Source organism: Biomphalaria glabrata, assembly GCF_947242115.1.
Source record: "Biomphalaria glabrata chromosome 14 unlocalized genomic scaffold, xgBioGlab47.1 SUPER_14_unloc_1, whole genome shotgun sequence".
NCBI lineage: Eukaryota > Metazoa > Mollusca > Gastropoda > Planorbidae > Biomphalaria > Biomphalaria glabrata.
In genome coordinates this window covers 1-118,577 of record NW_026602912.1, presented here as the reverse complement: position 1 = coordinate 118,577, position 118,577 = coordinate 1, and the positions used below count along the sequence as shown (strand labels likewise).

Here is a 118,577-nt window from a genome sequence, read left to right as displayed (position 1 = left end):
GAGGATTCACAATCACCCCTTGCCAATTGAGGATTCACAATAAGCTTTTATTAAGCTGTTGATTGAAGTTGTTTTTTGTTGTTTTTTTGACAGTCATAGTATATGCTTAAAGTAAAGCTGGCGATAGAATTGTGTTTTTTCTTGAATTCAGCATTTCATTGGGCTGTCTTTCTGTATCTGAATGTGTCTTTTCCACTATTGCTGCTTTTGTTTTCTAATATTTTTTTCCGGAGTACCAGTTAATATCAAGTTTTTTAGCTGCCAATCCTTTTTCTTGAACTAACACTAACTGTGCGTTTTGAGATGAAATAATCTGCATTACTAACTAAGATTTTGTTTTGGTTGATACACTCTAGATATTGCATGTTTAACAGTCAGTATTGTAATACACACATTATGAAATGATTTATCTTTTTTAAAGTATGTCTTTTTTTTGGGGGGGGGGCCTGGGGGTATAAATGCATGTATATATATATATATATATGTAGTGTGTACCGATATATGTAATTATAACCACCATATATCTAATGCAATATCTATTTAAGAAGCTTGGATTTTTTATTTTCAATTTAGGCCTACTCAGACTTTTTAAAAAATCTCTGTTGCTTTTTTTTTTTAAATTATCAATTAAACTATGAAACTATCAGGCATGATCCAAGAAAGTTTTCATAATAATTAACCTGCAGTTGCAATAATGTATATGTTCATATTAATCACTTGAAGTTGTCAAAATGAAATTAGTAATCGAAACATTAATCTACACACATCTAGGCCTAGGAAAATCTCCTGTCACCTCTGCGCCTCCGTGGAAATGTCTGCCTGGGAAAAGTGGAAAGGCTAAGAACGAGAGCAAATAGGGCCTCCAGTGAGCTACCACAGTCATATTCTAGCAAGTGTACTTGCATGTGGTGAGGATGTGAGAAAGGCTTGCTAACCAGTCCGCATCCATTGCACCATTCTCCAGTGGAGATTATACGGAGAGCAATGGTAAATTATAGGAATATGAAGTGTCCCCTCGTGGGCTCTGCCTCCGGCCTTGCATGGGTCGGGAGAACCCATTGCATTGGCTTAAGGTACCCTGACTCATGAACAAACGGATGCTATTAAATCTAGTTGATGGGGGCCTACAGAGAGAAGGGTTGGTGAAGAGCCAATTCCTTATCCTGGCCATGGTCAAAGGTCCTTAAAAGGGATTTATCTTGAACCTTTTTGGACATCTCAACACACATGCAATAGTTATGTCATCTTTTTTACTTTGGTATACTTTATCTTTAAGAGTTTCTCCCTCGAAAGGTAAATTGTAATAAAAGAACATTTGTTTACTGATTTCACATTGTAACTAACAGATTATACATTGTAAAAGTATTATTAATTTAACCTTTCAGCTCATAATGAACATTTTGATCCTTACTTTTAATTTTCTGTGACTTATTTAAACTCAATTTTGGAATTAGCATGTCTATTAGAATGAAAAAAAGGCTCTTTGCCAAATTTAACTTTGAAATGGCTTGAGGAAAATTTTGATCTTAACAAAGCTTAGGAAGTTTTAGAGACTAATAGGTAAAAACTTTTGAGCAATTTTAAATGTTTCTGATATCTTGATAATTAAAGTTAAGAAAGGAAAACTATGGTATTATATATAAATATATATTTTTTTTTTTTCAAGAGGCACGCTTTAACAAGTGAAGTGGCTCTTTCTAGCGACTAAAAGACTAAAGTTGTTTTTTTAAGCAGTCTAGTTTTTTTATAGTTAGGGTGAGGGATATCTTAGCCTATTATCTTGGCTAGAATTACTAAGATTTAAGCAAAATATACACCAATTTTCTGAAAATCTTGAACAATTTAATTAGGGTGTAAGAAGGGCTAACAACACAGACTATCAAACCCAGAGCAATAGAACGTTGTTTTCATTCAAAAAAATAATAATTAACATAGAAACATTTCATTTCATATTGTAAATATTTATATTTTTTAAACTTTTTACTGATTCATGTGTAGAAGCTTATCAAACTAATAACTAAGTCAGCTTTATGCTATTTGTAAACCTATTGTCAGTATTGTTTAGTTCTTAATGATTCTTCAGCAATTTTTTTTTTTTGAGGCTGTAATTATAAAAGATTTTGTTTTGTAATTAATACATTGTTGTGAAAAAAAAAAGTCAATATCCTTTTATGCAAATATTGTCAAAGTCTTGTTTTGCCCAGTGTTCAAATTATGTTGTGTGTAAATGTTGACTTGGACATTAAACAATCTGGTATATAATAATTTTTTGTTTCATTTTTTTTTATTTGTTTTGTTTTGGAGGGATATCTTGAAAAATTCATGATGTGCATTAAATATTGTTATATACAAAACACATTGTCTCTTATTATGTTTTTTTTTTTTCTCTTTTGTTGGCTTATGTTTCTTAAGAATTTTTTTTTTTCATATGTGATTTAATAAAGAGTATGTCCAGGCAGATTTTTTAAAATTGAAACCCACATTGCTCCTTTGAAGTCTTTAGTGAAAATACATTCAAATGATGTTAGATTACATTTAAACTCATTAATATTTTCAAAAGGTGACCCCTTTGGAGGCCGCACTGTCTATACTTCCCCAATTTCGACACTGTTTACTTATATTCCTATATATATATATATGTATATATATATATATATATTTATTTATATATTTTAATTGTTACACTTATTTCAAGAAATGTATTTAAAATAATTAATAATTGTTGTCATGCTTATGCTATGCTTTTTACTTTTTTAAGGTGACCAGATTTTTTGGGACCCAAAGCGGGACACATCTCGGGGCGTAAAAAGAACAGGCTTGGATTTTTATTGCAATATTTTAACAACTTAGACGTTAGTACAATATATCATGTACACACAGACACACAATAATTTAAACAGCTGGCTTTCTGAAACGTTTTCTAAGATACGGTATAGCATCTTTCTGTGCGAACTATCTGAAAGCGTTAATCTCATATGCCGTTTCTCTCTGTTAAATATCCGGTACAAGGCATAATTTTCGTATAAGTTTATGATTGTCACTGCTACATCACTTTTTCTAACCAACTCGCGTCATCCATGCGTAGGCCTACTTCGTTGAGGAGGAACCTTTTCATGTTTCCATGCTTTTTTCGTGCATTTCTGAACCATTAAGTTAATACTTCAAGAGCACTGACATTCTGTACCTGCATGGAAAACTGTATGATAAATACCTTTAGCGGCTGCAAATTGATTAATTATAAGAATATTTAAATGTTTGAGAAGTAGACTACCCTGATGTAGGCTTACTGAGAGCTACCAGTTGAAAATTACGATCTACATTTAGAAGTTTAGTCCAAAGCGAGACTGTCACGCCTAAGTCGATACGTCTGGTCACCTTACTTTGTTTAATAACTTAATCGATTTTCTTTTTTATTATCATTTTGTTTAACAATTGTAAAAAGAATTAAATGCCAAGAAAAAATCAACCGCTTAGTTTTGTATTATATTATGTGTGAATGTGTACGTGATAAGTTTTTTGTATGGTTTTAACCTGGGGAAATTATACATTTGTTTTCCTTAGTTAATTAAGGTATATCTATATTATGTTCATATGGATAACTTCAAGTAATTAAGATCTGTGTCAAATCAACACTTGAGACATAAACTTGTAAGCTGCACATTCAACATAAAAATATAAGCATTTAGTAATAATATTGGCATCCTTCAGTCGTAGAACGACTATGGTTGATCTTGAACAGAGCGAGATGAAAACCGCGCAATAAGTAATATCAACTTGAAAAACCCTGACAACGTCACACATCTGCTTTTCCATGGAGAACGGCGAACGGAAATATCCGTGATTACAAATTCAGTAACGGGAAACTCCAATAAGACTTTTTAAAAGGAAAGATTTTAGTTGCGAGAGCTTGTAGATATAAAACACAAGTCTTAGAACTAGTGAAATTCTACTAGCACTATATGTATATACCAACAGTTGCCTTACCCATCGGCTATGCCCGTTGATTTGTTCCGAGGTTATATATTGTTTTACCACGAACTCTTCTCTGTTTTGTTACCATAATAATAATACAAAGTTTCACTTGTAAACGCACCCTTCGTTTGGTCAACCGAATTAATGTATCTATTATCTTGAATTGGACCGGTCCGTAAATTTGATTGTTTTTCTCTTCTACACCCCCCCCCACTCCAACTCTACTTTTTAATTAAAAAAAAAAGTTTTTTAAACACTATCTGAAAATTCTTCTGCTTTTCAGTATTTACTAGAAATATTTGATAGGCTCTTAAAAAGCCATTTTTTTTATTGTTGCAACTTGCGCATAAAACGTTCACAATATTTTGGCCCAACCTCCTCTTCACCATTTCAACTCTCCTCCAACATAATTTTGGCCGACGTATAAGTTTGTTAAGTTTAATTAGAATATCGACCTCTCTATGAATTCTAGTATCACTTTTCTAAATCTCTCCCTTCACTAGGCCTACTTCTACAAAAAATTTTCTACATACAAGATACAGATAGCAAAGACAAACGGTCTTTTGTTCCCCTGGCAATCAAATCATTGAATAGAAACCATCTGCTATAAACTTTTCGCATGTAAATTATGAATGAGTTTGGTGTGAATGTATATTTTGGTTAACTATAGTTATGATGTTTTGTTTGGTGTAATGCACAGAATGTAAGACAAATTATAAAGATTATTATTATGTTAGAAATGAACGAGTAGTCATTCTCTGGGCGCTGCCAGGGTCGAGTTTCGCGAAAGAGAAACAAAATTCATCGTAGTCCCTTTAACAGTTTCCACTGAGGAATTTTCTGGTGATGTGGCAGGTCTGCAGCAGTACCGCCCTCTGACAGGCAACGAGGATGTTCCTAGGAATGCTAAGGGTCTTGAAGGTGTCTGTGAGGTCAGTTGTTATTATCCCCTCGGTTGATATAACAATGGGGTATATTGTTATTTTGGACAATTTCCATATACGTTTAATCTCCAATCTTAGATTCCCATATTTTCTTTGTTTTTATATCTCAGTTTTTCTTAAGTTATGCGACAGTGGTAGGGCGATGTCGATAATGGTAGAAGATCCTGGCGATTGAAATCTACCGTTTTGTCGGTCAGAATAGGCCTATCCCAGTACAGCAGATGCTCATTATTATTATTATTATTATTTTATTAACCACTTACATTTTTCAGCTATTTAATTCAACGTATAAGAACTTCAAAAAGCTCTATATTTAGTTGTTACTCTCTAACCCAAGAATTTTATTATCTTTTTTTTTTTACCACAACTTTCAACACACACACAAATATAGTTTTACCTAGATTTAATTGCTTTATACATTTTTACATACAAAAGACGTATTCAGTCAATGTTGGGATCATAAGATAAAAAAAAAGAAAATGAAATTGTATACAATGTCTACAAAAGCAAGTTGCACGCCATGCAGTTACACACAAACATAAAATCAATAAAGTTTAAAAATGGAAGGAAGTATACTCTTTTGATGTATTGGCTTAAAAAACAAAAACACAACGAGTCGTATTAAAAAAAATATTTTATTCAATTTAACTGTTGCGTTTTTTTTTCATGAAAATGAATTAGTTGTTTTAGACACAAGGTAGATGGAAATGAAATGTTCGCATTTTTTTTAAACAATTTTTTTTTTTACATTCACCGCAAGCGGGAGAATCAATGATGGGTAAGTTGTGAGTGAGGAATGGATGACAAAATTGTCATGGAGACCTAGATCTAGTGAAAATAACATCTATTTTTTAAATTTCTTTTCGCCAAGCAAGCAGCCATCGCCTGCCTTAGGATCTTAATACTTACACTAATTTTTAGCATCTCCCAAAAAGGGAAACGATACTATTAGTTTTGTGTGCATTTTCTGTACGTCTGTCCTATTTAGATCTCGTAAACTAGAAAACATAGTGAAATTCCGACATCATAATATTTTAGACCATTTTATGCAATTTAATTTAATGCCATTCTGATGCAACGGCTACTTTTTTTTCTGAAAAATCTAATTTTTAAAATCACTTATGCAAGCAGTTTTACAACTATTTACCAGTAATAGTAACAAACACCACTGAATTTACAAAGCCTTCAGGACAGAAGGCTCAAAAGTAAAGTAGCAATCATACATAAAACACTGAACCATAATCTTCAAATACAAAAACAAAATTTAATAAAATACTCTGAAAGACACAAAGATAAAGGCACATTCCTCGTCCCATATGCTAGGACAAATTTGTACAAATACTCCTTCTTCCCTAGTGCTATTAGAGCATGGAATGGGTTGCCTGATCTAGCCAGGAAAACCAGTGATTTGGCAGAATTTAAGTCATTGGTTAATATGCATGACTAAATGCATGACGCGTAGGACGTAATCATCTTCTTTTTTGAAGTAACGTCTGTATTATATAAGAAGAAGAACACCAGAAGCCCTTTAGTAGGGGAGATGACAATCCAACATATTTTCAACACTTTTTTGTAAACGGATTTAGATTTTTTGTAAAAAAAACAACAACAACACTGTTTTATACATTTGTATTACTAAGTTAATTAATCTCTGTCATATTAACTTCTTCATTTGCAAAAAAAAAAGTTTGCTTTCTTTAAAAAGAGAAACAATCTATTTAGTATACATATAAGTTGGACATAATTTAAAACAACAATTAATAAGTAGTTTTTCATATTATCGAGTGAACAGCAATCACCACAGTGTGCAATACCAAACATTTAACTAAAGGAATTTTTTTTTACGGAAATGTTTTTTCTTCAGGCTTTGAATAAGAGATTGACCCATAACAAAACAATTAGATCAATAAGATATTCATTAGAAGACATCAGTTATGACAGGTTTACAACTAACTTCAGCTTCTCTTTCACCTATCTTTTGGTCTGATGGACCGTTGGGGCACCACACAAGATCTGTCAATCTGCTTTCTTCACTATCATTTGTCTTTGATAGAATTTCATTCTGATTTTCTATCTGAAAATATCGAAACCTGCCATTTTACCTGCCTGGGTGTACCACTTCAGGGGCCGATTTTGAGTTTGTGTTTCCTAAAATGTAAATGTAATATAGATCTAGATTTTTTTCAACAAATATTTCTTTGAATAATATTAAATTCTAGAATGTAAATGTCTTTAATATGGGAATTTTAATTTATAAAATATTAATTAATTATACGTCTTTTTGCTAAAAAAAAATAAAAAAAATCTAGGAGTGTGTTTTGTTAAAATACGTTTTTTAAAAACAAAGTATGACTCTCCGATTGAATCATTATAACAGGATAATAATAAGCAAAGCATAAGTTTAAAAAAAAATTAATATCTAAACATATGTGGCATTTTACGTCTCGAGAGACGATCTTTTCCCTTTGCAACTTCTTGTGTGACTAAAGATACACAGCTGCGATCGCAGGTTGGGCATATATAATCACCAGGCGCCGTTGCATTTTCACCCTTCTTTCTGCTTCTGTTGTGTATGACATCTGCAATCCGTGACCCTTCCTTTATGCTCTCTCTCCATGTGGATCTATCCAGTGCCACCTCTTCTCAGTTGCCAGTGTCGATTTTGAAGAGCTTCATGTCGCGTTCGCGTGTGCCAACCTGATCTTACCGCACCGGGTGACACCCACCCTAGTGACGCCACTGGTTGGACTATCCTTATTTTAGAAAACCAGCATGTAAATGATTTCGTTTATTGAATTGTGTAGATTTATGATACTAGACGAAATAGATACTATATAGAATATTAATAGTCCATCTTGTAAATGTATTTTTACAACCAGTGTGTAGATAATAGCTTTAAGAATAAATGTATAGATCTGTTGTAGGCCTTATCGTTATCTTAATTGTTTTTTGTTGTTTTTTTTGTATGGAGAGGAAACGAGCGAAACTATTAAAACAATGAATGATTTATTTTTAGAGAACTACGTTGTTTTTTATTTTTATAATGTTTCGGGTTTTCCATATCTCTCTTGTGTTCGTATAAGAGATGATTGGTTTACACTATATGGTTGTTTTTTTTTAATGTAATATTTAGACTTGGATGTTATGTGTACAACTTGGACTAACCGTTTAGACTTATTATGTTTAGTTTATGCCCATATGCAATTATGTTTTTCGTTTGCATTTAACAGGTCTTTAGTGTGTAATAAACGGATTGAAATCGGCCCACGAGTTGCCTTCGTCATTTTTATTTAGTTCTTCTGTGCCAAACCCAACATATATATATATATATATATATATATATATATATATATATATATATATATATATATATATATATATATATATATATATATATATATATATATATATATATATTGATATACACTCAATTGTAATGCTAAATAATTTATGACGTTTATTTACAGACATTAAAAAAAAAAGTGTTTATATCATTGGAAAGTCTAAAACTGCAAAGATTATTTTATTTGCTTCTTTAAGACATGAACATTTCAAGCAAAAAAAGAAAAAGAAAGATGCAAACTATTTTGAAAAGCAATGACATCATGTAAGCCAAAAATTTCTTAGTTTAAAATAGCGAGAATAATTTTTTTTTTTTTTAAATATACTTTTTCGACATTATTACACAAGGAGGAAAAATGCATCGAAATTTGAACAAAAAATACAACAATAAATATTCATTGCAGCTGGATATTGTAGATGGCCTCCACAAATCATTACATTTTTACAATATATATATAAGAGGTAAGAAGTTATGAAAATACCTACAATTCTAGATGCATTTCTGAGTGCGTGTGTGGGAGTGTGTGTGAAATTATAGCTAACGAGGGAAAAAGTATTTAAGCCATCAAAAAACAGTGTAGCGAGGATTGTGCTTTCTCTATTTTTTCCCCTGCATTTGATATTATGAAATATGGAGGAATAACTAGAAATAGAAAGCCTTTTTGTGTATCTGCTGTACTAAAATTAGGAAGTGTTAATAAGCTTTTTTAAAGGTAAATGATATATACGAGGTCAAATTGGTTCTCAAGAAGGCTTATACTTCCACTCAAATTAGAACTAGGCGAATCAACGTCAACCATGAAGGTGACCCAGAGAAGTCTGTACTCTTTGGCTAGCTCCTGAGCAGTTCAATCCCCTCGTTAAGTGATAAAGAAGACATCTCTATCAGATGGGAGAAATTAAGAGATGTAATCTACAGTTCAGCAATCACCGCCTTTGGGCCTCAAAAACACAAAAATGTAGACTGATTTGAGGCGAATCTAGCCCATATGGAACCTTGCATCGAGAAAAGCGATCTGCACACCTCGCTCACAAGACAAAGCCTAGTCCAAAATCTTTGCAAGCCTTTAAAAGTGCTAATAAAGAGGCGAAACAAATGACTAGACAATGTTCTATTAATTTTTTGAGGGATATCTGCAACAGAATCCAAGACAGTCTCTACTCAGAAAGTATTAAAGCTCTGTTTGATGGCATTAAAGCGGACCTGGGTCCAACAGTGTCTAAGCCTGCCCCCCTTCTATCAAAATCTGGAGAAAAAATTACAGATCAAACCAAGCAGCTAGAATGATGGACAGAACACCACCTCGATGTCTATGCCACACAGAATACAGTAGACGATCGTCGCCCTGTCTTCTCTACCAGATCTTCCAGTACTGGAATGCCTAGATGAGCTTCCGAGCCTTAGTAACCTCAAAAAAGCAATTAACTGCATGAAAAATAGAAAATCTCCAGGGAGTGATGGTATCCCAGTGGAAGTAGTTAAAGTGAACGAATCACTCCTGATCCCTGAACTCTAAATTCTCCTCTGCCGCTGTTGGGAAACAGGTCATGTCCCAGAGGACATACGTGACGCAACTATAGTCACAATATCCAAGAACAAAGAGGATTGGAGTGAATGTTACAATTATAGGGGTATCTCTCTCTCCTCAGTATAGTTGGCAAAATCTTTGCAAGAATGGCACTATCCAGGCTGCAAGTGATAGCTTTTAGAGTCTACCCAGAGTCTCAGTGTGGATTTAGGAGTGGTAGATCCACTATAGACATGATGTCTTCTCTACGACTACTGCAGGAGAAATTCAGAGAGAGAGACAGACCCCTTTACATCGTTTTTGTTGATCTTACTAAAGCCTTTGACATGGTCAGTAGAAGTGACCTTTTCAAACTCCTACGGAAAATAGGTTGCTCTCCCATACTACTTAAGTTTATTGAGTGCTTTAACGAGGAAACGAAAGGCACTGTCAAATTCAATGGAGCCCAATCAGCACAATTTGAGGTTGGCAGTGGTGTCAAGCAGGGATGTGTGCTCGCACCTACTCTGTTTAGCATATTCTTCTCCTGTCTACTGCGTACAACGACATAAACGAAGGTGTGTTTCTCCATACAAGATCCTCTGGAAAACTATTTAATGTATCAAGGCTGCTGGCAAAAACCAAGGTTAGGAAGATACTTATCAGGGATCTCCTGTATGCTAATGATGCAGCTATTGTGGCTGATTCCGATATTCAGCTTCAGTTCCTGGTTGACAAACTATCTGCTGCTTGCCAGAAGTTCGACTTAAACATTAGTCAAAGCAAGACTAAGATACTAGTCCAGAACACAAATACTGCACCTCAAGTAAACATTAATGGCCAACCACTAGAAATTGTGTATCACTTTTGCTATTTTGGCTCCATCATATCCAACAATACTCTACTGGATAAAGACATTAACAACAGGATAGCCAAAGCAATGGCCACCATGTCACGGTTGCAGAAAAGAGTGTGGGACAACATATTGCTGACTAACAATACTAAAGCCCTAGTCTACCGGACCTGTGTGTTGAGCACCTTGCTATACGGAATTGAAACTTGGTCAACTTACTCATGGCAGGAAAAAAAGCTGAATGTTTTCCACCTCCGATGCCTAAGGCGGAACTTTAAAATAAGGTGGCAAGATAAGATAACCAATGAGGAAGTGCTACAAAGAGCACCAGGACATTCGCTCTGTTATCAGCAGCAGACGCCTTGGCTGGCTTGGCCACGTTCGTAGAATGCCAGTAGGTCGACTTCCACAGGACAGTCTCTATGGCGATCTAATAGAAGGCAGGAGAACCGCTGGTCGCCCACTCTAACATTATACGGATGAATGCAAACGCGACATGAAGGTCTTCAAAATAAACACTAGCAGCTGGGAAAAAGTAGCTCTGGATGGATCTACATGGAGAGAGAGAGAGAGAGCATAAAATTAGTGTCTCGGATTGCAGATGCCATACACTACAGAAGCAGAACGAAGGGTGAAAATGCAACGGCGCCTGGTGATTATATATGCCCAACCTGCGATCGCAGCTGTGTATCAAGCATTGGACTCCTCTTTAGTCACACAAGAAGTTGCAAAGGGAAAAGATCGTCTCTCGAATTGTAAAATCCCACAGAGATGATATATAACTTGTGTTATAACTTATAATATGTATGCTATATTTAGCTAAAAAAGAAACATTAGCAGAACCTAAGACCAAAAGCAGTCAGTACTGTAATGTATTTTATCTGCTTTATATGTTGCATGTAAAGATTTTACTTCACAGCCTTTTCGAGTTTATTGGAAATGAGTGTGCTGTTAAAGGCATCTAGTTAGTAAAAGTAAACCTCCCCTTTCAGACATTTTGATCTATAGGGCAGATGATGTAAAGGTCATCTGTTTCTGTGGTCTACGGTTAACGAGGGTGTCATGTGGCCAGCACAAATTTTACTTTTCCCCAAATAATGTCAGGTACCCATTAGAGCTTGGTGGACTCAGAAGCGCCCAAAGATCCCGAAACTAAAAATCCCAGTCTTCACCAAGATTCGAACCAGGGACCCTGGTTTGGAAGCCAAGCGCGGTACCCTTAGTCATCCCATCCTTAAAGGCATCTTTATGTTCCTTATATGCAGCAGGTTTATAAAAAATATGATTTCACACCAGTGAGGGTGATGTTAAATACAGTGCCTATAATACTTATATTAATATCTATGTATGCATCTATATATGAACTTTTTGCTGAATTAAAAATGTCATACTAACATAAGAGACTAATTTAGTTTTACACTGTCAATTCAATGAAATGAAAAGCTAATCGTTATTTAAAAAAACAACAATAAAATAGGAGTTCATAAAGACATTTAAAATAAACAAATAAACTATTAATTAATTAAATGCAAATATTGTTTCAAAATATAGTTTAACAAATCATAAGTAAATATTTTTTGGAGACACATAATATGCTCCTCAACCAACCCATCCCCTTTTTTAGCTTTGCCTTTGTTAGAACTGGATGGAAATCTCTCATGTGAAGCTACCAGCTTAAACAAACCACATTTCTGAATAAAAGATTTCACAATAAATTAAAAACAAGCATTAAAAAATATTACATAACAAAATAATAAACAAGGTTACAAAATACAGTTTGTGTGGAAACACAAACTCAAAATCGGCCCCCGAAGTAAAATGTTTTACATAATTCGGATAATCCTTCAGAGTTGAAGATACTTTACTTCCTAGTCCAAACCTCACGCAGGACGACGGGGGATGGGAGCAGGCAGGGTTTGAACCTTCGATCGTCGATAAATCCAAACGACAGTCCAGCGCGCAAACCGCACGACCAGTGGTCCACCCAGGTAGGCTTCAATATTTTCAGAAAGTACATCCGAATGAAATTATATCAAAGACAAATGAGAGATAATAATGGAGAAAGAAGGTTAACAGATCTTGTGTAGTGCCCCAACCATCCCGCAGATCAAAGGATACGTGAAAGTGAATGTAAAGTTAGATGTGAACCTGGCCTAACTAGTTTGTGGTCTATAGGGCAGATGATGTAAAGTTCATCTGTTTTTGTGGCCTACGGTTAACGAGGATGTCATGTAGCCAAGCACAACGACCAACCGCCTTTGCTTTTCCCCAACTAATGCCAGGTACCCATTAGAGCTGGGTAGACTCAGAAGTTGAAAATCCCAGTCTTCACCAGGATTCGAACCAGGGACCCTCGGTTCGAACTAAATAAGTTAATTGTTATGAAAAGGCTCAATCTCATTTTCGAATCCTCAAAAAAAAAAAAAAAAAAAAAATTTCCGCTACATAGAAAAAAATTTTCACGAAAATGATGTTTATAAGATTACTATTCGTCTTAAATTAGGTCTAACTTACAATGCATACTAATTAGCTTTTTCTTATAAAAAACTGCTTGCATAATTGATTTTAAAAATGAAAATTTTCGCTTTCAGGGAAAAAAAAAGTAGCCGTTGCATCAGAACTTTGAATGGTCTAAAATATTGTGAAGTCGGATTTTCAATATCTCTTCTAGTCTACGAGATCTAAACGGGACAGACGGACAGACATTTCGCACAAAACTAATAGCGTCTTTTCCCCTTTCGGGGGCCGCTAAAAAACACATATCTAAGGGAATGAGCTTCTGATTACTGCCTTTTTTCCAGAAAATGGCAGGGTCTAGTTCCTTTTCTGATATATAAAACACAATTAATTAATAAGCAATAATTGATTACCTAATTGGTTAATTTTTTTGATCGATTCGTGAATTGTCATCGACCAGAAGGGAAGTGAAAGAAAAAACGTATCAAAACGTAATAAGTGGATTAAATCCATATATACATCCGCAACTTTCATTAAGTATCACTTATTCCCCATTAATAATAGATTAATTAATTGGTAATTTATATTTTAAAACTGTAGTCTTATCATGCTCAATGAATACTTGTGCAAAGTTACAACTTTTTTTCACAGAATTGGAAATGGGAGAAGAACATGTTTGAACTTTAACTAAAGAGACAGAGAGACATATATATATATATATATATATATATATATATATATATATATATATATATATATATAGAGAGAGAGAGAGAGAGAGAGAGAGAGAGAGAGAGAGAGAGAGAGAGAGAGAGATAGACAGAGCAAGCTGATATAAGCTTTGTAAAATGTATTATTATTCTATATAAAAAATTGTACTTTTAATCATCAATTTTGGGTCAAACATCAGAATCATCTCTTTTTTTAACATTTTAACAATGATTTATGGATTATCATTTAATAAATTAATTTTCAAAGTGATTCCTTAAAGAAAATAGTAAAAAATATTGCATAGTTATCAATCTAAACGAATTGGCTAAGAAAAAAATTCACTAGCTTCTTACTTAGAAGCTAGTGAATTTTTTTTCTTAGCCAATTCGTTATTCGTATATAGATTATTATAGGTGGTTGATGTTAAAGAAACTGCATTTGATGATGCTTGGATGATTTCTCCATTGAAGTACATGGTCTGTCGTTTTTCTTTAAACTTTAAGCTAAAATAAACGAAATGAGTTACAATAAATATACAGCGAAAAATGTTAATTCTAAAATTACTATTCACTTTAGTATAATATTAGTTTGTCTAGAAAATGATCTAGAAAGGGGACGCACCATAATTGACGGAATTGTAACGTGACATTGTACATCATGGTAATAAGGAGTTCTAAGAAATTATTAATATGTAGGCTATTATCAGTTGGCATTTGACTCTTGAGGTGGCTACATTATTCATACCAATGATACTGTTTTATGTTTCACCGTTAATATGGATGTGGTCGAGAGGCTAAGTGCGCTTGAACATGGCTTGTCTTGGCTACCTATGAAGGGGGCTCGAGGTTCGACACCCGACTCGGGCAGAGCAGCACGGAAAAACCGTCTCCTAGATACCCCCATCCCTCCCCCCCCAACTGGTCCACAACTGAGATTGGACCAAAGCGCTCTAGGCATGCTATACGCATGAAAGTAGCGCTATATAAAAGCTATAATTTTTTGAGTTTGGTTATATAGAAATTCAAGATCTTTGTAGCATTTTTTTTCACTCCCTTAAGGGTGTCAGATGTTGCAAAATTTCTGCAACCAACAACATAGCAGTAGAGCAAGTCCATTAACCAGTACAGCGAACAACAATGTTTATTTTTTGAGTGACGTCCCTTATAATGAATACATTTGCTGATAATAAACACTGAATTGCTTCTGTACCTATATTATTTATTTTGATATAACAGTTCAAGACTGGAGTATATGTTATTTGGAGATTGCCGTTTACAATAAATTAAAAAACACTATCATCGTATTGGCCTCCAAGTCATTGCATCTCTTGGTATAAGTAGTTCGTTCTTTTGAAGAACATCCCACGAAGAGCTCACAAGATGAGATATATATATTTTTTTTTGCTTGAAATATGACTTACTTTTAAATTGCTTCAAATATTAAATGCTTTAATTTTTTTTTCTTGATACTAACAATAAGATAATGCCACGGTAATTGGAACAGTCTGATTTGTCGCTTTTTGTACAAGGATGATGGTATCTCGAGTTTATGACGGGATAGTCGTATGTGTCCCAGCACATAGTAAAGAGGTATGTTAACCTTTCTGTGAGAGCACCAACACCCATTTTAAAAACGTGAGTTGGATAATCGAACGAGCCTTGCGTTTTGTCTCTTTAATTTGCAAAAATTCAAAATTAACATTAAGAGTTCAGGAAAGTTCATAAACTCATGGCTGTATGTATAGTTAAGATTATGAAAACATGAAGGTAAGAATAACAAAAGCTACCTCTCATTTTCTTGATAGTTCATAATCTTGCATTGACAGTCATTGTTATCTAAAGTAAGAGACCATCAGAAGATTCTGTTTCTGTAAAAAATAAAATCGTAAAGATAATTATTATTATAAATATATAAGAGAAGGGTACTTATGTCAAAAATTTGATTTTTGCTATAATAATAGTGGATGGTGGAAGATAAAACAATTTAATCCTTATTGTAATGCTACAATTTGTATATAAATAAATATGTTAAGAAAATTAAAGAACTAAAGGTTGGTATCAAATGAGTCTTCACAAAGAGTAACTAAGGTATACAAAATATGTATAATACAATTGCAAATTCAAGTAACACAGATCTACACATGTGAAATTCTTCAATACATGTATCATAAAGAAAAAAAGTTGAGTCCATTTCTCTGTAAGTAATGTTTCTACGGACAATGCACTGGAAACTGCTCAGGATGTTTTCGTCATCATCACTAGAGATGTCCTAACTTTCAATGTCTGTTTGACCAGCATCTCAATTAGGTCTAGAACTGTTTTCTTTAAATCTTTTATAACTAGTAGCCTTTCTATAAAAAAAGGATAATATTTCAATTATATATGTCCATGTATATTTCAATACATGCAAAACAATTGAGTGAGAGAGACATATACAGATAATTAAAATTACAAAATATAGCATATGGATTAAGTTTATTGGGACAACTATATGTCATACAATGACCACTAGTTTACAAACTCTAGATTCTAGATCTCGTCACATTCTAACGGATCCAAATACACACTATAAAGTAAATGACTATTATTCTAAAACATTACAAGCAAATAATGTGCTAGGGCACGTGGCTTGGTGGTTGGCTTCTGAACCTGGTGCTCGAATCTCGGTAAATACTGGAATTTTGAATTTGGGGATATTTAGGGCGCCTTTGAGTTCACCCAACTCTAATGGGTACCTGACTTTGGAAAAGTAAAGTCGGTTGGTCAATGTGCTGGCTACATGACACTATGTTCGTTAACTGTTGGATGTTGGATAAGTAAACAGATAACCTTAACGTCATCTGCCACATCAAACATTTGAAAGGGCAACTATACTTTACTATATTATGCTTTAGGCCCAGGTGTTAGGTCTAACTACAGATAGAGATGTACTGCACTGGCACTGTTATGAATTACAAATCAAAACTTTTGATAAAATAAATAGACCGGAACAAACTTTTAATGGATATTACAAAATGTAAAAATACAAATGTTTTTTTTTTTTAATATTTAATGTCACAATTGCTACAAATTTTAAAGCTAAAAGTTGTTTGAAACTTACATTTAATTAAAAAAAAATTGCAACCTACCGTTTCAAATTTTGTATAGCAATGACAACAATTTTGTGTGAAAAAACAAGACAAGAGTTGCGGATCATTAAGTTTTGAGCGTAAAAAAAGAGAGAGCATTTCAATTTCAAATAAACCAAACAAAATACTTAAAAACTTTGGGGTCAGATACCTTACAAAGTACCATACAGATGATTTTATTTGTTTATGTATGTGTTGACAGTGTTACGTATAATATGATGTGGAAATGTAGAACAAGCATTTACTTAATGACTTGCTCAAACAATGGAGCCATTGATAAATACATTTATGGTTCTTATTTAAATGATTAATTTCTTACAGAAAAAAAAGAATCGTGTTAAAAAAATATTATTGTTAGAACTTATGATTAGATTAAAGAGAGCAGTGTTATTTTATAGATATCTATATGCACAGATAAAAATATAAGTTGAAACGCATCACATCATGACATCACAAAAATTAAGGCTTTTATATAGCTTATAGCATGCTAAGAATGCTTTGGTCCAAGCTCATTTGTGGACATGAGAGGGAACTAGGTATTTGGAGAAGATTTTTCTGTGCTGCCTTTAGACGCTCACTAAAACACAACTTTGCTAGAGTCGGGTGTTCATAAGCGTACTTGGTACTTAATCTTAAAACCCCCTGGTATGGAGTTTCAAAATCAAGACCCCTCAAAACCCCCAGGTAGGAGATTTCAAACTCAAAACCCATCAAAACCCTCTGGCAGGGGGTTTTAAACTCAACCCCCCCCCCTTGGCTGTGCTAGGTCAAGTGATTGTTTAGTATTGAAATTTCACCTATAATAAACAAAATTAAAGCAAAAGATCAGTCACTAAACTCCGACCCCCAGGGGGGGGGGGGAGAGTTCATTTCCCCACTGGCTACGCCGATGTATATATATATATATACATATACATACAAATACAAGAATTAAATCTCATTCGTGTTTTTTTTTTTACTATTTGTTGATGAGCTTAATAAACTTAAATAAACTAAACTTAAATAACTAAAAAACAACAACTCTTTAATTTAATAATTATAGAAGGTCACAACTAAGAGACTGCGTGTAAACTTTCCTCTTGCATCAACCATATGTCAAAAAAATAAGTATTAAATTAATTATAGAATGTTGAGAAATGGTGAAAGAACATATTTTGCTCGTTCTCACAACAGACATTATAACACGGTTGATCTTTATATCAAGGATGAAAATGTACAATATTACTACATGCTAGAGACAACTATCAAATAGAACATACAATTATTGATCTAGTGGCATAACATATACGGGGCACATGCTATTTTTTTTAAGATACACTAGAAATAACCTGGATAAAAAATTGTGATACTTTTCCCATATTTTCTATCACTGACAATACCATTGATGTTGGGGTACATAGTCACAGTGATCTGATATTTTCCATTTTCTGTACTAGTCATTGCACTTAATGTGCAGGATGTTTTGTAATAGGCGCCATCATCAATCTCTGTCTGTTTATAGTCTATACTTCCTACAAAACTATCAGTCTGTTAAACACATTAATAACACATGTTTAGAAATATACATTTAAAAAAAAAATTAGAATACACATGAGTTGCATAAATGTATACAATACTGTGTGTTAAGTTAAGTGTGTATTTAAAATTTTCTTTTAGCAAGACAAGGTTTTGTTTTCTCATAAGAAGCTAGAACTTCATTCTAAAGTGCAGGAAAAAAACAAACTAATATTGTTATCTATTTTCAAAGTACGTCGATTATAAAAAGCAAGTTTTGTCTTCCTTTTGAGAGTCTATCCTACTAAAATATATTAAAGCTACAATACGGTATGGCTAATATGGTATGGGGGAATAAACTAAAGTTACAATATGTAAATTGTTCTTTGTTAACACTTGATTTTTGTTCTCAGTTTTGGTTTTATATTGTAAACAATAAAAACAGTACAAGAGAGGAAAGAGGGGGGGGGGGAAGGGAATTTGAGCTATATTGGGAACAAGACAAACAAAAATACTTAAAGAACAACAACATGTCAACAACACGAAACTTTTACGAAGTGAAATTATATTAATTATTTAGGACCAGTTATGTCATTAAATTTATAATAGATCTCATGGGCGTAGCCGGGGGGGGGGGGAGGGACCCCCCCTCCGAAATAAAATCTCCCCCCCCCCCGATGGGGAGGATTGGAATTTAGTAACACAATTATTTTTCCACGTTTCGAAGGAGTTCCTCATTTTGCTCATTACTATTTCCCTCCAGATGGTTTTAAGTTTCTAATCCCCTTACTGGGAATTCTGAGGTGGAAAACCTCTATCTTCAATGTTATTCTAATGCAAACTACAGTTAGCCATTTCTATGACCGTAGCTAAATGGGGTTTTGAATAAAAAAAAAATCCAGAAATTGTTTAGTTTTGACGATAAAACTTCCCTTTTCGATAGAAAATCTAAAGCAAACTACAGTCACCTAATTCCAAGAGCGTATTCAAGAGAGGTTATCATGGGCGTAGCCAGGATTTTTTTCGTGGGGGGGGGGGGGGTTGGGGGGATTTCCCCCACCCGTCCCCCCCCGAAGAAATATATTTATATGTATGTATGTGTGTGTGTGTACATAATCTTTATTACATTTTGACCAATTATTCTTTTGGAAGACGCTTATTGTGCCCTAGAATAGATTCTTCCTGGAGTTGGTGGAAAAATTGTAGACTTCCGCCATTGCTAGCAAGGGGGTCTGGGGGAGCGCCAAGCACTATTTCTGATATTGAAAGACTAAAAAATGCATATTCTGAGGTATCTATAGTGCATTTTCCTGCTATTAAAAAGTTTTATTTCCAAAACCTAATGTGTTATTCTTAATGACTTACACCCTCCCGCGCCGTTCGGCCCATTAACGTCAAGCTGTTTCCACAAAAATCTGTCACTGGTAATGTCTGAGGCCTCTTCCCACCTGCTCTGAGGACCTCCATGAATGTGTGGCGCCAAGTTGTACTAGGATGTCATGGCAACTCTTCTTACTTCATCTTGTCGGAGAACATGTCCCGCAAACCTCATGCGACGCTCTGTCACAATCTTACTAAGGGGTCGACTCCCAGTTTGGCATAGGATTTCCTTGATTTACGCCCGATCTTTATAAATGACTCCTAAAAATGTCTTAGCCATCTTTTTTAAGCCACATTTAGTGTTTTTCAATTTTGGCAGATGACTATTCACTGCACTTTATTAATTGAGCCCCGCCACTGGTAGAAATGTGTAACCTCTCTTGAATACGCTCTTGGAATTAAGTGACTGTAGTTTGCTTTAGATTTTATATCGAAAGTCGAAGTTTTATCGTCAAAATCATCTGTTGGGGGTTTTAAACTAAAAAGTCTTTGGAGTTATGTTTGTTTTAAAATTCAAAACTCCATTTAGCTACGATCATAGAATTTAGTAACTGTAGTTTGCTTTAGAATAATATTGAAGATAGAGGTTTTCCACCTCAAATCGCTCTGTAGGGGTATTTTTAACTCAAAACCATCTGGAGGGGGTTTTAAACTTAAAAAATAAACCATCTGTACTAAAAGGATTTAAACTCAAAACCCTCAATTGTCTTGGCTACGCTCAAATAATTTTAGTGTGTAATTTATTTTTTTTTATATTGAAGAGGTATTTTTTATCATTAAACCACTCTGAACGGGGGTTTAAACTCAAAACTCCTTTTGGCAACGCTCATAGCATTTTGAGTGCGTAATTTGTTTTTTTCTTACACTGAAGATGTAATTTTTAGCTTCAAACCCTGATTGCGGGGGGTTTAAACTCAAAACCCCTTCTGCTACGCTCATAGATTTCTGAGTGTGTAATTTTTTTTTTTATATTGAAAAGGAATTTTTTAGCTTCAAACTCCACTGGAGGGGAATTTAAACTGAAAACCCCTTTGAATACACTCATAACATGTTGAGTGTATAATTTGATTTGTTTTTAATATTTAAGAGGTATTTTTAGCTTCAAACCCCGCTGAAGGGGGGTTTAAATTCAAAACTGAGTTAAAACCCATTTAGCTACGCTCATAACATTTTGATTTGTTTTTTTTATACCGGGTATTGAAGAGGTATTTTTTACCTTCAAACCCTATGTATGAGGGAGTGGGGGTTAACTCAAAACCCCTTTGGCTACGCTTGTAGAATTTTAAGTGTGTAATTTTCTTTTTTTTATATTGAAGAGGGGGTTTGTCGTAAATCTTCCTTAACTGTGCTCCTGAAATTTAGGGGATTGTCGTTTGCATTTTTTGTTTGTTTTGTGTTATAGAAGAGGGGAATTTAACTGCGAAAACCCCTGGTAGGGGGTTTTTAAACTTAAACCCCCCTAGTAGGGGGTTTTAAACTCAAAAACCCCCTGGTAGGGGTTTTAAACTCAAAACCTCCCTTGCTATGCTGAGGCAAGTGATAGTTTAGTATAAAAATCTCACCTAAAATAAACAAAATCAAAGCAAAAAATCAGTGACTAAATTCCGATCGGGAACCCCAACCCCCCCCCCCCCCCCGGCTACGCCCATGGAGGTTATACATTTATACAAGTGGCGGGGCTGCATTAATAAAGTGCAGTGAATAAACATCTGCGAAACCGAAAAACACTAAATATGGCTCAACAAAGAGGGCACAATAAACGTCTTCGGAAAGAATGAAGGGTCAGAATGTAATGAAGATTATGTACACACACACACACATACATACATAAATACATACATATAAAATATAATTTTTTTTTTTTTGCGGGGGGGGGGGGAAATCCCCCCAACATCCCCCCTCCGAAAAAAGAAATCCTGGCTACGCCCATGTTAGATCTAGACTAATAATAATAATATGTGTGATTGAAATATTTGTTTTTGTTTAACGCTTTTTTAGCTTTCTAAATGCACCTTGATCCTATCACTTGTCTGGACAAGTTGGGTAAGGGTGGGAGGGGTTATCTGTGTGAAGAATAATGTTATCGCTTTTTAAATGCATTTTTAAAAATGTTGTAAGGCTTGGATTTAAATTTGAGGGCTCAAGCCTCGAGGGGATAAATTCATTGAATTAAATGTGCAAAAATTTAGCTTTACAAGAGGTTGGAAGTGGGAGAAATAAAGAATTCAATCTTTTGTACAAGAAAGAAAAACTCTGTTGCTTTTTTAAAAAAAGATTTTAAGAAAAAAAAAGGTAAAAATTAATGATATTAGAAAGGTTACGATCGAGATTGAAGAAAAAAGTAAAAAAAATAATTTGTTTATAGCGTTCTATTGAAAGATGAATGTCATTTCTATTATTATTTTTTTAAAAATAATTTGTATTGTCTACTACTAGCGAAAATATAGAGATTTTATTTTGAATGAAGTTAAAGAGCGTATAAACAAAATTCTTTATGTTTTCTAAAATTTATTGTTCAACAATATCTTCTTATTGAATACCAAAAGCTAGATTTATAAAATTTATTTTTTTTTAGAATTAAAAGTAGCCTAGGATCTACCAGCAATTTTACTTACATTATTAAGTATAATATCGAAGTCACATAATGCCTCGGGAAATACTCTTCTTAAAAAGCATGTTAAAATAAAATGCTCCATTGAGATGTTCGGGAAACATTCTGGATCGTCAAAAATAGCTGAAAAAAAAAAGGAAGTTTTAGCCAAGGAAAATTAAAAGAAAAAAAGTTTCATAATATTATTCCCAGAAAATAAGGACGTTAACTATTATTATTAATGTTACTAATTATTTCTTTCTGCTGAACCGAGAGGTGATGACATATTTTTATTGATTAGACTTAAGCTACCATCTAGGCATAGTGGGGAATTTATCTAGAGATTTTATTATTATCTTTTACGATGCACAACTAAACATGCAAACAGCATAGGCCTAATCAGAGCAGCGGTTGCCTGCGTGCGAAATTAAAAAATGCCGACCCCCATTTTTTTATTTTTGTAGAACTTTTTTTTATTTTGACTGTACCTAAATTGCTCTTTGATTTAAATATTTTTTTGTTTTATTCTTATTTCCCTTCCACATTTGTATCGTTGTCATATCCCAATGCCCTCCCTTTAAGATGTTTTACTTTCAATTTTAATTTTAATTTTTGATTTTTTAAAAGTATAAAATGATTAAGAAAACAAACTTAGTCTATTATAACACAATTTTTAGGTTTTATTTTTCATTTATATTTTTAACACTATGTATGTTATCGAAATTTATTTCATGAAATTTCACTACAATGAGTCAGTTTTTTTTTTCCCGAATAGTGTTGCCTACATAAATTTTAAGCGTTTTAAATGTTTAGTCAAAGTCCGCAATGTGTTTGATTTCGGTAATGACTAGGTGCTAAGCGTCTTCTGGCCTTTTTCTCTCTGAAAAAAGACTAAAAAAGCTAATATTGATGTGTTTTCTTTCAGAACGCACTATTCATCTTGTAAAAAAAAAAAGGCGAGGGCCACACAAAAGTCGTCGCTAAAATAAAGTGCAATAGATAGATGGAATTCGACTATTCTGAGATAAAAGAAGAATCACACTAGCGAAATCGTTTTCTTTAAAACGCTTTGACCCATATTGTTGTATACGCGCCTCGCAAAAAAGCGGCCTACATTAAGCAAGGTCTTATTAGACGATAAAACGGATTCTCTTACTTAAGATATTTTAATTTTTAAACTTGTAATTTTACTAATTTTAAGATAAATTACACTGAAAATGAAACTTTTTTTTCGCCGCCCCCTCCTCTCTGTTGTTAGTTGGTCGTTGGCTTGTCACTATAAACAACTAGTACAACTGGACCAATGTAAGCGTTTTACATTTTTGCTAAATAAAATTTAAACAACTTCTTATGTGAAAAAAAAAACCCCTCAATATAACTGTTATTACGATATTCACAAATTTAATTTTAGATAGAGATCTATTATTAATTAAATATACTGATATTTAAACGGAATCTAGCTCACCACAAAAATAACGTCTTCACTCTTTCGTGTCTGAAGATTGTCTGTCGTTTTATATTTGAATTACGTTAATTTCAATGCATAACCACCAATCAATCGCTTAACCTCTTCTTACTGCCGCTTACGAAACACACACGCTCTATAACACCCATTTTTGCCAGGAACTTGCACACCCCCCATCCCAGAGGGAACCCAAAGTTTGAGAAACGCTGAATTATAAATACTGATGATCAATAATGCAAAACGGAATAATAGTAATAATAATCCAATACGGAATACTTGCACAATTTAAAAAAAAACACACTAAAATGAAAAGTAAATACCGTTATTAAATATTTATAAATCAGATTCATTCCTTAACTCATTTTATTACGAAAAGAAGATACTTACAAATGTTTTTTTTTTTTTTTTAAACTAGAACACAAATGAATGAAATGTAGATCTATATCTAAACTCTATAATCGGCAAAAAATATTCTATTCTCAACCAATATGATTCTTCTTATTATGGGAGATGGGGGCCCATCAGGTTTTTCTGCCACGAATACCTAGCTACGCCACTGGTTGTAGATGTTGTTGGGTGGAGGAGAATATCAGAAATAAAGGAATAAAACAATGCATTACTCATTGTAAATAATTTTATTTTTTTTTAACAGTATCTAAACTCCTACCATAGAATTTAATGTCACATGTTTTACTGTCTAGTGCATTGAGTCCTAAGGATATTCTCCATACTTCGTTGTAGAATTTCTTAGATGTCATGTTTCTCAGCTTTGAGGTAGTGCGTGATTCTATAGTGATGATGTATTGGTCCTCAGTAGAATTCTTATTGAAATTGATTTCTGCATTAATGGTTCCTTGGATTATTTTTCTACAGACATAGACAGAATCTACCTCACAGTAACCTACCATTATGTCATTTCTATAATAAAAAAGTCTTGGCTCTTCATTTACAAATATGTAATTATAGTTTCTGTTAAAATACGTTATCACAATTGCAGCTGCACCTTCATTTACTGGAGGGCACTCTAAAATAAAGGAACCTGAGAGAAAAAAAAAAAGATCTATTAATTAATTAAAGTATGAATGTTAAAAAATTGGTAGTTTTTGTTGTGAAAATATTACATTAAATAAAGATAACAAAATGATGCTAAGATACACTTATAAATAAAAGAATACTAGAAGACTATACTTTACACACACGCACACAGGGCCGGTCCTACGGGTTGCAGGGCCCTATGCGAAACGGATAGCGCGGGGCCTAATTTGGGTTGTGATTAGGATAATTAGTGAAAATTAAGATTTTGTTTTAGAAAATAAATTCGTATTTGCATTTTATTTATTGTGTATCAAATCACATTCAAATTTACTTTACGAGCCATCTACAGTAGATAGACTAGTAATTTTCAAACAAAAAAAAAGCCGATAAACATTCACATCTGCCAGTTAGTTTTACTATCGACTAGCAAGATATCGCTTTTGTTTTTTTTTTTTTTTCTCTAAGAGGTCGAGATAGATTTAGATGTATATCTGTATGCCAGTAAGTAAGTAAATTAAGTATTTGAACTTCTTGTTTTGGTTAAAGTTCTGCTTATTATTACATTTTTATTAAATAAAAGCTGACAATGCCTATTGTTTGTTTTTTTAATCGCGAGTGGATTGGCGTTTTCCATATTGAATGACACCCCGAAAAAATTATTTTGTCGGTTTAAAGGAGCTTTGCATCAGTTTTCAGAAGATTTTAATAATTTCAGGAGATTTTCATGACTTTTTCTTATATTTTATTATTTAAGGAAAATTCCAGGAACCCTTTAATATTTAATTAAAATGGTTTAATTTAATAATTTACACCTATAATTCGCATCGCGCTGGGCCTATGAAAGCGCGGGGCCCACTGCGGTCGCATAGGTTCCAGTGACCTAATACCGGCCCTGCACACACACACACACAAATATATATATATATCATGGGCGTAGCCAGGATTTTTTTCGGGGGGGACCCCCGGCGGAATAAAATTATATTATATTACATTCAGACCCTTTCGGAGAACGTTTATTGTGCCCTAGATAATGTTCTTCCTGAAATTAGTGGAAAATTTGTAGACTCCTCGCCCTTGCTAGCAAAGGGGTCTGGGGGAGCTCGCAGCGCTCCTCCAGCGCGGGGCGAAGCCCCGCCGCCGAGCACTATTTCTGGTATTGAAAGCCAACAAAATGCATATTCTGAGATATCTGCAGTGCAGGATCTCGCTATTGAAAAGTTTTATTTCAAAAACCTAATGTGCTATTCTTACTGACTTAGACCCCCTCGCGCCGTTCGGCGCATTTTCCAGCAAGCTGTTTCGACAACTCTTATTATGCGTAATTCATTTTGTCGGAGAACATGTCCCGCAAAACCTCATGCGACGCTCTGTCACAACCTTACTAAGAGTTCGATATATGATTTCTTTACTTTAGACCGAATCTCCATAACTGACTCCTAAAATCTATCTTAGCCATCTTTGTTGAGCCACATTTGAGTGTTTTTCAATTTCGGCAGATGACTATTCACTGCACTTTATTAATGGAGCCAAGCCACTGGTAGAAATTTGTAACCTCTCTTGACTACGCTCTTGGAATTACATGCCTGTATTTCGCTTTAGATTTTATATCGAAAAGGAAAGTTTTATCGTCTAAATCATCTGTTGAGGGGTTTTAAACTAAAAAATCTCTGGAGTTTTTTGTTGTTTTTTTTTAATTCAAAACCCCATTTAGCTACGGTCATAGAATTTGCTGACTGTAGTTTGCTTTAAAATAATATTGAAGAGAGAGGCTTTCAACTCAAAACGCTCTGTAGGGGAATTTTAAACTCAAAACCATCTGGAGGGGTTTTAAATTTTAAAAAAAGCCATCTGGAGGAGGGGGGTTTAAACTCAAAACCCCTAATTAGCTTAGTTACGCTCAAAGAATTTTTTTATATTGAATAGGTATTTTTTAGCATCAAAACCCTCTGAAAGGGGATTTAAACTAAAACCCCCCTTTGGCTACGCTCATAGCATTTTGAGTGCGTAATTCGCTTTTTTTTTAAATTGAAGAGGTATTTTTCAGCTTCAGACCCCGCTGGCAGGGGGTTTTAAACTCAAAATCCCTTTGGCTAAGCTCATAGATTTTATAGTGTGTAATTTGCTTTTTTTATATTGAAGAGGAATTTTTTAGCTTCAAACCCCAACTGTAAGGGGGGGGGTTAAACTCAAACCCCCTTTGAGAATTTTGAGCGTGTAATTTGCCTTTTTATATTGAGAGGGGTTTATCGTAATTTTTGGAGGCGGTTTTAACGTCAAAATCTTCCTTAGCTGTTTTCTTAGAATTTGGGGATTGTCGTTTGCATTTTTTTTAGTTTTGTTTATAGAAGAGGGGGATTTAACTGCAAAACCCCTGGTAGGGGTTTTTATCTCAAAACCCCCTGATATTTTTTTTACTCAAAACCTTCTGGTAGGGGGTTTTAAACTCAAAACCCCCTGTTTGAGGCTTTTTAACTCAAAAACCCCTTTGACTGTGCTGTGGTAAGTGATGATTTAGTATTGTTATAACCCTATTGGCGTCGAAAAAGCGTTAACTATAGGCTCAGCTGACACACACGTGAATCACTCAGGTCAGCGGGGCCATGGACAAGGGACAGTACTACGATTACACGATTACACGCAAATATGACCAATGTCATGTGATCGAAAGCCTGCGTGTACGAGGACACAGTGTGTAGGAAAGCGGCAGTTCAAGACCGGAGAGCGTCGAGACCGGGACTGTTAGTCGGCTATGAAGTCGGTCCTGGTTGAGTCCTCATGTGTTGATGTACAAGTCCAGAAAGAGAGACAGTAGAGTTTTGTACGGTGATGTACAGAGTGACATTTTAGTTGTTGATGTGTTTGATGCCAATTGTCTAGTATTGGCTTTTACCTACTTATTCACTCATTATTAAAGTACCCGATATTGTGGAGCTCTTGTTGTCAAGATTTTGATATGTTGATGTGTTGTGTTTATCAGTGTTTACAGAAGGCCTTATTAGGAGAGAGAGAATCGTAACAGTATTAAAATCTCACCTAAAATAAACAAAATGAACCCAAACCTCCCCCCCCCCCCTGGCTACGCTATATTTATATACTAGACATATGTTACCCGCGACCCGCGGGTCTTTATTTGCGCATTACTGTCGATATAGTCACTGAGAGTGTTTTGTAAACAATTAAACGAAATAATAATGTAATAAGTAAAGCGAATGTGTCAATGTAAAAATAGTGTGAATGAAGCTATCAAATCAGAATAGCTAATAGGCTTAAATCCATTTGTTCAAATTAAAACATTTGCTTGTAGGCCTACATATATTTGATTAAAATTTGAGATGAATAGACTAAATTTTGTATGTTCATGTGTATAAAGTATAAAGTAGATCTTGAGGTAGACATAGATCTAATTCTACACTAATCTAGAGTTAAAAATTGGCTTTTATAGAGTTCATTCTGTGCTGGGCATGCATGAACTTTTTTTCATGAATGAATATAGGCCTATCTCAACACGGCTACGCAGCTTTAGCGAACAGAGAACGAATATATTAAAAATGCTTTAGAAAAACAAATTTGAATGTTAATTTGATTAAAATATGAAATGAATGGACAATAATTAGTATGTTTATGTGTTAAAGCATAAAACTATCTTTGCGAAAAGAAGTTTTATCATCTTAGAGCTCAATAAGAGTTTTAGACCTAGGCCTAGGAATAGACTCGGTAGAGAGATGTGTAAATGTGTAACCATTTAGTAATGTCTAATGAAATAATGTTCGCCAGGAAATCTGTAATCACAGATATCAGGAACTAATTTATGTAAAAAATGCTTTTGGATAATCTATTGGATTGGATTTAGATGTATGTTAAACGTAGCTAATGATCTTTTCACGTTATTTCTCTTTCGCTACGAAAATAAAATTAGTTTTGCGAAAATGGGTTTACCAGAAGTCGATACATTCTTATCTATTAAAAACGAAAAGAGCGATAACTTTGTTAAATGAATGGGATTATAAAGTGAACAATTAAACGAAAAAATTTTTAGTACGCGATTCATGAATGAATATAGATCTAGGCCTATCTCAACTCGGCTTCGCAGCTTTCGTAGATGAATGTAGCTTTAGAAAACAAATTTGAATGTTTATTTGATCAAAATATGAAATGAATGGACTTTAATTAATATGTTTATGTGTTAAAGTATAAAACTATCTGTGCGAAGAGAAGTTTTATCATCTTAGAGTTGAATTAGAGTTTTAGATCTAGGGATGGGATTATAAAGTAAACAATTAAACGAATTAATATTAAGTACGCGATTCATTACGGAATTGTCTAATGAAAGAATGTTCGTCAGGAAATCTGTAATCACAGATATAAGGAACTAATTAATGTAAAAAATGCTTTTGAAACACAAAATTGAAGGTTAATTTTATTATATAATGAAATCAATGGATCTTCTTTTGTATTTTTATGTGTCAAAGTAAAAAACTATCTGAGCAAAGTGTATTTCTTAAAATTAGATCTAGGTCTAAATCCTTTCTATCTTTTCTCATGTCAACATTGTAGACATGGCCTAGATCCATAAAATACTATAGCTGTAATAGAGTCGGACGACTTTATTTTTTTTTTAGGGTCTTAAGTTTGTTTTAGGGCTTCAATACATACACTACGGTCTAAGTTAGTACCCAAAGAACATTCCTGCCTAGTTTTATCAAGATTGGTCAAGCGGTTTTGATGTCTATAAGTAACATACATACATACATACATACATACACCTCACATTCTACTTTATAGTATAGATATATTTATATATTAGAGATTACGTGTTAATATTTTTTTTAATCCTACAACTTGTGCTGGAAAGAGTCCCGTCACAGACCTATATATAAACTAGCCCTATGCACCGGTTAAGCGGTTGATTTGTTGCTAGGTGTTTTATTGTTTATTATGACCGGATTTGTACCTAGGCTTTATTACGACCGAACCTGACGATTTAAGGTAGATAAGAAATACTTTCAAGCGCGGGATGTCAACTTTCGTGGCATCAAAGTGTCAGCAAAACTGTAAAGTAAATTGAGACACCCTAACATAGTGTATTATGATTTGCCATCGAATGGATTAACTACGTATTTAGAAAGGACGAGAATTGGTTCACATCAGAAGTTACTCTAAGTCTCAGTACAGTTTTCTCGCAAAAAAAAAGACCTATCAGAGCTTGTAGCCTGACAGGGTCGAAAATCGTCTCGGGGTTAGGAGAGTATTATAGAGCCTGACCTAATACTCTAACGGAATTTACTTGCCATTATCTCAGAAAAGGCCTATACAATTAAGTCATTAGAAAAAAAAAAGCCTTTTCTAATAGATCATATTTGATTAAACTAAACAAAAAAATGATAAAAATAAAAAAAAAGTGTTACATACAAAAGAACCATGTATGTCAAAAAAGTTAAAGTACTTCTTTCAGTGAATGTAACCTATAAAGCAGCTGATGTAAAAATAATTTGTTACTGTAGCCTATCTAATGTCACGTACCAATTAGTACCAATTACAGTTGGGTGAACTTAGAGTCAATAAGTCCAAAGAATAAAGTCAACAACAAGAAATTTGAGAGGACATTTGAGAAGAGTTTTACAGAGAGGAAGCCAAAGAGAAGATGGGATGAAGTGGGTGTTTGAAATAAGATGTAGTCTAGAAATGAAAAAAATAAATGAAAGATTAACAGCATCTTTATCATATAAATATGCAATACATTTCAGAGCTGTAATACTATAATAGTAATTAAATAATATTTACAATGAGTCTCTTACCAGAAAAAGTCATTCCCATAGTCAAAACGAAAAGCTGAATCCCAAAATCTCTGGAGATCATTTCCCAAAGTGAAGTAACATATATAAAGTTATACAAGAGATATGGAAACAACTAGCTACATATAATGTATGTATAAACGTATTATATATTAGACCCTAGTTTTAGTAATACAAATAGTTACTATCAGCTAGTGTACATAGCTTCAATATTTGTAAGTGTGGTGGTAAGTGGTTGTCGCGACTTTGAGTGAACAAGGGAAATGCACTTTTTTGTGTTTTTCAAAAATATTTGTATTATGAGCATTAATATGGGGGCGTAAAAGTTAATTGGTAAAGCGCTTGATTTTCAAGCTGAATGTCTCGGGTTTGATTCCCAGTAAAAGCTGAAATTTTAAATTTGTGATTTTTATGGCGCCCTTGATGCCATCCAACCCTAATGAGTGCCTGACATTAGTTTGTGTAATGCAAATGTGGGTGATAGTTATACTGGCCAACAAACACCCTCTTTAACCGTTGGTCATAGAAACTGATAGTTTGTAGCTTATCTGCGCAATAGATTGCGAGTCTGAAGTGAATGCTTTTCTTTTATGCATCTATATAGATGAGTTTGAAGAGCTCTCAACAAACTTCTTGTAAAGGCAGAAAGAGATCTTACTTATGCTAAATGTTGAAATTAGATGATCTCATACTTCCGTATGTTTAAAGAGGGCGGCATTTCTCGATGTGTTATAACATTTTTTTTATTAAGCTTACTTTTAGAGGTGCCTAACCTTTTAAACATGAGGGCCACATAATTTTCACGTGTCTCGAGCTGCGCCACCGGTTGAATGTGAGTGGAGGGGGGACGCTACAGTTAAAAAGCAACAAAGACAATCTTTTTCTATATATATAAATCTCTTCTTCACTCAAAAGTTTAAAAAAGAAGTAAAGAAAAGATCACTCTCTTATTTCTGCTGATAGAAAACACAAGAGTAGTATTCACACTACGGATGGCTGCCTGAGCGCTGGACTGTCGTTTAAATTTATCAAACACTGCCCGCTCCCATCCCCCTTTGTTCTATGGAAGGTTTGGACTAGAAAGTAAACTATCTTTAACTCTGACGGAACATTGTAAAACATTTTACAAACAAACATTTTACAAACCAACATTTTACAAACACAAAACAGCAGCGCCGGACTTAACCATTTTGACTTAGAAGTCATGGAAACTGTCTGTTTCGTTTTCCAGAAATAATAATTTGATATGATATGTTTCATAACGCTATCAGTAAAATAAAAAGATTCGGATTTGATGAAAAATAGCGAAATTTAAACAAACTACTTTTGAAGGCTTTAGAGAGAGGTAGGTTTTATTAATGTAGAGATTTTGCTTGACGACATTCGACGGTTCCCTTCATTATTATTGAACTCGTTAATCGCATCATTCATCAGCGTCGAGTACCCTTGAGTTGTTGGTCTTTCGCCTGCGTTAATTAATTGGTTTTCACATCTGAGTGTTACCTCCTTTAGGAATTATCCTCATAAGACTCAGCGCAGAGACCCACTAACCGTAACTTTTTATTTTTTATATGCGTACAAGAGCAGTAAAAAAAAATCCCACATACTAACCGAAACAATAGATACAAATGTAGGTCATTATATGTTTTATATTATACAAACAATCAATGGTCAAGCGTGTACATAATGACATACATGATATGCTGGTAGAGAAACGCAAACATTAAGAGTGGAATAAGAAGCAAAGACATCAGGATGGACATAGACCAAACTGAGAGGAATTCCCGAGTACAGAGGTCAATGACGAAGTAGTGTTGTTGTTAAATGTTTCAATTGGAGTTAAAAGTCAATAGGGGCCAAATCAACAACAAGAGTTTTGATCAACATAGAGGAAGGTAAAGATAAGATGAAGTGGGTGTCGGAGATGACACTAGTGCAAAAATAGACGGCTGCTTATCGTGTAGTATTCGAATTTTTGATGGTCCTAATTCATATCCTGCTGGCTTCCATCACCCTTCATCCTTTTGGAGGATTGGACTAGGAAGTAGATTATTTTCATCTCTGAAGAAACATCTGAATCATGTAAAATATTTAACAAAACACAGAAAAAATTTAGCCTACAAATCAAATATTAAAAATATTAAATGTTAAGTACTCTGCTACTTCATCATACGAATATGTAATAAGAGAGCTTTAATAGTAAATAATAATAATTGAATAATATAATAATAATATTGGCAATTTTAAGCTATTAATATTAAATCAGTTTATTACCAGAATATGTAATTGCCATTGTAACAATGAAAGTCTCGATCACACAATAACTGGCGATCATGTTTCAATGATTATTAAATACAAAATGTTAAACAAGAGATATGTATACAACTTGCAACACAAATACTTAAAGTTCACCATGAATCTTCCCTTATGTAAGTGAGGTGGTAAGTGGTTTGTAATGGCATAGATTGAATAACGGAAATCCAATATTTGTAACTACGGGGTCGTGGAAGCAAGATGGTTCGAATCACAGTGGAGACTGGGATTTTAAAGTTAATGATTTGCAGAGATCTTTGATGCCAGCCAAGCCAAATAAGAACCTGACATGTGTTTTGAAAAAAAGTAATAGCGGTTTGTCTTTATGTTGGCCACCTGACATCCTGGTTAACACTTTTTGCCATTGAAACAGAAGATTGTTTTTTACATCATCTGCTTTATACGTTACTAATCTGTAAAGGAGAATTTTTAAATTTACTATACAATGTCGAAAACATGTATAATAATGAAATCTTAACAGACTTCTTATGAATGATTCCAGCGCTCTTACTAAATTAAGTTTGAATATTTCAATTAGATTATCTAAAATTTCGTATGTTTAAGTTAAATTTAACAACATGTTATGAAACTGTTGGCTCTTGTTTTTTTTTTTTTTTTTTTTAACCTGAAAGCCACGTAAACATCGCCAAGTTCAGCGGTTCTCAATTTTTTTAGTTCTGCGAAAATCATTTTATGATTGCCCTCTATTTCCAACACCCCAAACCTTAATATCATTTTTTTTTCTAATGTCATAAAATCTAAATCATAACGTTAACATCGGATATTAATCGTAAAAGCTGTATGTATAATCATACATTTTTCTGCTTATAACTAAACAACAATAACATGAAATTGACTTTTTATTATCTGTCTTATTTACATTTGTATAGCGAGATCATCATATTCACATTTTATACATTAGTTGCTATTTGAAAAGTATTGTTAAGCATGGTAAACATCTCGGGAAACTATATTATAGTACAAAATAAAGTTCGCCTTTTAGACCTTGCGATCCATAGGGCGTATGCTGTAAAGGTCATCTGTTTCTGTGGCCAACGGTTAACGAGTTTGTCATGTGGCCAGCACAATGACCAATCACTTTTGCTTTTCCACAATTAATGTTTGGTACCCTAAGATGTCGAAATTTAAAATGTCATTCTATACCGGGTCTCGAGCCAGAGACCCCTGGTTTGGAAGCCAAACGCTGTACCGCTTAGCCGCCGCCTTCCAACTCTTCAACATCTTTGCAAAGTTGTTGCGCAAGTTTGTAACCAAAAAAAAACAAGGTTACAAAGACAGTTTTTGTGGAAACACAAACTTAAAATTGGGCCTCCGTAGTGTTCAAAGGGCTTAAAATAAGTCAGGTTTCTATATTTTCAGAAAGAATATCAAAATGAATTACTATCAAAGACAGATGTACGAGAAGAATGGAAAAAGAATGTTGATAGATTTGTGTGTTGGAAACGATCCAGCAGAAGAAGAGATAGGTGAAAGTGAATGTGAAGATAAATGTAATCGCTGTATCAATTATGGCGATAATATGAAAAACTACTTATTAATTGTTGTTTTAAATTATGTTCCACTTATACGCTTACCAAATATATATTTTTTTCTCTTTTTTTTTTAAAGTAAACATTTTTTTTTGTAAACATAAGATTTAGTCTGAAAGTATAAAGGAACTTATTTAATTTAGCAATACAATTGTTAAACTTATTTTTTTTTGGACCTAAAATTAAAAACTGGTTGCATAAATGTGTTAAAAATATGGTAGATATTCATCCCCATTACGAATTAGCCTTCCTTTTTTGTTACCCTCGTACATGTCTATTTTAAGAATGTTTATATCTAAGAAACTCGTGTAGTCATTGAACGACTAATACACTTCTGGTAAACTAGACTTCGGTAACTCATACGGTGCTTACCACTTAGTTGTTCGACAATCCTTAGGCCCTATATCACTTGTAACTCATTTAACACTTTCCATTGTAATTTGTTCATTAGAATGTATATATATGTATGTGTGTTGTCACCGCTTTCCTATTATATAACTCTATCTACTTATAATTCGATAGAATCTACCTTAGGTCTCGATACGTCTAGGTGTCCCTAGTTCAGTTCTAGTTAACGAAATAAAACAATGAAACCACTAGATCAAACAAATATACTTTAAACAGCTTTACTGTATATCACACACGCTGGTCTCTCTCTGATCAACCTCTGACAACAAGACACACTTCCGGTCATTCGCGCAGAATGTAAAAATAGATTATACATACATACACACATTCATCCGTGACATGTGTGTCATTCCTTTGAATTTGTAATTTGTTTGAATGGGTTATTTATTTTAATGTGTCATTTGTTTCTGTCATTGAGCGAAAGTTAGAAACGTGCTAAATAAGAGCGTCATTTTGTCATAAGGAACTGAAAGAGAAACCAGTTGTTTTTTTTTTTCTTTAATAATTTCCATCAGAAGTGTATGCAAATCAAAGAAAATTATGAGCAATGCAGAAAATAGAAAAAAAAAACAACTCTTAAAGTTATATATTATGGCATTGCAAAAAAAAAAAAAAAAACACAGATGGTATCGGTGAGTTTGATTATGCCAGTGGTTTTAGAAATATGTAAATAGGGCAGACAAATCAGGTTGCGTCGGTGGTCCGCTAATATCATAGGGCTTTTAAAGGGGTCCCTAAACTGATCTAAATAATATATTAGATAACTAAGTTCAAGCTAATAAAGACATATTTTAATACAATCTGGTCGTTTGTATTTACACATATATAGATAAATCTAGTCTAGATTTAGTCCAGTAAATTATTGACTCTTAAGAGCGTGTCAAGCAACTTAGGCTCATTTCTAGAATGTGTTTAATTTAATTGATGATGTAGCTCACATTGGTCCTGATATCAATAATTGCACTGGGCATTATGTCAACAGATGTGGTTTAACAAATAAAGTCAAGCGTATATAAACCTGTTGAGATAATGAATAAAGTTATGAAAACTCATATTACATTTGTCCACTATGAAATAAGATACACATATTTTTAACATAAAAAAAAACAACTAATAAATAAGGAACTGTGATTAGGTTTGGTTGAAGAAACGACGTACTGTAAACATTTTAATTTACGCAGACTTATAAAGATGCAGGAAAAGATAGACGATTGAAAAAAAGGGGGGGGGGATCTATTAAAAATTATCCACCGCTAGAATTAATAGTTGCACCTAGAGACGTCCAAAGAAGGGCTGGGTAGATGTGCCTAAAGATGACCAGGTGGAGCCAATGATGACCGACAGATCAATTAGGTATTTATTTTAAGACATCAGTTACGCCAGGTTCACATCTAACTTCACATTCTTTTTCGTCTATCATTTGGTCTGCTGGCCCCCTGGGGCACCACACAAGATCTGTCAACCCTTTTCCCCATGTTTCTCTGTCATTTGTCTTTGTTAGAATTTCATTCTTGTGTTCTTTCTGAAAATATTGAAACCTTTATTTTTACCTGCCTATGTGGACCACTTCGGTGGCCGATTTTGAGTTTATGTTTCTACACAAACTATCTTTGTGACCTTGTTTTGTTGTTGTCATCTTTGAAAATCGCATAACTTTCTTTGCCGTAAAGTAAATTTCCTGTTTCAGACCTTGTCGTCTATGAGACAGATGATGTAAAAGTATATGTTTCTGTGGTCAACGTTTAACGATGGTGTCATGTGGCCAGCACAATGACGAACCACTTTTTTCTTTCTTTAACTATTGTCAGGTACTCATTATATATGGCAGAAGAAAAACGCCAGAAAAGAAAAGCAAGACAAACGACACTAGATCCAACTGGAATAACCTGCCCAGTGTGCGGCCGAACATTCCGGGATCACATAGGTCTCACCAGCCACATGAGGAGGCATAAAACCCGAGTGCAAACCCTCAGCCCCCTCCATGACAAAGTGGTCATCATCGAACCACGATGGACGAACTATATATATATATATATATGGGTTAAGTCAGAGGAGTCCTGAATTCCCAAAAGTAAAAAAAACAACAACTGTTCACCAGGATATGAACCAAATTTGGAAGCCAAGCGCTTTACCACTCAGCCACCGTTTTTTTTTTTGTTGCAGGTTCGTCTTTCGTTGCAATGGATATTATGTTTCATATATGAATTTGTTGTTCTATGAAGTATTCCTTTAAACATTAAATTTTAATAACTTAATACAATAACTTGCCTTAAGTATCATTGTAAAAGTTTTAGAAAAGAACAGTTTCTCGTGAATTTTCTTTATCTTTTACGTGCGGCTCAAATATTGGGTCCGCGGAACTGTTTTCATTAACAGGAGAAGGGGCAAATGTGAGTAACTGGCGCCTAAATCAGTAAGCTTCTGGAGGAGGGACTCATTTTCTTTGGCTGGCTACCCACGTAGAAGAAAGAACACTGAATTCAAATTTCTGCTGCCTTGCAGGTTTATCCAAACATGGCGAAATTGTGTGTGGTTGAACCCTGAGGAACAATAAGGAGCCGGCGACCTTTAGGCTGTTTACAGCAAACAGCACTTAAAAAATATACAGATTATGACTAATAACCAACAGGATTTTAAACATGGGTACGCGTGATCATCACGAGTTTGTCGTCTGCCTTTTCCTTTAAATATATAAACATTGAATTATAATTGGGTAACAAATATTTGAATAAAAAGTAATTTACTTTCCTATCAATGTTTCTTCACCATCACTTATTGAGCCGTTTGGGCTCCACAAATGATCTGTCATAGTATTTCTCCGTTCCTCTTTGTCTTTTGCATTTAATAGAATCTCTCTCAATTGCCAGCTTTAGATAAAGAAAAAAATATTTGCTTTCGCCACGTTCATCAAAATGCATACATTTTAAAATGTTTTTTTTTTAGTTATTTTTACCTTATTGAAAGCGCTTTATTCACTTAATGACGTTCAAGTCGTACGTGCCGTCTATATATTTAGCACAACCTTGTGATTCTTGTACTGTCTTTCAAGCTAAGCAGATTTTATTCAGTGTAACGCCGAATGAACATTTTCTAAAATTAAGTTTCTCAACATATCTCAGGAAGACAATTAATGTCGTTTTTAATAGTTTGTTTTTATTTTAGATTTTTGATAGGAACGATGAATACACAATTAAACAGTAATGTTAATATAATAATAATAATAATAATAATAATAATAATACACCAAACGAAAAAACATTATAACTATAAGAAACCAAAGTGTACATTCACACCAGACTCACTCATAATTTACATGTGACAAAGTTTATACCAGATTGTTCTTATTTAATGATTTGATTGCCAGGGGAACAAAAGAGTGTTTGTGTCTGTTTGTCTTTGCTATCGGTGTATTGTAACTCATTTGTGATGGTAAAATCACAAAATCCTGACACAAAGGGTGATTCTTTATTTCGAGGATCTTGTTAGCTTTTTTTTATAGATGTTTGTCTCAAACAACTGCCCAAATGGGGTTTGTTTTTTGCCAATGATTTTGCCAGCAGCATTTAGGATTCTATAAAGTTTATTCCTATTTTTAATGCTCAGATTGCAATAACAGGCAGTGATATTGAAGTTTAGTAAAACTAAATAAATCAAATAACTTTTTTTTTGTTCAGTTTGAAGTGCTATTTTAATTTAACACCGTGTTGTTGATAAGCAGTCAAACTGACATATTCAATATCCATATGTTGTCTATTTGTTTCAATTATTTACCAATAATATCTTAATTTTATTAATTGTTCAATTAAAGACTTTTTTTTTTATTTTAAAGAAATACTTGAAGTAAAAGACATTAGCTATCATCTCATAGTATTAGCTTTTTATGTTTGAGACAAAAAAAAGGTACGTTTTGTAACTGCGAAACTATGAATGAAAAAAAAAAACATATAAAGTTTGATTTTTACCAAAAACTTTTATTTTATATACTTCATACATTGTTTAATTTAACAGCAACTTTATCAAAAAGAATAATACAGTTTAATTTACGTTATTAAAAAGGTAATTTGAAGCCCATGCTTTAACTGGCATAGAGGAAAGTACCTGACATCTAGTTGCTTCAAAATGGAGATCTGTGATATAGCCTTATGGAAACACATTTGAAACCAAATGAAAATCTACTGCTGAGGACCGGCGTAGACGACTGAAAGGGAACATAAAACGGAAAAAAGAAAGTAACTTCTGCGCTATAGATGTGATAAAACTAATAGATAAGAGATAGAACCATGTAATGTACTTCACATCTCTTTACTTTTCAGACACGAATTTGAGTTTATATAAATCCCCCCAGCAAGAGAGGGGTCGAATTATGTGACTGTTTCTTTGCTTTAATTTTGTTTATTATAATAGAGATTATAATTTTAATCCATCACTTCTACTGTAAAAACCGTTGGGGGTTTATGGTTTAAGCCTTATCCCCCTTATCCCCCCTCTTCAATATAAAAAAAAAGTCAGCTACAGTCACCAAATTCTATGAACGTAGCCTAGAGAATTTTTCAGTTTAAAACCCCATGAGAGGGTTTTTAGTTTAAATCCCCCTCCAGCAGGTTTTTAGTTTAAACCCCCTCCAGTGGGTGTGTAGTTTAATTAAAACCCTACTCAAGCATGTTTTGAGTTTAAAACACCCTCTTCAATATTAAACAAATGTAAAATACAGACGTCGAATTGTATGTACATAGCCAACTGAGGTTAGTGTTAAAAGCAACCTCCAGATGGTTTTGAGTTGAAAACCGCCTAACAGATGGTTTTGACAATAAAACTCCATTGTCAATAAAAGATCGAAAGCAAACTACAAAGACCATATTCCATTATGAGCGTAACCAAGAGGGGTTTCAATGTTACCCCCCCCCCCATTTGCAGCAAAAGGAAAAAGGAAAAGCTACAATTACTAAATTTAATGAGCTTAACTAAAAGGGATCTTGCGGTTTCCCTTCCACATTCAATAAACAATTATACAAAAATATAGTTACCATTTTCTGGGCTCCATTAATAAAGTGCAATGAATAGCATATTTGGATTTTGACCTATATTTTTTTTTTACAAGAGTACCAGATTAATTTGCTTTAGATAACTCACAGCGCTCCTCCAGATTCCCTTGGTGGTAAGGGCGGGATGTCTACTGTCTTTCTACTAAATAACAGAAGAGACTATTCTAATATAATGAAGATTTATTATGTATATATACACACACACAAACATATCCCCATCTCATAGGGGGAATCCACAAACCCTCCGAAAAAAATCCTGGCTATATATATTCAACTGTAAAACAAATACACAAATTATTACATGCAATTACATAGACAAGGTAAATAATGTTTATATCATTTCCTAATCCTAAAATGCATACGTAACTTAATAGATCTCTTTAAGACAACAAATTTAAAGCGAAACCATGGCGAAACTAAATACATATTTTAAGCCAGCGTGAAAAGCAATAAAATAGTATGAAAACACAGTCACATAGTTTAAAAAATAAAAATTCTTTCTCAAATTCTTTTTTTTTCTAAAATATAACTCTACAAGGAACAATGCCTTGAAACTTAAAAAAATATTAGAGCTGAACTTTGCTAAAGGTCAATACTACCCGATGTCTAAAATAAAAACAAATTTCATTCATTTACATTCATTGTCAACACAAAACACTTAATGATTTGCACAATAGCTACAAATTAAAATCTGTATAAAAATAGTTTATGAGGTAAGAGGTTGTGTAAATAGAACATTGAAATCTACATGCACAATGGATTTTAATGGATATTAGTACAAATGCTCCATCTTCCCTAGTGCTATTAGATGATGGGATGGGTTGCATGAGGAAAACCAGTGGCATGCATGTGTTGATGCATGACGCGTAGGACGTACTCATTTTCCTTTTCTGAAGTAACGTCTGTATTGTTGTAACCCTGCTCCCGCGCTAAACTAATGGTGCGCATCTGAGCACTACTGAACACGACTAGTGAAAGACATATAGAGACAGGAAGAAGGACTGTTGTGAGCCGGCTAAAAGTCATGGGAGTCTGAACAGTCTGGTGCTGAGTGCTGTCCTGTGTGATACTAGGAAACTGTGTGGGAGACCTGAAGCGACACTGGGAAGTGTGTCGGTGGTCTGTTCTGTGTTCTGGTATGAAGTAGGACTCTTAGAACTTAAGACATAGTACTCCTTGTGACTTTATAGCAGACGTCCAAGTCTAACTAGTAACTATTACTATTTGTTGATGCTTATACTAGTTATAATAAATAAATACATCGTTTACTGTTGCTGACCTGTCTTTCGTTGAGTTCCTGCCTTAGAGAGTTACAACAATATATATATAGATTTTGGTTGAGGGTTTTAAAAATCAAAATCTTCCGTTGCTGTGCTTTTGGGATATGTGGATTGTCTAAGGCATTTTTTTAAATAGATTACGGTGATTTAACTGCATAATTCCCTGGTAGGGGGGTTTTCAACTCAAAACCCCCTTGGCTGTGTTTGGCAAGTGATGCTTTAGTATTGAAATCTCAAATAAAATAAACAAAATCAAAGCAAAAATTATTCTCTTGACTTTCGTCAAATCTCTCAGATCTATCCTGTCAGTGACTGTTCTTAGTTGGATATACAAAGTGAGGATGGTGTTACGTGAGCGTTTCAGTGTTTAGGAAATACTTTGCATTGGGCAAGAATTGTTGTAAAGAATATTGTGTGTGTTATACGTCACGCTTAGTTTCCTGTATATAGCAGGATAAGCCCTTTTGAGTCGAGGCGAGACTCTCAACGTAATAACTATTTAAGTGTATGCCTTAACTTCCGATGATGAATTAGAGAGCTTCTACAATGAAACAGAGAAGTGCATTAAGGAACTTCCAAAAAGAATATTATTATTATTATTAAAGGAACTCTTTGATAGGATAAGATGCCTATGAGCAATGGGCAGGAACTACTGTACGTTTTTGGAATAGGAGAAACTAGCGACTGAATAATTAGACTCTTAGAGTTTGCCTGCAGCCATAAATTCACTATAGATAGACTAGGTCAGGGGTGGGCATCCTTTTTCTGCCCAGGGCCGCATTAAAAAAAAGTGTGGACTGGGGGGCCGCATATTATTTTTTTGCACACCTAATTGAGGAATTACAAGAATTAGCATTTTCTTGAACTAATTTTAAGAATATTATTTTAAAATATTGCTATCATCTGTTTACATCACCACATTTCACCACAAAAGTATAGTAGTATTTAATGTAAAGTATATAATTGTTTACTCTCGTGTATAAAGTTCCGAAACTGTCGAACTAGCTTACTAGTTGTTGTTTTCTCGTGGCTGCTGTCAAATGCAGTCTATCAGCATCGACTTGCTCTAACACTTGGTAATTTTCAAACAAAAAAAAGAATGTTCACATATGAATGTGACTCCAAATAATGTGAAAGTTTAGTAGCAATTTTTTTTAAGCACGGGTATACAGCTTCTGGCACCCATGAAACTCCCGTGAAAGAACTGACTGGAACTTCTCTTTCAGGTCACAATTTGTTAGGAGGTATGTCATCTATAGCTGAATCAGCTTCTTTTGAAAACAGTTCCAAGTTCTTGACGTCTTGCTTTCAACTTCCACATTCAAGGAATAAAAATAGGTCTTGTACTTTTCAACCATGTCACCTGAGATGAACTCCAATTGGTGACAAGGCAGGGAGACCTAGGTCTCCCGTAGTGCCCTGGTAAGGAACTCTGCTGTTTGGCGTAGTGCCTCGTAGCTTCCATACAAATTTAGTAAACCACTAGATACGTCCTCCCGCAGCTCTCGGAGCTGCGGACACTCTTGCAAGACGTGCGCCACCGTCTCTTCTGATTCCCCACAGTGTCGGCAACGGGCATCAAAATTTGGCCGGAACCGGGCGAAGTACGCACCTATGGGGCAGTGTCCCGTACGCCACTGCGCTATTGTTGTTTGTTCCGACCTTTTTAGCCTCCACCACGGGTCCTCTCGATTTGGGCGGCGCATGTGCTGCCAGACTCCCCTGGCAGTGTTGGAGTCATCCCAGGATTTCAACCACTTTTCATGTACCCCCTCTCGTATTACTGTCGTAGGCTGTTGGAACGTACTTGGCGATTCGAAAGCGGGCACGGCCAGCGCTCCTTCTCGTGCTAGAGCATCAGCCACGGCATTGCCCCTCACGCCGCAGTGCGAGGGCACCCACTGCATAACGATGACAGCTCCAATAAGCAGGCGGATGTTATTTGCGGCGCCTAATGCCTCTTCCACCAATTTGGACTTTCCCCCGAAGTCAGCCATGGCTTGGAGGCAGGACTGGGAATCGCTAACCATTACAACGGTAGTCGCAACGGTTATCTTTTCGCGCAGTTTTTGGAGCACGTGTTTTAGGGTATTCGTAATCGCCGTTAATTCAGCATCAAAGCTACATGCGGCAGGGCGCATGTGCCTGCCAGCTTTTCAGGGTTCAGGTCTGGGTAACAGATATAGGCCCCATACCCAGCTCTTACGGGGTCCTTCATGACCGACCCGTCTGTGTAACGGTATATGGCATCGGCCGGGTAGGTCTTTAGTGTTTCCAATGCCATTTTTCGAAGTAGGTCCGGGTGTGTGTGTCTTTTTGTGGCCCCCTCCAACCCATGTATAGTGAAATTTATTGGAGGGATGGGCTGTCTCCTCCAGGTCGGGCACGTGCTTATCCGTCTAATTGGGACCCGGTCAGTGGAGAGGCCAGCTTGTGCACTCAAATTTGTAGCGCAGTGCATAAATGAGGTCCGTTTGATCCTATGTTTTTCTCTCCAATGACTGACTAAAGTGTGGGTCGGGAGCCCTGGTTCGCCCCTTTTGTAGCGTTCCAGGGCAGTTAGCACGGCGCGCTCTCTCCTCAGGCTGAGAGGAGCCACGTTGGACATAATTTCTGCAGCGGAAGTTGGGCTCTTTCTATAGGTGCCGCAAATGAATCGGAGAGCCTGGGCCTGTACACGGTCGAGTGATTCGAGGGCTGTCTTGCTTGCGTACACCTGCACGGGCAGGCTGTACTCAATTTGGGACCTGACAGCCCCTGTATACAGTGTGCGGAGCGTGTCAGCTCGGGCGCCCCACTTGGTACTGGCTAGCTTTCTGAGTAACCTCAACTTCTCCGAGGCCTTTCGTTCAACATCCTGGATGTGCAAGTGCATTGAGAGCTTCCTATCTAGTGTAACTCCTAGATATTTTGGCGTGTTTTCACGTTGGAGTCGCAGCCCACCAAGTTGGAGCTCGAATGGGGCCCCAAGAATGTCGATTCCCAGGCTGAACAGGCTCCAGGTCGTTTTGGCAACGTTTATCTGAATCTGCCATTTTGAACAATACGAGGAGATGGTTTGGAGGTCGGCTTGTAATGCTGCCTGAAGTTGGTCAGCTTTCTTCCCGGTTGACCAGAGGACAATATCGTCAGCATATAGCAGTTTGCGACACCGGAGTGAGCTGGGCAAATCATTAAGATAGGCCATGAAAAGGATACATGTCACCAGAAGGTTTCACCTTTTAGCTTAGGAAAACAATAAAACAATTTCATTTGCTGGCCTCAAGAATGGAATAGCTTGGTTTAAAAAGTATTAAGATGTACATACATTTCATGTGCAAACAACTAATTGAAACACCTCTGTTGATAAACATGAATTCTGTTTTCAACTCTTCATTTGAAATATTTGTAATAAGTCACAGTCCATGTCCTTCAAGGAACCTAACAATTTCTTCCTTTAGACTTCTCATTCTTCTAATGCTAGGCCAGCAGATACTACTTTGCTACTGAACATCGGAATGTTTTGTTTTCAAATCTTCAAGTACTTTTCAGAACTGCCAGTCAAGACCACCTTAGATAATTGGCGGCCCTAAGCAAAGTGAATTTGGTGGCCCCAAATAAAACAGAAAAAAAAAATTACAGCGAAAAAAATAAAATTATGCAGGTTATTAAAACCCTAGTGTACTTCAACAGTAAACACTGCGGACAAGTTTCGCTATTTCTTCTCTAAAATCACACAGTATATGTTCTGTGCGAGGCCTTCAATAATCGTAGGCCCCATTAAACTGCATAGTTTGCCTATGCCTAAGGCCAGTCCTATGCCTTATATTAGAACATGTGGTTTTATTTGCATTAATTTACATGATATTCAATGCAGCTTTGTGTAAACTTTCCTGTAATGAGTTTACGGTTTACAGTTGGAAATGGATATTGCTCTTTATTTTATTACAAAGCCTGTTTTAACTCAGTCTAATCACGATCTCCATCAGTTGTTAACCTTGCCATCTAGTACAAGCCAACCCAACACCTTCAACAAAATTTTTCATAGCATGGAATAAATACTGACATGAGTTTGGGTCTTTGATTAAATTGTTCGAAATATTGCCATTTAAAATAATCTTCGTTTACTCTAAACTTTTTAGAATGACTTTTACAGACAATGTTTCTATGGACTCTTTGCTATAAGTGATAATAATCAAACGTTTAAATAATTTCTATACATATTTACGATTATTTATTTTTAATATATTTGCATTTTTATATTTGTAATGTGAGGACACACCTGATTTCTTTAGGTGTTCGCGGGCCGCATAAAACACTTCGGCGGACCGCATGTGGCCCGTGGTCGTAATTTGCTCATTCGTGGACTAGGTAATAGATGTATGTGTGCCTTATAACCCCTAGGACAATATGTAAAAACTAACCTGTGGTACTCAAAATAATACACGGAATCGGTTTTCATTTTCCGTAAATTTCATTTATCTTAATTTCTAACTATTTGAAGAATTGTTAGAAATTTAAAAAGGTAAGTTTTATTACTGTATTAATTTCTTTTAAAATTCAATGCTAATTAGCTAGCTTTTACCATATTTTTTTAATTTTGACATTTCTTTCATTGCCTCCCTTTTATATCAATTTTTAACAGATTTTGCATCTTCTTCTTGTGTCTGTATTTCTGTCTCTATTTAAATAGTGAAATTTATTGAAATAATCACACAAACATAATGAGAGATCCAAATTAAATGAATATTTTAATTGAAAAAGACAAATATGCTCTACAGACAAAAACACACACACACACCCTCTTTTACACGAATTCATTTTTTTATTCATTTTTAATCAGTGATAGCGCCTGAAGAGGCTTGCGATGTCGCTGTTCCAAAACTGTGTCTGCACTTGGCGTTCCTTTGGGTAGATCAGCTCCGTGGAGAGGGGAACTGTTAACCTTGTTAAGTGGGCGATATTGTTCTGACCAAAGCAGGCAATCCCCTCATTTCCCTGAGATGAACCATAGTCGTATCGTGACTAAATCAGGCGATACAATAATTCAACCATCTGTGTTTTACTATGTTAATAGAACGCAGTATTAATTAATTAAGTAAATAAACTTGACAGCAATGTCGGAGGAATTTTTTAAACATGCAGTTGGATGATCTATCATAGTGGAAGTTGCACCAGAAGCTTCCTAGTACACAATAGATAAAGTGAAGTACATTATTGAATTAAGAATACATTGTACCATAGACCATAAAAGGAGAGGGTCTAAGTTCATAATTCTGTTCAGTAGCTTGATATTGCAACTTAACCAACACTCTACATGTAGTGTTTAACTCTTAAGGATTTTACAACTATCAATCTTTATAAGACACATGTGCGCGACATGTGATTCCGAATTCTTCTTACTTGACTAATTAGCAATGTTGACAGTAGGCGTATGCATAGACTGTCAGGGCCAGCCTTACAAATTGCGGGCCCCAATTTAATGTATGCTATTGAGACGCTCTTCTAATATTTATTTTTTACAACAAGAACTATTTTTATTAATTGGATCTTTATATCAACATTTATTATATAAACATGCAATAGGAAACAATAAATGCAATATGCGCCGTTGGGTTAATGAAAGTTACGTTAATTATATGATACTCTGAATATGTTAATCCTGTAAGTCCTACATCTTTGAAAGCCTGTGACAAAAGCTATGACTGATGCTAAATGTACTTTTTTTGGGCCCCTGCTTGGGCCTCAATTTGGAGCATTATGTAAAATTGGCCTAGGGCCGCAGCTGTATGCATACCTGCATGTCAGGGTGTTTTGTGCTTAAGATATAAACCTTTCCCCTTTATGAAGCTTTCTAGCTTATTAGTCGACTAATTGTAAAATGTTGAAAAACACTAACATAGAAATGTGTACTGGAACTTAATCAAGGTTCAAACAAACTTCAGATAGTTGAGATAAGGTTAATTGTGAACAGTTCTAATGCAAAATTATGTCTAACATCCTATATAGGAGACGCGATGGCTGAGCGGTAAAGCTGAGGTCCAAAGGTTCAAATCTTAGTGAAGGCTGGGATTTTCCATTTCGGGATCTTGAGCGCCTCTGAGTCCACCCAGCTCGATTGAGTACCTTACAGTTGGTGTAAAGTAAAGGCGGTTGGTTGTTGTGCTTGCCACCTGACAGCCTCGTAAAACCGTGGGCCACAGAAACAGATGACTTTTACATCATCTGCCCTATTTATAGAAAAGGTCTGAAAGAGGAACATAACTCTTTTTACTAAACTACCTATATGCCTGAATACGAAATAAAATATCTAGACATTTTATCATTTTCTTTTATAATAATTCTTTAAAACGCTGATTAAAATTTCGCACAGTTTTGTTATATTCCAGGACAAATGACCCGTAGATAATATTAGTGCCCAACATGCCTACCAGTTGATATTTGTATCAGAAATTCAGTGTTAGACTAAAATAATAATAAATATATACTTCATAAAACTAAAGTCACACCATCATCAGAAAATTGAATGACACTAATTTAACAATCACTTACTTCACGAAGCTGAACTATTGTCTCTTTGTGTCACAGTCAAAGTGGATCATTTGTGTTTAAAGTATGCTCAGGAAGTACAGAACGGTGTCTAATGTATGATTAGAAGTTCCTAGTTAAATATGACTAAATGATTGTCATGTCAAGTACATGGTAAACATAAAAATACTACTTCTAGTTTCCTGTTTGTTTGGGGTTTTTGTATTGGAAAGATATGCAAATTAAATGAAGAAAAAACAATTCGGAATAAAAAGATCGGACAGAGTGGAAACAATATTGATCTCACTATTTAATTAGAACCTGTTAATAAAACAGACAACTTTAAAATTCTTGAAGTGTGTATTAAAATGGTTAATTTTGTCGTGATGGTATGGCAATCTGAACATTAAAAATAAAAATAAACTTCATAGAACCCTAAATGCTGCTGGCAAAGTCATTGACAAAAAAACAAAAAAAAAACAACAACATTTGGGCAGCTGTTTGAGACAAACATCCATAAAACATCCATAAAAAAGCTAAGATTCTAGAAATAAAAATAAACCCTTGGGTCAGGATTTTGTGATATTACCATCACAAAAGAGGTACAAGACACCGATACCAAAGACAGACACACTCTTTTGTTCCCCTGGCAATCAAATCATTAAATAGAAACAATTTGATATAAACTTTTCATATGTAATGTATGAGTGAGTCTGGTGTGAATGTACATTTTGACTTTTATAGTTATAATGTTTTGTTTATAATGCACAAATTGTAAGAAAAATTTCCTTACGGACATGTTTTACTGTTGTTTTTTTTTGGTTTAAATTAATGTGTAACTGCTATTATAAAGTAAATGTTTCACTGATATAAAAAATGAATGTTTCAATGCTATTATAAAAATGATTCACTGGTTGTAGCTTTAAATTTCAGACTCTTCAATATGGATAATTTTACAGTCTCGCCATTATTAGCTAACCGAGCATCGGCTTAAGACTGACTGTGATTCGGGAAACCTTTGGGCTAATGGGAAAAAATCTCTCATTTTTAGCCACACAGACCAATCCTTTTCTTTGATCAAGTATCTCAAGGCCTTGCGTCAAATGTGTGCTACTTTTTAAAACACAAACTATTATTGCAGAATGGATATATTTTACTGTAGTAACAAATATGTTTATATTAGCATTGTTATTTACACGTCTTTATCTGAAAGTTTATTTTAAAATTTAGTTCGTTTACTTACTATTTCAGATGCAGGACACTTCTTTGCTTTTTCTCGTACACGTATACATGTATACGCTACAGATTGGAGTGTATCATTTTCTTTTCTAAATATTTCAATGTAAAGAAAAAAAAAGATTTTTAATAGAAATGTATAATGTTACGTTTCATATAATAGAATATATTACTTTATCTAAACATTAGAAATAAAGAAAAGAAAAAAATATTGTATTGAAGAGTAAACTAAAACCCTATTAGAAATTGTGAAGGAGCGGTGCCTGAGAGAAAGAAAAAAAAGTGTCAAAATGTAATAAGGGGACTAAAATCATATACAAATCCAAATCTCTCATTAAGTAGCATTTATTCTCCTTATTTTAAAATAAAACAAAATAATTGATCACCAAAAATAATCAACTGATTTTTTATTTTTTAATTGATTCATGTCTTGTCAGGTTTAGTGAATAACTGTCCAAAATTTCAACTTGATCCGAGAATGGGAAATAAGAGAAAAAACGTGTTCAAGCTTTTTAACTGACAGACAGACAAAGTTTAAATTTTCAATGTGTGTCCCGCAGCTTTTGTGAGATCTGTCTATTTTAGATGCCATCTGTTGCTAAATATTTTCATCTATGCCGATGAGGGCAAAATGGCGCATGTGTTGATCTTTATAGATTATATGGAGGTACCTCTGTTATACATTCCTACTTTAAGCTTACTAAAGAAGATCGCCTTTGACATGCGACCACAATGCGGGATTGGTGTCCTACGCAGCGCGGATGTTGAATAGTTATTAGTGCTTCTATACCGTCTACACCGGCCTCCAGCAGAACATATTCATCCGTAATGTAGTCTTGGCGTATGCCCGTTATGGAATGAATGCATCTTTGATGGAGTGTTCAATTAGTCTTTAATGACTTCGATGAGCAACTTGGTCTTATAGTCATACAAACGTATGGTGAGAACCACTGCTTTATAAACATTAATTTTTGTAACTAGGTACAGATATATATTCTGTTATACTCAGTTTGAGGCGACCAAAAGCGTTGCATTTGCGAGACGATTGTCTATTTTTCTGTACAGTGACCCATTTTTAGACACTGTGCTGAAAAGAGAGTAAATTGCTGAACAATATAAAAATAGAGGGCAATCAAATTGATTTGTGAAGCTGGTTAAATTCCGATTGGGGACTTTTGAAGCATGGCCTACACGTTTCTTTTTACCTTGATGGACATACCAAACGAGGCAGCTTCAGCAAAATACAAGGACTGGAAGTTGAAGCCTCTGTTAGGTGTGTGCAAGAAAGGCGTAATCGTCCGCATAGATTAACTCAGAAGCAATCATCTCTTTAATTTGTGCACGGCTAGAGCAGGCGTCATATGTTAAAAAAGCTGCCTTCGGTTAGGAACCTAATGTAGATGCCCTCATGCAGGCGTTGCCTCATTTTATTTAGCATTGTTCTAAAGAATATTGCAAAGAGTGTTGAAGCAAGCACACAGCTCTATTTCACATCATTCTCTACAGAGAAGTCAGCTGATAGGTCACCGTTGAATCCGATTTGACCTTTTTGACCCTCATGCAGTTGATTCAGAATTGCGATGAATCTTGTAGAACATCGGAGCCGAGACAAAATCCTCCACAAGACATCGCGAATCACTGTGTCAATTGCTTTAGTGAGATGGATGAATGCAGCATAGAAGTCTAGATTCTTTTCCCTGCATTTGACGTATGTCAAAATATATATCCAATATGTCTATACCTGCCCGGAAACCACACTGACTTTCAGAAAGCACACTGCCTACTATGGAGGCTACTTTATTCTGACAAAAAGTATCCTGACCTTTTTGTACAAGGATGGTGGCATCTCGAAGTTCTTGCGGGATAGTGCATCTGTCCCAGCACACAGTAAATAAATATGTTAGCATTTCCGTAAGAACAGCAACTCCCATTTTAAAAACCGAGTTACGGAGTCATAAAGGTAATAATGACAAAACTTACCTCTCTTATTCTCGATAGTTCAGGATCTTGTATTGACAGTAAGGTGAACAAAAGTAACAGACCATCGGAAGTATCTGCCAGGATTAATACATGTAAGCAAGAAATAAAATCATATATAGCATACTTGTACATTTAGACATAAGTAATAATCATTATTATAAATAAATGAAAAAAGGATACTGACATCGAAAGTTTAAATTATAATATTAATAATTGTCTAGGGTGGAAGATAAAACAATATAATCCGTATTGTAATGCTACAATAAGTATTAAAAATTGTGTTAAGAAAACTAAAGAAATAAAATTTGATATCAAATGAGTCTTTACAAAGTGTGTCTAAGGTATACAGATAATTTATAATACAATAACAAATTCAAGTAATATAGGTCTAAAAATGTGAAATATCTCAATACATGTATCACAAAGAAAATATAATTCCATTTTAATGCATTGGAGACAGCTCAGGTTATTTTTTCCGTGATCATCGCTATAAATTTCATAACTTTCAATGTCTGTATGACTTGTACCTCAATTAGTTCTAGAGCTGTTTTGTCCAAGGCGTTCTAAAAAAACACAAATATATAATATTCTATTTCATTTATATAAGTCCATGTATATTTCAATGTGAGCAAAAGATTTAAAGAGAGAGAGAGAAAGAGAGAGAGAGCGACATATACAGATAATTATAATTACACAATTTAGTCTATAGGCTAAGTTTAATGTGAAAACTCTATGCCATACAATGACCACCAGATTACAAGCCCTAAATTCTAGATCTTGTCACATTCTAATAGATCCAAATTCACACTATAAAGTAAATGACTATCATTCTAAAACATTACATGGTTATAATATGCCATGGGCATGTGGCTGAGTAGGCAATCGCTTGGCTTATGAACCTGGTGCTCGAATCTCGGTGAATACTGGGATTTTGAATTTGAAGATTTTTTTAGAGCGCCTTTGAGTCCACCCAACTCTAATGGGTACCTGACTATGGAAAAGTAAAGCCCACATAACACCCTGTTCGTTAATCGTCGGATAAGTAACAACATCTACCATATAGAGCCCAACGTTTGAAAGGGATCTTTACTTTACTCTACTATGCTTTTGGTCCAGGTGTTAGGTCTAACTACACAAAGAAATGTAATGTACTCTAACTGTATTGAAGAACAAATCAAAACGTTTGATAAAGTAATTACTCTGGGTCAAATTATAATTACTAATAGCATTTACAAAATATAAAAAAATATTAATACGTTTTTTTTTAAATATTTAATGTCACGATTTTAAAAAATGTAAAAGTTAAAAAGTTGTTTGAAACTTAAATTGAAATTAAAGACAAATTCTCAACCTACCTTTTCAAATGCTTTGTGGCAATGACAATAATTTTGTGTGAAGAAAAAAATCCAGATAAGAGTTGCGGCTCATTAACGTTTGAGAAAAAAATGCGAGCGCATTTAAATTTCAAATGTACCAAACAAAATACTTAAAAAACTGTAGGGCCAGATACTTTACTTAGTACCATTCAGGTTGATTTTATTTGTTCGTGTATGTGTTGACAGTGAAATAATCTGGAAGTATAGAACATGTGCATATATAATGCCTGGCTCAAGCAATGGAGACGGTATTGGATAAATCTCTGGTTCTTATTTAAATGAGTGATTTCTTTTAAAAAGGTAGAACCGTGATTACACAAATTATTGCTAGAACTTTAGATTAATAGAAAAAGAGCTGTGTTTGTAATACATATCTATATGTAATGATAAAATATTAAAACGCATTTCAATAATGACGCCAAGCAGCAATGATTGCAATCAGTGGCGTAGCTAGGGTGGGGGTTAAAATTTGAAAATAACCTAGGCTCCTAAATGAGTGTCCGAGATTTTTTTTTTACAGTAAATGTTACGCCATTATCTTATGTCATGATGACGAATGTCAAAATTCAGGGGCCCTAAAGAGGTCAAGCACCCCCCCCACCCCCAGGGAGCTCCCAATCCCTAGCTACGCCACTGCCTCAAATATGCTTCTTATTGTCAATGCCCATTTATTTTATATATATATATATTCTAAAATATTACGAATTAACATTAACAATAATAATTACTAGCTAAGCATAGTTTGAAGAATTGGATTGCTGTCTGGTCATATGCACTTTGGTATATTATCATCACGGATAAGGATTCGTCTTGCAGGAAGTTTAAAAACTGGCCAGTGTTATCCCGTTCCTGCACAGTCCTCGTTCTTATATGCTAGAACAAATTTGTACAAATGCTCCTTCTTCCCTAGTGCTATCAGAGCCTTAAATTGGTAGCCTTAGGCAGCCAGGAAGACCAATGACTTGTCAGAATTTGACTCATTGGTTAACATGCATGACTAGATGCATAGCCATAACGCGTCGGATGTAATCATAATCATTTTTGAAGTAACATCTGTATTTTATTAGATAACATAAGATTGTTTTTGTCCTTTAAAAAAACAACAAAAACATATTTTTTTCAATAAAATTCCATTTCTTAAAATACTAATTTTATTGCATAAACATACTATCGTTTTTTTCTACTTATAAAAATTAATAAAGTAGAACTTGAAAAACTTCTGACTAGTCTAGTCTAGAAGTCTAGTGATGGCAGACCTACCCTTATAACATCTATGTGGGCGTATATACAAGCAGAGTATAAAAAAAAGGCATGGGACATTAAATTAATACTAAAGCAAAATGTATTTATAATATACAGACGAAATTTATTTGCATACAACTGTGGTACAACGTTGCATTGAAAAACTTGATGTAGTACCAGAAATATTGGTATATATTTTTAAGCGTGTGTTGATGGTGATAACCAATACAACAGAAATGTAGTAGTCTACCAGAGTTGACATCATGCCTGGCTCAACCATTTTTTGTGAGTGTTATAATGGGTAGGTCTAACGTGTTATTACAGTGAGATATAGGATCTAAATTAATGCTGACACCAAATATATAGCGTACATTTCAAATCATGAGTGAGTGAGCTGCTTATAATAGTTACTAGTAACACCTTATATAGAGTTTGTTAATTAACTCTTTCTCTCCGTAATTATTTACCACATTCTGATGGAATCAACGTTTGTATCGTCGGTTAGGAGAGAAAGAGTTAAAACGTGAATTTTAACATAGCTAATTGCAAGCTTTTTTAAAATAATAATTAATGGAAGCGTAATTACAGTATATGTTGATGCATAAAAAAATGGTGACTATTATAAAAATAGGATAAATTCCTGGTCGTATCGTATGCATTACGGTCTGTCGTCGCGATGGCTCAGGATTCGAACATGCACGTCCTGCAGCGTGTATGAGCTTGAACATAAATATTTTAAACAAAAATGTCTGAAAATGTAGGCCATATGTGGGGCGCGGTGGCTGAGTGGTTAATCAGGCGGTTTCCGAAAATGGTGACCCTAGGTTCGAATCCTGGTGAAGAATGTGATTTTTATTTTTATAGCTTCCCTGAGTCAAACAGACTCTATCGAGTACCTGACTTTAGTTTGGGAAAGTAAAGGTGGTCGGTCGTTGTGCTGGCCAAATGACACTGTGCTATTATATATATATATATATATAAGTATATCTGATCAGCGATATTAATCTCTCAGACAGTAAGATAATTACAGCCAATGAAATTTATATCATGTTATCTGAAAGTTGGCCAAAGACTGGCTTAGCATTAAAGCAAAGAAAATAAGTTCTTATGACCAGAATAAAATCCCATTCGTCTATTTTTTTGTTTTTGTTACTGGCCGACGAAATAAAGAGAAAATATTATTTTAAACTTTAATATACGTTTAAAAAACAAACAAAAAAACTCTTTAACTTAATAATTATTGTAGGTCTCAACTAAGATACTTCATTTGAACTTTCCTCGTGCATCACCTTTATGACCCAATGTTAAATAGTAAATTAATGACTGAATACGAAGGGACTCGTGTATTATAACACTGTTGGTCTTATTCATTTACAACAATAGATAAAATGAACCACATTACTACATGTTAGACACAACGATCAAATAGAACAAACAATGAATGATCTGGTGACATAGAATGTACATTTTTTAAAAATTATTTTCAAGATACACTAAAAAATTACCTGGAAAAAAAAATGTGATACTTTTTCCATATTTTCTATCACTGACTGTACCAGTAATGTTGGGGTACATAGTCACAGTGATCTGATGTATTTCATTTTCTATAGTCGGAGAACTGAATGTGCAAGATGTTTCGTAATAGTCTCCACCATCAGTCTTTGTGTGTTTATAGGCTACACTTCCGTTTAAAATATAAATCTGTTATACACGTTAATAACACATGTTTAGAAATATACAGTTTACATTATTTTTATTAAAATACATTGGAATTGCATAAATGTATACAATAATGTGTATTAATTAATTGGTATTATAAATTTTATTTTAGAAAGGCAAGGTGGTTTTTTTTCATAAGAAGCTACAAATTCATTCTACGGTGCAGAAAAAAAATCACAATTATTATTGAGAATCTTCCTACAAAAAGTATACTGGAAGGCTCTAATTTGGTATTGGGGAATAAACTTAAGTTACAAAAAAGGAATGTTAACTATAATGGGAACAATACAAACATAAATATACTTAAAAAAAAACACAAAGCTTATACTATGTAAAATCATATCAATTAGACTGAATCAGTTATGTAAATAAATTTGTAATAGATCTAAACTAACAATAATAAATTTTGCGATACGAACTATTTATACCAATTGTTTTTGTTTATCGCAATTCTATACTTTTCTAAATACGCTATGATCCTATCACATGTCTGGACCAGTTGGAAAAGGGAAGGAGAATGAAGGGGGTATCTGTGTAAAGAATACAGTGATCGCTTTTTAAATGCATTTTAAAAAAATGTAAGAATTGAATTTGAACTTATGGGCTCAAGGGAACTAATTCATTTTATATCATAACATCTGTCATGTACAGTTGTTTTTTTGTTTATTAGATAGTTAATTAACTAATCGTTTATTTATTGATTGATTCTTGTTTCTCCAGGTAATAGAAATAGTTGTACAAATTTCTAGCTTGACCCGAGGTTGGAAGTGGGAGAAATAACGAGTACAAACTTTTTACTAGAGAGACTGAGTTACTATAAGTTTTTTTTAGAAAAAGAAATTTAAGAAAAACAAGGTTACAAAAACAGTTTGTGTGCAAACGTCAATCCAAAATCGGCCCCCAAATGGTTCACCCAGGCAGGTAAAAAGTCAAGTTTTAATATTTTCAGAAATAATATCACAATGAAATTCAAAGGCAAATGACAGAGAAGAATGGAGAAAGAAGGTCGACAGACCTTGCGTGGTGCCCCAACGGTCCAGCAGACCAAAGGAAAGGATAGGTGAAAGTGATGGTAAAGTTAAATGTGAACGTCACTGATTTCATATAATGATTATCTTATTGATCAAATTGTTTTGGAAAGGATAATCTTTTGCTCAAATGCTCAACAAAAAACATTTTCGTAAAAAAAAAATCCCTTTGTTATGGAACGAGATAGTATGGTTCACTCCATAATTATAAAAAATACTTATTAATTGTGATTTTAATTATGTCAATTTTATATGCATACTAAATAGATTTTTTCTCTTAAAAAATAGTAAACACTTTTTCTTATATAAACGTACTAGCTAGTATGACAGACCTTATTCAACTTAGCTATACATATGTAAACTTTTTTTTAATACAAAGACGGACGGACAGACATTCCACACAAAACTAATAGCGTCTTTTCAACTTTCAAGGGCCGCTAAAAAAAAAGGTAAAATTACTTAAAAGCGAAAGGTTACGATCGAGGTTGAAGAAAAAATTTATCAAAAAAAATGTTCCCAACGTTCTATTGAAAGATAAATGTCATCACTTGAGTTTTAAGTTCGAAATAAGACAAAGATCACATAAACAAAAGTGTTTATATTTTCTAAAAGTCAATGCTAAACAATATCTCCTTATATCTCCTTATTATCTCCGAAGACTAGATTTATGAAATTCAATTTATTAAAAGTAGCCTAGGATATACTAGTGATTATACTTACGTTATTCAGTGTAATATGGAATACACATAATGCCTTGGGGAATACTTTTCTTAGAAAGCATGTTAAAATAAAATGCTCCATTGAAATGTTCGGGAAACATTCTGGCTTGTCAAAAATAGCTGAAAAAAAAAAAAAAGAAGTTTTAGCCAAGGTAAATTAAAAATAATAGTTTCATGCTTGTTTAATATTATTCCCAGAAAATAAGAAAGTAAACAAAAAGTGCAATATTTCTTTTACACTCTCGAGGAACAAAAAAACAACAACAAACATGACTACAGGCGCGGTGGCTGAGCGGTAAAGCTCTTGGTTTCCGAACCGCGGTCCCAGGTTCGAATCTTGGTTAATACTGAGATTTTTAATTACGGATACTTAGGGAACCTTTGATGGGTACCCATTAGTTGGGGAAAGTAAAGGCGGTTGATCGTCGTGCTGGCCACATGACATCCTCGTAAACCGTTGGCCATAGAAACAGATGACTTTTAAATCACCTGCCCGCAATGGTCTAAAACTTGAACTTTATTTTTTTTTTTACTTTACAACTAGTAAATAGCTAAATTAGCTAACATCATGTGAGTAAACTCTATTTGAGGATGGCCTAAAAGATTAAAATCCTCTTTTGCAAATGTCTTGGGAAAAAAAGCACGTAGCTGTGCTCAAATCATTTGTTAAAATACAGGTCACAAGCATGCAGCTCCCAAGACTTAGTTAAATACATTTCAGCATGTATTATATGTCAAGGAGAAAGTAAGACAATCTTCTCTTGCTCAAAGCATTGGGGTTATTGTAAATCAAAGCTCGCACTAGAACTGTGCAAAATGTAAACCAACAGGACATTGACCGTTTCTTGTGTTACAATAGCTTGTTTAGGCCTGGGCAGTATCTACCATGGGAAGGCTGGTCAAGGCGCTTCATGTGCTGCCAGAATTTGTGGGACACTGTTGCAGCGTTTAAATATTTCTTTTTTTTTTAATTTGGATAGTAGCTATGCATATTAGAGACGCACAGGCTACTCCACGGTTAGTGTTTTTTTGGATTAAGCTAAATTAGTGATAACGATTTCAATTGGATATGACTAGCAATCATCCTACTCATGACAAGCAAAAAAAAAAATGAAACAAAACAAAGCTTATACAAGAGAAAGAAGTAAACATTAACAAGTTTATATCTATCAGTATTTACATTTTTCAATATCAAACTAAATAATTAATTACCAATAATTAAGTGACCAATTGGTGTCGCGGTGGCTGAGTGGTTAAGCGCTCGGCTTCCGAACCTGGGGTCCTGGGTTCGAATCTCGGTGAAGACTGGGATTTTGAATTTCGGGATTTGTAGGGCGCCTTTAAGTCCACCAAACTCTAACGGGTACCTGACTTAAGTTGGGGAAAGTAAAGGCGGTTGGTCGTTGTGCTGGCCACATAAACACCCTGCTTGTTAACCGTTGGCCATAGAAACAGATGACCTTAACAACATCTGCCCCATAGATCGCAAGATCTGAAAGGGAAACTTTACTTTTTTTTTTTTTAAGTGACTAATTAGTTAATATTTTATTGATTCATGTTTGTTTGTTTTTTCAATTCGAAATTAGAATTATTCAAGAATGTGTGCAAGAGAAATAACGTGTTGATTTTTTATAATCAGACAGATAGACAGAGTCAGTAAACAAAGTAAAGAAAGCAATTTGTAAAACTTCCCCTTTAGACCCTGTAGACTACAGAGCAGAATATGTAATGGCTGCCTGGTCGTGCGGTTTGCGCTCTGCGCTGTCGTTCAGATTTATCGACGGTCGAGGGTTCAAACCCCGCCCGCTCCCATCCCACGTCGAACTAAACTATCTTCAATTCTGAAGGAACATCGGAATTATGTAAAACATTTTACAAAACATTTTACAAGGTCATCTATTTCTGTGGTTCACGGTATCGAGGGTGTCATGTGGCCAGCACAACAGCCAACCACCTTTACTTTTCCCCAACTAATGTTAGCCATTGTTACATCTTATTATATAATGAGACTCTTTAGCGTTTCACTTACACCAAAACAACAAAATCATAGTTTATATATACTTAATTTTAATTAACACTGTAAACACTATATTGCTTTTATTCCTTCATTTTTGTTCCCTCCTCCTTTCAACACGCATTTGCACCATTTCACATTTACACTACGATGCGCACGTAACAGGCACCTATTAGAGATGTGTGGTCTGAGAGGCGCTGTAAAGATGTCGAAGTTAAATCCTACTCTTCACCGGGGTTCGATTTCGAACACGGGACCCCCTTTTCAGAAGCCAAGCATTTTATCACTCAGCATAACCTTTGTACAAATAGTGCTTTCAATGTTACAGAATAGTGCTGTCAATGTTGCAGAATAGTGCTTTCAATGTTGCAGAATAGTGCTTTCAATGTTGCAGAATAGTGCTTTCAATGTCGCAGAATAGTGCTTTCAATGTCGCAGAATAGTGCTTTCAATGTTGCAGAATAGTGCTTTCAATGTCGCAGAATAGTGCTTTCAATGTTACAGAATAGTGCTTTCAATGTTGCAGAATAGTGCTTTCAATGTTGCAGAATAGTGCTTTCAATGTTGCAGAATAGTGCTTTCAATGTTGCAGAATAGTGCTTTCAATGTTGCAGAATAGTGCTTTCAATGTTGCAGAATAGTGCTTTCAATGTTGCAGAATAGTGCTTTCAATGTTGCAGAATAGTGCTTTCAATGTTGCAGGAGAATACGTTTCTGAAGCTCAAAAGTGAAGGAAAACATTAGGATACCAAATATTCCATACTCTACTTGGGTACATTGCTAGTTGGATGTAACGAGTAAAGTTTTAAATAAACGTAATAAAGTTAAATTGTTTCATAAGGGTCTAAGTTTTTTTAGCGGCCCCCGAAAGGGAAAAGACGCTATTAGTTTTGTGTGAAATGTCTGTCCGTCTGTCCCGTTTAGATCTCGTAAACTAGAAAAGATATTGAAAATCCGACATCACAATATTTTAGACCATTCAAAGTTCTGATGCAACGGCTACTTTTTTTTTCCTGAAAGCGAAAAATCTCATTTTTAAGATCAGTTATGCAAGCTTTTTTTTAAAGAGAAAAAGCTAATTAGTATGCATTTATAAGCTAGACTTAATTTAAAACGAATAGTAATCTTATAAATATTATTTCCTTGAACTTTTTTCATTATAGCGGAAATGTTTTTTTTTTTAAGGAATCGAATAAGAGATTGAGACTTTTCAAAACAATTACATTATTTACAAGACTTTAGTTAGCGGTAAAGCGCTTGGCTTCTGAACTGAGGGTCCCGGGTTCGAATCCTGGTGAAGACTGGGATTTTCAACTTTGGAATCCTTGGGCGCCTCTGAGTCTATCCAGTTCTAATGGGTACCTGACATTAGTTGGGGAAAAGTAAAGGCGGTTGGTCGTTGTGCTGGCTACTTGACACCCTCGTTAACCGTAGGCCACAAAAACAGATGAACTTTACATCATCTGCCCTATAGACCACAAGGTCTGAAAGGGGAACTAGTTAGGCCAGGTTCACATCTAACTTTGCATTCACTTGCACCTATCCTTTGATCTGCTGTATCGTTGGGGCACTACACAATATCTGTCAACCTTCTTTCTCCATTCTTATCTCTCATTTGTCTTTGAAATAATTTCATTCTGATGTTCTTTCTGAAAATATTAAAGCCTGCCTGGGTGGACCACTTCGGGGGCCGATTTTGAGTTTGTGTTTCCACACAAACTGTCTTTGTAACCTTGTTTTTTTTTTATTCTAAAGAAAACATGCTCAGTTTACAATAAGTATTTTGTCAAATTTTAATAAGCTAATTTAACATTTGATAAAATTAATAAAATCGAATAAATGAAAGTCAAGAAATAAATAATTAATCCTTTTCTATCACATTTCAAGTTGTTATATTTATTCTAGTAGTAAATAACGAAATTATTACAATGACTTTTTACAATATCAACTTATGATAATTTTGATTAGATGGAGAACATTTAAATACCTTTACGTCCATACTATTCTTTTAGTCTTTATCGAGTTCTTTTCACTTCAGATCACTGCTCTAAGGATTTTGTTTTTGTTAGACATTATGTTATGGAGTGCATGTACGTGTTTATTCTGTTACCATATATAGTCATTTTTTTTTCTTCATTTATTTACTTATCTTATATAATACAGACGTTACTTCAAAAAAGAAGTTTCGTCCTACGCGTCATGCATGTTAACCAATGACTTAAATTCTGCCAGGTCACTGGTTTTCCTGGCTAGCTCAGGCAACCCATTTCAACGCATATATTTGGAATGTAAGTGAAGAGTCAAAAATAAAAGGTTTAGAAAAATGAAACAAAATTATCGAGATAGACAAAAACCCCTTCATAATTGTTTATTATGTCTCTTAACCCTACCATAGAATTTAATGTCACATGTTTTACTGTGTAGTCCTTTTGTTCCTAAGTTCACTTTCCATGATTCGTTATATGATTTTTTAGATTGCATGTTTCTCGAACTTGAGTTACTGCGTGATTCTATAGTAATGATGTATTGGTCATCAGTCAATATGTTTTTTAAATTGATTTTTGCATCAATGTTTTCAAAGATTTTTACTGTACGGGAAGAGAAAGTATTTATCTTGTAAATAACTACTCTAACGCTATTTCTGTAATAGAAAAGTTGTAGCTCTTCATTTTCGATTTCGTACTGGTGATTTCTTGGGAAATACGTTCTCACAATTACCACTGCATCTTCCTGTACAGGAGGACATTCTAAAATAAAGGAATCTGAAAGACAAAAAGCAAAATTTTATTTAAAAATAAAAGATAAACTGCATAGAAATAGAAATTACCGTATAGCTTTTAGCCAAAATTCATTTTTCTTTTGTGTAAACACTTTTTTTTCTTTGTTCAGTTGTTTTTTTTTTTGTGTTCAATTCCAGATAGTCTAGAAATAATTTTTTTATGAATTTTCTTTTTAATGCTGTCATTTGTGTAGATGATATTTGAGATAAAGTAAGTTAAAGGCTGAGACCTAGCTCAGAAAATTCATATCGCCGCCGAAACTATTTCTCGACCAGTCAGAAGCTAACTTTTTTTTTGCGAGACGACTGAGACTTCAGTCCTATTAGCTTGTGAAAAGAAACGGACACTATTTCAGCTTTACACCTCTTTCTAGCTCAACACTGTGTCAAAAGCCAGTTCTGCTGTTGTTCGCCTGTCTCCACAAATTTTGTAGTTGTGGTGCCACTTAGATGCCATGAAAGTTACCATTCCTTGGTCGAAGGTGTTCTTAGTTTTACTTCCTCAACAGGGAAAATATATATATTTTTTAATGGCCTGTATTTGTAGTTGAGGTGATAGTTACTTTCAATCTCAATAATTTATGCTTTTAGTTAGTTTGTAATGTTTAGAGACGATTAGGAAGAAGACGCGAAAAGCTATTTGTTTCATAAGGAAAGGTTTTTCATTTAGAGACAATGACGCCTCAAGTAAAAAACAAACAATCTAGGATTTATCTAATCTTATATAATACAGAAGTTACTTCAAAAAAAGAAGATGATTACGTCCTACGCGTCATGCATTCAGGATTTGAGAAAGAATAGTGAAAAGTAATCAGACTTCTTGTAACAGCTCTAGAGAGAGGCGGGTTTTATGAACGTAGAGATTTAGAATGACGATACTTGACGTATTCCTTCATTATTAATGATATTGTTGATCGACATCGTTCATCAGCGTCAAGTACCTTTGTGTTGTTGACCTTTTGCTTGTGTTAATTGGTTTGCGCATTTTACTGTTACCTCCATTAGGACTTCTCCACACAGGACACAGCGCAGAGGTACCAATAACAGTAACGTTTAATTTTGTATTGCATAGAAGAGTAGTAAAAAAAATAAATAACAAAAGAATGACAAAAACTTGACATATCAACGGAAACAAGGAAAAACAAAATTTAATAAAATACTCTAAAAGACACAAAGATAAAGGCACATTCCTCGACCCATTTGCTAGGACAAATTTGTACAAATACTCCTTCTTCCCTAGTGCCGGGGTCGGCAACCTGCGACTCGCGAGCCACATGCGGCTCTTTGGATGTGAAGCTGCGGCTCTTTAGTTACATACGCAAATATTATTTATTTTATCGAAACATTTTTCGAAATAGTTCTGAATCTTTTAACGAAGAATAAGCACCGATTCTATCTCTCAGCCTTATACCCCCCCCCCATTACACGCGTCGTCAGTGTCGTTAGTCGTCGAAAGCTCTCAAATGACGCCGTCGTTGGGTGTTTCTATGTAGGTTTTAATTTGCTTTCGACGCTAGACGAAACGGCATCTTCACTACGTGCTTTGGCTGTGACGTATAGTCTGTTGTTTCAAGTAAATGAGTTAGAAGCGAATGATCTTCTCAAAGTTAGAAGCATTCTACAAGTAACGCTAATCTGGCAAGCTTTGCAGTACCAATAGAAATTGCACTAAAAGGCAAACCATTTTCAGATGGTGAGTATGTCACGTGCACCTGAAGAACTGTTTCGTGGTTTAAAAAAACAACAACGAAAAAACAGAAACTTTGTAACTTTGAAAAAAAAATCAAAGATATGCCACTATCCGCTAAAACAGTACAAGATAGAATAGCTAAAATATCTTCAAATGTAACATATTTCCAGGTGGAAGATATTCAAATTTCTTCTGCCTTATCACTTGCTAGTCTTGCGACATAAAAGCCACGACACAAGTTGCCCATTTTGTTTGGTATATTTTTTCCCTTAAGGACCTTAAAAGTAGATCTTCCAGGATTGCTACTCTCATGACAAACTAGAGGGAAAGATAGAGCAAATGCGGTGCAGAAATGCCTTGAAGACAATGAGATCGAGTTAAATAAAATCGTTTAAACAGCAACTGATGGAGCCAGAAGTATGACAGGAAAAATTAAGGAGCAACAACGATTCTTCGAGCCAAATAAACCAACAAATTCTTACATTTCACATACACCAAAAAGCGCTTTGTGCCCTAATATTTATGGCCGAAATACTTCTGGTTATAAATTTGATAATCATGATGGTAAACATCATCTTCAGTTAAAAGAACTCTTTAACGAGATGGAGACACAGCATTCCGGCATCCTTCTTTACAATAAAGTGCGAGGGCTGGAGAACGTTTTGCTTTGTGCTTGAATTAAATAAATACATTTCTAAATGAAAAAAAGGTATTAATCACCCTGTATAAGAGAACGACACATGGTTGCAAAAATTGTACTTTATGGTTGATATAACAGCAAAAGGAAATGAGCTGAATCTAAAACTACAAGGAAAGTAAAACCCAGCCTATGTTTTGGTAGAAGAATTAGTTTATTTCGAAGAAAAAAAAAATTTTTTTGCAGAAGATATGCACTTACTTCATTTGAAATGTCTAAAGCAGTATCGCGATAAAATCAGTGCAACTATTGACACAAATTACTTCAGCACAGTTATAAAAAAAATCATAGATGAAAATCTTGACAGATTTGAGTACTTCAACTAAACTATTCTAGCATTCCTAATAAATCCTCTCAACTCAAATCGAAACAAAATCCACATTGAGCCATTAGAAATTGATACTGGATCTCTAGAAATTCAATTCGACGCATGGAATAGTCTTCCAGAATGCTACAGTGAGGTGAAGTTGGCATTTGAAGTACTGACTATCTTCGAATTGACATATTCGTGCGAGCAAGTGTTATATTCACATATAAATAAAAGTACAGTAAGAAGTCAACTAAAAAAAAAGGAAATTTAGAGTCGTGTTTGAAACTAAAAACAAGTTATGAGCCTAATGTATCCAAACTTTCTAAAACCATGCAAAGCCAACATCCCATTGAATTGTCTCAATTGTTTGTTAGTGAAGCACAAGTTAGTGTTGTAAGTAAATGCTTAACTGCTTTAGTAGTTACCAAGAGTAAAAATAATTATCAACTAAAACCATATATATATTATCTAATTTGGTGTGGAAAAACACGTATATATGAATTAATAAAATTAATTAAAAAATTAATTGTGTGAGCACTATTTATTTTTGGCAAGAAAAATTTGTGGCTCTTTAAAAACTATAAAATTTGGTAAATTGTAATTTTTGGCTCTTTCGACTCAAAATGTTGCCGACGCCCTAGTGCTATTAGAGCATGGAATGGGTTGCCTAATCTAGCCAGGAAAACCAGTGACTTGGCAGAATTTAAGTCATTGGTTAATATGCATGGCTAGATGCATGACGCGTAGGACGTAATCATCTTCTTTTTTGAAGTAACGTCTCTATTATATCAGATAACAATAGATAACAATATAAGTCATTAAACTGTTTATATTACAAAAACAATCAATGATCAAATGTGTGCAGAAAGATATAATAATGTGCTGGTAGAAAAACGCATACATCAAGAGTGACATAAGAAACAAAGACGGCAGGATGGACATAAATCAAACTGAGAGCGATTCCCTAGTACAGAGGCCGATAACGAAATACTGTTGCGGCCAAATGTCTCAATCGGAGTTAAAAGAATAAAGTCTAGTAAGTCAACAACAAGAGATTTGATCTACAGAGAGAAATGTAAAGACAAGATGAAGTGGGTGTGGAGATGACACAAGTGAAAAAAAGGTTTGCTGTCTGGTCTAATAGTATGCTTGCTGGACTGTCGTTCGGATGTATCGATGGTTCCAGATGGTGAACAGTCACTTCATCTCTGGTGACTTCATCACCGGTCATTTGATCCCCGGTCACTTCATCCCCGGTCACTTTATGCCCGGTCATTTCATCCTACGCTCATTTCATCCCAAATTATTTTTTTTTCTTTTTCATTGTTTAATTGTGCTGTTAAGGCTTTGACTTTAAGTCCTCATTTCATCTAATATATAAATATGATTATGTAGAATGCTTTTTGACATTTTTTGACATGTTACTAATAGTGTATCAAAAGGTGCAAGTAGTGGAATTTTTTTGAGAGATAGAAGTGCGATTAGAATAGTTATTACCGTGATGCTGATAACTGGTGGAAATGTGACCCTGCTTCACTTTATTTTATTTTTCAATCGCTCTTTCTTGAAAAAGGGAGCGTCATTTTTAGCATTGAAATAAGGTTTTATTTTTTTCTTCTAATAAAGTCTTACTTCAACCATCCCCAAGATATCATGTCGCCTATATAAGTTTTGCTTTAATTCCTTTTAAACAATAAAGTTATAAATTGTGTTATAGGACTTTATTTCTATCGATTTTTCATTTCTATTTGTATATGTAAGTATGTATTTTGTTTATTGATATAAAATATATTAAATATTGCTCATTTCATGATTTTTTTCAATCACTATTTGTTAGGTAAAATGATCAGAAAATGAAAAAATCAGGGGATGAAATGACCAGAGGATGAAATGACCAGAGATGAAGTGATCGAACATGAAATGACCGGGGATGAAGTGACCAGGGGCTGAAATGACCGGGGATGAAGTGACCGGTGATGAAGAGACATATGATGAAGTGATCGGGAACCGTCCCAGATCATACCCTGCCCGATGCCAGCCCCTATCGTCCTGTGGGAGGTTTGAGCTAGTAGTAGATTATCTTTAACTCTGTAGAAACATCCGAATTGTAGTCGGCAAATGAAAGGATAAAATATTGGATATAATTAATTTGTTACTTCATCATACAAATAAGCAATAAGGGAGTTTTAATAGTAAATAATACGTGAATAATATAGTAATAATATTGGCAATGTAAAGCTATTAATGTTAACCTTGTCTCTTACCAGAATAAGTAATTGCCATAGTAACAATGAAAATCTCAATTACACAATAACTGGCAATCATATTTCAATGATTATTCAATACTAAAAGTTAAACAAGAAATATGTATACAACTAGCAACACATAATCTCTTAGACTCTAGTTTTGTAGCGACATAAATACTTACACTACACTGTGTAGCTTCCCTTTTTGTAAGCGAGGTGGTAAGTGGTTTGTGACGCATTGAGTGAAGAACGAAGATCCAAGTTTTACTTCAACCGATATTTGTATTATGTGCATAACTATGGAGGCAAATTGGTTCCAATCCCAGTAAAGACTGGGATTTTGACGTTTGTGGAATCAATTACCACAGCACTACAGACAGTGGAAAACAAATTATATGAAGAAGTGCTATCACTATCATATAATGTTGTCTTTACAAACTCCCACTCTGCAAGCACTTAACAGCAGCACCTCAAACAGCCCAAGTGACAACACTCATTGTGATAATCCATTAGATGATATCAAAATTAAATCTCAATATCACACTACAGATAAGCTATCAAAGGCAGGTTCATCTATGGAACATCCAGACGGACCTGTAAGCTACCTCAGGAAACAGGCAGAGTCATGTACAAGGAAATGACTTTGCCTATCAAACTGGACAGCATTAACTTCCTCCCCCGCAAAGAACAATCTACAATTTTCCAACTAAGAACAGGACACACACCTCTGTTAAATTAACATCTGAACAAAATAAACTCCACACAACCCCACCCCCATTTGCAGACACTGCGCCCACCCCTTTGAAACCGTAAACCATATCCTTCTTGAATGCCCCTCCAAAATCCACCTTAGGCAGACCCTACTTCTACTACAGCCCAACATAACCAACACTCTGTACGGCAGTGCTGAACAACTGAAGAAAACAGCACACTTTTTCTCCGTGGCACAGTCTGCAAAAGAGCTCACAGCTCAGCAGCAATAAAGCTGGCTAGAAGAAGAAGAAGTTTGTTATTTTCAGAGCGCCTTGATGCTAACAAAGCCTAATAAGTACCTGACATTAATTTTAGAAAAGTAATGGCGGTTTGTTGTTATGCTAGCCATATGACACCCTCGTTAAACTTGTTGGCAATAAAAATAGGTTATTTTTAACTCATCTGGCATTTTAATTGCAAGTCTGTATAGCATACTTTTGTTTTATTGAATATGCACATGTATAATACAATCTTAACAGATATCTTTGTAAATGTTAACTTAATTATGCTTTTATATTCAATTAAATTATCTAAAATGTTCGTATGTTTAAGGTCTACGTTTCCCAATGTGATATAAAAATGATTTCTCTTGCTTTTGTTCACAGGTGCCTTTCATTTTGGACCTGGAAGCCATTTAAATTCAGATTCCGGCAGCATCACCCGTAAAAATCGCTCAGTTCAGAGCTCAACCTTTTTGGTTCCGAGACTGATTATTATAATAGCCCACTATTTGGCTTGGGCGGAATCAGAAATTAAAGATCTCAGTCTTTACCACGATTTGAGCCTAGGACCCCAGTTCGTAAGTCAAGCGCTGTACTGCTTGAACACCGCGCCTCTCAACTATTCTACATCTTTGCAACATCAAAAAAGAGAAAGTCATTGTGAATTTTTTTTGCAGATCAGGAGTTTAGAGACAATCTTTACATCTTTATCTCCTTAATGGAAGGCTGGTAGCTGGGGATTGCACTCTAGCAGGTAGACGGTGGAGCCGCGGTGGCTAAGCCGTAAAGCACTTGGCTTCCAAACCGAGGGTTCCGAGTTCAAATCCTGGTGAAGACTGAGATTCTAAATTCAAGTTTGTTTGTCGTTACAATCAAAGAAGATATTACCTCATATGAGCATAGCAAGGGAGATATTCTTAATTAATAATAAGCAATTCAATGAGGCAATAAGAATGATTGCTTGAGATACATTGTAGGTTTTGGTCATGGGGGATAAATAACCAAATTCTGGCAAAAGGTGGATCCTTCCAGCCTTTCTACAAAAAGGTGGACAAGTCCGTCTAGAAGTCAGTTGTTTATTTTAATGACGTTTTATTGATTTACCAATTGAATTCAACATTTCTTATCTAGTAATTGAAATATTCACAATTACTCATAAATAGCAGAAGTAGGAAAGTATTTTTGAGAACCAGTTTTATAGAATGATGATTTTCCAATCTGTTTAAAACATTAACTAGTGATCAAGTCTACTTAAGATCTGTAACTTTTATTTTGCATTCGCTGGTATTACGTTAACGTTTGCGCTGATCAACATAAGAGAGAAACAGACTGCCCATCGACTCAGTAAGAGACATTTTTCTCACTGAGTGCAATCTGAGGACAAGATGTTCATTGTTTCACAAATAATTTTTATTTCTTCTATTTTTGTAATTGTCTTTTAAGCGTAAGACTTTTGGACATCTAGGAATATGGAAGCTTGACTACATCTGTTCTACTGAACAAGCTTCTACTTCTATCTGAGAAAAATCCTAGCAGATGAAAAACAATTACATCCCTATTAGCGATGACTCGTATATCGTGACGCTCGGATTAGAACCAAGGCCAAAGGCCGAGTACACTGAGGAAACTCCACCATATTCCTTCTTTCCACAGCATCGTCTTTGCAGAAAGTGTAATACTATAAAGCAGCAATAGAGCCTTTCATTTGTGCCAGATTTTGGCAAAATATGGTAAGCCTAGTTCTTTAGGTCCTTTTTTTCATTCTTTGCAAGCTCTATTTCACCTTTTTTTTTTATCTTTTCTGTGTTCCTATGTGTCTGGTAACTCTAAGTCTATGTTCCCTTTCAGGCAATGGGGTCTATAGGGCAGAGGATATAATCTTTGTGCGGCCCACGGAAAAAGAGAGTGTCATTATGTCAGCACAGCGACCAACCGTCTTTAATTTTTACAAGTTATGTAATGAAATGGGTGGACTCATAAAGATCCCAAAATTAAATATCCAAGTCTTCACCATGATTCAAACCCGGGACCGTCGGTTCTTAAACCACTTAGCAGTCACGCCTCCGATCTAACCAAAACTTACATTTTTCTAATTTTTCATAACCTAAATGTACTGTATTAATAAAAATTGTATACTTTTGAATGCAAATATTGTTTATAAATATTTATGCATTTTGTTTTGTTTTGTTAAACCAAATATAAAATGATTTTCTAGTTTTTCCTTTATCAAAATTTAATGTATAAATCTAGTACTTTTAAAAGCCATTTTTGCGTATACAATATTTATGCAGATTACCCAGATTTTTTTGTATTTATTTTGTTACATTTCACATAGCTATCATGACTCTAGCAGAAACGTCTTTAAAGATACTTTGATGAGAAAAAAAATAATTTAGTTCCAATGACTATAATACCTGTATTCAAGTCACTATTTCATAGAACCTGGACCCAGCAGGAACCTGAACAGCTGATCTCAAAAACAGCTCTAATGGTGTTCTTTTAAATTTAACAATTGAGGTATATCCCTCTAAAAAAGTCGGCCGCTTACGTGGCATGGGTAGGTTCGTCAGTTGCAGATAAGCCTGCTTCTTCTTTCAGCTTTTTGTTTGTTTGGCGCGCTTTCACCCTGCCCACTCTTCCTACTTCCAATCTTGAGACTCCGAGACTCACAGCTTCACGCCATGAGAAGCGATCGAGAGCAAGTGCTTCCCAGTCGTGAATGTCGATTTCGCATACCTTAAAGGAGCTCTTGAAAATGTCTTTATAGCTCTTGTATTGACCTCCCAGGGAGCGCTCTCCTGCACACAACTCCCCGTACAGAAGTCGTTTGGGAAGGCGATTGTCTGGCATGCGGACTACATGTCCCGCCCATCGATTATCACTTGTGTATAGAATGCACCACAGTGGCGGTGTCGAGGCCCCTTGGGGGTGCTCTTGTATTAACAATACGTCCGTTAGATACTATCACCACCACAATAAATTCTTTGTAAATCAGACACAATTAACTTCAGAAACTAATATTTGGTATATGCGCAAGCTATAGCAAATTTAGAATAATAGCTTTGACTTTTTTGTTACTTTTTCAATTTCTCATTTCATTTATAGCGGACTCCGAAAGGGGAAAAGACGCTATTAGTTTTGTGTGGTCCGTCCTTCTGTCCGTCCCTTTCAGATCTCGTAAACTAGAAAAGAAAGTGAAAATCCGATATCATAGTATTTTAGACCAAAGTTCTGATGCAACAGCTACTTTTTTCTTTTCTGAAACCGAACAATTTAATTTTTGAAATCAAGGATGCAAGCATTTTTTTCATAAAAATACACAACTTTTATAACTATTAACAATTGATAATTACAAACACTGAAGCTATTTAGTAAGGGAGATTAAAATTTACCATATTTTTAGCACATTTATACAAACGGCTTTAGATTTTTTTCAACAAATGTTTTTTTTACAATTGTATTGTTTACTTATATAAATTTAGTCACAATAACTACTACATTTACAAAAGATTTATTTTTTTAAAGAGAAAAAAATCTATTTAGTATGCGTTTAAGTGGAACATAATTTAAAACAACAAGTAATACGTAATTTTTTTATATTATCACATCAACTGCATCTGAGTATTACAATCACTGAACACTAAACTAAAGAATTTTTTTTAAGGGATTTTTTTATTATTGAATGAGAGATTAACCTTTTACAAGACAATTGGATCAATAGTCATAAATAACACATTAGTTCACATGTTACTTCGCATTCATTTTCACCTATCCCTTGGTCTGCTGGACCGTTGGGCACCACACAAGATCTGTCAACCTTCTTTCTTCAGTCTTCTCTGTCATTTGCATTTGATAGAATTTCATTCTTATAATCTTTCGGTAAATATTTTAAAACCTGCCTTTTTACCTGCCTGGGTGGACCACTTTGGGGCCGATTTTCGGGTTTCATAAAACTGTCTTTCTAACCTTGTTTTAAAATTAATAACATGAAACATATGGGCTTGTTGTATATGTAACTAAAAAGAAAGAAAAAAAAATAATTATAACCAACACTCTGAAATGCAAACTTTTTATTTCAATATTGATTTAATTCAATTATAAGAAAAAATTTAAGTTAGTTTAATGATTGATTAATGTACAATGAAAATTTTTACTTATAAACCTTTAGTAACTAATTTCAAAACAAAAACAAATTCTAAATTTTAATGTCAAAATAATATCTCGAATTTTTGTGTTGCTCAATTTCCTCATGACATTAATATTAATATATTTTAAACATTTTATCTTATTTATCTCTCATGAGCTAATTACATAAGTAAAACTTAAGTACAGAGAATTGTATATATTTACTTAATATTTAAAAAATGGTATATAAACCGCACAATTTTTGCAGAGTTAGTACTTTGCGATATAAATAGAACTTAAAATTATATTTATATACATTTAATTTAAATAAGGAGTCGCTGGGTACATTTTAAAAGGTAATGCGGTAAAAAAAATACGCAATTGAATATATTTGAAAAAAAAATCGTTTAGAAAAAAAATCTTAGAATTGTTTTTTACTTCTATTTTAACCATTAACAAAACAATAAAAAAAATTTTTTTTTTTTCAAAAGGATAAACATACTTCTCTGTTTCATCTATACCCTACAAATATTATACAATACAAATTTATGTAATAAAGTTATTTACTAGCATACTTACAGATACAAACATAATTTCATAACTTAGTACTTTCAATCTAATTGTTTAAAAAATTAAGGAAATTCTCACGCTTAAAAGCGCATTTTAGATAAAGATTTTAACAGCAAACGATTCAAGATTTTTCAATGCAAGGATAAATTACAGAATATAAAATCATGATTTAAAAAAATAAGCATATATTTAGCATAGTTGGATTTATTAGTTTGAATCACTTATGTAATTAAATTTGTAATAGATCTAGACCATGGGCGTAGCCAGGATTTTTTTTCGGGGGGGGGGGGGGTTTTGAGGGAGTGAATCCCCCCCCCCCAGGAAAAAAATTATATGTATTTATGTATGTGTGTGTGTGTACATAATCTTTATTACATTCTGACCCTTCATTCTTTCGGAAGACGTTTATTGTGCCCTAGAATAGGTTCTTCCATGATTAGTGGAAAAATTGTACATTTCCCGACATTACTATCAAGGGGTCTGGGGGAGCGCTAGGAGCTCCCCCAGCGTGGGGCGAAGCCCCGCCGCCAAGCACTATTTCTGGTATTGAAAGCCAACAAAATGCATATTCTGAGGTATCTACAGTGCATTTTCCTGCTATTAAAAAGTTCTATTTCAAAAACCTAATGTGCTATTCTTACTGACTTAGACCCTCCCTCGTCGTTCGGCGCATTTGCCATCAAGCTGTTTCCATAAAATTGTATACTTCCCGCCATTACTAGCAAGGGGTCTGGGGGAGCGCTAGAAGCTCCCCAGCGCGGGGCGAAGCCCCGCCGCCAAGCACTATTTCTAGTATTGAAAGCCAACAAAATGCATATTCTGAGGTATCTACAGTGCATTTTCCTGCTATTAAAAAGTTTTATTTCAAAAACCTAATGTGCTATTCTTACTGTCACTGGTAATGTCTGAAGCCTCTTCCCACCTACCATGAGGACCTCCATGAATGAGTGGCGTCAAGTTGTACTAGGATATCATTGCAACTCTTCTTATGCGTAATTCATTTTGTCGGAGAACATGTCCCGCAAACCTCATGCGTCGTTCTCTCACAATCTAAGGGTCGACTCCCAGTTCGGCATAGGATTTCCTTGATCTAGACCCGATCTCTATAACTGACTCCTAAAATCTGTCTTAGCCCTCTATGTTGAGCCACATTTAGTGTTTATTCGATTTCGGTAGATGACTATTCACTGCAGTTTATTAATGGAGCCCTGCTACTGGTAAAAATGTGTAACCTCTCTTGAATACGCTCTTGGAATGAAGTGACTGTAGTTTGCTTTAGATTTTATATCGAAAAGAGAAGTTTTATCGTCAAAATCTTCTGTTGGGGGTTTTCCACCTCAAAATGCTCTGCAGGGGGATCTTAAACTCAAAACCATCTGAAGGGGTTTTAAACTTTAAAAAAAAAGCCATCTGTAGAAGAAGGGTTTAAACTCAAAACCCCCGATTGGCTTGGCTACGCTCAAATAATTTTAGTGTGTAATTTGCTTTTTTTTTATATTGAAGATGTATTTTTAGCACCAAACCCATCTGAATAGGGGTTTAAACTCAAAACCCCTTTCGGTAACGCTCATAGCATTTTGAGTGCATAATTTGCTTTTTCTTTTACACTGAAGATGTATTTTTTATCCTCAAACCCCCCTGACGGGGGGTTTAAACTCAAAACCCCTTTGACTAAGCTCTTGGATTTTAGAGTGAGTAATTTTCTTTTATTTATATTCAAGAGGTACTTTTTAGCTTCAAACTCCACTGGAGTCAAAACTGAGTCAAAACCCATTTAGCTACGCTCATAACATTTTGAGTGCTTAATTAGCTTTTTTTTATATTAAAGAGGGGGTTTATCGTAAATTTTAGACGGGGTTTTAAAATAAAAATCTTCCTGAACTGTGCTCTTGGAATAAGGGGATTTTCGTTTGCATTTTTTTTGTTTTGTTGTATAGAAGAGGGGGAGTTAACTGCAAAAACCCCAGCTAGGGGGTTTAAAACTCAAAACCCTGGTAGGGGGTTTTAAACTCGAACCCCTCTGGTAGGGGTTTTAAACTCGAACCCCCTTGGTAGGGGTTTTTAAACTCAAAACCCCTTTGGTTGTGCTGAGGCAAGTGATGGTTTAGTAATAAAATCTCACCTAAAATAAACAAAATCAAAGCAAAAAGTCAGTCACTAAATTCCGACTCCCCCCCCCCCCCCCCGAGGGGGGGGATTTCATTTCGGGGGGGGGGGGGGGTTTGAACCCCAAGAACCCCCCCCCCCTGGCTACGCCCATGATCTAGACTAACAGTAAAAAAAAATCATTTATATAAAAAGGAAGGTGGGTACGAACTGAATATAAACTCGTATCTTTAGCCTTCTCAAGTTAACTTTGTAAGCACTCTGTTAGTGAAGTTCTCATGAACATAGAAGATTGTACACTTATATATTGTTTCTATAGTCTGGTTTGGCAGACTTCAAGGACAAGTGTGGCAACGGAGAGGACTCAGCATATCCACAAATCTAAATGTCTACAGTATTGAAGTTCTCCCGTCACTCTTATATGCATCAGAGTCCTGGACCCAATATTACCGCCACATAAAAAAGTTAAACTCCTTCCACCTACGCTGTTTAAGAAGTATCCATAAGGTGCGTTGGTTCGACCGGATACCAGACACAGAAATCGCAGAGATGTCCAACATGCAAAGTATCAATGCGACGTGAAAATGTCCCAACTTCGATGGACGGGACATGTAGTCCGCATGCCAGACTATTGCCTTCGCAAACAACTAGCTTGATTTGTATTCCTTTTCTGGCTAACAAGGTGGTGATTTTTTTTTTTTATTTTATTTGCCAAAAAGAAAAAAAAGGTTGGGGGGTAGAGTTAAAAACATAAAAAAAAAATTCTGTTCAGGCTAGTGATTTTGGGGATTAGAGCCTCGTACGCTCTGATTAAAATGAGTTTAATGATAATCATTCTCAAATGAAATACAATGTATAGACATCTTTGATAATAAAAATAAAAATAAAGTACTGATAGCGATTCAACAAGGCGAATTAAAAGTGTACAACAAATACTGTCACATTTTTACAACGGAATTTTCGAAAGCCTCTAGGTACATTTCTAATGTTTGATGTTTGTGACACTGGGCTTGATGATGTCGCCATTGAAATAAATGTCTGGTTGTTTTTCTTTGTTTTGTAAGTTAACTCCTAAACAAAAGAAAGAAAAAGTATGTGGTTAGATAACTATATCTAGTCATAAAGTATGAATACTAATGATTGACTATTGTTCGTGTATGTTATAAAACATTTATAATTCCTCTTTAGTATGGGTTAATGCTTATTAGTGTGGTACGCGCTTTGGTGTGGTATCGTATCGCAATGGTCTCAAACTGTTGAGTCCATAAATTTTTTTTATGAAATATCAGAACCAAATTATTTTAGAAACATAGCAATATAATATAGCTTCATGAAAAAATTGAAAATCTTATGCTGTAATAACTGCGTTGGCAAAAAACCTCCGAAACAGCAATCTAAATAATAATGATAAGTATTATTAAAATCTTAATTATTCGTGAAGAAATGTATTTTACAATGGTTCATCACGCATTAAGAAAACAAAGTAAGAGTACAATATACTTTTACATAACATTTTTTGCTTAAACATTACAAGTTACAGTTACAATATTGATTTAATTGCTTAGAGACAAATACGTTCTTGTGTTTGTTGGCGTTATGTGATCGGTATCTTGTATTTTTTATGATGTTAAAAGTAACGGAGTATGCCTTTGAGAATTTGGTTGAGATGCTTACTTATAAAAATATAATGGATCCGATCCCTTTAATCTTACTTATAACGAAAACGATAACACTAAACACTTCGCCAAACATTCCTTTGGTCAGCTACTTCTAGTTATCTAAAACGTTGCATTGGACCATCCCGTATATTCGAATATCATTTCTCTCCCATTCGCCACAATTTTTCACGGTAACAAAAAAGCTCTGTTTATTTTGTGAGAGAGTTAATTACCAATATAACTTACCCCCCCCCACACACACACACAAATAGTTCTACATCCAATATGACTATTTTACTAAACAAAAAAAACACAAAGCAGAGCAGTGGTGGGATGATGAAGCGGTAACCCCTGAGGCCTCATCAACGAACATAAGACACAACACAACCATTGGCTCACGGAACAAAGCCGATCCTAAGAAGAAGTGTGCGAACGAATCACGCCTCTGTGGCACAAGACTGGGATTTGAACACGAGACCTCTCAGTTCGGAAAAGAATAGCTTTGTGTAGAATTAGTAAGTGTTTTGTTAGGTTGAACTAGGTTTAAACTTCAAAATATTAATGGCAATGTCTCTGATTCTGAAGATTAAGGATGAGTGCAGAGCTTAACATGACATTGCAAACCAAGTGCGACCTTCATATTTCTCAGCATCTCATGCAGACAGTAACGTCTATTTACGTTTTCGTTTTTCGACGTCTGCGCCTGTCTTCAATAAAGGCTTTCCTTTGAGTTTCCAATTGGTGTCCCATAGCCTCTGTAAGAGCTCTCCAATGATCTCTTTCTGAGGACATATACTGCCAGTTACTTTCCTCAATGCCAGTGAAGGCCAATTGGCGCACAAGTTGATCTTTTGAGCGCTTACAAGTGGCACCTCTGTTACGCCGTACTCCTTTAATCCTGCAAAAGAATCGTGCGTTCGTATCCCATGCGGTATAAGTGTCCGACCCAGCTAAGCTGTTAAATGGTAATGAGTGATTCTATACGTCCCCACCGGCCTCCAGCAGAACATAGTTATTTGTAATGTAGTCTTGTCAACGTATGTCCATTATGAAGCAAAGGGAACTTTAATGGAAGCGTTCGAGGTGTCTTTAATGTCTTTGAGCTACCATGGTAGAAAAATATATTTTAATAGAACATTTTCTTCGACGTTGGTATATATCAATTTATAAGCGAAGAATATCTATGAATTTCATAATACGCTTCGATACTTCGATATATTATAGTATGCATGATGTTGTATAAAATATTTTTTTATGTTATTATAATATTAATTAAAAGTTTTAGAATAAATTTTCAATTTATATTGAAAATTTACTGCTCCGACTTGTATGTCCTAATATAAATTGGATAAAAAAACAGAATCTTATAAATTCTTTTGCAATTTCTTTCATTTAATTAGGGAAAGCTTAACAAACGTTATGCTTGAGTGTTCCAAAATTTCATCCACCTAGCATTGTTTCTGAAACTCAAAAATATTTGTTGGCATTTTGTGAAAAGGGTGCCTAACCGAGTCCACCGCACTGGATGAAAGAAATCCCCAACAAACATGCAATAACCCACACACTACAAACACTCCGTTTCTTATGGGGGGGGGGGCTTTTTATGTCGGACTCCTGCATGGCTTATGTAGTACAAAGAAGGAATATAGGGAGTTATTCTGGGGGAGTTTTACTGGCGTGCTCAGTCTTCGGCCTCGCTTTTATCCACCAGCGTCCTAGCCAATCCTAGGATACGAGCCATAGGTACTAGGGGTGTAAAAATTTACATTTGCTTGGATCTTTCCCACACATGCAAATGACTAGCTATTTCCAGTTTAAATAGCATATTATAATTTACATTGTCCTTTTATGCAGTTTTTTTTTGCTGTTAAATTATTGCAATATATTTAAATGCAAACTTTAAGAGAAACTTAAAGTTGATATTTAACTTTAGTGCTCCGAATTAGTCATCGAAAAATAGAATTGTTGAAACCTTTTTTACAATTATATCGCAATGTTTTTAATAGTCTATTAGAGAAAATTGCGCAAATTTTACATTGTTACAAAGTCTCTCTTTTACATATTACCAAAAGATGTATATTACTTTAGTACTAAAGCCATAATGAGTTTACTAAATGTCAAAACTAAATGTCTGAACGTAACCATTTGAGAAGTTCAACTACAATGACATTCTTCCAAGGCAATAATAATAATAATGATGTCTTTTGTTCGAGTTCGAAGAAAAATGTGTAGTACTGTATTTGACGTTGATACGCAGTCCCAGCTGCAACCTACAAACCAATAATAAGCCAATAGTTTTATGCAAAAGATGCAATGTAAAACGACACGACGCGAGATATGTTTTCCAACACTGTTTTAGAACTTATGAATTTTTTTCCCAATTGCCATGTACAATAACATTTAGAGCTAAAAGAACACCAGAGCATCTGTACGGAATGGTAGTCCTTACTGGATCGCTCAGTTTCGTCATTACACAAATTTTACCAAAATAAATGTGTATATTTCCCTAAAAAATCATTCTATATGTAAAATTGAATATTGGCTTTATTTTTTAGCCTAGTATTTTTATCCCATTTGTATCGAGTGCGCTAAGATTAATTCTCAAATTCTCTTATATTGAGATCTGGGAAAAGGTTTTCGCGCTTAATTTAGACCTCATCAAGCACTTTTTGAGAAAGGATTTAAGCTAGATCCCATCCCTTGAGAGGTAGCCAATTAAATGATTTAGTCTACTCAGCCACAAATCCTTCGTCAAACAGCTGAAGTTGAACTGATTCTACTCTTCTGCCAGAAAATGTTCATAGTGAATTGAATGTTCAAATATATACCTGCATTTAGAGACTTTGATTTGAGTTAGTAAAAAAATAGTTTTGAAAAATTTAAACAAAGACTTGAATTTTTTTTGCTCATTTTGTTAAGCCAGCTAGAGCGCCTATCAATAGAGCAGTCACATAACCAGGCAACCATACACTATTTCCCTTTTTAGAGTTACCTACCTTGGCATTGAAAATAAAAACTGGACATAACATACGAACCTTCTTCTTCACGTGTAACATTTTAAATCTCTGCTAGGTATTTACACTACTTGCATTAAAATGATTTTACCCTTACAGTATTTCTCAAACTGTAGGCTGTCCTTCCCCACACCCAAATAAAAAAAAAGTTTCATATGTGTTGAGAAGGGAGGTAAAGCATAGTCTGTTAATCTATTATTCAAGGGTCAAAGAATGTTTTCCAATTTAATTATAAATTCAAGAATGAATAATAAAAAGTAAATGAAACTGCTACCAATGTTTCAAAAATAAATATTATAAGTAAGAAGAAGCTTTTAAGAGGTATAAAATGTCTTGAGTCAATGTTGATTAAAAACATTTTTAGAAGACTTTTCAAAACATATCCGTAAGTGTATAAAATGAACACATACCAACTTGTGTACATGCCTCTACATTCGGACATTTTGACATCGTTTTGTTCAAGACTTTTGTATTTGAAATAAAAGGTCCTAGACGTCTTAATTAACTCAAAGATAATCCTACAAAGATCATTACAGACGTACATGCGTTATAATAATGCTTGTCTTTGAGTCCGAACATTTATGACGAAAGCAGTATCTACATGGCTACGCAGTCCCAACTGTGAACTACATATTTTGTGTTGGTCTAGCGCAAGCATAGGCATTGTCCACCGGTGGTCCATTAAGATTTTCTTTTCGCCGTCTGCGTCTGTCCTCGGCAGCGGATTTTTTTTTGGTCTCAAATGTGTATCCCCCGCTTTTGTAAGTGACCTCTAGCTGTCTTGTTCTGAAGCCGCATGCAACCAGGTGTTCTCTTCTATGTCAGTTAAAGCAATTTGGCGCCTAAACTGGTATACTTATAAATAAATATAAATATAAGCTCGTCTTTAAAGCGTTTCCGCGGGGAACCTCTGTTATGTCGACCACCATTCAGCTCACCAAAAAAAAAAAAAAACGACTGATGTTGGCATATGTGTGTGTATATATATATATATATATATATATATATATATATATATATATATATATATATATATTGATCTTGTTAGCAGACGTGGTCTGTTTGCTGTACTTGAGAGAATTGGATGTCCAAATAAGTTAAGGAAACTAGTGTCAGCTTTTCATATATGCTGGGCACTGTACAGTTTGAAAATTCCTCCTCCAGGTCATTCTCCATTACTAGCGGTGTAAAACAAGGATGTATACTGGCCCCTACACTATTTGGCATCTTCTTCTCAGTTGTACTAACCAGTGCTTTTAAATCCCTGGAAGAAGGAATATATATCCATAGCAGATCCGATGGAAGGCTCTTTAACTTGGCACGTCTTAAAGCCAAAACGAAAAGATATTATATCTAGATTAGAGAGCTGCTGTTCGCCATGACGTGGCACTCACATCTTATTCACAAAGCTAGTGAAGGCCTTGGCAGCTGCTTGTCAAGAGTTTAGCCTTACAATAAGTCTCTCCAAGACCGAAATCCAGGAACAAGATGTCACAGAAATACCTGTGATACATATTGGGAACCACACCTTTACGGTGGTACAGAAATTTACCTACGTGGGATCAACTATTGCCAGTAACCTAGATTTAGACTTCGAGCTGACAAAAAAAATAGGAAAACCTTCTACAACATTGGCAAAACTCTCTGACTGCGTATGGGAAAATGCCAAATTGACCACAGCAACCGACATCCTAGTCTACAATGCCTATGTAGTGAGCACTCTTCTTTAGGCAGTGAAAGCTGGTCAACATACATGTACCAAGAGCACAAATTGAATAGTTTCCACTTGCTCTGCCTGAGACGCATAATGCGCATCTCTTGGAGGGACCATGTCTCCAACCAGGAAGTTTTGAGATTGGCCAATATGAACAGCATGTATGCTCTTTGATACAAAAAAGACTACGCTGGCTCGGACATGTCAACCGCATGCCAGATGGTAGAATCCCGAAAGACATTTTATATGCTGAGCTTGTGGAGGGAGTCAGATACAAGAGTCGCCCAAGACTAACCTATGAACATGTCTGCAAGCGAAACATGAGAGCCACAGATATAAAGGAAAGTATGTGGAAAGAAATAGCCAAAGACAGGAGTGCATGGAGACACGCTGTGCGTGCTGGGACGATCTTCGCTAAGAGCTAATGAAACGAAGCGGCCTTAATCAAGAGGGAAAAAAAAAGAAAGCTGCCCTGTCCGCTAGTCCTAAATCAGATGTATATACATGCACGAATTATGGCAAAGTCTACCGCTCTAGAATTGGCTTGATTAGCCACAGCAGATTCTGTACCGTCTCAAGACGAAACCAATACCAGTGTCTCATCTGGGCGCATCCATCGCCTTCCGAGACCAAAGAGAGTCATATTTCTATCTATCTATCTATCTATCTATCTATCTATCTATCTATCTATCTATCTATCTATCTATCTATCTATCTATCTATCTATCTATCTATCTATCTATCTATCTATCTATTTATCTCTCTCTCTCTCTCTCTATATATATATATATATATATATATATATTCTTCTTTCATACATTCGTGGTAGCTGATAGCACACTGTGAGACCACCTGGTGGTTAACGGTTGCAAATAAAACTTTTCTCCTTGTGTTATGATATACAAATCTATATTTGAGAAACACTGTCTAGTAACATAGTAACGCTACCTGTAACACTCGTACAGTTTTCATATCCCGCGTCGAATGTCTTTGATTGGGTTACTTTCAAAATTGCTGTATTTAGATCATCAGAATGACAAACTGTAAAGCCTGACAACTGAAGTTTATTCACATTGGAATATGAATCTAGGCAGAAAAAAAAGGAAAATACTATAACTAAAAATTCAATACAATGCTTTTCAAACTGTCATATGTCTGTAAAAAAAAAACAAAAGTAAAGAATTCTCTTTTCATTACATATCTTAAAAGTTTTAGTACTGCCAATATCATTAGGATTTAAAAGATATATTTTTTATTATAATAAATGCAATAATCAACTTTATGAGAAAATATTTCAATGACATGCTACTAGTCAGGCATTATTAATTACACATAACATTCATACGTAATATATGTAACTTTGTGCATGTTTATGTCTTAATATAATGGATGGTTAAAAAGAAAACTATCAAAGTTTTCAGGAAAAAAATACTCAGGAATTGTTATTTAAAATTTTTATTATACACATTGCATACACGTAAAATGTTCAGTAAAAAAGCTTACTAAATCAGCAGGCGTTATAAAATAATGAATCATCACGAGTGCAAAGAAGAAATATAATATAATTATAATGTTCATTTGAAATGGTATCAACAGATTCAAAGACCGCATCACAAAGCAAGAGATGATACAGGGTTACTGCATCAATTGGACCCCATGATGACCTGCTAACTATCGTAAAAATGGGAAGCTAAAAATCTATGGACATATTATAAGATCATCGGGGTTCGCAAAGACTTTCCTTTAGGGAACAGTACCAGGAAAAAGAAGAAGAGAGACAAAGAAAGCAATGGGAGGACTACGTAAAAGATTTGACGGGCCTGCCATTGAAAGAGGTTCTAACTAAGGCTAAAGACAGAGAGGAATGGAGAAAGACTGTCGACGAATTTTGCATGGTGCAACAGACTAAGAGATAGGTAAAAGTAAAGGTAAAATCAACAAATTTAACAAAGAACATCTTATTATCAATAGTCTAAACAATGGTGATGCAAGACAAAGACGGCTATATTTTCGACAGTTCATCACACAGATAACTATTAACAGTAAACGTTAAGTGTGATTTGTAATAATCGAGAATTGAGGGACTATACTAAAATGGGACTATCAGGGTGTGTATTGTTATATGTAAAATAATGCAATAATTTCCATTTTTAGCGGTCCCCGAAAGTGAACAAGCCTCTATTAGTTTTGTGTAGAATGTCTATCCATTCGTGCTTCCCTCCCATCGTCTCTTCCTAGTACTGTTCCTGGAAGAAAGGTCTTAGTGAGCCCAATGTCTGTGTTAATCCTCTTTCTATTCTCTTCTTTCGGTCTTTGTAAATTACACATTGAAGCCTTGAATACATATACATATTAAAAATATTAAAACTAACAATGCAACAGAATCGGCAACACTTTTGGCAATAACAAGTTGGTTCTTTTTTGTACCTACGGAGATAGGGTTGTAGTTATTATAAGTTTTTAGTTCATAGTTTCTGATATTTTTTTTTGAAAATATTTGTTGTAAAATGTTTTACATGTTTCGGATGTTCCTTCAGAGTTGAAGATAATTACTTCCTAGTCCAAACCTCCCGCACTTTCGTAGGACCAGCACTTTCATAGAACCCGCGCTAATTCTAGGTGTATAAATTATTACAAAATTTTATAGCTTTTAGTGACTGGTGAATACTACTTGTTCTCCCCCACTCCTCTTTTTTGCGCCTCTAAAATTACTTGGGGTAACTCTAGTCCTTTCGATTTGCAGAAATAAAAAAGTGACCTTTCCATTACTTGGTGTCCGAACTGTTGAAGCATGAAGAGAAAATTATATATATATATAGATAGATAGATAGAATAAAATATAAACAGAGAGATAGAATACAATAATAAGCTTGTGAACGTGAATCTTAAGAAAACACATGCAGTCATGTTGATTATGTTAAAGTTAACAAAACTTTCAATTAGTGATATGTCAGTGGTGAGTAAGATAGTAACAATGAAATATGTTGAAACTATAGTAAACGATTCTAAAGGAATAGTAATAACACTTTCTATTAACAGCAAGATTCAGATACAATACATGCTTTGAAACAAAGAAAGTATTACCACCAATATTACTCTTTAGTCTAGGTAAAGTAAGTGTATAAATCATAGTGTTGTTGATTTCTGTTACTAAAAATACAAAATGGTTATAATTACACAAGTGTGCAGCGTTTGAATTGTAAAATTTAGCGTTATTGAAAACATTTAAAACTTGGTTTTTCTTCCGTTTAGAAAAGCAATATTAATGGCTTATGATCCAGTCCTATGTGTTTTAGCTTTCGTCACAATCGTCTCGAGCTTGAATCTCGATCCATTTATGTTTGAGGTTAAGGCTAGACGTAAAGGTTTTCATTTCTAAAAGTCAATTAAAATGTTTTAAACAAAACAATTAGTTTTGATTAGTCATGCTATTCGATATGTATATGTAACCCTACATCTTAGATATAAACATAATAAAAAATGTGCCATTAGAAATATATTTTTCAATTGTTTTCGTTTAGCTTTCTCAATGTGTTATGATCGTATCACTTGTCTGGACCCAATGCAAAAGGAGGCGGGAAGATGGGGGTATCTTGGTGAGTGTTTACACGATCGGTTTTTAAATCCATCAAAAATGTTCACTCAGGGCTTAAGAGTCCTCAAGGGGACTAATTTAACTTATACCACCACATCTGGCATGTACGATTTCTTTTCCTTGTTTAAGATGCCAAACAAAGTAATTAATTACAAATAGTTAATTAATTAATTAATTAGTTAATTTTTAAAATTGATTATTGTGTTTTCAAATAAAATAAATAATTGTGCAAAATTTCAGCTTAATCCGAGATTGGTAGTTGGAGAAATGATGTGTACAAACTTTTACCAGACTTGTGATTGCAGAATGCCAAAAGGTAGCATATAAACTTCTCCCAGATAATCCCCCCCCCACACACACACAAACAAGAGATATGACCATAGCACTTTCAGCTCGTTTTCAACTGGTATCTGTTTAAGGAGATTGGTTAAAAAGTGTTACCCAAAAAGACATTTCAATAAATCTATTTAATCCGATTGTACCCCTCTCTCTCAAGTCAGATTTTTGTGTCAGAAATTTGTTACACTTTGTTGTTGAGGAAAAAACAAAACAGACCCACTAAACATTTTTTGTCAATTAACATGAAGATAACAACGGTCACACCCATTTCAGAAGTATATGCTTAACATGTGTTCACCTTCACCTAACCTATCCCTTAGTACTTTGAACCATTAGGATACCACATAAGATCTGTTAACCGTCTTTCTCCATTTCTTTCTGTCCTTTGCCTTGGATAGAATTGTATTCAATGACAGGCCTGTCATTTGATGTTGTCTTTCCATCGCTTCTTCTGCCTTCCTCCTCTTCTTTTTTCCAGATACTGTTACCTATAGGAGGGTCTTTTGGGAGCGCTGAATAACTTATGAGGTGATCATTAAGTTTAAGTTGGACACTATTTTTTTTGACATGTGAAATTTCAGTGTCCACAATAGGTTGAATTGAGCCCTATCGTCAGGATAATCCATTCTTCCCTCTTAACATGCAAGTGAAAGCTTGGTACCAGTGCTTTGCCTATATCACGGTGAGTGAGCTAACAGAGCTATTCCTAGCACTAAGGAATGTTTTTTGATTTCTTTCTAAGGGGGACATGTTGCTAGTATAATTTTGAGAAGCGCTGTCTTAAATAAAGCTAGCCGGATCTTAATAGTCAAGATGAAAACAAAAGACTAGATTGTCAATAATGATTTAAGTAATAATTTTCCCCTGTATGGGCATTCCGTTGTGCCACTACTAAAACAATGCCTGCTAATCATGAGAGACATCCGTTTTTCTAAACATCTTTGTATGATTTCTTCTCGGAAAAAAAAGGACACAAAGAAAAAGAAAAAAAAATATAGATGTATAAAAAAAATAGATGTATGACCAGTGGCGGACTGGCTATATTGGCATTCGGGCAAACGCCCGGTGAACCGGTATCAAAAAGGGGCCGGTAGTACCACAGTAATCGTCTTCTTTTTTTAAATCACGTCAGTATTTTATAAGATAAGGGCCGCATGGATGTCATTAAGGCACGTATTAAATTGTTAAAGGTTTTATATAATTCTTTTACAAAGACGCCCTCTGAGCGAAGTATCTATAATCAGAGTATGCATGTGTACAGCTATTGATACATTATCAAACTTAACAGAATGACTTTGATGACAGAACTAGAATTGAATTTTCATCGTATCATAAACATAGGCCAGATAGTATAGAAATGCCTGAGACGATTGTGACACCCATTCCTCTCTGTGTATGACAAAAATAAAATGTTTTTAAAAAGATGATGATTTAAAGCGCATACATTCAAACAGATTGGGTCTAATGAAAACTGGAGTCTTGAATTTCAGGTTATTAAAACTCTTCTAATTTCACATGTCATAACAATTTAAAGTACAGACGTATGTTGACCTTTGACAATAGACGCATCTATAGATTGGAAGGTCTAAAAGCGGCAAGATACGAAAAAAAACAACAACATAATAATATAAATAAGAGATGGTTCTTGTAGTTTTTTTTTTTATTATTTATCGTTGTCTTTTTAGATGCATCTTATCAACCATTTCACGGCGAAAATTTCCTTTGACACTCTAATGTGCCCTAAGATTATTTTAAGGATTTGTATCATAGCACAGAAGAGAATAATGTAAAGCATAGATGTAGCCAGGATTATTAATCCCTCTCGCCCCCGATGTATATATATATTGTTAGTGAGTGTGAAAGAAATTAATCTTTATTTCATTCTGACCCTTCATTCTTTCGTTAGACGTTTAGTTTAATGGAGTTAGTTGAAAGATTGTAGACACCCGGCCCCTTGCCAGGTAGGGGGTCTGGAGGAGAGCTGCGAGCTCCGCCAGTTGCGTTCCGAAAAAGGCCCCGCCTCAAAGCACTATTTCCGGTATTTAAAAAAAAATACTATTCTGAGGTATCTACAGTGCATTTTCCTGCTATTACAAATTTTTAGTTCAAGAACCAAATCCGCTATTCACTGCACTTTATTAATGGAGCCCAGCAACTGGTACAAATGTGTAACCCCTCATGGCTACGTTCATGGAATTTGGTGACTGTAGTTTGCTTTAGATCTTATATTAAAATGGACGTTTTTATAGTCAAAACCATCTGTTTGGGGGGGGGGGGTTAAAATAAAAAAAATTACTGGAGTTTTTTTTTTTTTAACAAACTTAAAACCCCTTTAACGACACACATAGAATTTGGTCACTGTTGTTTGCTTTATAATAATATTGAAGATGGGTTTTTTAACCTCTAAACTACCTGTGGGGGGTTTCTAAACTCAAAACCATCTGGAGGGGGTTTTAACGTAAAGTTCGAGTGAGGGTGGGGGTTAAACTCTTGAATACGCGTATATAATTTTGTTTGTGTTGTTTGTTTTAAATTTATAATTAAGAGGTGGTTTTTAGCCTTGTAGAGGTGTTTTTAAACACAAAACGCCTCTTGGCTACGCTCATAGAATCTGGTGACTGTTATATGTTTGGTCTTAGGTGGTTTTATCATTTAAAAATATTCGGAGAGGATTTTAAACTCAAAATCCTCCTTGGCTACGCTCATGGAAATTCGTGATTGTAGTTTGTATTTTTTCTTTTTATATAAGAGGTGGTTTTAACCTCAAAATTCCCTGGAAGAGAATTTTTAAACTCTTAACCATTTGCCTGTTTAAAATTAAAATCTCACCTGAAATAAACAACATCAAAGCAGGAAGGAATTTCATTTTGGTGTGTGGGTTGAACCCCAACCCCCATGGCTACGCTCATGATGTAAAGACTACATCATTTTCTTTTCATAGATTTCTTTTTTTTTTCACAGGGAAGCATATAGAGCAAAGCCCTGACAATTTCTCAATTTCCGACCAAACATATTGTAAGATACAATAAAATTAGATCAATTTATTGGTCCAAACAAATAGAAATTCAGTTTAACTACAACTGTCCACCTTAGTATAACTAATACAACAATAACACTAAAGATGAAAACAAGAGCAGCATTTACACACAAAACCCTGACACACATAGTCATACATACACTAAGTGCTTTTTCAATTTGTTGTCTTTGTATTGTGTATGTGTACATCAGTGTTATCTGTTTATGCTACAATTGTCACACTTAATTGACTAATTAACTTCATCAAATTTAGCAGTCACACACTAGAATGAGTTGAACTCCTGTGTGTGTGAGTCTCACTGAGCAGCAGTGAAGTGTGTTTGTTTCAAGTATGTTCAGGAAGTAGAGAGTGGTGTGTACTAGTAGGATAAGAAGTTCCCAGTAAAACAGGGGCTCTTTAACACTAACAACGTCGTCCGCTTGACGAACACGTTTTACGTTTGCGACCCTTAACTCTCAAACTCTTCAGTCAACAGGGTGAACTCTGCACTATTCTCCGCCCAAAAATTTCCCTGCAAGAATTTCTTTCTCATTGCCTCCAAAAAGTTATATTTTATCATAAAAAAAAAAGATTACAAAGAAAGTTTGTGTTATCACACAAACTCAGAGGGGGCCACCATCGTCTTGTTTTGATCGTTGAACGTAATAGTATTGAAAAATCATATGGCACTAAAATAGAAATAATAAAATTAAATATTTTTCTCTTTTAAAGTTTAAATTTTTCAAAATGAATTTTTATCAAACACAAATACTTTTTCAATTACAACTTGTTGTTTTTCATATATTCCTTACGTAAAGTTCCCCTTACAGACCTAGTGATCTATGAGGCAGATAATGTGTAAGTCACTAGTTTCTGTTTCTATGGCCCACTGTTAACGAGAGTGTAATGAGGCCAGCAAAAGGACTAATAAATTTATTTTTCCCCAACTAATGTCAGGTACCTATTAGAGCTGGATCGAATCAGAGGCGCACTGAAGATCCCGAATGTAAAAATCCCAGTCTTTACCAGAATTCAAACCTAGGACCCCCAGTTCGGAAGACAAGCGCTTTACCACTCAGCCACCGCGCCTCCATATATTCATTGAGTAAACTTATATTATTGTAAATAAAAATTATTAACCTTATCCATACATTCAAATTAATAAAATGTTACATGTAATAAAGAAAAACTAAAGAAAAGATTTATTTTTTTTATAAAATTAGATAAATTAGTATCACGAAAAGGTAGGTAGTGAGCAAGAGATGAATTGGGTCACTTTTCCCCTCGCAGAAAAAAAAAAATAATTACATTTCCCTCTTCCATTTGTCAAATAAACTAGATGTAGATCTAACTTTTTATCAGACGTATTTGCGAACGAGTCGGCTAAAACTCATTCTTTTAAGTTGTCTTTTTATTAAATCTCCGTTAGCCGAATGTTTCCGTGTTTCTTGCGTCATTTTTTGTACCATCCTAGTCTGTAGAGCATATTTATTTGCATTGTGCTTGATAGCCGAAGGATCATCCTTATTTACAGATAGTTGTTTTGCGAATGGATTATTCTGTTCACGCAAAAGACATAAAGAGTATTGATGTATTTATGTAAGAAAGACAGACTTAAAGTCATAATTGCGAATACTTATTAATCTGTCGTTATTAAAAAATAAGTATTAATTTGAACTTGTTGCAGACCCGAACATAGCTTGCACGATCCTACTACATAGAAAATAAAACGACAGAATTAATACTGAAACATGGATTCTGTACCCCAAAAAAAAAAAAAACAACGATTTTTTTTATTTTTCCTTTACATCCCTCTTGCCTGCATTTCCCATTCCACAGTTTTAGAAAGGCTTTTAAAAAAACTGACTCATTAATTGCCACTTGAATTATCAGCAGAAATAAAACGTGCACTTACAACTCTCATTCAATGTTTGTTCCTGCTTCGTTCAGTTTAAATCCTTTTAAGATATAAACTATTCAATTTTTTATTCAACATTGTTAAAGTACATTATAAGAGCGACGAAACATTATCAATTATGACTTACATTTTAATTTTTAAATAGTGAAAACCCGTGGCAGGATTTTATTGGGGGCCTATTCGATTTTTTTCAAAAGCTTCGCTTATACATTTCATTAAATAGTTATAATTAATAATACTTATATTTAAAAAGCATGACATTTATGAGGTAAAGGAGAGTACCTTTATATTGTATAACATTTCATTCAATTTAAAAAAAAATAATTAATATACACATTCTAAAAACGCTGTCCTTAATTCCGGAGCAGTTATTATATATTACAAGCGCGCTGCAAGCGAACACACTTTCGCCAACCGTAAGCCAACTATTGTTAAAATGAAAAACAAAACAGAGAGAGAGAGAAACAAAACAATAAACAACTTAAAAGTTTCTGACCCGTATAAATGCCTATATTTTTAAATATCTCTTTTGGAGACCCCGGGGACTGAAGCTCCAACTGCCCTCTCTTGAAAAAAAAAAATCCGGCCTCTCGTTTGCATAGAGTAACTTTTATGCTTATAGCAATCACAGAACTCTACGTTCCATTTTTAGACCTTATGGTCTATGTGGCAGATGTTGTGAATGTCATAGGCTTTTGTGGCCTTAGGCTAACGAGGGTGTCATGTGGCCAGCACAACGACCAACATCCTTTATTTTTCCCCAAATAATGTCAGGTACCTATTAAACCTGGGTGGACTTTGAGGTGTCAGAGATCCCGAAAGTATTTATTCCCAAGGATTCGAACCCGAGACTCCCAGTTCAGGAGCCAAGCGCTTTACCGCTCAGCCACTATAGGCCAATCTATTTTATTAATCAGGTTTCCTTTTTGCATTTAGAAGCTGAGCTAACATAACTCTGCTCGAGTTGGGATTGAAACTCGAGCCCGCTTGATAGAAAGTCAAGAGACTTGTTTCACTTAGCCACACTTTACACACTGTATACCAAATAACAAGTAGGATAAGTACAATAGAATGTCCCAATTTTGACGCCCATGCAAATTGCGATCTGTTACAACTCATTTTTGAGCATTCGTCTCATCATAGTAACAAAAAAAGATGGCGAGAGTGTAAAGTCTATTTCTAGATTGTATTTTACTTGTTTTAATTTTCGACGAATAGAGCAATTCTGGTTTTTAATTTGGCACTGTATCTCTAAGCACATCTGTTTAGATATTTTGTTTATTTAGTATTTTAATTTTCTAACGTAAGATTTGTATTCTCATGTTTTTTTTTAAGGCATTCAATGATTTTAAAGTAAGTAAATGGAACTTCCGGTCTCTAATTGTAATAAAGATATGTAGAGACATTTTATATTTCAGCAAAACGAATAAAATTTTTTAAAAAATGGAGTATATTTAAATTTACCTTTTTTATTATGACATAGAAATCTGTGCGAGAAGATAAAAAAAATAATTGTTTTAAAGATGAATAAATATTACTTTTAAAATATTCTTAACCATTTGTAAATTAAAACAAAATCAGCATTTATTTATGATCTAAAGACATTTCCTAAAATCAATAGTCTACACAGAACAACATCCATGTTTATAAATCGCATAATGATGCTAACTTATTTAAAGTAGTAAAGTAGTAAATTATTTGTTTCCCTAAAGGAATTTTATATTGATTAAATAGATGATCATTCTAAACTTCTTGAAACTATTATTTAAAATATATTATCTAAACAAAATATGTATTAAGGCATTATCTTCAAGCTTAAAGATGGGGATTGCTGTTGAGTACAATATTTAACGTGACAATGCAAACCCAGTTGAGATCTATACATTTTGTCACATTGATACACAAAGAGTCATTATACGCAAGGTTAACATGTAAAATGCCGTAGCAAGCCAAGTAAAATATATAAATACTTCAAAATAAAACCTTATATTAAGTGAAATTGTATTAAATATTTGGACTCAATGATGTAATCAATTTGTAATAGATCTAGGAAAAACAATTACACCTTTTGCAATTGAAAAAGTGGTTATTAATTGATTTTTATTTAGAGCTATTTGTCTGCTTTTAGCATACTTAATGCGCCATTGTCTAATCAATTGTGTGGACCAGCTGGAGGGTGGGGAAGAATGGAGTGTCTGTGAGAAGGTTTCTGTGCTGGGACTTCAAAAATATAGTATCATAAGTTGCTTGACCTGAATTCAAACTCGAATGTTTAAGGCTTCTTCATGGAGATGCGACACGATAACCACTGAGCTAGACGAATGCTTTCGAGAAGTAAGTTTATATAGTTATCTATTAACAGTTTCGATTTTATTTTTTTGCGACATTCTGATTCTCTGCAAAGGCTCATCTACGTTAGCTTGTCCTGTTATTATATAAATAATTAATTACGACTAATTGAAACAATTATTAATTTATTTGCTTGATTCCTGTGTTTTTAGGGACAATAAATAACTGTGCAACTGTTTCAACTTGATCCGAGAATGGGAAGTGAAAAAAAAAAAAGCGTGTTCAAAATTTGCACCGTATAGACGGACGAATGAGTTAATATAAGCTTTGTTAAATATGGATTTCGTTGCTACTAAAGCCACAGTAATGTTATGTGAAACGATTGACTTACTTATAATTTGATGTAAGCCAAGAACATGTGCAACAGTTATCCTCCTCAATATAACCTGAATCAAAGATTGAAATATATATATATATCTATATATATATATATATATATATATATATATCATATATATCATATATATCATATATATATATATATGTATGTGTGTATGTATGTATATATGTATGCATGTATGTGTGTTTATGTGTGTATGTGTGTGTGTATGTATGTATGTGTTTGTATATGTGTGTGTGTGTGTACAAGGAAAGACAGTTTAAAAAGCTATTCAGCTAAAAAAGTATTAGGTAATGTATGGGAAATTGTGCTTTTGAAAAATTAGAAGTTACATAGTAGACTAAGTGAAAGCAGCAGTCTAGCAATAGCTTTCATAAATAAAACAAACTTAACCTTTTCTTCTCCTTATAATGAGAAAAGTTACGATCACAGCAACAGTAATAAAAAGTAGCAGGCAAACAACAGATGCTGTCAGGACCAATACAATATTAATTTCTATTGAAAAATAAAAGAATAACAAAAGTTCTAACTTGTGATTTTTAAACAATACATTTTTATACAATAGAAATGTTAAGCTCACAAACAAAAAGATAGCAAAGAGAGTTTGTGTTTTCATACAAAATCAGAGGCCACTCCTATCGAATTCACCAATGGACCACGAATATTCAAGCCATAGTCTTGTTTTGATCGATGAAAGTAATAAAATTAAAAAAAATCATTGGGCAATAAAATAGTAATAATAAAATAATTTTTTTTTTCTTTTAAAGTTTAAATCTTTCAAAATATTTTTTTATCAAAAATAAGTAGGCTACTTTTTCAATCACAAGTTACTGTTTTTTCAAGTATTCATTAAAAAAAGTTCCACTTTCAGAACTAGTGATCTATGGGGGAGATAATGTAAAGGTCATCGGTTTCTATGGCCCAAGGTTAACGAGTATGTCATGTGGCCTGCATAACGTCCATCCACCTTTACTTTTTCCACAACTAATGTCAGGTACCCATTAGAGCTGAATGTAAAAATCCCAGCCTTCATTAGTATTATAACGCAGGACCTCCAGTTAGGAAGTCAAGCGCTTTACTACTCAGCCACTGCGCCTCTATATATTCATTTAGCGTACACTTATATTTTCAAAATAATAATTATTAGCCTTATCCATACATTCAAAATTAATAATATATGTAATGAAGAAAAACTAAAAATAATTAATTATTCTTACAAAATTAGATAAATTGGCAACACGATGAGGATGAGAAAAATTAGCTGGCACAGATTGGGGAGCAAATCACAACATCCTGAAAAAGACCTATACCAGTTATGTAAGACCTGTACTAGAATATGGTGCCACAGCATGGGGCTCAGCAGCCCAAACCAACCTTAGAAAAATAGACAAGGTTCAAAATATTGGTCTAAGGATAATGACAGGAGCAATCAAAACAACACCCATAAGAGCTATGGAGGAAACCGCTGCCCTGATCTCTCTGGATGAAAGAAGAGAAATAAAAATCCTTTCCCAATTCACAAAATTGGAAACCTTGGAGAGGCACCCACTCAGAACAAAAATCCACAAAACTGGCACAAAAAACCGTCTCAAAAGGACCAATTTCATACAGGAATCTCTAAACCTAAAAAGAAACACCAACTTGAAAAAATTACTCTGGAATCCTCGATACACTATAATGAATCTCCACCCTGGGACGAAAGCCCTCTTCCTACTATAAGGGACCATATTGAAAACATAAAAAGAAAATCTGATTACAGACCAACAGAGCTCAAGGAAATAGTGAACTGTTTTCTACATACCAATTACCCTAGCAATCAGTGGATCAGAGTTTACACGGATGGCTCATCCCATAAAGCCACCACAAATGGAGGAGCTGGAATACTTATCGAATGGCCAGATGGAGGAAAACTAGAAAAATCCTTTGCAACTGGAGAGCTCTCTGACAGTCACAGAGCAGAAAGGGAAGCACTAGCACTAGCTGCTACCATGCTAGCAAATCATCCAAGTTCCCCTCACAGTCAGATTGTCTTTCTAACAGACGCAAAAACAACCCTCCAAAGCCTGCAAAACTCTGATTCCCCTTATATTAAAAACCTCAGAACAGCACTCACAAAGCTCAACCACAACAGCAAAAAAACTGTCATTCAATGGATACCAGCTCACATACAACTAGCAGGAAATGAGAAGGCTGACACACTCGCCAAGAGTGGGAGAACAAACTCACAAGTAAACTCTGCTCTCTATCCAGAAGAAATGAAGAAATTAATTGTAGATAAAATAAATGAGAAATGGACGAGCTCCCATCCAAATCACAAGAAAGATGATGCTTACTATAAGCTATCCCGACAAGACCAGCGTCTAATCTTTCGACTCAGGACCGGACACAACAGAATGCGACAACACATGTTCCGGAAGCTCAAAATTGGAACCAGTGAAATCTGCCCATGTGGAGTATCACCAGAAAATGCCGACCACGTCCTCCAAAACTGCTCTCTCTACCAAGAGGCCCGTATAAGACATTGGCCCCAAATCACCCCAATAGAAAGAAAACTATATGGAGAGCTCCCTGATTTGGAAACCACTGCGCAGTTCATCTCATGTATTGGTCTAGTCATATGAACACTCCAACATAACAATGAGAACGATGAAGAAGAAGAAGAAGGCAACACGAAAAATACAATTCTTGACTAACTTTAGGTAATGAGCTAAAATGACTTGGATCACACAATTTAAGACTTTTATTAATGAATACAACATAATATCTTCCCTTTCATTTTACATGCAAACTAGATCTAGATCTAATAATACATTGATACTTTTTCCATTGTGACCTTGGATGCAAATTTTTTGTACCAATGCGCGAATCTATGAATAAAGCTTGACTTATTAATGAAGAAGTAAGTGATCTTTTTAAATGATACTTACCTTCCCTGAAGTTTTTCATTGAAAAGTGGTGTATTTTTTTAAACATCTGCTTGCATAGATAATATAAAAAATTAAAGGGTTCACTTTCGGAAAAGAAAAAAGTAGACACTGCATCAGAACTTAAATGATCTAAAATATCATGATGTCCGATTTTCATTTTCTAGTTTCTGAGATCTAATTAATAGCGTCTTTCCCCTTCCTGGGCCGCTCAATAGAATGTCTATGTTAATATATTTGTTTTTAGCGGGTTAAAATAGCTTAATACTTATACAATTCAAATAGTCTTTTACATTAGTAAGATTTATAAAGACAAAATCTTATTCTTAATGTTATTATACAAAGTACCAAAACAATTAAAATATAAGTTTTTTTTTTTAGTAACAAAGATTATATTGACTATTTTTTTTTCTAAATCGATAATGTAATTGTTTGTTTTTTTTAAATAGATTTAGCCTATATATATATATAGATACTTAAAATATTTTTTATAACAATAATTAAATTACCGCTAATCCTACTGTAAGATGTTGTTTGATTAGTACGTTGTATAGTAGATGTTTCTATTGGTGTAACCTGTGAGTCTAGAAGGTACAATGAAAGTAGCCAAAAAAAGCGAAAAAACGTTAAATTGTAAATATAATAGCAAACATATGTATTTAATATACTATATTTAAATATTTACATATTTATATATTTAAATATTTCCTTACAAACATAAATTATTGAAATTAATTAAAGTGATTCAAAAGTCCGTTTTGAAAAACCTGCTAGCAACGCGTTACGTGCAGTCTATAGCTCCTTGTCTATGGTTTTGACATCTCTCAATGAAAAATATCGTGCTTTACTTTGTAACCAGATATCAAGTGCAGTAATAACTATAATGCCAGCTTTTTAGCCCAAATAATGAATACAGAACATTTGATGGAATGCAGTTTAGGCTTTTTAAAATCTTACAAATAGTCGAAATTTCACTTTTCTTTTTCTTTTTCAACGGTGACCGGTCATTTTATCACAGATCATTTCATCCCTGGTCACTTCATCCCCGATCATTTCATCCCCTGGTCATTTCATCCCCCGGTCATTTAATCCCCCAGTCATTTCATCCCTTGGTCATTTCATCCCCAATTCATATTTTTCTTTTTGTCATTGTTTAATTATGCTGTTAAGGCTTCGACTTTAAGCCCTCATTTTATCTAAAATATAAATATGATTATGCAGAATGCTTTTTGATATCTTTTGACATGTTACTAATGCGTTTATAGTGTTTCCTCTTCCTCTTTGCATTCTTGATGAGAAATATTATAATATATTGTAAATCTAGGTGTGAACTTAGCTATAGCGCTTCTATTGGACTTGGAGGATTAAATATTACGTAATGAGGTAATGATGAAAGGCCAAGCTTTGGTGGAATTAGAGAAAATCTTTTGAGAGACAAAAGTGCGATTAGAATAATTATGACCGTGCTGCTGATCGTGCCGCTGATAACTTATCATCAAATGTCAGGGTGTGATCGAAGTACGACCATGTTTCACTTTCACTTTATCTTATTTTCAATCGCTCTTTTTTTCAATTGGGCGCGTCATTTTTAGCCTTAAAATATGGTGTTGTTGTTTTTTCCTAATAAAGGCTAACTTCATCCATATGAGGATAACACTTTTTTTTTACATTACCTCTATATTTATATAGTTAAATTATTATAGTCTTTAATGGCATTTAATTTCAATTTTATTCTCGTCTAATGTGTTACACTTTTGTCATTTAAATAAAACAATTAAATTATTAAATATTGCTTATTTCATGATTTTAAAATTACTATTTGTTAGATAAAATGATCAGATGATAAAAATAGCAGGTGATGAAATGACCAGGGGATGAAATGACCGGGAATCACTGGCGGATCCAGGGGAGGGCGGTTGGGGGCGATCGCCCCCCCCCCTACTCGGCCGACCCCCCCCCCCGAAGGGGGGGGTGAATTTTAGTATAGAATTCACACAATTTGTATACGAATTTATTACTTATGTTAATAATATATACTAATTATTTATATTTCAACCTATTTTTAGATTATTTCGCCCCCCCTTCTAGTATTTTGGCCGATTAGGTAGGGTCGGGAGGGGGCGATGGCATCAATCCGCCCCCCCCCCCCATAAACTTTCGAGTGGGGGGGAGGGGAGGTCCTATTTATTTGTAGAAAAAACAACTTACTAACAGAATCAATTAAATATCTATATGATTAAAACTTATTATTGGTATTTTAACCGGTCTTTATATTATGTCGTTCACCTGTTGGCCGATTGGAAGGGGAGGAGCGAATACCTCTACTGCCCTTCCCATCTAAACCCTTTGTGTGTGGGGGGGGGCGGTCCTACTTTTAGGGAGAAATCATAATATGTGAACAAAATTAGTCGAACATCTATATAATATAAACAAGTGGAAGTGCGATACATGCAATCACCTTCCCCCCATCGGACAAACCAATACTTTTTCTTTTTGTATTATAGTAAGAAATTACAAAATTACAAAAATCTGTCACTAATATAATTTATATATGCTATAAAGTAAATTCTTGTATCGAGTCGCCCAACCCCTATTCTTTAATGCAAAATGCAATCATTAGCAGAAATTATAAAAAGGAGCGAGGATTAATCGTTTTCATTTTACCGCCCTTCCCCTTTCCAGACAGAGTTTATGTATTATCTTAACTATTTTAAGAAAGACTTTGCTTTGGAAAAGTTATAATTCAAACGAAATTTTTCAATATAACAGTCACGGTTGAGATGAGTTCAAAAGACAGGTAATCTTTTCATAGTCGCCTTTTCCCAACCTTTACTCTATCTCATATTTTTCTTTAAATAAATTTAGGACTATTACTCACAATTTATGCTTGAATTTTATTAAATATTATTAATTGAATTTTTTTTTCGGTGGCGATCCTCAAAGCCTTAATCTAAATATCTAATCTAAATATCTGGGGTATCTTATCTTTTTAAAGAACAAATCGGTTGTATTTGCAATGTATTAAGGGACTAAAAATTCATATTAGAATATTTTTCCACATTATTCAAAAGGTCCTTTATAATAGAATGAATAATGAGCTGTAGGTCAGGAATATGCGTTTCTGCAGTGAAAAATGCAGGACAACGCTTTTGGCGTCGGGGCTTCGCACCGAGCCCCACTGATAAGAAATGAGCTGTAGATGTCAGAGAATGCGTTTCAGACGTGAAAAATGCAAGAAAACGAACCCCACTTAAGAAGCTTTCAGCGCTCTCCCAGACCCCCAAGCTTGCAAGAGAAAGTCCTCAACATGACTGGTTTTTTTTCAGCTTTTTTCGCCGAAGATTTAGAGACAGTCTTATTTTATTCTTATATATCGAATATATATATATATATATATATATATATATATATATATATATATATATATATATATATATATATATATATATATATATGCTGTACGCACGTTTATGCGTAGGGTTAGGGTTAACTGGGCGTTAGGGTTAGGGTTTGGAAAAAAATTGCCCCCCCACTCCAAAGTTCTGGATCCGCCAGTGCCGGGAATGAAGTGACCGGAGATGAAGTGACCGGGGACGAAATAACCGGATATCTTCTCAACAATGGTTGACTTGGAACAAATTAACAAGAAAATGTAGGTAATTTTATTATAAGAGATTATTACCAAACTAATTTAAAAAATGCAATTTCATTATTAACAAGGTTACAAAACAGTTTATATGGAAACACAAACTCAAAATCGACCCCCGAAGTGGTCCACTGATAGTCTTCACCAGGATTCGAACACGGGACTTACGGTTCAAATTGCTCTACCCCTCAACCACAGCATCTCCATATATTTATTTAGCGTACACTTATATTTTTTAAAATAATAATTATTAACCTTATCCGTACATTCAAAATTAATAACATGTTACATGAATTGAAGAGAAACTACAAAAGATTTATTCTTCTTACAAAATTAAATAGAATGGAAACACGAAATAAAAATGATTCTTGACCTACTTTAAGATACAATTGTATACAAATAACAAGACTTTGCCTTCGCAAATAAAATTAATATCTCCATTGTCAAATGTCATACAAATTAGAAATAGATATAACTAGATCTAGACCTAGTTTTAGATCTAAATCTAGATTTAAGATCTAAGTCTAGGTCTAGATTTAGAGTCTAAATCTAGAAATAGTTCTGTTTTAAGTTCAATGTGCAAGAGAGTGTGTTAGTCAGTGAGGTCTCGTTCCCGGTTCAGGAAGGTTGGACGGTTACTTTCTGGACTAGTGATTGTGTATTAATATTTATTGTTTGCTTTATTAAATATTAGAGCTATTATTATTTCATGGAAAGTATTATTGCTATTCATGGATGTTGAAGTTATATTTAGTATTAAGTGTTCTTAATTGTTAGTAAACCCCTAACGAGCCAAGCAATAAAAATGAAACTTGTTAGATTAGTTATCTTTCATCGAGAGTATTCTTAACTTGATTTTTATCCTGGATTTCTGCGTGAACATTTTAAATTCATGGCCAACACTCCAAGCCAAGACAAAGAAGAAAAAAAAACTAAAAATCGTTCAATGGAGTAGAGGGGGAAAAAAATCTTTAAAAATAGTTCTTCGTGAAAATGAAACAGATGCAGCCTGCATTCGAGAAGACCACGTGAATAGTAGCCTACGTTTCTTTATTACAGGCTACACCAGTATCAGACAAGATAGAGAAAACAAGCCCAAAGGAGAAATCGTCACCATTATATAAAAAAGTTACATTTCTACCACAGATATAACACTGCACAACCCTAGCAGAATCAGAAATAATGAGTACTAAGCTGATTCTTCCAGAGGGAAACCTAATCATCTTCTTTTTCAAAGAAACGTCTGTATTATATATGATAATATATAAGATATCTTCAATTGCTACTGCCCCCCGGAAAAGGAACTGAATCTAGAATGTATAGAAATTAACAACCGTGAAGAATGTTGTCTGGTTATTGGGGATATGAACAGTCACTCCCCGAGTTGGGGATACCCAGATCTCAATTACAATGGAGAAGAACTAGAAGAATGACAATCGTGTTAAATAAGCCTGGTGATTAGCCAACTTTCTTCTCAATAGCTTGGTAAACATCCTTCATTCCAGTTCTAGCCTTTGTAACCAGTAATATCTCAAAAAGTGCACGAGAGATATAGCTGACCAGCTAGCCACAAGTGACCACAGGCCGATACTCTATTATCCCCAGATGGAACTACAAAAAACAACGTTACAAAGATAGTTTGTGTGGAAACACAAACTCAAAATCGGACACGAAGTGGTCCACCCAGGCAGGAAAAAAGGCAGGTTTCAATAGTTTCAGAAAGAGCATCAAAATTAAATTCTATCAAAGATAAATGACAGAGAAGAATGGAGATAGAATGTTGAAATATCTAGTGTAGTGACCCAGCGGTCCAGCAAACCAAAGGATAGGTGAAAGTGAATGTGGTGAAAATATAAATGCGAACCTGGATGTCTTATAATGAATATCTAATTGATCTAATTGTTTTGTAAAGGGTCAATCTCTTATTCAAATCCTAAAAAAAAAAAAAAATTCCGTAAAAAAATAAAAAAACTCCTTTAGTTAAGTGTTCTATAGTAGTTGATTTAGACACTGAAGTTCACGCGATAATATGAAAACCTACTTATTAATTGTTGTTTTAAATTATGTCCGACGTATATGCATACTAAATAGATTTTTTCTCTTAAAAAAATTAAACATTTTTTGGGGTAAAAGTAGAAGTTAGTAGGACAGAACTTACATAACGTAGCAAAATTTATGTTATTTTTTTTAACAAAAAAATCAAAAACCGTTAGCATAATGTGTTAAAAATATGTTGCATTGTCATCTCACTTACTAAAGAGCCTCCCGTGTTTGTTACTATTATTAGTGAATAGTTATAAAAATGGTGTATTTTTTATGAAAACACTGCTTGCATAAGTGATTTAAAAAATTAGTTTTTTCGCTTTTAGAAAAGAAAAAGTAGCTGTTGCATCAGAACTTTGAATGGACTAAAATATTATGATGTCGGATTTTCACTATCTTTGAGATTTAAACGGGACGGACGGACAGACATTTCCCACAAAACTAATAACTTCTTTTTCCCTTTGGGGCCGCTGAAAAGTCACAAATATTTCTCCTTAGCTAGACGGGAATTTGGACAGATGCTTGGTATGCCAATGAACCAACGAAGAAAAAGGTTGTTTGGGATGTATTCTTAACTGTACAGAACAATTACATACTGACATTTATTTGAATTAGTAAAAATATCAGTATACCTTATATATTGAAGAGACATATACAAATTACCTGAAAAAGTAATTTCAGCACTTTGCCCATATTGTAAATCACTTTTATCATCAGTAATATTAGGGTACATAGTCACCTTCCCTTTATATGTTACATTCTCAGGCATAGATAAATTAAATATGCAAGATGAATTGTAATAGTCACCAGCAGGAACATTATACTCTAAAGTCGCAGATATAGTAACATTCTGAAAGAAAATGTATTAATGAATATATTTTCAAAGTATTGTAATGATTTAAAATTATTGTTTCAGATGTATTATTCAATCAGAAGCAAATCATCTTTTACGGTCAATTTTGAAAAAAAAAATCACAGATTAGTTCATTGTTCTTTTTTATATATTGTAATAAACCTGGTGGTGACACTAGCAGAGTCACGTTCTTCGATCGTTCCCCTCGACATCTGTTTGTGGAATACATTCTTTATCTGATTCGTTAAGATTTTGTCTGGTTTACTACTATTACCATAATTCGCCATCCAAATAATAATAGTAATATGAGAATAACGTGCACAAATTGTTTTTAATATACCTTTATTCAAATAACAAAGTCGTGGAGGAACCTGGAACCTGGGGGAATCTTGACAGGGTTTAAAGAACGGCTCTAATTAATTTTAAAGAAATAATTTACTGTTGATGTATATTGTTGATACAAGAATTACTATTTCTTTTGCCATACTTGGAAAACTATAGTTAGACCGTTATAATTTTGGGGAGTAAAAAATATTTAAAGTTTGGCTAGAGAACTAGGTCTAGATCTAGATCCAACATCTGCTTTAAAAGAACTATCGAGTGTTTTAAAAGGACTATCCGAAATTTGTGAATGTAAGGCATTATTGATTCAAGAGTTAAAAAAATTAATGTTCAGGAACATTTTGCGCATCGTCTTCTAAATCTAAATCTAAATGACTCGTATAGAAATATTATAAAATTCATTTAACAAGGTTTCTTTCTCGGGGGAATTCGATAGATGAAGCGAGTTTTTTTTTTTAAACTTACATTTAATCTTTACAAAGAGATAAGTAATTGCTCTATAAATTGTATAAAAAAGGTATTGTTTTATTATATTTTTATAATTTTTTTTTCTGGTTTATTTATCAAAGCTATAACGCAGTTCCGATAATGTGTTAAAGAATTACACAAATCTAACTTTATGGCATAGCAAGTCAAGCGGGGGTCCTTCGTTTCCTCGAGTGCGTTTTTAGCTTTTTAACTGTAATTATAAAACCTTTAGTTTAAAATAAAACGGTTAGCATAAAAATTATGTAGAAAAAGTTGGCAATTAAACATCACCTTCACTGGTCTTTACGGGACCTCTGTCTTTTTTTTTTGTTAGTCATTAAGATAAGGCCCATATTATAGTCTAAAGTCTAATAAAATTTTATTTTTGATGCATTCATTGTAACAATGAGAAGCATTCTTAGAATTAAGGGTTTAAAACATGAATTCCCGGCTTATTGAATACCCCTAAATGTTTTACAATAGCACGGTTTGCAGAATTTAAGATAATAATAATAATAAGTTGCTTTCTGAAAAAAAAAATGGTTCCGTTACACCTGCAATTCGCTAATTATGTTGTTACTAGATTATCCATTACTGTCCAGGATTTTGAGATTTAAAAGTTAATAGACTGACATACCGGCAGACATACACAAAGCTAATAGCTTCTTTTCCCCTTACATGGGCTCCTTAGAAAGAGTAGGTAACAGGGGAATCATTAGAATGTTTTTTACATATACTAAGAATTTCACATACCTCATATGGTGTAACCTTTAAGTCACACTTCGCTTGTGGGAAAACATTGTTTAAATAACACATTATCTTGAGATATTCTGATGAAATATTTGAGTAACATTCTGGCTTGCCACGAAAAGCTAAAAAGAAAGAAAAAAACAACAACATTATTGAATATTACATATTTGCTTTATGCCATTATCGGAATTAAAGAAGTGAAACGTAATGCCCACAATTAACTAGATTTAACATCTGCAGCCTCATTTTAAATCTTTTTTTTTTACCATAACTATTTTCGGTCATTTTAGCAGTGTTCAATACATTCCATGACCGAGATATAATATATAGCACTAATCGACCGGCGGCGTAGCAAACGCCGCTATTTTAATGGGCCAGCCTTAGGCCACTGCAACCTGTGCGACAGCAGTGGATCCCGCACTTTCATAGAACTCGCATTTTGATAGGACCCGCACTTTCATTGGACCGGCTTTGATTCAAGGTGTATAAATCATTAAATTAAACCATTTTACAACTTCAAACAGATTTCCCGCGCCCTCCTATCGATTTACACGGAGCTCCTGGAAATCTCCCGAAATTGCAAAATATACGAAATAGTCCTTAAAATATACGGAAATAAATATATACACAAAAATTGTCATTTTGGGTTGTCATTCATTATGGAAAACGCCAATCATACGCGCGATAAAAAATTTGGCATTATGTATTAGTCGTAATTATGTAATTTGGTGAAAGAAGCTTCTCGCGCCTTAAACTAATGAAGAATTCCTTGAGGTCAACAATTCTCAAAGATAGATTGAAACATTTGGTAATTCTTGCTATTGAGCGAGATCTATTTAGGAAACACAATTATTATGATATACTGTATGACTTTGCTACACGCAAGGCTCGTAAAGTAATTCTGTACGTAGTAAAGAATGAATAAAATGCATACACGAATTTATTTTCTAATACAAACTCTTAAATTTCACTTATTATCTGCTTCCCTACCCAAACTTGGCCCCGCGAAATCCGTTTCGCATTGGGCCCCACAATTGTTAAGTCCGGGCCTGCTATTTAGTAACCTGTAAATATACATAGTAGATTACTTGTTCTTTATCCATGACTTCTTGGTCACAATGCTTAAGTCCGGCGCTGATATTTATTGTTTGTAAAATGTTTGCTTGTAAAATGTTTTATATGTTTCGGATGTTCCTTCAAAGTTGACGATAGCTTACTTCCTAGTCCGAACCTCCCGCAGGACGAAGGAAGTTGTGAGCGGGCTGGGTTTGACAGTCCAGCGCGCAGCCATCCGTATCGACGTGTGAATACCCATTTGTTCTCTCCCCCCACCCACTATTGTTTTTTCGTGAGGTGACTACCCGCAGAAATAAGAGAGTGATCTTTCCTTTACTTTTTTTTCTCGTTCAAACTCTTTAGGGAAGAGGAGAATTATATATATATATAGATATAATTTTAATTTTCTTAAAAGGGATAATTTTTAAAGATTGGTTGAAGGAGAAAATGCAATACAATTATGAACAAGAAAGAAAAATAAATTTAAAAAAATACCTTTTTTATGGAACTTACAGAGGTTTTTTTTTTTTTAAATGAACGTTAGATTTAAATTTTTTTTTTTTTTTTTACCAAGCCACCTCCCCCTTTCTCTCCGAGAAAGAACACTATAGTCACTATATAATATTCTGATAATCTAGATCTACACTAAGAAGACGATGCTGAGCTATCTTAAATACTATGTATTAAACTCTTCAGTTAGAAAAGCTATGTAATCGGAAGTTCCCACAAGCGATAATCATTTCATAAACACGGTAGTCCTTTCAAAACCGATATTGGATCTAAATCTTGATCTATGTCTTGATCTCTATACACATTTGTTTTCACTTCATTTCTATTTGAATAATTATAACGATCAAACTAGAGTTTTCCCCCGTGTGGCCAACGAGTGGTAATTCTTTTTTCCAGCGATATACACCAACTGTTAAATTTCTATAAATATTGTTTAAACCGTTTTTTGATACAAGCGTCCCAGTTCCGCTCTCCATGATGTTCTGACTTGAATAGAAGTATTGTAATAGTATTCTTACCTTTTTAAAGATATAAGGCATTTGACATTCTCTGTATTTAATGTATACTACACTATTATTTATTCTTAAGTTAGAAATTTACTTTTACATACTATCGGGCACTCTAGTGGACCAAAAAAAGTAAAGATAATGATCGTTTAGACATCTTTTGTCTTATTGTGTTGTCTGACGTAATGAATTACTGCTTTTTTCTTATTGACGTTTTCGGAAAGATATCTTTAAATGAAAGCCTATAAGAATTCGCTGCCCCGATGTCTATTAACCCTTGTCAACTCAGTCGTTCTGAAAAAAAAATTGTTTAGTCTAACTAGGTCGAATGACGTAGTCAAAAGTATTTTTTTTTCACGTCATACGGAATGAATTGATAAATATAATGCTATAATAACTCGATGCTTCAATATCAAGCGTTAAGTTTTTATTTTTCTGAAGCATCACTCGGAATATTTGTAATGTATCGTCAGTCGGAGATGCCTCTGAATTATTGTGCAAGCTCTAATTGGCATCTTTGTTTACTTGGATAAAAAAATGACTGCTCAAATTTTTTGACTCGATTGTTTCCTAAATGGACTGGAAAATGGAACCGAAACAGTGTAACTATGTTGAAATTAAATAAAATAGCTGTATATAAATGAGAATAAACTGTTCCTAAATATCTTATTTAAAAAATATTATAATCCTGTAAATTTTAATTCTATGTCTATGTCTAAACTCCTACCATAGAACTTAATGTCACATGTTTCATTTACGTTTCCAAAGTTCACCTTCCATGTATTGTTACTAAAGATCTTGGATGAGATGTTATTCCAACTTGGGATTGTAAGTAATTTAATGGTGGTGTTGAATTTGTCTGAGGTCTGATTATTTGTGACACATATGTCTTTACTCACGTTTTGTATTTTATTGTAACAAATATGATCATTAATTAATGAGCAGCTACATATTTCTGAGTCATCTCTATAAAAAACAAGTTTCCGTATTTCATTTGTAACAGTGTTATTCTGATTCTGAGGGATGTATGTTTTAACAATAACATCTGCACCTTCTTTAACAGGCGGACACTCTAAAATAAAGGAATCTGAAAGATAATAAAACAAATTAAATTATTAATAAAAAAGTAAAATGCAGCATGAGTATAAATCATAATGGATATTATAGGTCGTCACTAGTCGTCAGTATGAACATAAACAATTTAAATGTTTAGACATAGAAAATTATAAAACACAGTAATACAAAAAAAGAAGTATAAAGCAAAGTGCAGACAAAAAATGAGAAGATCATATATATATATATATATATATATATATATATATATATATATATATATATATATATATATATATATATATATATATATATATATGTATATATATATATATATATATATACATATATTTAGATGATACATATAGAAAATCCGCACTAGGGATCAATTACTAAATGCCAATGTTGATAGTAGTTATTAGTTTGTAACCCTAAAAATATTTGAGAACTAAACCGATGTTGGCGTATTGAATTCTTGTTATAGCTTTAAAGACCAGCTTAGCCACCAACTTGCCAAAACTAGCATAGAAAGAGTACCTGGCTGCAGGCGGCCTCAGAACTAGACAGCTGGAGGTCACAAATGACGCGGGATATAGATTTGAGACTAAAAGAAAATCGCTGCCAAGGACAGACGTAGACGGTGAAAAGAAAATCTAATTCTACGACAATGGTTATGCCTGCGCTAGATGTGACAAAATATGTATGTCACAGTAGGGGCTGCGTAACTGCATGAAAATAGTGCATTCGTTATTAATCTTCGGGCTCGAAATTAAGCCTTATTATTGTTATTATATTATCATTATTATGTTAGAAATGAACGAGTAGTCATTCTCTGGCGCTGCCAGGGTCGAGTTTCGCTAAAGAGAAACAAAATTCATCGTAGTCCCTTAAACAGTTTCCACTGAGGAATTTTCTGGTGATGTGGCAGGTCTGCAGCAGTACCGCCCTCTGACAGGCAACGAAGATGTTCCTAGGAATGTTAAGGGCCTTGAAGGTGTCATTATTATTATTATTATTATTATTACCTTTTCTCATTATATATTAGAAACGAATACACAGTTTATGAAAGAGATAAATTTAATAACTTAATGAATAAGTTTAAAAAGTGAAAATAAAATTAAAAAAAAAACATAGATTAATTTTCTAAACATAGTGAAATCAAGCATTAAAAAATGTATCGAAAAAAAGCAAACGAAAAATGATTAGGGAAAAAATTACGTTCACGCAGTCAATTGATATTTACTGAAAAGTATAAACAACAAGGTTACAAAAGACAGTTTGTGTGGAAACACAAACTCAAAATCGGCCCCCATAATGGTCCACTCAGGCAGGCTTCAATATTTTCAGAAAAAAACATCCAAATGAAATTATATCAAAGACAAATGAGAGATAAGAATGGAGAAAGAAGGTTAACATATCTTGTGTAGTGCCCCAACGGTCCCGCAGATCAATGGATAGGTGAAAGTAAATGGCCTAACTAGGCCTTTTAGACCTTGTGGTCTATAGGGCAGATGATGTAAAGTTCATCTGTTTTTGTGGCCTACGGTTAACGTAGGTTTCATGTAGCCAGCACAACGACCAACCGCCTTTACTAATGTCCCCAACTAATGTCAGGTACCCATTAGAGATGAGTGGACTCAGAAGCGCCCAAAGTAGAAAATTCCAGTCTTCACCAGGATTCGAACCCGGGACCCTATCTAGGTAGCTTTACCGCTCAGCCACCGCGCCTCCCCTGGCCTAACTGATGTCTTATAATTGATCTATTTTTTTTTTCAAAATGCCAAATGCTTTATCACTCAACTACTACACCTTCTATTTCGCCCAGGACCTATTCTGCTAATGACGCTGCCCACGGCAGATCAGCTCTGCCCGCAGTCCACTTGTGCCCACGGTAGCCGTTCACCCGCTCTACTGTGCCCACAACAGATATCAGAACTGTGACAAGAACTGAATCACCGGCGACCCTCTACCTGCTAGAGCGCCACCTCCAGCTGCAAGACCTTCACCCATGAGTATAGCCAGCTGCTGCATCAGTAGGACAACCAGATAAGTTCGGAAGACAAAAGTGACATACTCTCTCATAAAGTGCCAAGTATGATGATACAACATCACTAAGAGATAGATGCAAATCCCCCTCCCATTTTTTTTGCCTTGTACATATTATGTAAATAAATATTCATCATTTTTTTTTTACAATTCTTGTATCTTTCTCCATTTTTTGCTTTGTTGCTTTCCTGCTCTCGATATATATCTGATGGCCCAGTGTGTGGCAACTCAAAACTAATCATTTTCTAAACTCCTAAAAAGCCACTCATACACGTCATACACGAGGGTCGTCACAAGGATGTTGATCAGTTTTGTAGATTAAAAAAAAAAGTTTTAGAGCGTCCATAGGAATAACTCTGGAAAATAGCAAGAGAGTAAGGCGTCTTGCAATTTGTTAGATTCAGCAACATGTCCAAAGAAAATCAAGCTGGTGTATCACATCGAGACGGATATAAGATTAGGGTGTATCTAATCTCCATTTCTCTTTCTAATAGCCATCAACGATGTAATAGAAGTACATTAAACAGGCTGCATTCAAATTTCCATGGCGTAAACCAAACCGGGTTAAATTTTTTAGACGAAATAGCATTACTTTGAAGTACTATTAAATTTATACACGAGATGACGGATAAAGAAGTCTTCGAAGTTATGCATATTGGGTGCAGGTTAATCAGTAACCTCATCAACATTGGTCCGACAGATTTTGAACAAAAAGATAAGTTCACCTATCTAGGTAGCGCAATCTCAAGCCATAAAGATGCATATCGTAGTTTTGCTTGTTGGACTGGAAAGCAGGAGCTGTCTTTCAAAAAGTGCGGACTATCTGCAGAAGCTAATAAATTAGACTGGAGTTTAAAATCCACTTTATCAATACAATCATTGTCCAAACGGCTACCTAACTTGGCGAGAAGAGTCCTACGATTAATACACCGAGATAATGTTACCAATAGAGAAATATTTCCCCCCATAGGCATTTTAGAAGTCCTGAATTTTGTGGGCACCATGGGAATATAATACAGTTTAGACAACCGCAGCTCACGTCGAGTCGTTTACATTTCATCTTTTGCCTAAAAGTGTTGGGCTACTATTGGCTTGGAAAAAAGTCTTTGCAGTGTATTTTTTCAAATGGCCACGTTCAGACATTAATAGTGCAATTGGTGCATTCATTAAATCTTTAGTACGAAACCTTAAAAAATGCATTATCTCTAGGGTAAAACATGTACTTTTTTTTACTTTTAACAAAATAAAATGGTAGAAAGACTTTAATAATATTGCGTTAGTATTCTAAAGAAGTATTCATCAAATCAATTTTTGGACAAAAAAGTCGGAGCAGTCAACGAATTCGCGTACGCTGATGCTTTTTTTTGATTATTTCTAAACCTCAAAAAACAAAAACAAAAGTAATATTCAGCCAATAAAATCTAGTCAGCCCCAAAGATCCCGTAAATGGACATCCCCTTAACGTGGTATTTAGAAAGCATGGTATCGAATAACGCATCGTTTTCAAAGGAAAATGATAACCGTCTGACAATGGTATGGCCATGGCCAGTAGTAATTTTGGACGTGTCCAGGAGTGAATTGGCTTAATAAATCAATCTGCCTGCCTACAAAAATCAGTGTCTACCAAGCAGTGGTTATCTCAACCCTTCTATATGGATCTGAAACATAGGTACTATACAGAAAACAACTAAGACATCTTGAACGCATTAACCAAAGATGTTTTCGCTCCATCATGTACATACGGTAGCAAGACCTCACTACAAACTGCGATGTTCTAGCGAACGCCGGTATGAGCAGTATAAAGATACTTCTTAGAGTCCGACAGTTACGCTGGAGAAAGCACTAATCCGTAAGTCAGCCTCTTTTTTTTGTGAGCTGAAAGATGGTTGACGTTACAGACATGACCACAGAAAAGCTTTAAAGGCCAGCTTAGGCATCAACTTGCTTTAATTGAAATAGAAGAGGGCATCTGACAGTAGGCGGGTTAAAAACGTGATAGCTGGAGATTATTTTTTTTTACAAAGGCCACTGGATACACATTAGATACTAAAAAATCCATTGCTGAAGACAAACCTAGACGGCGAAAAGAGAATCTAAATTGAATACCAGGATATAATGGTTATGTACAAGAATTACTCGATAAATAATATAGGATATAAATTAACAATACAAAACAAACTGCAATGTAAAGATTCACATATTCGGAAAAACTACCAATCAACCACTGACTAATCTTGATTTAAATCCATCAGTGTCACGACTCATAGGCTGAGAATCGCTGTTTGCGCAGTAAAAATGGGAAGATTTAATATTAATGTTTACTAATCGAGTATTATTTAATAAAACGAGTTTGTAATTTATTAAATAATTTTTTAGATTATTAATTCATTATCTTACCTGAGAAGATAAATAACATGGTCACAAAGATAAATAAAGCCTTAACATCACCATTAATTTTCATTTTCTTCAACCTACAATGAGAAAAAGAAACAACATTAAAAAAAAAAATATTTAGACTGACTATTTTATTTATCCTTATACGAGGGCTTTTTTTTTTTAATAATAAAAAATCCCATTAATAAGAATAATAAGAACAGACACAACATACAGAAAAGCTCAGTGAGTGACTACAATTACACCATGCTCAAAATCATTAAAATGACTATTTTACAATGATAAAGTTTTCTTTTTGTCAATCTAAACGGGCATGTGAGCTCAGCGCAGACATTTTTGCGCTGCGGTCGTTTCTTTACAATCATTAGCAATACTTATAAAATAGAAAGACATCTGTTAAATGATTAATCGTTTACTCTTCGACATTACTGTTTAAATTGTCAAATATGGAGGCAGATTCTATGTAATTGTGCATTACTTTGTCATTTTTATTTGAAGAAAGTCTTAGTTTTGGAAAATTTAGAATTTATGTAACTCTGGGACTAAAGATCACTTTGATCCTTATCATACATTAATTCAGAGTCCGTCCGCCCCAATTAGATCTCAGTAACTAGAAAAGAAAGTAAAAATCGGACATCATAATATTTTAGATCATTCAAAGTTCTGATGCACCGGCTACTTTTTTTCTTTTCCGAAAATAAACCATTTAATTTTTTATATTATATATGCAAGCAGATTTTTCAAAAAATTCAACACTTTAAAATAAAAAAAAAAAAACTTCAGAAGAGGTAAGGTTTTCAAAAAGTTCACAGACTTCTACATTAAAATAACTCAAGCTTCATTCTTTTTGAGGATTTGAATAAGAGAATGAGCCTTTTCAAAACAATTACATCAATTACAACACTTCAGTTAGGCTAGGGGTCGGCAACCTTTTGAGTCGGAAGAGCCATAAATTACAATTTACGAAATTTCAAAGTTTCTAAAGAGCCGCAAATTTATTTCTTGCCAATTAAATAGTACTCACACAATTATTTTTTTAAATAAAAAAACGAATGTATTTATTCATATATACGTAGTGTTTTTCACAACACATTAGATAATATATATATATGGCTATATTAGATAATTATTATTATTTTGTATCTTGGTAACAACTTAAGCAGTTATACATTTACTTACTTTACTAACTTGTACTTAAATAACAAACAATTGAGCAAACAAATTCAATGGGAGCCATGGTTTTGCATGGTTTTAGAAAGTTGGGATACATTTGGGTTGGCTAATAACTTGTTTTTAGTTTCAAAGTTGACTCTAAATTTTCTTTTGTTAGTTGGCTTTTTACTTTACTATTAATTATAATCATGCAAGAGAACGCTTTCTTACGCACAGGGCCGCCGCGAGGGTTGTGGTGCAAAATTTTAAAATGCCGCCCCCCCCCCCTTTTTTTCTAGAAAAGAAATTATTTAAGAATAAGCTGGACACAGTACCAAAAGTGCCCTTTGATTTAAATTCGTTTATTTTTTTTTTTGTAGATCATTTGTTTCATATTCAAACTGTTGTTGTCGCATCCATCATGCCCTTTTAGATGTTTTATTTCCAATTTTAACTTTGAAACTTTTCTTCCACGACGTCACAAAGCCCTTCTCTAGTTGTCTCAGTAATTAGGCAAAACCCCAGAACGTTTTCATGTAATTTCATGTGAGGTTATTAAGATCATAAAATTTAGGATAAATTCCTCGAAATACAAAAGCCATTGATGGTGAATCTTTTTCAACGTTCCGTAATTTTTTAGAATAATCATCACGATTGTATGTTGGAGAGATGTGCATTGGCCTCACAACCATCTGACATACATTCAGTAGTGCCTACAAATTTATCCAACACACCACCAGTACAAAATGAAGCAACTCAGCGCTGAATATTTTTCTTGAGTTGAATACAAAATAAATATTCCACAAGTACAAGTCACATTTACAATGACTTGAAATAAAACAGAAAACAAATTAAGGCAGTGTTCCTCTAGCATTTTTCAATGTGATCCCTACATTACTAAATTTTATTCGAGCCCTCCTTAGAAGCTGGGGATCTAGAGGAGCGATGTAGTGAGTTCCGTGAGGTTTTTTTTTTTATTAAAGAAAGTAATGAAAAGGAAAAGAAACGTATTCATAATTATAACACAATTTCTTAATTGTTTTTTTCTTTTTTCTTTTTTATTTCTATCAATTCAAAACTATTTTTAGAATCCAAATTTACATAATAAAATTTCACAACATGTGTCCGTTGTTGCTTTTATTTTTTTCAAAAATAGTGTTGCCTATACAATTTTTAAGCTTTGTAAAATATTCTTCATGGAGATAGAATTGAAGATGGGGAGAGTTTCAGCTGAAGTCAGCAAGAGGTTTCATTTCGGGTCGCGCTGGTGCCGCGACCATTGTGTGCTGGTCATCTGTACAGCGGTCAAAATTAAAAGTTAGCCCTAAAGAGGCTAGTTAATGTTTTATGTCGAGATTCGTCCCGTGAGAAGCAGTGCGAGGGGAGATAAATCCTAAAAGAAATTAGTTATGGGTGGACAAGAAAATAATTGTTAAAGTTAAAAATTAAAGTTTCTCAAGGTTTGCTGGGAAAAACTCAAATGAACTTTTGTATGCAAGTTTCGTATCGTCACAGCTGTGCTTTCTTTCAGAACGAAATAATCATCCTAGTAAAAAAAAAGTCGAGGACCATATTAAGTCTAATTAAAGAGGCAACCCTGGTCAGTAAGAGGCCCCTATCATGCGAGCGACATTCTAGGTACGTGTAGCGCATAGACGTCTGTAATTGGCATGATCTTTTTTAAGACCATCTTCGAGCTAAGTACATCTCTTTCGCGGACCATTTTTTTACACTCAAAAGTCCTCACTATAATAAAGTGCAATAGTCGGAAGAGATTCGCCCATTCTGAGACAAGAAAATCCAGTAGAATCACATTATAACGGAGACGTTTTGAAATTTTTTCTTCAAAAAGTTTTGACACACATCGTTGCATACACCTCTCGCGAAAATGGTCTAAATTTGACAAGGTCTTATTAGAAGATGAAACGACGTCTCTTACTTAAGATATTTTATTTTAAACATTGGTAATTATGTAATTTTAATAATATTCGGACATGGATTAATAATTACAATGAAAATAAACTTTGTTTTTGCGGCCCCCCCCCCTTTGTTAATCGGTCGTTGGCTTGTAGCTCCAAACAGATGAGACAGCTGAACCGATGTAGGCGTATTATATTTTTAATAAATAAACTTTAAATAACTTGAAAAAAACTTCTCTTGTGATAAAAAACAAAATATAACTGTTATAACAATATAAGGAGATTTAACTTGCTTAGTACAGCCATTTAAAATAAAAGTGAAAATATTTTCAACACTAACTTTTTAATTACTAGTTCTACTTACAGGGCGGGCTATTTCACTAAACAATAGTGGTCATAGATCTATGGAGTAAGTAGATAATAATAATAAGAAAATAATGTGTTGACTGATCTGCTTCTGTAAGTGTCTTTCAAAACAAATATTACAAACAACCCGCCAAAATTCAAGTCCAGAAATGAATAGGCGCCTATGGTAATTTCAGTGGGAATACCTACTGTGCCGCTCTATTTTTGTTCTTTTATAAATTTCCAAAATATTTTTTTTTTAAAAGGATAGCGGAATAATTAGAATTTATATAAAATATTTAAATAATTTTGTTTATTAAATTAAAAAAAAAAAAAAAACTTGGAATAATGATAATGAATAATGACATTGCACAATATGTAGCCGCGGCCCTGCTTACGAAAATATGTCGATCCGAAGATAGTCAGCACTCCAAATGCCAACTTCTTCACCTCACTGTAGCAATCTAGAAAATTATTTCATGCGCCAAAATAACTCGAGACATTCCTTCAAAAGCTGTCCACTTTTATTTGCGCTACGTACATACATTTATAGAGCTCCAAGTCTTCCTACATTACTTTTCCACCCCTCAAAGCTTTACTTTTTAAATCAATTGTATGTCTAGAGATCCAATATCAATTTCAAATACATCAATGTGGATTTCGTTACTATTTGTGTTGAGATGGTGTACTAGGAATGCTAGATTGGTTTAAATGGTTTTGGATTGCTCTAATCTTTGAGATAATTCATCTTTGATTTTTTTTTATAACTGTGCTGAAGTAAATCGTGTCATAAGTTGCACTGATTTTATCGCGATACTACTTTGGACATAGAAAATGAAGTAACTTACCGCTCTGGATAGCTTCTGCAAAAAGAATTTTTTTTTCTTTTTCTTTTTATTCTTCTAACAAACCCTAGGATGGGTTTTCCTTTTCCTTGCAGTTTTAGATTCACCTCATTTAATTTCTGTTATATCAACCATAAAGTAAAATTTGTGAAACTATTTGTCGTTTTCTAATTCTGGGTGACTAATGTCTTTTGCATTTAGAAATGTATGTATTTCATTCAAGCACAAAGCAAAAGTTACAACCTTTGAAAAGCCATCGCACTTTTTTGGACAGAAGGAACTCGGAATACTGAGTCTCTCCCCCCTCCCAACCCCCCCCCCCCCCCCCCCATCCGCCCGAAAAAAAATCTTGGCTACGTCCATGATTAATGGTATATATTTTTCTCTCACTATATGTATATATATATATATATATATATATATATATATATATATATATATATATATATATATATATATATATATATATAAACATCCGAAAAAATCTGTTACAGATACTTAAAATTATTACGATGTTTCGAAAGGGAAATTAAAGCTTAATTAGATTTACATAAGCTTTTATCTTTTTTGTTATATTAACATGATAGAGAGACAGTCGAAAGGTAAAAAGCACTAAAAATGTGTCTGTAATCCTTATATATATATATATTGTTATAACCCTCCCATGCACACAGTTATTCAAGATAGTTCAGAGGGTGCGCACTGTCAGAAACCAGACTGAGAAGGATGCCAACATAAGGAAGGAGAGAACGATAGTGCCGATATGAAGAGACTGTGCTAAAAACAGATGATGTTTTATGTACCAGTGATGTCCCTGTAAATAAACATCGTTGCCTCGTTGAGTTGCCTCCCTTTAGTTACAGCAATAATATATGTATTACCCCAACTAATGTCAGGTACACATTAGAGCTGGGTGGACTAAGAGGCGCCCAAGGATTTCGAAGTTGAAAATCCCAGTCTTCACCAGGATTCGAACCCGGGACTTCCGGTTCTGAAGCCAAGCGCTTTGCCACTCAGGTACCGCGCCTCCCCTGGCCTAACTTTTGGGTCGCAGCCTACGGCTCGCGAGACACATGCGGCTCTTTGGATGTGAAGCTGCGGCTCTTGTTCCATACGCAAATATTATTTATTTTATCGAGATATTTTTTTAAAATAGTTCTGAATCGTTTAACAAGGATTAGGTACTGATTTAATCTCTCAGCCAACTGTACTCGCTTTTCACCACACACCTCCCCATTACACGTGTCGCCACTGTTGTCAGTCCGTCGGAAGCTCTCGGCCGTCGTCGGATGTTTCTATGTAGGTTTAAATTCGCTTTCGACGCATGACAAATTGGCATCATCTCCACTCGCTTTGGTTGTGACAAAGAAGTGTTTTGTTTCAAGTAAATGAGTTAGAAGCATTATCGATATCAAATTGTTCTGTAATTTCATCTTAAAACAAATTTTTGATTGCGAAATTTTTTATTTATTTTATTTTGAAGATTTATTTTTTTGCTTCGAATCCCGCTGGTTATACCCATAGCATTTTAAGTGCTTTATTTTATACTGGAGAGGTATTTTTAGCTTCAAACCCAGCTGAAGAGGGGTTTAAACTCAAAACCCCTTTGGCTACGGTCATACAATTTTGAGTGTGTGATTTGCTTTTTTATATTGAAGAGGGGTTTATCGTAAATTTTGGAGAGGGGTTTAAAATCAAAATCTTCCTTAGATGTGCTCTTGGAATTTGGTGATTGTCGTTTGCATTTTTTATTTTATAGAAGAGGGGGTTTTAAATGCAAAACCCCCTTGTATGGGGTTTCAAACTCAAAACCCCCTGGTAGGGGGTTTGAAACTCAAAGCCCTGGTAGGGGGTTTTAAACTTAAAACCCATGGTAGATGATTTTAAAGTCAAAGCCCCTGGTAGGGGGTTTTAGACTCAAAACCCCTGGTATGGGGTTTCAAACTCATAACCCCTGGTAGGGGGTTTTAACTCAAATCCCCTTAGCTGTGCTAGGGCAAGTGATGGTTTAGTATTAAAATTGCACCTAAAATAAACAAATTAAAGCAAAGATCAGTCCATAAACTCTGACATCCATCCTGCGGGGGGGGGGGGATTTTCATCTCTGGGGAGGGGGGGGGGGTTGAACCCCAAACCCCCCCCCCTCTGGCTACGCCCATGCCATAAATACATTTTTGGGATAATCTCGTATGAAAATTAGATGTAGCGTAGCCTTGTGGAGAGATTTTCAACCATACTTTTGTGTTAGAAAGTTATTTTCCTTTCAAATCGGAACTTAATATTTAAGATAATTAGATTTTGTAACGTTTTAGCTAGAAAATTAAATGTAGTGTAAGAAGGATTGCCATTTTACATAGAGTTAAACAATTTTTCATTTTAAAAAATGTATAAAAGAAAGTCATTTGCCATAAATTTGTTTTAAGATGAAAATACGGAACAATTTGACATCGATAATTAAAATATAGTGACGTATTGTCAAAGAATATATGAGTAATATTAGTCAATTACGAGATTTCAAACAATCAATGGACATAATTTATTTTTTATCAAACAATATCCGGAATGAAAAAAATCTCTTACATAATTAATGTATAAATTAAACGGTTGGTTTTTAAAAATCACATCTAAGCCGCATCGCATGGTGAAATAATATTTTTTCATTTCTTTTTTAGTTTTCGCAAAAATCTGAGTCTGACAGACGGGCAGACGGACATTTTGCATAAACCTAATATCAGCCTTTTCCCATTACGGTGTTGTTAAAAAGCTGTAATTTGATGGATACTAGCACAAATTGAGCTTGAAGGTTGACACACTTGCCAAGTATGGGTGAACAAACACACAAGTTAACATTGCATTATAACAGAAGAAATGAAGAAACCATTAGTGAATAGAATAAATAAGAAACGGACAAGTTATCATCTGCATATCAAGAAAGGTGATGCCTATTAAAAGCTATCCCGACAAGATCAACGTCTAATCTTTCGCCTCAGAACCGGACACAACGTAATGAGACAACATTGGAAACAGTGAAATCTGCCATGTGGAGTGTCACCAGAGAATGCTGACCATTTCTGTAAAACTGCATTCTTTACAAAGATGCCCGAACAAGACACTGCCCCCAAAACACCCCTATGGAAAGAAAACTATATGAAGAGCTCCCTAATTTAGAAACCACTGCCCAGTTCATGCCATATATTGGTC

At 34.4% G+C, this 118,577-nt stretch overlaps 3 protein-coding genes and 1 long non-coding RNA gene across 4 annotated transcripts; 1 reads left to right on the top strand and 3 right to left on the bottom strand.

The window, feature by feature from the left end:
* Positions 1-16,021: 16,021 nt before the first annotated feature.
* LOC129924084 (uncharacterized) lies at positions 16,022-31,163 on the bottom strand. The gene is made up of 5 exons (XM_056017896.1): positions 30,674-31,163; positions 24,511-24,882; positions 22,404-22,522; positions 18,243-18,441; positions 16,022-16,137 (listed from the first exon to the last, which is right to left on the bottom strand). Exons 1-5 carry the CDS (start codon positions 30,732-30,734, stop codon positions 16,022-16,024), a joined length of 867 nt encoding a protein of 288 aa, XP_055873871.1. The 5' UTR covers positions 30,735-31,163.
* A 15,640-nt stretch (positions 31,164-46,803) lies between these two features.
* On the top strand, positions 46,804-49,063 carry LOC129924083 (uncharacterized). The gene is made up of 2 exons (XR_008775993.1): positions 46,804-48,875; positions 49,022-49,063. It is a non-coding gene; the product is annotated as an uncharacterized LOC129924083 (long non-coding RNA).
* A 2,384-nt stretch (positions 49,064-51,447) lies between these two features.
* LOC129924086 (uncharacterized) lies at positions 51,448-66,843 on the bottom strand. Its single transcript, XM_056017897.1, has 6 exons — positions 66,825-66,843; positions 61,475-61,846; positions 57,072-57,190; positions 55,097-55,305; positions 52,087-52,090; positions 51,448-51,549 (listed from the first exon to the last, which is right to left on the bottom strand). Exons 1-6 carry the CDS (start codon positions 66,841-66,843, stop codon positions 51,448-51,450), a joined length of 825 nt encoding a protein of 274 aa, XP_055873872.1.
* A 4,992-nt stretch (positions 66,844-71,835) lies between these two features.
* Positions 71,836-115,493, bottom strand: LOC129924087 (uncharacterized). Its single transcript, XM_056017898.1, has 12 exons — positions 115,380-115,493; positions 111,119-111,192; positions 106,350-106,709; positions 103,554-103,672; positions 101,801-101,987; positions 95,958-96,032; positions 92,918-93,019; positions 92,516-92,570; positions 91,300-91,322; positions 84,052-84,117; positions 81,916-82,053; positions 71,836-75,652 (listed from the first exon to the last, which is right to left on the bottom strand). Exons 2-12 carry the CDS (start codon positions 111,180-111,182, stop codon positions 75,564-75,566), a joined length of 1,278 nt encoding a protein of 425 aa, XP_055873873.1. The 5' UTR covers positions 111,183-111,192; positions 115,380-115,493; the 3' UTR covers positions 71,836-75,563.
* Positions 115,494-118,577: the final 3,084 nt, after the last annotated feature.

Coding starts and splice junctions, on each gene's coding strand:
- LOC129924084 (XM_056017896.1), bottom strand. CDS start 30,734: ATGATCTCCAGAGATTTTGGGATTCAGCTTTTCGTTTTGACTATGGGA. Junction 24,883..30,673: donor TATGGGAATGACTTTTTCTG/GTAAGAGACTCA, acceptor TTTTTCTCTCAG/GTTCCTTTATTTTAGAGTGC. Junction 16,138..18,242: donor TATCACAATTTTTTATCCAG/GTTATTTCTAGT, acceptor CTTTTTTTATAG/AAAGGCTACTAGTTATAAAA.
- LOC129924086 (XM_056017897.1), bottom strand. Junction 57,191..61,474: donor ATGTGACATTAAATTCTATG/GTAGGGTTAAGA, acceptor TTTTTTTTTCAG/CTATTTTTGACAAGCCAGAA. Junction 55,306..57,071: donor TCCATATTACACTGAATAAC/GTAAGTATAATC, acceptor CGTGTATAACAG/ATTTATATTTTAAACGGAAG.
- LOC129924087 (XM_056017898.1), bottom strand. CDS start 111,182: ATGAAAATTAATGGTGATGTTAAGGCTTTATTTATCTTTGTGACCATG. Junction 103,673..106,349: donor ATGTGACATTAAGTTCTATG/GTAGGAGTTTAG, acceptor CTTTCTTTTTAG/CTTTTCGTGGCAAGCCAGAA. Junction 82,054..84,051: donor ACTAAAGAGTAATATTGGTG/GTAATACTTTCT, acceptor TTTTCTGCCTAG/ATTCATATTCCAATGTGAAT.